The 113570-nt window shown below is 38.8% G+C and overlaps 6 protein-coding genes and 1 long non-coding RNA gene across 12 annotated transcripts; 2 read left to right on the top strand and 5 right to left on the bottom strand.

The window, feature by feature from the left end:
* Positions 1-2976: 2976 nt before the first annotated feature.
* On the bottom strand, positions 2977-19106 carry rhot1b (ras homolog family member T1). 2 transcript variants are annotated; one of them, XM_059339646.1, is made up of 20 exons: positions 18773-19106; positions 17213-17271; positions 16201-16282; positions 16053-16096; positions 15905-15958; positions 15733-15785; positions 14969-15077; positions 13223-13324; positions 12477-12575; positions 12268-12376; positions 12062-12182; positions 11388-11472; positions 10882-11027; positions 9986-10086; positions 9646-9776; positions 9221-9304; positions 7846-7968; positions 7558-7760; positions 4828-4950; positions 2977-4179 (listed from the first exon to the last, which is right to left on the bottom strand). In XM_059339646.1, exons 1-20 carry the CDS (start codon positions 18807-18809, stop codon positions 4062-4064), a joined length of 1983 nt encoding a protein of 660 aa, XP_059195629.1. In that variant the 5' UTR covers positions 18810-19106; the 3' UTR covers positions 2977-4061. The 2 variants fall into 2 exon arrangements, with proteins under 2 accessions (XP_059195629.1, XP_059195639.1); XM_059339656.1 differs by lacking the exon at positions 4828-4950.
* A 3795-nt stretch (positions 19107-22901) lies between these two features.
* LOC131976549 (arf-GAP with dual PH domain-containing protein 2-like) lies at positions 22902-32478 on the bottom strand. Its single transcript, XM_059339632.1, has 14 exons — positions 32449-32478; positions 32258-32335; positions 31065-31201; positions 30384-30689; positions 29802-29932; positions 28920-29011; positions 28594-28679; positions 28398-28510; positions 28143-28289; positions 25993-26076; positions 25838-25900; positions 25647-25724; positions 24055-24283; positions 22902-23402 (listed from the first exon to the last, which is right to left on the bottom strand). Exons 4-14 carry the CDS (start codon positions 30469-30471, stop codon positions 23374-23376), a joined length of 1140 nt encoding a protein of 379 aa, XP_059195615.1. The 5' UTR covers positions 30472-30689; positions 31065-31201; positions 32258-32335; positions 32449-32478; the 3' UTR covers positions 22902-23373.
* Positions 32031-36861, top strand: tefm (transcription elongation factor, mitochondrial). The gene is made up of 5 exons (XM_059339621.1): positions 32031-32197; positions 32519-33003; positions 34580-34729; positions 34910-35088; positions 35486-36861. Exons 1-5 carry the CDS (start codon positions 32119-32121, stop codon positions 35754-35756), a joined length of 1164 nt encoding a protein of 387 aa, XP_059195604.1. The 5' UTR covers positions 32031-32118; the 3' UTR covers positions 35757-36861.
* Positions 36862-37039: 178 nt separating this feature from the next.
* Positions 37040-44275, bottom strand: atad5b (ATPase family AAA domain containing 5b). The gene is made up of 14 exons (XM_059339610.1): positions 43430-44275; positions 42637-42975; positions 42448-42544; positions 42269-42351; positions 41597-41745; positions 41084-41255; positions 40612-40886; positions 40411-40504; positions 40273-40337; positions 39876-40065; positions 39145-39269; positions 38267-39063; positions 37551-37709; positions 37040-37287 (listed from the first exon to the last, which is right to left on the bottom strand). Exons 1-14 carry the CDS (start codon positions 44010-44012, stop codon positions 37200-37202), a joined length of 3216 nt encoding a protein of 1071 aa, XP_059195593.1. The 5' UTR covers positions 44013-44275; the 3' UTR covers positions 37040-37199.
* Positions 44276-45263: 988 nt separating this feature from the next.
* suz12b (SUZ12 polycomb repressive complex 2 subunit b) lies at positions 45264-59068 on the bottom strand. 5 transcript variants are annotated; one of them, XM_059339582.1, is made up of 17 exons: positions 58755-59068; positions 58364-58508; positions 57704-57750; positions 57535-57599; positions 57294-57362; positions 57095-57144; positions 56542-56627; positions 56221-56452; positions 55998-56103; positions 55649-55763; positions 55382-55559; positions 53996-54084; positions 53661-53804; positions 52122-52279; positions 50647-50845; positions 48387-48460; positions 45264-47184 (listed from the first exon to the last, which is right to left on the bottom strand). In XM_059339582.1, the coding sequence occupies exons 1-17, from the start codon at positions 58767-58769 to the stop codon at positions 46872-46874; spliced, it is 2085 nt and encodes a 694-aa protein (XP_059195565.1). In that variant the 5' UTR covers positions 58770-59068; the 3' UTR covers positions 45264-46871. The 5 variants fall into 5 exon arrangements, with proteins under 5 accessions (XP_059195565.1, XP_059195550.1, XP_059195558.1 ...); XM_059339567.1 differs by having other exon boundaries at positions 48381-48460; positions 58755-59067; XM_059339575.1 differs by having other exon boundaries at positions 48381-48460; positions 53996-54081; positions 58755-59067.
* A 2990-nt stretch (positions 59069-62058) lies between these two features.
* utp6 (UTP6 small subunit processome component) lies at positions 62059-74347 on the top strand. The gene is made up of 19 exons (XM_059339549.1): positions 62059-62325; positions 63156-63240; positions 63336-63377; positions 63548-63640; positions 64265-64312; positions 64411-64474; positions 64558-64676; positions 64764-64841; positions 64974-65055; positions 65736-65817; positions 65920-66098; positions 66986-67065; positions 67186-67263; positions 69777-69956; positions 72274-72354; positions 72688-72797; positions 72946-73012; positions 73259-73331; positions 73577-74347. The coding sequence occupies exons 1-19, from the start codon at positions 62234-62236 to the stop codon at positions 73729-73731; spliced, it is 1788 nt and encodes a 595-aa protein (XP_059195532.1). The 5' UTR covers positions 62059-62233; the 3' UTR covers positions 73732-74347.
* A 2395-nt stretch (positions 74348-76742) lies between these two features.
* Positions 76743-79759, bottom strand: LOC131976494 (uncharacterized). Its single transcript, XR_009394804.1, has 2 exons — positions 78623-79759; positions 76743-77295 (listed from the first exon to the last, which is right to left on the bottom strand). It is a non-coding gene; the product is annotated as an uncharacterized LOC131976494 (long non-coding RNA).
* Positions 79760-113570: the final 33811 nt, after the last annotated feature.

Raw genomic sequence — 113570 nt, 5'->3', positions numbered from 1 at the left:
ATTAGCTCATGTATAAATCAGCAGTTGGGGAGTTTTACTTTCTTTTGACTGGAGTCTCTCTCAAAGCTGTTTGCAGGCACCCCCTTCTTTACTTTCCCTTCATTTTATTGACAGCATTATCAATTTTCCAAATATGTTCATATGCCACACTGTGAATTGTATAAAAGTGTGGATTTTTACAGTATTTTCCCCTTAACACAACTGAACTGTCGATGTTTGAGTCAAGTTTCCATTTATTAAACTTTGAGTAGCAGAAGCAGGACATTTCAACCATTAGCTCCTACTTTCAGCAGAGTTCCTATGCAGCACAGTGTCTGACTGTCTCACATAATTACAGATACTCATTAGTGAGAACCAGTGGTGCTTTAAATGTCCTGACAAAGCAGCAGCAGCACCAAAAAATTCTACTTCAGATATCCACATGCAGTGTTTCTTATTTAACAAGCCTAAGAGAAGTTGGGGGACTTTTACTGTCTCTTGAGTGGCACAGAGTAGCGCCTGATTTAACACAATGTTTGCTTCTACTTTTAAAAAAAGTTTGTAAGTTGGTGAGACGGTTTGAAATAAGGTCTGGAAGAGCTGAATATTCAAGGTCAAGAAACAAATAATCCTCTCAGCCATATCTCTTATGAAGCCATCCATATTCTGCACATTTGGTTAAACTAAAGCTGATCCAAACCAATATGCATGTAAAAAAATTATTTTTTGAAGAATTATGTTTTAAGAAAACTAACCAAAAGGTCAAACTGAGGTAAAATAGGTACCAGAATTAATTAGCATTTTAAAATCATCTAAATTATTTGATATATTCTGTATGAAATACACTCGGAATACCATCCATGTGGATTGAATGCATTATTTGCCCAATACCAAAAACACAATATGATGTCAAATATCATCATGGAACAATAATACAATAACAAATATTCTATATTCAAGCCATAAATGTATATTTCTCAAAGATATTCCTGATCCATCCATCCATTTTCCTCCGCTTATCCGGGGCCGGGTCGCGGGGGCAGCAGACTAAGCAGGACATTCCAGACGTCCCTCTCCCCAGCCACAACGTCCAGCTCCTCCTGGGGGACCCCGAGGAGTTCCCAGGCCAGGCGAGAGACATAATCCCTCCACCGTGTTCTGGGTCTTCCCCGGGGCCTCCTACCAGTTGGACGTGCCGGAACACCTCTAACGGGAGGCACCCGGGAGGCATCCTTACCAGATGCCCAAACCACCTCAACTGGCTCCTTTCGAAGCAAAGGAGCAGCGGCTCTACTCCGAGCTCCCTCCGGATGTCTGAGCTCCTCACCCTATCTCTAAGGCTGAGCCCAGCCACCCTACGGAGGAAGCTCATTTCGGCTGCTTGTATCCGCAATCTTATTCTTTCGGTCACTACCCAAAGCTCATGACCATAGGTGAGGGTTGGAACATAGATGGACCGGTAAATCGAGAGATTTGCCTTCCGGCTCAGCTCCTTCTTCACCACGACGGTCCGGTACAACGCTCGCATCACTGCAGACGCCGCACCAAACCGCCTGTCCATCTCACGCTCCGTTCTACCCTCACTTGTGAACAAGACCCCGAGATACTTGAACTCCTTCGCTTAAGGCAGTACCTCTCTCCCCACCCAGAGGGGGCAGTCCACCGTTTTCTGGCAGAGAACCATTGTCTCAGACTTGGAGGTGCTGACTCTCATCCCAACCGCTTCGCACTCTGATGCAAACCACCCCAATGAGTGCTGGAGGTCCCGGTCTGATGAAGAAAGAGAACCATGTCACCTGCATAAAGCAGAGATGCAATTCTTAGGTCACAAAACCAGATCCCTGATGCAACGCTTCCTATACACGATGAAGACTGACCTCACCGTCCTCCTGTTCCAACTCTGGTCCATCTCTCAGCATAGACTGGTTCATTATGGAAGCTGCTGTACTTCTCTAATCACATAAACAGAATTGAGTCATTTTCACATTTCATTTAAAAAAAAAAAACCTTACATAGAATCATCTCAATTTGGGGAAAAGCTTAGCCACAAGTAAATTTTTGTTTAAAGCAATGCTGCCCTCTTGTGTCTTAGAAAGTCTTGTGTTCATATCAGCCTGGTCCTTACATTATGAACTTATTGTACATAATCTATAAATATAGTACATAACATCTTGTCAGAAAAGGATATAATACACGTGATGGGAAAACTCAGCAAGCTCTGATGGGCTCTGATGGTTGTAATTGTTTCCTTTTCAATAAATAAAATGAAATACTAAAAAAAACTGTCAGTTACATATTCATTATAAATAACACAATCATTTGCTGCCTGACAGCTGTTAAAAAAATACATAAAATAATCAAATTACCTTCATGTGTTCACTTGAAAGCTTTCAATTACTTCAAATCTCTTGGAAACTAGAGGTGAGGGGAAAAATTGATATTTTGCGGTGCAATATTATATCGTTTCATGGCCGCCAAGTATCAATATTTAGCGCTCTGACAGCTGGCGCATATTTTCGCCGTTTTTTTTTCCTTTTTCAGAAGATGTAGCGGGCTCAGTTAGGAATATACTGGAGATACTGGTATCATATTAAACTACAAGATCTAGGTAATCTATAGGTACTATGTGTCAGGAAATTGTCAAAATAACACTGCAAAGTTAGCCTCTTTTATGTTTCATTCAAAGAAATTCAGAGCAGTGAAGCTTAAAGTAGAGAAAAGTTTCAGAAAATGCTAAAGTTATTGTCGTCCATACATGTCAGTTCAGTTCAGTTTGACTGAATACTTTGTTGGTCAGTCTGTGGGTTTGACTCATTGTGGAGAAATGAAGTTAAACACTTAAATCACAATATAATGTATTGCAATACTCACCACATCGCAAAATGCTTAAATTAATATCATATTGTGACTCAAGTATCGGGATAAAACCGTATCCTAGGGACTGATTCACACTTCTATTGGAAACTGAAAAGAAACTCCACAACGTACGTCCAGACGTAACAGAGATATTCATTTATTGTAAACTTTTGGAAAGGCAGGGCTGAGTGAATACATCAAACTGAACTTTGTGGCAAGCAGTTTTAATTGCATGGAAATTAACATCTGGGGCCACATTGCTGCATTTTCTGCAAAAAGGAGAGGTGACTGGAATTCACAACAGGGGTCAAATGACTGTTAATCTTCAATGTAGAGAAGTTGGTGTTGTAATTCTTTTACCGCAGTACAATTAAGTCTTAAAACACTGAAATGTGGTCAGAAATTCTGAAGCATGCAAACACAAAGTGGCTGTAAAGTGTCGATTTTAAATATCTTAGCATACTAACACACACATACACACATGCTCAAGTCCTGACGGATAAAGTGACCAACATAGGAAAACATGAGAGATTAAGCACTGAGCTGTTCAGACGTACACACATTAAACACGCTTGCATCCAAGCTTTTGGCCCTGAAAGGCAAACAAATTTAAGTCGATGTGAATAATCAATGTTCATGTTTGTGTGATTTCATAACCAGCCTGTTGCGCTAATACCGTTAAATTCAATGTTTTGTGAGTGTGAATCAAACATGGCCCTCTCAGACAAAGACAAACAAATTTACAGTCTACTATATTATATACATTATTTACATACAGTTCAATTCCAATAAAAGCATCCGTGTCATTGCAAACTCACATTTCACCACCGACACCAAGATTTTCATTTCAATCAGCAAGCAACCCAAAAAAATAGCTATCTATGTAACTAGCTCATGTTACGCACTACAGCTTACTCGTCAGCTGCTTACCCTCATTTTTTATATAAATATAGATATATTACTTTGCAAAAAGTTGCAAAACAAACAGGTGAAGCATATTAGCAATTTCGGTACAAAATTAAATATTTTGAGAAATTTACAGTGGAATGAAAATGCAAAAACAAATCTTTGCTAAAGTAAGTTTTCGTACATTTCTTCTTTCCCGCAAAAAAACGAGACAGATTTTCATTTACTAAATAAAAGAGGGAAAGCTTAGTGTTGTGACTGGTCAAAATAGCTTTATAAGTACCCCGGGGTAAAGAGGTTTGGAACCGCGTGTCCGAGGATCACCGTGACTTGAGCAGGACTCTGTACATGGCGAAGCCCAGCACTGCAAACACCGTGGCCCCGACACTCGCTCTCAGCCAGAAGGTCGAGCTCTTCAGGTCTGCTTGGCTAACGTGTCTGAAGCAGGCCCAGAGAGAGATAAATACAGACAGGGTTAAGGGAAGGACAAGAAACAGAGGTGAGGTGAAGAGGTGGTGCTGAGAAGTGATGTGAAAATAACTAACACGAACCTAAAGAAAATAAGGAACAGAACGGATATGCAGCCATGAAACATAAATCTATATGCTAAAGATAAAGCCAGTGAAAGAGATGACAGGCATGCAGGATTACAGTTATGGCATAAGACAACAGAACCTGAAATTAGCTGTGACATCTCTGTTAGATGAGCTGGCTGAGGCAGTGACACGAGCAAAGAAGACAACAGGGAAGTGGACACCAGCTGAATAACAATGGGACAGATCAAAATAGAAAAGTACACGCTTTCAATCCCACTTTAGAACAAGAAGCTCACAAACCATATCAAAAAAGGTAGACAGGAAATGAAAGTATTAGAATTTTTTTGTAGATGGAAAATGACTCAAAAGGACTCTGGCAGAATGAAATGTTGGGAAAGAAGAAATTCAGGGAAATGGGTGCCAATTTCGCAAAAAAAAAAAAATGGCAGGCAAAAAAGGAGGAATTAACAGGAAAAGCTTGAGGTGACGATGTCGACAAATCAGATAAGCGATCAGGGGTAAAGAGAGGGTTGTAAAAGGTTAAAAAGACCTTCTGAGTACAACGGCGTAGAGTTTGGCCCTGACCGTCTGCAGCAGCTCAGAGTTGAGGAAGTTCTGACACAAGCAGAAGGTGCACCGGTTACAGGTGCACATGCAGCGCAGCCGGGCGTGGCTGAGGAAAGATGTGGGGAAGACAAACACCAACACCCAGATTATATACAAACACACAAGAGGAAGAAAGTATTCAGATAGAATTAAAAGATTCCACCACCGTGAAATAAGCAGTTTGTGGCTCAGAGCCTCCAAGCCAGAATAAATGGACGACGATGAAAACAGATAAAGCTACTCAGAGGAGATCCTCGATGAGATGTAATAGGATTATCCAACTATCCAGAAGAAGGAATCAAGTACACAAATTTAATCTCTGGATTATTATCAAAATGCAGTATTCTGAACCCCCAGCAGGTTTGAAAGGCATGTTTCGGTTCCCCAAAATGCCCAAATGACACCAATTTATCAAAAATAAAAATGGTAAAAGCAGAAATCATCCGATTTTTTTTCTGATGCTCCTTGAATGAGTCATGTGTGACAAATGGTTTCTTCGGGAAAAATAACCAAATTTAACCTTAAAATGGTTTTATTCTACACCTCTCATGTCCCACAAATAAACCATTGGAATTAACCAGATCATGGTAAAAAAAATAAAAAAAAAATAATAATCCTGCATTTGAAGCCAAGAATAATTCGGGTGAAACCAACAGTCTCATGATGAAAGATCTGTGAATCTTCAACATAAATACAGGCTGTTTAAGATAAATACAATTCAACTTTTTCTTTGAATTCAGAGCGATAATAGCAGATGATTGAACCAGATGTGAGCCAAAATAAGTTTAAGTTGATTCTGTTGGAAATTATGACACTGCTGCAGCAGTATATCACAGCTCTGTCAAAAAGTAAATCTGACTGAGACGAAATGTAATAAGAAAGAAATTACAATAACATTTATAATAATATGGATATTATTCAATAATAATAATAATAGGTAATTTCCACTACAAGATAAAAAAAATCTTCGACCACAGTAATAAATACATGTTTAAACTAAACATAATCTGAATATAGCAGTAGCTGCAATGATAACTTCAGTAATCAATTAGTAGATCCACAGAAAAATAATTTAATTTGTCAATCAATTAATTCTAAAATAATTCTTCATGCAGAAATGGCAGGAAACGCTATTTTCTGCCTCACAAATATATATTTATCCTGCTTTTCTCTGCTTTATGTCATATTAAGTAAATATATTTGGGCTTTGCCCTGACAAAACAAGACAGAATGAATGGATGGACATTTTTTTACTTTTCTCACATTTTGTAGACCAAATGATAAATCTACAAACAGATAAATGAACAATGAAATCAATCATCAGTCACAGCGTTACCAGGCTGTGGATTAAATAACAACTGGTGTGTGTAATTATGTAACTGTGTGATGTGCAGAGAGGCACTGTGTGCTGACAGCCGGAGTGTGAGCCTCTGGGAGGGATCAACATTACCGCTCAGCAGGGAAACCAGTTTACCCACAGTGTCTCAGACTTGAAAGCAACATTTCCAGAGGGAAGCAAAGTGCATTAATATAGACTGAAGTACATCATGTCTGAAACTGACACTTTGAGAGAGTAGGAGCATCCCCACAGGGAGCTGGTTTATCCTGAGGCCTGGAGTAAAGCCACAGACATCAGAGCTTTGTATGAAGGATAAGACTGCAAAAGAAAAGAATGCATCCTGTCTACCGCACGTGTTTCAGACAGGAATAACTGCCAATTATGAACCAACTGCAGAATCTCACAAAATTAAATGTTTAGATTAAAAATTACATTGGTTTAACAGCAGCAAACAAGCACTCAGTGAGCTACTTCACAGCATCAGGCTGAAACAAGAAAAAAAATGTTCACATGATCTGTAGCTGAGGGTTTACAGGTTGATTCAGACAGTGTATTGTTTCTATAGACCCAGAGGGGTTTATACATTCATCATGAACAGATCTCGCAGCTACAGCTATAAAACTGATTAGAAAACAGTCTTCTGGGAGCAAAAATTAAGTCTTTTTATCAATATGTTCTCAATACACCAAAAATGCACACTGTAATGGGAATGCTTGATTATTACAAAATAATTATTTAAACAGAATTTGTAGCAGAATTACATTACCGCTCAAAAGTTTGGGGTCACTTAGAAATGTCCTTATTTTTTTTTTTTTTTAAAGAAAAGCACTTTTTTAAAATATCAAAACATCAGACATACAGTCTAGACATTTTTCATATGGTAAATGTCTATTAAAGCTGAAAACGGCTGATTTTCTTATGAAATATCTATAATATATTGTCAGCTTCCATCCCTCCTGTGTTTCAGTGGCACATTGTGTTAATGAAAGGCTGATTGATCATTAAAACACCTGAGGCCTTATGTTAGTACAGCTGAAAACTGTTTTGTATGATTTGAGAAGCAATAAAATGATCCTTCCTCAGACTAGTTGAGTATCTGGAGGTAAAGTTGGAGATTTCTACAAGTTAAAATGATTGTTTCCACCCTTGTCAATGCCTTTACTATATTTTAGATTAATTTTGTAATTCATTTCATGAAAAAACATTTTTGATCGCTAGTGTATATTTATCATTATAATATGTTTCCTGCTGTATTAAAGTTCTTAAAATCAGTTAACTCTGCTACCAATTGGGGCACCTAAGTTTAAAAGATCTAGATAGTGTCTTGATACTTACGGGTACATCGCCATGGTGGTAAGTTTGGTGTAGATGTCTCTGTTGGGAGCTGCTGCAGTGTTGCAGGTGAAGGACTGAGGAGGCGGCATCTTGTGCCTCCTGCAGAACTCCAGAGGGCTGCAGCCGTACATCTGTTTGACCTCAGGCAGGTCCGACTTCGCTGCGATCATCATACATGGGACCTTGCTGTCCATGAAGTATTGCTGCGGAGGGAAAGAGACATCGGTGATGTGGTGGTGGTTAAAGGCGTTATTTGTCTTTTGATGTTACAATCACACAGTTTTGTACCTTGAAGACTTTGGCGCAGTATTCAAAGGAGTAAGGGTTGCTGACGTCATAGACCAGGCAGACAATGTCACAGGCCAGATCAGCGTCAGACAGGTAGTCGATGTCAGGGAACACTTCATGAAGCTGAGAGGAGAGGAGAGGAGAGGAGAGGAGAGGAGAGGAGAGCCATCATTTTCATCATCAATTACAAGATGTTTGAGAAAAAAAAAATGCAAGTCTGCAGAGCTTTTTTTTCCTCCATTTCTGCAGATATCACTGTAGCTCTCACAGGAAAAGGACTTGTTATAAAGATACACACAGGATACAGATCTTCTTGTCTTGTCAGAAATGTATTGTACTTAAATGTTCAATGAAGAGAATCACATTTCCATCCAAGTGGAAATGCCAAGAATTTAAAAAAAATCTCAAAATATTGCGTTTCTTTATGTTTGACTGAGGTTGGTGTATTGACAAAAGCAAAATGTGATAAAGTGCAACTAAAACAGATTAATATGAGCGCATAAAACAAACAGAAATGTCATATTTCCATCTAGTTTTCTACATTTTCTTTTGCCATTTAAGGTTCCACTGGCATGCATTTAAGATTTAAATAAGTGACATTGCTGTGCCCTCTTCTTCTAGAATGTATAATGCTTTTCCAGCTGGAGGACTGGCGCCACCTATTGCTCTTTTGAATCATGACTGACGTCCTTATAATTGCATACTGGAAACAAGCAGATTTTCCTTGGCCATTTTCACAAAATTCATTTGAAAATTGTGACTGATTTGGATGCAAGCTTGACTTATGAGAGCCAACCCCGCAGGGTTTATTTATTGTGTGCAGCAGCGCGAAGGGAGTGCCTGTCTGGCAAACTTTACACATCAGCTGAACTCCTTTCTGTTGGCACTAGTTGTTTGTCTTTGAATAAAATGTTTAAGTAAACTCACACTTTGTTTAAATTCAGCAAGCAACATAATACTAGTTCAGCTATTGCGGTTTAACTGTTATATGTGTCTAGCTTCACAGCCACTTTAAACTAGCGATATTTCAGTTATCTATTGCAAACACAGTGGGCTTTCCATGTGCTGCTACAGGTAGTGCAATATGAATGATGATAAGAAGCTTATGTAAATAGCCAGTAAGCACAGCTGACCTCAGGCTGAGCTACTTCACAGTTCACATGATGGTTCACAGTTGACAATCTCCTAATAGTCATAGTTATAACCATAGATGATATCCCTTTATATGAAAATAAACAATATATATTATAATAATGGTGAATTTGTCAGTTATTATTATTGTCTTTAACAGTGGAAAAGCTGCATTTAGACAAATAAAATTGCAACAAATAATGCTAATAAAATCAAGCATTAGAGGTATGTCTTTGATACTCACAAGAAGATATTTCTCCTGGCCGTAAACAAAGGTTGTGCTGATGGCATAGTATGATCTGTGTTCCTCTCTAATTGATTTTTGGCGCTGAGGAGGAGAAAAGAAAAGAAACATTATGAAAAAGCAGATCAGGACATGAAACTGACTCTAAACTAAGACTGAGTGCAGCAATGGGAAATTCTGTGTGGGTATATGTTTAAACTTTCCCAAATATGGAATAATACAAAGTGTGTTGTGATACTATACAACTGTAATTGAATACACCTGTGAATTTAAAATGAGTTCATATCTACCATTAACTAATTTTTGCACATTTTTCAGCTGAATATATGTCAAAAAGGAGTAGCAAATGATCAGACTCATACTGTTGTTTTAAATCTGGGACATTGTAAAATATCTGTGAGTGCAAAGTATACATTAATGTTTACCATGAGGTTTCTACCCAGGAAGGCTTGGAGGAAGCCGCTCTTGCCGCTGCCAATGTCCCCAAAGACATTACAGCGGAAGACGCTGCGCTGGGTCTGCTTCTTCTGCAGGTCAATCTTCTTATCTCTGGTCACTGCAGGGGAGGGAGCAACCACACACACATCAGAGGATCAGTTCAGACTGCTGCTGTACACAACACTTGTCTGCAGTCAGTCAGCCAGGCTGATTACTGACTGTGGAGTAAAACCGTTCATTTTATATGCTATACCTGTGATATTACCATGAACCTTTATACAGCTCTACATCTGAGTACGGAACAGAAGATGTGTTGGTTTAACTCACCTGTAATTCCTGCTGCTTGGGACTCCTGCTCAGCAATTATTGAGTAACCGAGGTAACCCAAATACTCCAGGCATCGCTGGACATCCAGATACGTTGTTAACCTGAACAAATACAAGTTAAGGAAAAGGAGACTTAATGGGGGATTTATTAAATATACGATCAGTTGTGCTTGTGTTGACACAGTTTTATATGTTGCTGAAAAAACAATAAACAAAATGGGGAAAGAAAGAAAGTATAAGAACCAATGTGACTGAGATGTTGTGTTTTTATTTAAACTTTGAAAAAAAATCATTATAAACTACAAAAAAAAGGGTCTCCGGGTTTGAAAATTGAAGCCAATGCAGAAGTGCCTTTAAACATGCATTATTATCACAGCATCATTTTAACAGCCAGCAGGGGGCCACCCAACTGGTTGCAGAAAGATGTTCGGTGGTATAGAAGTCTATGAGAAAATGACCCTACTTCTTACTAGATTTATTACATCAGTAAACATTTTCCTAATGAGTTTATGGTCTCAACTATTTTGTAATGTATGGTCCTATTTAGAGTAAAATAGGTGATTAATCAGGGTATCTTTAGAGCCAGCCTATTCAAGTGGTGGCCGGCCCAGAAGCAACCTCACAATGGCCCAGCAAAATTAGACTATTATAGACTATTTCTTAAGATTAAGACCCCAGAAAATCCCCACAGATTGTAAGAGCTCTGGAGCGTGTCTTGTCTGAACAGCCCAGTTCTTTGATATCGTTTCTCATCGCTTTCGAGACACCTTCGCCTCCTGGCTGCATTTTCCCATCCACTATACTTATTAGAAATAGCCCAGTATTACTGCGGTTTGTGAAATTACAAATATTCAAATTCTACACATACTGGCTTTACCTTTACTAAAAGCTACTTACGTCCACTGGGAGAGATATCCCTGGTAGGTGATCCAGCCCTGGTCATTAGTGCAAACTGTGTTGTTGACATCTGGACCCCAGGGCATGTAGGGGAAAACATCAAACAGGTCCCTCGTCTCCTCTGGTGACAAGGCACAGTCACGGTCCTGACAGACACAAAGGTAAATATTGAATATGGTGTTCAAGACAGGAAATATTTCACTTCTGTCTGATGTCATTTCTACCCGAGAAAACAAACATGATAAACTGATGCACAACGTCACAGTTGGACAGAAAGCAGATCATGGTATAAGCTGCCACTTTCACTCTTTGACTTTCATTCTAACCCTGCGGCTAATTCTCCTGTCAATCCCTCCTCAGTGACAAGACGCCGCAGCAGGTGGTCAGCGTTGGCTCTGGGAGAGTGATTTGGTTCTGTGCGGCGCTCCGCACTGAGCAGCTTTCTGTCAAAGCCTCTCCAGGGCAGAGGGTAAAGTAAATACAGAACCAGGTCTACAGGATTGTACCTTGTCATGTTTGTCAAAGACACTCTGTAAGAAGAGGTAGGCATTGTGGTTGAGCTCTGTGGTGCAGTTTGGAGGAACTTTCAACCTGGAGACAGGGAAATATTTCAAAGAGGATGTTATAGTTAACAAGCAGAACACAAGATAAACACAGAAAACATTACTACAAAAACTTAAATATTAAGAAAAATGTTACACTTTACTTAAAAAAGTACCGTAGCTCAGTAGTTCTCAATAGTAGTGTTATGTCATGTACTGAATCTACTATTTCATTTAAGGTCTTAACAACACTAACAACAGATAAATGCACCAAAAGTGAAAGACTACACCTTTATGTTAGTTTAAATAGACCCAAAAATGGAACAATATGGGTGAGGAAAATACATTCAAGTCTTAAAAAAAATTCATTTAATTTTTTGGCGAAATTTTAAACGTGACATGTAGGACAAAGTGATTGATTTGGTTATTTTACTAACAGAAGCATTTGACACACATGATTCATTCAAGGATCATGGGAAATATGCGTTTTCAGAGTTTATGGCAATGATATAAGGGGTGATTTTATAGATAAAAAAAAAAAAAATTCCGGCAGTAATACCAGGAGGTTTTTGGATTCAGAGGGTTAATAATGCATGCACACAGTGTGGATTTGTGGTGGGTGTCTGACTGAGACTCACGGTGGGAAGAGGTAGTCCTGATTTAACTCCAGATCATCGTCATACCCAAACCTCCTGAGCACCGTCCAAGTTGTTTCATGGCGACCTCGCTGGATGAACAGTGTGTGGAGGAACAAGAAGCCTGGAGCGGAATACCAAAAAAACACAGTCATAAATAATGTGAAAGAGACTTGTGTGTATGAGGAGACCAGTCCAACCGTTCCTACCTTTCAGAGTGAGGCCGTTGTCACACACTCCGTCACTCAAATTCTTCCTCACCACATTTTTTACATCCTCCAACGCCTGAGACTCGAGCGGCGTGTTGAAGCACGTCCGCTGTGAACAGTTGGACAAAAACATCATTGTTGTCATAAAGGTCCCGTTTCACAAAGCCATTGTTAACTTGGTCAGTGACCTCAGTCAGGAGTTGACCTACCTGGAAGAAGTTGAGCTCATTATCGTTGAGAATCCCGTCATTGTCCAGGTCAGACACTTTGAAGATTCGAGTCAAAGCTTTGACACAAAGGGACTTCATCTGCGAATAAAAGAGGCAAATCAACAATCACCTTCTGCTAAAATCCAGTGTTATACTGCATTATATTATTAACAATATTATTACTATTGCCTCTGTAAAATTGCACCATATACTATATCTTATACTTTTCTTCACTATATCATACTTCTATATACTGTATGTTTATTACTATATAGTATTACATAACACACATGTATGTATGTATGTATATATATATATATATATTCCTTGTATCTACACATATACCAGAGACCTACTGTTATAAATCATACCATATCACTTTACCTCATAATTTTGTCTCTAAATTTACTCCTGCATACTTTTACTTTTACTCTTATACTAGTTATATATTCCTCTTTTTCTCTTTTTTACCTCTCTATTTATTCATACTTATTTCAGTCTTTGTTCTGCTGCAACACCAGAATTTCCTTTTTGGGCATAAATAAAGTTTTATCTGATCTTCAACCCAAAAAGTGATCTATTCCATTTCCAAACAGAGCTGTGGGCTCACGCCAATATTCAAATACTGCAATGCATAACTCTGTCAAATGTAAATTTATATAAATTTCTTGATGCAAAACAAGCTGATAACTACTGCATTACATAAACAGTGGTGCAGCTTTCACACAGTGTATTACTGCTCTTACATCTTTTTTCTCTGGACAGTAAAGAGGACCTGTTGGGTGCAGAACGGCCTTTTGAGCGTAGTAGAACAGCTCCGAGATGTTCTTAAGGTTCTTTGCAGAACACTACAAAAAACAAAACAAAAAAAGGAAAAGGAAAAGAAGAAGAAGAAGAAGAAGAAGAAGAAGAAGAAGAAGAAGAAGAAGAAGAAGAAGAAGAAGAAGAAGAAGAAGTTTGGTCATACATATATACTGTTTTCTATACACTCTGTATATAAACACCTTAATGGCTTTGCCACAATGTGAAAATACAGTGTCCGGGCAAAGCCAGGCCATCCCTGTTTACCTGCCCATCTGTGTGTGTGCATGTCTGCCTATACTGTGCGTGTGCGTGGGAGCTAAGTCACGGCCAGACAGGGTATTAACATACAGGATTCGTCTGAGCGACACGCCTGGTTTAATTAACTAGTCTGAAAAAACACAGGTGCTGCCCTGTGTGGAGACAGTACTCAGTGATAAAGAGTGACACAGGAAGAAGACAGCAGCTGAGTTTTTAACCGTCAGTAGCTTGTTCAAATGTTTCAGCGATTCTCGTGTTGAGGGTTTGACTGAAGCTCATGACCCTGTATGGAGTAAACATGTGCAAGAATAACAAGGGCAGTGATATCAAAACTATTGACAAAAGGGTCAATTAGGGTCAATGTATACAAACTAAGATAACAATCTAAACATTTGACAAGACTATCTGCAGGAAGGCTGCAGACTTCCACATTTCGGCATTTCAACAAGTTCAAAATCACGTTACTGACAGACTGTATGTGAGAAACATATGTTCAGCTTGGTTGATACTAAGGATTATAAATATTAACATGTAACAGCTAAAAACATTCCAGCATCATACTGGAAAAAAACTGACATTGCAATATTTTTTTCTGCTCAAAATAGCAATATAAATACATATATATATAACCTCGCCAAGCAGAAGTCCCAGACCCACCAAATTAAATCCCCCGGGCAGACTCAAAAATACGCAGTCACCCATAACGTTGGAATAAAATACTTTTTACCTCTTTCCATGATATGATTGTGACAATGTGATTTATTCTTGACTGATGAAGTTTATAATAAATGTTATTAATCAATCTCTTGCAAACACATCACAATGAAAATGAAACCACAATTAAAAATTATTCCAACTTACTTGACATGGCTCATGTGACTACTACGCATGCACACATCACAATGTTGATGATGAACTGATATATTTAGCGGCATGAGAGCAAAGGTCTAAAAAGGGTGGGTTTTTTTTAATGAACAGATGTCACTGTAAATGACAAGAAATATTCTCTCTTTTTTGCCATGCCTATTCTGTGGACATTCTGTTTCTGTATCATCAATATTTGGAGAAAAAAATGTTACTCAATTTATTGAGACTTTAATGTTTTACATCAACTAAAGTGTCTTCAATGTGGTGATAAAACCCTTCAAAGCACTGCCAATAAACTAAAATATGTCTGAAAGTTAACCTAAAAACAATCCTATTCCTTTCTACCCCACAGTTGTTGTCTTTAAGTTATGCTTAATAACGATAGAAGAAGATATTGATTTCCATTTGTTTATGTCCCTTTTGACTTTGAGTACTGAGCAACACATCTCTCTGTCTGTCTGTTGTCTGAATCAATAACACTGCTACTGCATTACTTGGATATGTAAGCATTTACCAGGCAAATCAAATGGTTTTACTGTTCAGAAACAGAGCGGGTCACTCACCTCCACACAAGTCTCTATCTCACTGTGCCGGTTCATGATGGGCAGTATGGTCTCCATGCTGCTGTGCTCCACCAGGTCCGACTTGTTCCCAACCAGAATCAGAGGAACCCTGGATGCATCATCAATACACACATAGCATTGTGTTACACTAATATAGAGATAAAATGTGAATCTTAAGCAAACTTTTCCTTTTATGTATTTTTGGTATTTTCCCTCCATGTGACTCATTTCACAGTGAATATCTCAAGGGAGAATAATGCTGAATGTGCAGCTCCAGGCTGCTTACAGAGGCATTTGACAGACATTTTCCACCCTTGTGATTGTCGGTCATCACTTCAAAACACTAGTAGAAAGAGTCAATGACTGGCTTGTGCTACAGAAGACTATGGAAGCCCATTTCCATTCATGTGATGAGAAAAAAAAGGGCATGTAAGACATTATAATGAGAAAAATTCTCACAAAAATGACTTAATAGATCAAAAGTATGACAATATAATAAGACATTTTACAAGTCTGTATCTCAAAATAATGAATATTTTGAGAAAGTTTCTCATTTTGAGATACAGTCATTTTTCTTTTACTGGCAGAAATGGGCTTCTGTAGAAAAAGGTCTTTTACAGAATTTTCACTGGGTTGATCATGCATTAGGAGCCTGCCGTGCCCATAGAAAAATTGTAAAATAGCTGCCCTCTTTGCTCCATATTTCACTGTCCAAAACTGTGCTGACAAAGAAAATTCTGAACTATTTTTAGATGAGTTCACACCTGCTGTCCTTGTCCGTGTTCTCTGTAATGAGGGGTATCCAGTGGCTCGTCACCTTTGGAAAACAAAACATAGAGAAAATTGAAATGTAAAACGATCACCATCATCAAAGGTTATATTGTTTAACTGCAATACAATCTTATAATGGAAATACTGGTTGCTGAGGTAGCTCACCTTTTCAATGGACTTCTTGTTGTTGACAGAGTACACGATGCAAATCACATTTGCCTGTAACAGAGACCAGCACAAACGCCGATGAGGTTTATAACTGAACTCAGCACTTCTCTCTAAACTAACAGGAGAGAATGACACACAGACTGACCTTGGAGATCTCCTGAAACAACTGCTCATCCGTCTGCTCCGCCTCTGTGGGACAAACACAAGTGTGTATTTGAACATTCATGATTTTACAACAAAGGCTTATGCAGTTACATCTAAAAAACAAAGAACCAGTCATGTGGTTAAGATACCTGAATAGTCCACGATGTGAGTGGGAACTCTCTCTGGTGTGACATCTGCAGGGATGGTGATTTCCTCAGCTCGGTAGGGAACCTACGATAAACGCAACATGGCTATCACCAACACAGACATGCTTACAACCATTATCAGGGCTTCAGATAGGGCCACATTAGAGGTGTTAAACCTTTGAACCCGCAGCAGTTTCAGGGAGTTTTTTTTTTCTGCGGTCACATTTTACTCACTGTAGCCAAGTTTTTCAATATACAATATAGAAGTCCTGCCCTCTATGGAAACAGCACAATCAGTAGTAAAAGTAAGTAGAACTCAAATGTATTTTGTGTAGCAGAAAACAATTAAAATGCTTTAAATCATAGAACACAAAACCAGTTTTTTTAAATGTTCAAAAATCCTCAGTATAGATATATATAGAACTTTTTGTTTATGTCCACAAGTGTTGCCAGTATTGAAAAGAATAAGGGTTTCACATGCTCTATATATTGAAATGTTTACATATATTATACAGCCTCTCTAGTCTTCCCTGCTCTGTGTAAACAGTCTGCAATTGAATTCAGTTGTAGTTTCAGGGACGTTTTAAGTATTTTGTCACGTGACTGGTGATCTCAGCCAAGTCATCTATGGGTTCCAAGTAGCAGAGGAGTGCAAAAATTGTATGTTTTATACAGGATGTGGATAATGCAAATGGTTCATTTGGTGAAATTTTAAATGAGACATGGTGATTAAAGTGATTTTGATTAAAAAAAATATCTCTGGATCTGGACGTGGTTACTTTTAATCACATGATTTGTATAAAGAATGTCAGAAATTTTAAATCTGTCGATAATTTCTGTTTTTACAGTTTCTGTTAACAGTGTAATTTTTGACTTTTTTTGAGGAAACAAGCCTTTCAACCCATCTGACTGTTGTTTTGAGGATCAGAGGGTTAGACTCCACAAAGACAGATATCCATTAAGTTCAAGGTGGAGCTTTCTAACATCTGACATAGCAATAATCATCTAAACATACCACAGTGGGGAACTCCTCGCTGACCAGCGACATGATGAGAGACGTCTTCCCCACCTTGGCTGTTAAAAGAGAAAGAGACAAGTGAGAGTTCAGTACAAATGAGACCAGTTGTTCAGCAGATCTTAACATTCACTCAAACACATTTTCTCATAAACTCATTTCAGTTCATATTAATATTGTAGCTGCAGGGTCATAATTTATTACTTTAAAATGAAAATGATCGTCATTGAGCTTCTCAGGCTGTTCAGGCCATGTGACTGAGACACAGATCACCCATTGTGGATATCACAAACACCACGGGGCATTTCTTTGAGGGTGTGCACCAACTACGGTATGAATTGCAGCTTTCACAATTCTTATGCAATTAACGGTTTAAAGAGATTACAGCTTTGCTATTGGCTCTGTTTTAAAACTACTGGCCTTCTCCATGACATCCTGTTACTGAAGCAGAGACCTTCAATCAAATACAAACTTTGTTCCTGACTGTTCTGTTAACAGCCTGAAACAACCTCATTCCCAGAACAGCTGGGCTTCCTGTGGAGAAATACCCACAGTGAGAAGATGGTGGAAAAATCGGCTAGTAAATCCTCTGTCTGTCTGGAGCTCACTTCCCTAAAACTGTCATGATATCCCACAAATTCAATGAGACAAAACTGTGATAGACAGATGCCACCTGACAGCAATCGTGTTCCAATAAGCTTTTTTCCCAGTTTACCAATAAATCACTATATATTAATAAATAAAAAAGAGCATCTCTGCAGACGGTAGGGATGTCAATTTTATTTTCAGGAAAATATGGGACTGCTTGAAATATCTGTCGATAATATTTTTATTGGTCTTTTTAAACATTTACACATTATATACAGAATGCCAGCATCTGCATCCTACGCTACCTATCTGAGAAATTATTAAATAAATAAAATAAGAAAGAATATAACAAATGGATAAATAAAAAGAAGCAAAAATGGAACAAACTTGCATACTGAAATAAAATAAATATTACAAAGCAAATCTATGACCAATTAAATGGCATTGATAATAGTGTAGATATCATTATATTAGTGAAGGACTGATATTTTTGGAAGTTATTACCTGAGCCCTGAGGTGTGAATCTGAGCTTTCCTACTTATAATGAGCCCTGCCTTTCTTTAGACAGTAAGCCTTTGAATTAATCAATTTAAAGTGAGCAACCTTTGTCAAGTCTAGGTGCAACAAACAAAGACACTAACAAGAGGCGAGTTGTGTAATAGGAAAGCAAAATATCTACCTAATGTTATAAAAGGCTATAGCAGATGCAGGGTGATTGTATTTATTTATTTCCAGGAGTGACCTAGATGGGGTATGCAGCATTAACAGTGAGTTTAAAGAAAGAAAAAAACAGTTAATTTCAGGAATACAATTTAATACACAATGGCACAAAAAAGGACGAGTGCCCTGACTGACCACCTTCATGAGGAGACAGAGGTCTGGCTGTCAGCATCACATGCTCGGCTGGTAGCATCAGTGCCCACTGAGGGCTGACGCTGCACTGCTGTAAACCACAGTTATAGCTTTACTTACGCTCTCCCACTAATAATATCCTCACGTCCTTGCGCATCTTCTCCGGCGTCGACAAACACGGTAAACTGTCTTGTGTGACACATTTATGCTCCGGTCTGGATGAAGGGGACAGCCAGCCAGCTCTCCTCGGCCTGGCTCGCTTGCTAGCGGCTACGTTCGCATGACAGCTCCGGTTCACGCTGGTTCAGAACCGACGCTGCACCGTCACTGAGCTGCCGTACAAACCTTGAGATATCCGGGTATTAACAGGCTGTTGTTGTTGTTTTTTTTTACTATATTGCTCCTGCCACGGTCGGTCTATCAGACAGGGATACCGCTGCTGCTGTCAGCCAGCTAATCTTCACACTAACTTGACTGTGACAAGAGCATTAGCGAGCGTGCTGTCAGCCACGCCCCTCTGAGCGTGAGGGCGAGCAAAGATCGTTTATTATCACGAGAATCACGTCAAAACTGAGTAAGGGTTAGTAAAAACTGTACTGTAATGCAGGTAAGGGCAACTTAAATGCTGGAGGGGGCCACAATTTTTCATGGACACTACCACAGGGCCACATATCGGACAGTGCACTTAACCAGATATGATGAAACTGCAATTTTAAATATGTTTACAGTGCAGTAACGTAACATATTTCATGTTCAAATGCATGTATAACAGTATAAATAGGAATACAAAAGGTTTGAAGCAAATAAGAAATAGCCACTTACTGTGATTTCTTTTTTTCAGTGCAAGAACAACAGACCAACATTAATTGCAAGAAGTCATTTTTGTGCATTTTTACACTGCACTCAAATGCATGTAGTTGTACTAAGGGCCACTTCAAGTGAGGGTGCGGACTGTATGCGGCCCCCGGGCCTCCAGTTGCCCATCCCTGCTGTACAGTGGAAAAAAATATTAGACCATTGTTTTCTTCGATTTCTTGTTCATTTTAATGCCTGGTACAACTAAATGTACATTTGTTTGGACAAATATAATGATAACAATATGTTTTTCACGGTTTCCTTGATAATAACTAAAATCATTATCAAGAAAAGCGTGGAAAATGGCTGGATATTAGCTCTTAAATTAAATTCTTTTGAGCTTTTTTTGTTTTATATTTGTCCTTGGGTCCAAGGATATGTTTACATTTTCGCAGGCAAGTTTCACACTAACTAGGCCTAGTATCCGAGCCAATTAAAAGGAAACAGGAAGAGATTTCTCTTTATATAATTTTATATTTGACGTTATATGCTGTGTGATGGCTGCTACTGGGGCAGGATCAGCAAAGACCAAAAAATATAATAATTAAGTGAAGGACAAAAAAAGCTAGAAGCGACAATGATCAACTGATGGAGAGAATTTAAAGAATTTAAAGGATTTAAAACCGATCCTACATCGGCCCTTTTCTTCCTAGACATGTACGTAATATGTCTGTTATATTTATGAAATAGGTCTACATTTGGTTGTTTTACATCGATATATGAGTTTATGGTTGACAGTAAAACAGTTTAACAAACATACAGTACCTCATCACTATGCATCCTGCAGACAAAAAAGAAAAAATGCATAAAAAGTATTTTTTCTTATACTTCTAAAATTAAAAGCTTGAGCACTACCAACTCTCTGTGACTCGTGGTTTTTTTGTCCTTGGGTTAGTTAATTCTTTGATTTTCTCTTTGCTGACTCAGTATCAGCCATTGCACAAAATATAACACAAAAAATAACATTCTGGGAACTGCTTGGAATTCAAATACTCAACTCACTACTATACTTAAATACGTGACTTGAGTAAATGTACTCTTACTTTCCACCGCTGGTTAAGATACAGACCAGGCTCTCAATACATTCCAGTTTTGAAATATTGGACTGGTTGGGTCGAAGATATTTCTGGTACCGGGAAAATATCTCGGAGTGAGTCCTCTTACGTTTTCTCCTACCTCGACAGCCCCTGTTATTACAGTTTTTCTCAGTAGCTTTGGTGCATTTCTCACATCACTATTAACATTTGAACAACAGTTAGTGCATTTCTCAAAACAATTAGTACAAACTGCAAAACCTAGTTGATAACCTAAACCTTGCTCAAATGGATAGCTTATTCCACAAAAGCAAGTATTCATGTCAATGAAAGTGTCAGTGTCATCAAGATAAAAAGTCCTGACACCATTGAACAGGATAGTCAAATGGCTCTGTCATGTTTTCATTATGATAGTTTACTCTGTAAATGTTTTCCAATGCAAAAAAGTCAGATCTTGGTGACGCTACCTGAAAATGCTCAAGACAGCTTATATACTATTTGCACAGCCATTTGAAAACTACAGTTAAGTTAAACATGACTGTATTTAGTGAGGTAACTTAGTACAACACACTGAACATTGTATATTTCACATTTTTATTGCATATGCTCTTTTCAATTCTAATTCCTTTACAGCATTGTACAAAAGGAAAAAAACACCCTTATTTACAACAAACATAAACTCCCTTTGGGTAGAGATGTGCACAGTACAGTGTCACTGTGTTGTAGAAACGGTCCACACTATGTCCTGCTAGGTTCATATATGCTTGTACAGTGTTTATGGGTTTATGGGATTCAGCTCTGAGTGATTGTAGAGAAGTGGCTTATCATTGGTTGCAACAAATGCTTCACACAGCCCTTCTCATCAATGAAATTTGAGCTTCGCCTGAGATAATTTTTTCAATTCCGGAGACATTTTCAGTAAAAAAAATAAAGAGTCAATTTTTTTTAGAAAATTTGCTTGACAGATTTTGACAACTAGTTCAACATTTTTGTATGTAATGACTCAAGCAATGGAATGAGGACTATTCGTTTTATATGTAATGACTATTCAGCATTCACAAGTATAGTTCATTTTGACTGACATGACACAAGCAAATAATAAAGTTATAAAACAGCAGAGAGTTGTATGAAAGCATTTGATGCATGTCCAAAAGCATTTGTAATTTGCTGGAAGGAATGAGAAACTGCTATTATGATGTGCACAAATGACTTAATGTTGTGGAGGTTGTGCAAATGTTAATATTGATTTGAGAAATGCACCAAAGCAACTGAGAAAAACTGTAGGCCCGCGCCACCAGCAGAAACCAGAAGTTTTGCACAATGTGTGGAGGCCTAAGTACACATTTATTTAGATAATTGCATCATGGAAGCACAATATAAACAGAAATAATCAAGGTTTTAAAAGGGGCCTTTGGGCTGCTTGGCCTGGTTGATAATTCACCTTTGCCTATCACAACAATCTGAATATGTGACATTATTCCCAAGTGTTACCTCTGATCAGTGTTGGAAAAAGTACTCAGATCCTTTTCTTAAGTACAAGTAATAATTCCACACTGTGAAATTACTCCACTACAAGTAAAAGTCCTGCATTTCAAATGTAAAAGTACAAAAAAGGTATCAGCATCAACATGTACTTTAAGTATCAAAAGTAAAAGTAGTAAAAGCAGTGTTTATCAAAGTAGTTTTTCAAGTACTTCATTTACTGTTAACAGGTTTATGAGGAAAATGTGTTGTCACATGATCATGTTTTTATGTTAAATTTTAACTCAGAAAGTAACTAAAGCTGGCAGCTAAATGCAGTGGAGTAGTATAAAGTTACATAAAATGCAAATGCTCAAGTAAAGTACAAGTACCCCAAAATTCTACTTAAGTTCAGCACTCGAGTAAATGTATTTAGTTACATTCCGGAACGACCTACATCACAACTTTGTTAATTTGTTACTGGAGAAGAATCAGGAATTAGTAGCTCCATACTAGCATTTAGTTTTTTCACACCAAAAAAATGGAAAACAAATCTTTCTGTTTTAAGTGCTGCTGTTGTTGCAGCCTATATCCTTTCTTCTTGGCAGACCTTTTGTTATTTATTTTTTTATTTTAGTCATCTTACTTTTTTTAATTGCTGTTAATTGTTTTTGATGGACATGTCCGCTAGTTGTGTTTTATTGGATTTTCCATCACTTATTACTGAGGTTTTTAATGTGTATATCCATCTGTACATCTGTTACTGTGAAAGAGCATAATGCTCGGTCAACTTTCCCTGAATAAACAATGGTTGACGATGATAAAAACTTTACTATATATACCTCTAGAGCTGGTAAAACAGGACTATTAAAAGCAGGAGTCAACTGTGTATTCAATTTATTCAAATTATAAAGAGGTCAAAGAACTATACAGAGAGTTAAAATGAAACTTAATCTTTTCAAGATGTGCAAATTGAATAAAACATAAAATACAAAATAACTACGGAACAATTTATAATTAAAAGAAATTATACATGAAGTCTTAGTCTGTTACTTTTTTACCTTATTTTAAATAAATACAATATTTGCTTCCAGTGTATTCATAATGACAATGCAATAAATTCAAGCTTCTGATGTGCAGCAATGTCAGCTGAGACTTCCCCGAGGTGTCACAAGGTGTCATCACAGATGCTGCAGTCCGTGCAAAGTGTAGGAGACGATCATGTCAGTGGTGTCAGTCGAACAGTTCTGCCAGTAAAATAAAGAGTTTGTCTCCATTTTTTTAAATTATCGCTGACATGTTTGGGGGCATCTCTTTGAAGACGAGTTCATGTCCTTTAACAGCTGCAGACCAGCAGATAAACTGCTCCGGTCATTTCCCTCTCCTCATGTTGGCTTCATCTGTATCACAGAGATAAAGGAGGAGGAGTTAGGAGTGAGTATTCACTTCACATTACCTACCGTGTTTCAAGGTTATTATAGTTAACGAAAACTAAATAAATAACGAAAACTAGAATTAAAAAAACATTTTAGTTAACTTAAATAAGAATAAAAACAAGAGTTTTTAAAAAAAACTATATTAACTGAAACTGTATTGTGTGGTCACAAAACTAACTAAAACTAACTAAAATTATAGTGAAAATGTCCTTAGTTTTCGTCTTTGTCAACTTTTTTCATACATAAACCTTTTTGGTTAATATGAAATCTATTTCATCTATCTGGTTTTATGACTTAATAGCCTTGTTGGGGCTGAGATGGATCAGACAAAGGAAATAAAGGCAACATTTATTTATGACCTTATTGAATCTGGCATCCAACAAATACCCCATTAGAAAAAACTAAAACTAACACTAAAACTAATAAAAACTAAACTAAAACGCAGCATTTTCAAAAAATAAAAACTAAACTAAAACTAACAAACTCACTCTAAAAACGAACTAAAACTAACTGAATTTGAAAACAAAAATTCACAACGAAATTAAAACTGAGACTAATAAAAAATCCAAAACTATTATAACCTTGCCGTGTTTCAAGTGTAACATCAGTGTCTTACTAGCGTAGTCCTCCGGGGTCATGGGTTGAGCGATGACCTTTCTGAAGGCCTCCAGCCACTCCCTCTGCTCCTGGTCCTGATCACACATGAACACAAACTCCCTGTGTGGAGTCTTTAGTGTGATGCCGCAGTGCCAGCGGCTTCCCCTGGTGCTCCGCCCGCCGTTTTCTGAGACAGAGTAGCTGTGGCTCTCTGTGCCGATGAAGACAGCACCCAGCTCCGTGGCATCCTAATAGTCAGGGGTGGAAGAAGTATTCAGATTGTTTACTCAAGTAAAAATACCAGTACAGCAATGTAAAAATAGTCCATGACAAGTAAACTGGTCTGCCTTTACAGGTTAAAAAGTTAAAATAATAAGTAAATAGTTCATAAGTTAGTAGCAGGTTCTTGGTTCAGAGAAACCGCGTCAGACTGAGATATCTTACTTTCGTTTTACAGAAATCGCGTCCGAGCGAGCGCTCTTTTCCTTAAGATCAAAGACAGCTTAACGACGGCTGATGATATATTTTTAAGAGTTTTCTGACGCTTGTGCCCTGGAAAATATTTATCTATTTTTCTATTTAAGAGTTAGTTTGATATGTTTTCTATGAATATTATGCTAGCTTTAGCAAAGGCTAACTGTTATAATTTTGTGTGCTGTTATGGATGCTAATTGAAATGTAGGCTACATATAGTGCTTGTTTGTATAGTGTTAAGTTAATTGTGTTTCTGTCTGTAACAATTACAGTTTTACGATGGGAAATAGAGACTTCGTTAAAAGACAAGAAAATTCAAGCCTTGTGGTTTCTTGGAGGACTTCTCTACTACACCGTTATCTGACTGTCTAGCTTTGTACAAGCACACGCACTGTGAGGGCAGTAGATACACGTTTTCTGAAAGTACATAAATATTAGCAGCAAAATTTAGATAAAGTAAAAGTAATGGTTTGGTCACTTTAAATTATATTTTATCGTATACGTATGACATCATTAGATGATTAATCCTAAAGCATCAGTGCAGAGGGAGAATACAATATTTGGTAGAGTTTTTATCAACTCAGTCATCTGAAATGTGACTCTGTCAACTCGCTGCTTTTCGTAAGATGTCAAAAGCCCAAAAAGTTGTAAATCACTGGTTTAATCTTGAACAATGTGGTGTACTTTTAAAGCTTCCTATTATTATCGATTGTGTCCAATTTTGATCTCAAAATTAACTAGAGCTATAAAATAAATGTAGTGAAATGTAGTGGAGTGGAATTATAACTGCATGAAATGGAAGTACTCAAGTCAAGTACAAGTACCATATCTCAAAATTGTAATTAAGTACAGTATTTGAGTAAATTATGAATGAGTTATTTTTCATACTGCAGTAACAGTAAAAATGAACAATACCTTGGTTCATATCAGGCTAATATTTCAGTATTTTTCACCAAGATGTTGTCTACCTCCAAAATAAACTTTTATTTTGATAAATTTATTTAAATGCATAATCATTATATTTTTTTAGCACCGAATGAAAATTATTGCTTAGTATTATATATAGATAAACACATATATTGACTTAACACACTTTATACACACACTGTAGGGACTGTGGTATTATCTGTTATTTACCAGAGGACTTTTAAAATACAGAAGCTTTCTGTTCATTGAGCACAATGTAAACCATCTCTTCTTAAATGGCTCCCGTTGCTGAAAGCACACACACACACACACACAGAGGCAGAGAGAGAGAAAAAAAATAAATTAACTAATTTGTCCAATAAAATAAATATGAATAAGTACAATAAAGATAGTTGACAAACCGTTGGGCCAGTTTTCTCCATGTAGCCCTCCTTCAGGCAGTGTCTCGTTATCTGAGGTATTAACTGTGCAGAGACATAGGTCACTCTGTTATTGGAACAACACTTTACACAACACTTCTATCATTTGTGCTAAAGCTTTTGAAATTTTGTCTCACGTCATTGTCTCGAAGAGTGGGATTTTTCTTCTGCAGGTAAGCCAGACGTGTTGCTCGAATAGCATTGAACAAGGATACAATCACCTAGAAGGCATCAGATACAGGAGAGTACATCAGCAAGATAAAACCTGCAGGTAAGGTTGTCACAAGGAAGCAAAATAGGACCCCCCCCCCAACACACACACACACACACACACACAAAAAGTCACTTAATGAATACAGTGCAGTTCATTTTCAGAATCAGAATCAAAATGACTTTAATAATCCCCAGGAGGAAATTGCTTTCGTCACAGAGACTCCAGTGTGAAAATATTATGAGATACAATAAATGAAATAAAATAAGAATTAAGAATTAAATCAAATATACATTCCTTGTTGTTTAAATCTGTGCAGCTTTGGGGTTAAAATGGTTAAAATCGGATTGTATGTTTATTTTCTTCTGTACTTTCTATACCATCAGATGTATGATTAATGGGGATCATGTGGTTTTAAACATATGTTATCAAAAAGCAGTGATACTTTTGACAACCTTACAGTTTTTCTCAATTGCTAAAACACTAAACCCTATTGTCTGAACCAAATGCTCAGTTGCCTGAAGCCACTGATTGAATCAATCACTCTTTTGGCAAAACCATAAGCACTTTTCACCTGTTTAGACACAACTTGCCAACACATTTTCATTGTGATGCACCCGTGCTGCATAATGGTGAGCACAGGTGACAAAAGTCAAACACAATTAAACCACAATTGTCACCAATTGAACACAACAACTCAAAATTGATCACACTTGTGGCTAATGATATGACGGAACCATAGACTAACATATAAGCCAGTTCAGAGAGCACTGGTTTGTGAGGCCCTACAATGGAAATAATCTAAAAGGAAGAGTGAGAGGAGGTCAAGGTGGTCAGCAAAGACAGAACAGTAATATCTGATGAAATCAGAGCTACTGTGATTGACCATGTTCTTGTCCATGGTGTGAGCATGAGGGAGGCGGGACAAAGGGTACAGCCAAACATCAGTAGATTCACTGTGTCCACCATAATCCCAAGATTTAGAGAAGAGAACAGGTAATTACCTTTTTTGACATTATAGTACAGTATGTAAATGTTGACAGCAAGTACTGTATGGCATACTATATACTGTACCACAGTATACTGTAAGTAAATATGTGTCAGTACATCACTGTACCAATGTACTGTAGTATTGTAATGGAGGGTTAGTCTAACTGTTTAGTATTTCATGTATATTTTTTGCAACATGCATTTAGCCTACAGTGAACAATGAACATTTATTTCTCCAGCTTCATGTCCTGAGCGTTGTGATTTCTATTTTTCTATGTAGTGTTTAGTGACTGCTCAGTAGTGTTTTTAATTTTGATTGACTCGGGGCACGATTTGACAACATAGTTCAGATTTGAGCACAGATTGAACTGTTTTGAGGTGAAAGTTTGGTTTTGCAAGAAGAGTCTGAGGTTTTGTGAATGTAGCTTGAAAATTGGGTTTTGTGTTCACAGTTTAGAGAAAAGGAGAGGAGCTTTCAAGAAATGTGTCTTAGCAATCGAGAAAAACTGTAATGTCTGGACAGTTTTATTCAGTTTATGTAAATACAAAAAACTGAACACAGAAACTGTATTTGACCATTACACACATATACACAGTCGCCAATAAAGTTGGAATAAAATATGTTTCACGTCTTTGTGACAATGTGATTTACTATTGACAGATAAATCGTATAATATTCTCAAAACAGTATTAATTAATCTCTTCCAAACATATCACAATAAAAATGAAACCACAGTTAACAGAGGATAGTGTCTGAAAACAAACTTATTTCAATTTTAAGGGCGGCTTTGTATTTGTGTATGTTAAAAGTAAAGTATGATGCAAATGTGTGGAGTTTTTAGAGTTAAAGTTAGGTGTACATTCAATAGATGACTTTGTACAGTATTTCAAGGTTTTTCTCCCTCTGGCTTACAACTGGTTTTGGTGTTTTATTGATATTGCAATCAATAACCTTTGTCCCACTTCACTGCGTGCCTCACAGCAAGTGTGAGCTTCAAAGGTTTTAAGACTCTATACCTGCACTGAAGTCAAGACATGGATCTGTTAAAAGTAGAAATAAAAAGGCACCAAGGCACTCAAGCTCACCTGTCCCTTCTCATGATAAACAAACAGATTTCTGGTCCGTTCTTCGTGCAGGTAGGAGATCTGCAGGCCGTGAGCGTGGCTGATCTTCTCCGGCTGGAAAACGACATTCAGGTCCTTCATGGAGATCACAGCTTTGGGAAGCTTGGACTTTTTGGTTTTAATGAGGGGATTAATTACAGGGTTTTAAATTATTAGAAAGAAAAGCGATTTGACTGTGAAACACTGTAGACTGAATGATGATGTAGCTAAACTCACATCCTCTTTAGTAAAGTATTTGAGGGTGAAGTCTTTACGGGAGAGCAGGAAGACCCTCTTCAAAAACTGCTTGTTGTCTTTGCCCTTCTTCCAGAGTATTGACTCAAACTGATCTGGGTTAAATAGATCAAGAAAATACTGAACAGCAGATGATTGAAATAATATTATTATGTTAGTATAATGGAAGGATAATTACCTGAGCAGTAAGCTTGTAAGTAGTTGTTTTCTCCTGTAAACTCTCTTCTTTCATACTTTGCACGAATCCATTGATCCTTCAGGACTCTATAACAAAGCAAACCTTTACTGTTTCCTTATGGGTGAAACATTCAGAAACACCTGTCATTAATGAATGAGTCTAATTCATACTGTCTATAGTGATAGCTGCACATTGGTACCTAACTCCAAGTGTGTGTTCCTCTTTCTGTACCTCTTCACACACATTCACTAAAAATACTTCTGTACTTCTTTCACTTCCACTGTACTGATTAGTGAATGAAGGTTAATTTTGTGACAGTCACCCACATGCAGTCTTTCTGGTGCGGCCGGTAGAAGAAGGGAGGGACGCACTTCTCATAAATGGCTTTGGCTGCAGAATTTCCCATCTCCTGCATGAACTGAAACCACAAGATGTTCGATTTTAAAACAAGAAAATGTATGTGAATTGTCTTAGTTTCATTTTGTACATCCCTTATTTTACAGAGCAGAACTGCTTATTTGGTGAGACCTGAAACAAGATATAAGTTTGACGGACCGCAAGAGATAAGAAACAAAACATTTACTTCACGAAAACTCAGAAGTGCCTTAAACCTGCATTCTTTTTAATGGCCAGCAGGTGGAGACTCCACCAGTTTGTAAGTGAGTCAATAGGAAAATTACCCTACTTCTAACTTGATTTATCACCACAAACATTCTCATAATGACTTTATGGACTCAATCGCTAGTTTTAAGACTTTTTCAATACAGCATGATGATATTTTATACATTTTGGCCCCATTTACAAATAAATGGGATATGAATTAGAAAAATCATTAAAAAATATGAAGATAAAAAAATGCACTGTTGCTCATGAAGTTGAAATAAAATATATTTTACCTCTTTCCATGGAATGATTGTGACAATGTGTTTTATTCTTGACAAATAAAGTTAATATCTTCTCAAAACTTTATTAATCAGTCTCTTCCAAACATATCACAATGAAAATTAAACAACAATTAACAGAGGATTGTGTCTGAAAACAAAATTATTCCAACTTTAGGGGCAACCGTGTACATACTAATATGTACATACATATTGTTTTAGCATTAGGTGGGCTGTGCACATGTTCATAATATAAAAAAAGACTTACAAATAATAATACATGTTATAAGCCATTCAAACAAAATCAATTAAACTTCCAATTTATACCTCTACTAGTGAATCATCCCAGAGATCCAGACGTATGGATTTCACTTTGCTGATAATAGGTATATTACGATGCATCCCCGAGCAGTTCAGGCACACAAAGACACCGATAGTGTAAGAGGCCCAGTCAGGCTCTGAGAGAAAAAGAATATAAATACAGCATACAGCTCAATGTTTATACTGTAAGAATGATCTAAATACAGAACAAACCCACAAATTAATTAAACAAACACACATTAATGGGTACATTTAACAGTGAATTTAAGTATTTAATGTATTTCCCTCACACACACTAATTGTCACTGATGGCAACAAGGTGTGGGAGGAACAATGAAGTCATACCACAGAATATACAGTAGCCACCACTTCCCTTTATGAGCCTTTATTATAAAACATGACTTGGCTATAAAATATGACAATGGAGATAGTTCTGTTAACAAACAGCATCACGTGGCCTGATGGCGCAGGTTACTGTTTATCTTTCTTTTAACTTAAATAAAGAAAACACTAATACAGAAATAAAACATGTTATTATGATATAAAAAATAACATATTCTGGTAATGAATCTTTGCCAGCGTACTCACCAGGAGCTCCACAGTCAGCACACAAGTTGTTACCGGGCTGTCGCACCAGTTCCAGCAGAATTTTGTTATTCCTTTCCAGGTTGGCCATAGGTGAAGGTGGTTTCTTCTGTCAGACTGACAGCTGAGTCCCATCAAAAGAGCTGCTGGGTATTAACTCCATATTGCTTTCACACAATGAGCGGCAGAGAGCTGCTCTGTTCTCTGGCAGGTGAAAAACATAATTTCTTCTCAGTGGCCAACTGGCTCAGCATTTCCTCTTACCAGCACAGCATCATGAAGTTTATTGTTCTGCACACAAACGCAGAGCTCCAGAAATAACAGAGAAAGGAAGTGAAACAGACGTCACAGTGTAACAGGGCGATTAACTTACAGTATGAAACTGATGTGGTTCATAACTGTGAGCTGACTGGTGAGGGCGAGGTGTTGTCATGTTAGGACAGGTACACCGTAAATATCTGATGGTTTGTTATTGTTCATAATTATGACCAAATTTAGTTCCCAGTGGAGCTCCATTCAGCTTTAACCTGAGCAAAGCCAAACCAAGCCTAATCTAATTATCACACCTATGTTTGTGAGTGTTCAGGGCTTTTGAAGACAAACTTTTGAATACAGTCTAATTTCTAACATTTACTATACGCTAGTTAGAAAATTTGACTAGTATTGACTTTATGTAGCAAGTACCTTTTTATCGTTTGCTCCACTTCTGGTTTTGTCTCTTAACTTCTGGTTGCTGTCGCTGACTGTTCCTGATCCTCATATTCATTTCTCAGAGTTCAGAACACACATCCAAATATTTGCAGAGGTCAAATGGCCAGACGCTTTAAAAAAAAGCAACACATTACCACTTCCAGCATAGACAGGAAAGTAAAATAAATAATAATGGAGTGTGAGAACTTCCTTGAGTGAAAAGGTCAACATACTTGACCTGAAAAATTGTTTTATTTATATCGAAATATAAAGCTGCATCGATGTATTCTGGCCACTAGGGGGCAGGCACACTGATTTGGCCAGTTTATATAAGCGCCTTACTGTGTTAAATAAATAAAATATAGTTAAATGAATATCAACAGTGAACAAATTATATTATAAACTATATGTTTTGATGCTATGAAAAAAGATAAAATATTAAACAGTCATAAAATCTAATCAAAATGATGTACAGTTCTTGAGTAAATACACAGGTATAGGGCACATCTGGTAGTTTTTGGTGCTGTTAAATAATACTGCACAAAACTAAAATGTATTTCTTAATTAATCTAACCTTACTAGTATAAACGGGATATGGAAACATTAAAATATGAAGCTTGGTAATACAGTTATCTGTGGACTGCCATTAAATATTGAATGAATACATAAATTAATAAATAGACCTGTAGATAAATAATAATACTAATAATAACAATAACAATGAGTGTGCAATTATCAAATAAAAGTCCCCTGAAATAAATGCAGTCAGTTGAGAACTCAAAATGAGGATTTATTTCATTGCCATGTTTATTTGTTTCATATGAATATTTATATATTTAATATTGAAATTCTGTATTACTCAGCACCACATAGCTGTGTGCAATGAGACCCCACAAATTAAATGGCAGTATACACAGGATTTAACGTCGGCTCGCCAGTAACAAAAAAAGGAGAAGCGGAACCATTTGTATGCTGTAGTTCTACGCCGAGCGATTGAAACCGACGGACAACTTAAGGGCAAACTTGCTCAACCTGTAAAATGTTGTGAATGAAACAGTCGATTATTTATTTTAAATTAGCGAGGATGTGGGTCGCCAGGCGATTTCTGTCTTCGGTCGCTCAGAGAAGTAAGTTTTTGAAGTGAAATGTTTTTTTTTTCCTCGCTGTTTGCAAGTTGCATAACTTACCTTTGAATTCGTGGTGGTTAGCAATGTCAAGCTAACGTAGGTTTCATATCCTTTTTAACGTTAAACGTGTTAGTATTCCTGTTTTTAGAAAGTATTATTAAATCTACGCAGCCTTTAAGACGGATATATGTATGACAAGTTTAAATAACTTAACGCAACGTTAACTGTCATATTAAGAGCTTTCTACTCACGTGTTATGGGGAGCACAGAATTTTTTTTTATGGATTTGACAGCTCAGCATCATTTATATTGCTCCTGCAGGTCAGTTTGCAGGTCGGTCTGGCTTGTTCCGTCGCCCTCAGCACGGCTGCCTCCCGGAGCTCGAGCCGCGGTACCTTCAGTGCACATGTTGCTGGCGGAGCCGGGTTCCCGTGGCCGGCTTTGAGACCCTAAACGCAACAGTCTCCTCCACTTCTGAGCCCTGCAACGAGGACAACAGATCCCTGGACGCCTGCTACACCCCCGAGCAACGAGACACCATTCTGCTGCTGCTCAACAACGCCACACCGTCAGAGCTGGCCGGGGTCAAGCTCCTTAGGGGCCGCAAGTCGCTCAACATTGTGGACTACAGGACTAAAAACGGCCCCTTTAAAACTCTTGAGAGTGTGGTGAATGTGCCGCTGCTGAAGCACAAAAGTGCTGTCACAGTGTTCAACGCCATCCTCAACCCGGTCAAGAAGGAGAAGAAAGTGAGGGTCCAGTTGGCCAAGTTTGTCAGTCCAGAGGTTGACAAGTCGTGGCTGGAGGTGAGGCGCTTGTCTTTATGGGAGGAAAATGCTTATTGTGGCAACCACAAGGAGTTCTAAACATGAACTCAAGTGGCCAAGCAGATAGTTTTTTGTCTCATGGACTTGGGTTTGAGTCACTGTGTTGTCAGGTATCCACCCTACTTTAAGATTTAAGTAATTTAAGGATTTAAAAAAAAAGATTTCAGCCCTCCTGTTACATTTTGCTTGAAAAAGGCTTAGCCTTGGGGTTTGGGTCTGCCTGTTTACCATTAAATATTGCACTTGCACATATTGCGCACAACAACAATGGAGTTGTTGAACTTTTGAAATACAGGTAGAAAACCAACTCTTACAATCTTGCAGCAGAGTCAGAGATATCCTGACTTATAGTCCCTATGGTCGTAGTTAAAGGTATAATGTGTAACATTTCCAAAATACAAAAAAAAAATCAAAGTACACTAACATTATTCCAAATGTTTCCAACAATGTTGAACTAGGGGTGTGCCATATCGTATTGTTCACGATTATACCGGTATATTTTTTTATGGGTAAAAAAAAAGCATATCATTGGCAACATTCCTACTTTGTGACGTAGTGGCATAAGGGTTTCCCATTAATTACCTAGACCATGGCGGCCCGCCAGTCTCATGTGCTGCGCTAATGTCACATTTCAAGCTACTGAACGTATATCTACACGATTCATAATATAAAGCTATTTTGCGTTGCATCTCTGCTCAGCAGTGTCTGTCACCCATCAGCATTCACACACTTAAACACATGCACTGAATATACTGTGCTGTTGTGCCTACCTGTCTGTATTAGTCTCATCCCCACATCATCTCTCCGTGTGCGTCTGCGCGCGAGCCGAACTAAATACTATCAACCTGTCCGTCCGGCCAGTCAGAGGTCCAAACGGTCCAAACACACTGTTGAGCTAACATTGGCTAAGTTGTGTTAATCACAAAAAGCTACTATTACTTGTTTCTTTCAGTTGCCTGTCAATGGACACACCTGCATCAGCGTTGTGATTGTGTTACAAGCTGTCATAAATGTACTTTGTATCCAATTTTAAGATAGATTTGTTCAATACACTGTTTAGATCTTGGCCATTTAACTGTGTATTTTAACCAGATGAAGAATTTTAAGTAATCTGACGTCTGGATCTTAAAGGTGGTGCACATGACATTCAGGCCATTTCTTTGGTACAGAGTCTGAGCACGAATTTCCTCCATACTGCTTTCATTCTCATTCCAAACTCGCCATTTGGCATCACTTTTTGACTCACTACTCACAGGGTACTAACATGCACACACAGCTGGGTTGTCTACCACAACAAAGTGATAACCTTCTTGACAAAGCTCTCCAAAAACCCCAGAAAATATTATTATATAACTGCTTTTACATACTGTGTAGTACATCCTGAGACAGTAGGGCAACACACATCCCACTCCTGTTGGATACCTGGCACTGACCTTCAAATAATCTGCATTATATCTAGTGTTCTTCTCATCATTTGCCAAACGGATATTAAAAATAACCAGACAGAGCAGGATAATTCACCATGAGCACCTGTCATGATTCTGTGTTTACCCAGGAAGCCAACACCGTTGTGTCGATAGTATGTGGGACTAATAGAGTCGCCTGGGCTCATGTGGACCGCAGGATGATGTTGCTGGATTGGCAGCAGCTGGACTGTCCAAATTTCTTGAGGGGAACATACATGGCTTCTGCTTACTTGACTGATGTGAGTGTAAATACCAGAGTTCCTGTTATTATTGAAGTTTTACATAAAGAATAGTTGAATGAGCTTTCATAGAGAAACTATGTAACACCTATTTAAGTTTGTTATAAACATCAGGGTTGAACTCACAGTACAGAATAGAAGCCTATATACAACTGTACAACTTTTCTTTTCTGCCATCAGGTCTCTGCAGTTCTGGCACTTCTCCCATCAGCAGACTTCTACATAGTAGAGAAACCCTCCATCTCAATGCATAATACAAACTTGTACCCCATCATGGCCCACATGAGGTCTGTGGAGGCCATGCTGTTCGCTCTGCTGGAGCCAAGAAACTCATCACCTGACACCAACATACCCCCCAGGTGGGAAAAAGGGATTTCATATCAATTACTATGGTAGTCATCGGAGCGCTAAGCCAAAAGTAGCCGACTCGTCAGAGGGAAGTCTCTAGTGTGCTTGCCTTGTGGACCCATAGATAGTAATTTTATACATGAAAGCTGGCTTCATGCGCCACTGAGCAACTTTAATAAATGGGGTCCTGTATCCAGTTCTCTTTATACATCCACATACAAAATGAACACGTTTCTCTTATCTTCAGCACATTCTTGACTGTAAGAGGGCAGAGACACAATTGTGTGAGATGCTCAACTGAGTGAACTTTTTTTAGTTTAGCTTTTTTTTTTTTTTGTGGCATCTGTTTGAAGTCTGACGGTTCACATAATGACTTGTCCCGTCTTTCATCTCTTCCTTCCTTTGCAGGGTTCTGAACATGATGCGAACTGCTGTGGGACGTCACTTTGGGCTCATGGTGGGCATGGTGCGCACCAGTGGAGCACAGATCGTGCAACAGCTGATGACTGAGTCGGTGACACAGGAGCTTCCCAGGATAAATTTCCCCCCAGAGCTGCTGTTGAAATACAGGAATTATTTCCAGATGAACAGCAGAAGAGGAGGAGAGGAACTCTGTGACGCTCTGCTGCAGGCTGTGACTTTTTTCGAGCTGCTTAGTGCTTCCCAATCTTCCAGTTAGCACCACATGGACCGATCTCGTGCCCCGAACGTGCACTACATCCACCAAATAAGACCTTCTGAGCCCTTTTAGACTTGAACCAAACATTCAGTTCTTCTACAGCTTTGGTGGTGGTTGATAGTACATTTGTAGTACTGAATATTGTGTCATAAAACACCCTTATACTGTTTTTTCGGATGCTGAACAGCATGATTTCTGCAGTGTTAAGTTTTGAGATGCACCGATTTCACTTTTTAGTGCCGATACCGATACAGGAGTTTGTCAGTGTTTAATAATAAGCTGTCTGTGCCTCACCATGTGGAAATGACTGGGATCATTCTTTTATGTGTAAGGCAACATCAGGTTTGACTATAGACTCTTTATAAAGATGGACAATGTAGCTCCACTTTCTCCCATTGTACAAAAGTTAAGCCAAAATATTCCGTATACAGAAGCTGCCATCCTGCACATTTAAAGCATGTGTCTGCACAGAAGTGATCAGCGTCAAGGTCCGGCCCATACAACCGCCCGGCCAATCTTTTGTCATTCATTGCTACACCCATCATTAAAAAACATATATATATATATATCAGAAAAATGAACACTTGAACTTACAACATTATGGTAGGAAGTACTTAAAATGATAACGTTAGCAGATGGGACCTGGGCCAAACTAAGAAAGATCAAAGTATAAATCAAATACAATTTTCCCCTAAGATGGTGTCTGAGGGAGCAGGATTTGAGACCTGTACTGCAGTGAGGCATCCTTCTTTATAATCAGTCTACGGGCATGACTTAAACATTGCTTTCCTATCTTTTTAAGACAAAATGTATAAAAATAAATATAAAATTACTGAATTGTTATTTATTATTAAAATGATAAATTGTGCATGAACCACTTGGTAAAAAAATCTAAAAATAAACAGTGTATAATCTTTAAATACAAACAAATTGCTCCAAACCTAAACAGGATATAGAATGTCTGTCTATAAACAGAACAGAATTGATCAGCCTCATTGTCAACAAAACCCTGTCCAGCTGTTTGAGTCAATATCTGTGCATTTTTGTTACTTGGACTGTCAACATTGTTTGATTTGGACACTTGAATAAAGTAAATGGCGTCTGTCATCATCTTGCCGTCTGAGGTTTTTCACCCTTTTTGGTTTATATTAAAATGTTTTGTGGAGCGAAAAACAATGGACTGATCTCACCAGCAGCCCACATTGGTGCCTGAACAATTACTCACACTTATACTTTCTTAAAAAATGATCAACATAAATCATTTATGAAAAAAATAGAATGCTTTTATTTACATTTCAAACTTACACTTACATGTAGATAAAACACGATTTCTCATCTCAACTGCATTAAATTAGTATGTGGATGGAGATCGTATAGAGGTAAAATAAATACACAGTAAAATAAATAATGACTGGAGTAAGGTGAGGTACTATATGAGGTTTTCTAAGAGAAATCTTCTGCCAGGAGTTGAATGGTTGACTTTGAGAGGCCCAGGTGTGTGATGCTGCTGCTGCTGAGGAAGTTCAGACACCTAATGTTGAAGATAAATAATTTTAATTTTATCTGTAAATATTGAGCTTAATTCGATGTACTAACAACTTACATTACATAAATGTTACAAGGATTACTGCCTGTCACATGCAACTGAGGGCTCTGATGTGAAGTTTATTATAATATGAGTTAAACTGGATTTAACTTATTAAAAACAGTTTTTTAAATCCTAAATGATAAACTATTTGTATTGACAACAGCTGGCCTCTTCGTGAATATAAATTTGTTATATGTCTGGCTCACCTGATTAGCTCCTCTTTCTCTTCCTGTGCTCTCTGATGGCGACAGATGTGGCGGAGGATCGGCATGTAGTCGACACTGACAGCTCGTCTGTTCCCCAGCAGGCTGAAGGGTTTACTGCCAAGCACCATCCTGCTCAGCTCGTACCTCTTTTTGCACATGCTGGAGGGACAGGCACGAGTAATGGGGCAGAGTTATTATCTTGGGGAGTTATTATCATAAGCTTAAATGAACCAAAATTATTGTAAACTAAAATAATCAAATAAGAAAACTGTATCTCTGGGGAAAAACAACTAAACCCAAGCTGAAACCAAATTGCCTCGTTAAAGGAAATTAAAATAAAACAACATTCCAGGAGATGGTGCTGTGACACATTTGCTTCACACTTAATCTCTTTTGTCATCCACAGTCCATTATGCACATGCGCTCTTGAATTGTGGAACAAAAATAAACTACAACTACTATAAATCTAAATATATAAAAACTAAATATTTCCGAAAAACTGACACCAAACTAATAAGAAGAAAGAAAATGACTAAAACTGAACTACAATGAAGTAGAAAAGTCTAAAATAAAATAAAATAGAAAATGAACTGATAATATTATTATAACCCTGGTATGAGGTAGAGAAAACAGCCATTTTTTGTTTTGTGACTGAAACACTAGAGAGGAAACTATTTGAAGCTGTATTCAGAAGCGGAGATGGAGAATAGACTCACCTTGGTGAACACAGAGTTGGGAAACTAAAGCTGAGGCTCTGTGTTTTGGAAGAGGCAGGTAACTCCACCAGTGTCGCCCACCTTGTGTCTCCCATTCCCTGTCTGTATTTTTCGGCTTCAGTGCACACCTCAGATACTCGCCAACAGCAACTGTGAAACCCCAAGCCCTCGGCAGCAGCCTGAATATCCAACACACTCTCCTTGCTCCAAATCCTGCCCACCTCCTCGTCCTCACTGGTTTCGTCCAGCAAACCATCCTTTATCTCTGCTCCTGTCCACACAAATGCTTCAGGTTGCCAAGAGCCTGAAACAAGCGGTGCTGCATCTGCTGGCATGGTGGAATCCAGATACGACATGAGGTCAAAGAAGTCGGCCAATGCATCCAAGCAGTCGGTTGCCGCTTTGGCAGCCTTTTCTTCTGCCTTGTCTCTGAAAATAGGGACTCTTGAATGAGCCGTCTTTGTTGATAATAATGATGTTCTTTGAGGATTTTGTGGCGTACTGGAAGATGGTGTGGTGTCAAACATTGTTGCTTTATGTTTCCTTCTGCTAAGCCTGGAGAGATTCCTGACAGATTTTCTGGCAGTTGCTGATACCTGTGAACTGGCATTTCCTTTCAGCTGCTGGATGTGATGCTTGTTGTCAGAGGGCTCCCTCTGCAGCCCAGAAGGAGTCCCCTTGGTCCCGACGGGGAGAAGAAGCTCCAGGTTGGAGTACAGAAGAGGCACGCCCCGTCTCCAGCTGTCAGTGAGGAGCCTCAGGAGCTTGTTCATCTCTATTTCAGACCAATACTGACACTGAAAATATGAAAACAGAAGAAGTTCATTTTCCTGTGATTAAAATGTTTATATACACAAGGTGATGATATCAATACTTGCCTTTAGAAGGTTTAGCAGTTGGTTTTTGGTCAATGGGTGGAGGCCCAGTATGCTAGCAGCACAGTCTGGGACACAATGAGGAAGTTGGCAGGCTACATCGTCTCCTCTTTCAGTAACATTCGAGTCTAGATCAGGGAAGATAAGACAGAACACCATATTTGTTAATCCTTTGTGACATATATTCAGTTGCAAACTATATATTTAATGTTGAAACTGATACTATTGTTTTTTTGTAAATATATATCGGAATTTAAATTTTAATACAGCTTCCAAACTTTGTTGGAATAAGGATTTTATTCATCCTAAGTAGTGGTATAAAATTAATCAAGCCTATTAATTCCACTATTAAATCTTCAGCCAATTTTGTTTTTTATTATAATATTTCACTGAGCCAACATTAGGGACAGCCACTGCACTTACATTTTTTTAAGCATGTTTATACATTTCAGTTCTCTCTCAGAAAAAAAAGTAGATGCTGCTATCTGATCATTAAAGCTGTTGTTTAAGTACTAAAATTTTCATTACTTAAACGTAATATACGTTTTAAAGAGTAGAAAGTTTTAAAGTTTAAAGTAGAAAGAGTAAAGTTTTATAGAGTAGACATGCAGCGGCAAAACAAAGTAGGAAGAAGTGCAAATATAAAGAAAATTCCAGCAAGTCTGCATTGTTTTTTGCTAATATATTTCTTGTCTACAAGGGGGTCTGATTGTGATTTATTAAGAGAAACTTACGCTGCACATGAGTAGGCGAGCCTCCACTCCGAAATGCCCGTCCTCCACCACTGTGGACCCACAGCTGCAGCTGCAGTAGGCAGCGTCTGACATCACCACTGGACAGTCTGAGGAGGTTGCTAATATCGTTGAACTCCAGTCGTGCATTCTCAGCCAAACCAACCAGCTGCAGGTAGCTGCAGACGTTCGTCTTTGAATAGATGGAGTAGGTTTATGACTAACCGGGTCATTTTTGCTCATATTGACTCTAATAATTCTGTATGTTTGAGGGCCACCAGAGGTTTTTTTGTCACAAAAATGCAAGAAAAGTGTGAGCTATTTCAGGCAACATGCATGCATTTTCTATCGAAAAGGAGTGTAGACATAAAAATATTACCACCAATCAAAAAAGACTTACCACTGATGGGGTTTTGAAAATGATTTCCTCCAAGCTGCAGCTGAACCTCTCTTTGAATGAAGGGTCTAAGGAAGACATTTATTTTTGCATCACTGCTTGTCCTCAAATCTTTTCTTAAATTACACAGTTTGTGTTTACCATTGGTGGTCAGAATGACTGGTCTCTTAGTGGTCGTCATGAAAGTCTTGATGGCTGCGTAGAAACCAACATCATCATCAAATATGACATCAACCTGTGGAAGTAGACAGTTTGCAAAAGGATCAAACCAGACCAAACTTGTGCCGTCTCATATCCATCAAATTATATGTCTTACAGTGTGGGGGCTGCCAGATGGTTTACCTCTTCAAACAGAATGAGTGATGTGGCCGTCTTTTTATCCTGTGGCGCTGTTTGATCAGAGCCTGGTGATGGGTTGCCTGATTTTTCAATGTCTGGTTTCTCAGATGGCGACGGACCACCAGAACGTAAGTCATCTGCTTTGGCCTTCATCCTAAAGTAGTTGGCCAAAGTAACTGTGGTTGGATTCGCTTTTCCTCTGTGACTGGAGTGGCCAAACTTCTGTGCTGCTCTATTTTTTGAGGTAGAGGTGACATTTCTGGGACGCATTGTTTTTCCTGTTAAAGAAAAAAAACACACAAATGCCTGAAAAAAAAATTAACACTGCAGCCTCAATTTCTGTCTTCAAATATACATTTAAACACTACACCAAAAGGTTTTTAATTTTTTCACAAAACAATCTCTGTTGCAAGTCTTAGTAAGTAAGTAAAAGATTTTAGAGGAGCACTTTGTCACTGTCATCCTCATGTCCTACCAGCTAGAGTCTCAGATTTAAGAGTGGAGCTGTTGATGTTGTAGTTGTTAAAGTAAGCTGGTTTCAGTAGGTCCTTCCCCGATATCTCCACTAGATGGGACTGGGTAGCTTCCTTCAGCTGGGACAGAACATGGCGCCCACTGCGCTGTGAGGAGGCGTTCACCTCAAACACCTTTGATTGAAAAGGACAAGAAAATGTAAAGGATGATGTTGCCATGAAAGCAGAAAACTCATAATTTGCTTTACTAAGGGCCAAAAAATACCCAGTAATCCATTTTGATAATCAATTTCAAATTTGACTGAGAATTAGTGGTGTCATAACTTGATTTTTGTGACTACTGCCAAATGGCTACACAGTGTCTTTTTAAATTCTTGATCTTCTTTGAGGCCAAAGAGTTAAGAGACATAATTTCAGTTAGCTACAGAGCAGTGTATTCAAAGATATTAACATGGACGCAGATCATGAGCCTTTGCACCATGGATACAAAGATATTGGTCCAGCTTAATTCCAACCTTGAAGCCAAGCTCCTGGGCGCAGGCATACACCGAGGCGGTCTTGCCCACACCTGGAGGTCCTGTGATCAGCATGGTGTTGCACAGTGGCTCCTCTCTGCCGTATTCTCCCCCAGCCTCACCCTGGAAGTCTCCACAGTCCCATGAGTCTGGACAGGAGGACAATCATGACTTTTCCCAACCAAAAATCCACACGCACACAACACGCTCACAATTCTGTGAAATCCAGAGTCATTACAAAGTCATGTGGATATTCGAAAATAAGAAGGCTTGTGACATTTTTTTGGTCATGGCTTATTAGAAATCATATTAAATATTCAACCCTGAGCTAAGATACAAGAGTCAGAGATGCCACAGTCATGGAAAACCTAGCAAAGTCAGAGATTTTCAAAAGCTAATTTTCTAGGCTTTTTTGTTGTGTTTAATGAAATTATTCAAGTAGTCCTCCGTGGATAACATTCCATGTAATATCACATATTGTGGAATTTATTTATGTAGCTGTTGACATTATGAGGATGCAATAACGATAATAAACATTAAGGAGTAGAGCACATATAGTACAGTTAGTTCTGTGTGTGTACTTAATGTACTAAATGTTTGAAATGTTTTCCATGAAAATGTGCAGGGAACCCTGAAGAGTAAAAATTATGCGGGAAAAATGTCAGTTCATACCACTGCTGTTTTCCTCATGTTTCTTCTCCTCCAGTTTTCTCCTCTCATCACAGTCAGCTCTGAGTTTCCACTTCTTCAACCAACTGAACACCAGAAAAAAACATAACATTCATGCTCACACTGATTTGAAGTACAATATAAAAGTGAAAGGGTGTGGGAGCAAATTATATAAAACTGACCTTTGCAGTTTATTCACAGCAACAGAGTGGCCAATTACTTCACTTGAATGCTGAGGACTGTATTTGTCCGTCCAGAGAGTATCCTCAAAACAAGTTTCTGGATGAAAAAAAGGACAAAAAAGGTGCTTTCCTGCCATTTAAAAAGGACATGAAACATGTCATAAAACAATCATCAAATGATATGTTTACCTCTTCGCAGAATGTCAGAGGTTTGGAGTGATTCGCTGTAGGATTCTGTGTGATTTATCGATCCACAGTGTGTCTCAGAGTGGCTCATGAGACCTGCTGGGCTCACACTCTGCTGCCTCAGTCTATGAGTGCGACTCAGCTTGTTTCCTCTGCGCTGGATCGTGATCGTCATGACAGCACTTTCCTGGACACCCTGTGCTGACACATCACAGTGACCCATACGAACAGTACCCTCAGCAATGAGACTGGACCTCAGACGTTTGGGCACATGCTCAGAGCTTTCACTTCCCCGTTTCCTCTTCTCTGTTAAAAGGTTTTGTAGGGAGCTTACATCTTTTGCTTTGGAGAGGAGAGAGAGGGATAGCTGGTCAGGACAGGATAAGTTCAGTTGGATCACTAAATACAATCATAACCTGCTTTATGAATTAGGGCTGAACCATTTGGAAAAAATATCTAATTGAGATTATTTTTTTTACTAATGATCAACAATATTGCAGGGAATGTTCACTTTTACATCATTTTTTCATCATTGGAAAATATATAATGAAAATGATCATGGTGTGATATTTGCGAGCATCTCACTTTTTTCTTAAGCCTGCAGAATAGGATTTGTAGGCCAGGACATCTTGCAGTAACAGAATAGTAATTCAAAATTATAATTCTCTAATCACTCATTCATATTGTGACTTCAATCAAATTTCAATGAATTGTTCAGCCTTATGATGAACAACAACATAATGAATTGAATGCACATTTGTGTCAAAATGTTCAAACAATTATTATTCCATATTACCTGTTGATCCAAAACCTTGAAGCTTTTTACTTGCTTTCTCCTGCAAAGTGCTGAACACTGTTCGGACTGGAAATGCAGGGTTGGATGTTTGGATTTCTTCCAGACATCTGTGCAGAGATGAGGGTGACAGTTGTCCTCTCCGGGACCTCTGTCTCTCAGTCAGGTGAGACACTGTTGATGGACGCTGCTGACTTTTCACCAGTTGCACATCTTCAGTCTGAGGGAGCACTGCTGCTGACTCCTGCAGCTTCCCATCACTACTATGTTTACTCTTGTTACTGTGCTGTGTTTTATGTAAGAAAATCGGTGCAATTTTAATGTCCTTGGCGACAAAAATCTCCCTCTGTTCCTGAAGTGTTTTTCTGGTGGAGATGCCAGCAACAACAACACATGTGTCCTTTGCTTCCAGCGAGTTTGAACCTATTTTACACAGTTTATGGTTTGAACCTCTTCGTGGCGATGTTTCATCACTGGAGCAGCTCGACTCTGACTCTAACGTTATCACCTCGGCGGTTTTCGGCAGCTCTCTGCTTGGACACGGAGTATCTTTACATTTCTCGCTCTTTTTTAATTTGTTTCGCATCGTAAAAGGACTTCTGATTTAAAAAGTATTTGGTTTTGGCGCCTGGCTGTCACGCATCATGCAGCGCTGACGTCAAATGTTGCGACGTTAATTTGTTAATAAAAGTGTCAGTTTTCTTTTAAACTGACTACGCTGACAATGTACTTTAGCCAAATTCAGTAGTATAGTATAAAAATGCGCTACAAATAGATAAAGCAAACACTTGAACAATTCCACAGTTGTTCAAAAACGTCCAAACGGCTCTGGAATGACGTTTAAAACGTGCGCGAGAAGAGTTTGTGAAGCCAAAGATCGTGTACAAGACAGATCACATGGAGGATTTTCTGAGACTTTATTTATTAAGTTAACTTAATTGATTAATTGAAATAAAAATCGTTAAAGCTACACATTAAACAAGAGAAACGTTGCTATTAAATGCTCACGGCATTAAGAAACAACTTTAATGGTCATTGAGAACACATTTTTATCAAAAATTAAAACTTTTTTTTCTCTCAACTAAGAATTAAGCAGAGTGGTAACTCTCGCTGGTGTCACTGGCTTTTGGGTATCAGTCTAGATCGTGTATTTTGCCGGTTTTGTAGCTTTTGAAATAAATTAAAAAAAAATATATATATATATATCCACAAATCGAAATGATCTGACTCCACAAGCCAGCTTTTATCAGTTTATTGAAGAACTAAAGCAATATGGCACCTGACTCAAAAAAAAAGAAAGCTACGAATACTTTGTGTTTTTTTAAGAATATGCATTGTCTTTGTCTCTAGGATTTCCCATTAGGACATTGGATTTCTCTGGATAATTAAAAATTGACACTAAATTAATACTGTCTGCAGTGGAAAACGAAGGAGAAAATGACCAATTTGGAAATCACTCAATTTAATTTATTAAACCATTCTGTTACAATTGAGGGTAAAATGATATAGGTCTTTAAAAAGTGACGTGCATGTAAAGAAAAGAAAAAAGGTTTTGCTGGTCTGGATTTTCTCAGATATACCTGTAACATAAAATGAAGCTGACCGTTTATTTAAGAAGAAACAGCAACACAAACAGAATATTTCATTGTATAACTGAAATATCTCCAACTTTCTACTGCATTAGTTCATTTATATACAAGTTATAAACCAAGGTTTTAGCCTGGAGGAAAATACTGTTCAGACTGTTTTTATACAGCTGGAATTGCTCGGCAGGAGACATGATGAGACAGTGTAATGATGTCTAGTGTCTAAATCACTGAAACAATACAGCCATGAGTAAGGTCAAATGTATTTTATTTCTTTAAATATAAAAATCCCCCTAGCCAGAGTGTACAGTTCACAATTTTTAACAGGGTGTTGTGACAGTAATGATGAACACGTCTCCCTTTTTCCAGATGAAAACAGAAACCTTCCATGAGTAGCGGAGGGAGGAAAAATAGTTAATTTGGTTGTCCACAAGGGAAGTCCGATGATGATCACCGATTAATGTGCACATTACAAAACACAACTACTGCTGCTTTAAAAAAGGAGTTATGGAAGGAACAAAAAGAACATATTCTAAATAATATACAGAACTAAGAGACTGATGAAAATATCCCCCTTTGGCATAAACTGCACCTAACAGGACAGAAAACTGACTTGGACCTGAAAACCAACCATTCAATAAACAGCATATTGCTTTGAGAGAGGAACTGCAATCTTAATTATTGGATTCAAAACGGGGCACAGCTAAACATGATTACATGTAAATACATTTCTGTCAGTCTGTTACTGATACACATGTTGAAAAAAAACATGAATAACATGACTGCAGAAGGATCAAACCTCAAAGTGAAGAAAAACTACAGGGGGTTGAGTTTTACATATTGAATGCATGTTGCATGATACGTGGGGTGATGTGCTGCTGGTTGTTTCAGTAAATCTGAGGAAAAAGAGAATGTTGTGAAAAGTTGATTTCCCTGGCTTTCCTTGAGCTAGTATTTATGCAGGCCAAAAGGTTTAGGAGAGATGAAGTGGGAGTTTTATTATGGACCCAAATCTGAATTTATTCTGTGTCCTGGATCCATGGATTACAGTATATCACTATTATCATGGCAACCTACCAGCAAAACCCACAATCCACTTTGGGGTCCTAACACAAGCCTTACAAGCTTTATATACTCTAGACATTGATGCCAAATAGTGTTGATTTGTACTGTAACTGTATGACCCTTCAAATTAAATGTCATTCACAACAGTGAAATCAAACCCACTAAAGTTTCTCCACTGGTGACAGTGGAAAAGCTGCATTTAACATTTGGCGCAGCATGAATTGAAAAACAAAAAAAAACAAAAAAAAAAACATTTTCAAGGTAAGCTTTCTAAATACAAACACCAAGTGCTAAAATAATCAGCTAAAAGGATAAGTTCTCAACAAGGTTATTGTGTATGTGTACAAATAATCAAGAGTGACAATGTTACCACCAGTACAGTTTAACTGTAGTCTTGATACAGTCGTCTTTAACGTGGACGTACCAGAGGCAGTCGTGCCATGCCAGACGCCTCTCAGTTTGTTCACTCTCACCCAAAGACAGATACTTCAGTGGCGCCTACAAAATGCATATTAAGTAGGTTCAACTTACATCTTCCAGTCTTCAAATTCCTGGTTTGTAAAGATGTGGGTGATTCACTTTTATATTGTTCATATTTGGTTCAGTTCTCAAGTTCCAAAAACTTGTTTACCTTGTATACTGGTCTGCTTCAGGTCAGGTCCTCCGCTGACCAGTTCTCCCACCTATCTAAGCACCAAAGGGTTGGTAATGTTCATTGAAGAACAAAAACAAAATACATAAAAAAACAACAAAAAAAAAACACGACAATCGTTGTTCCATCCATCCATCCTACATCAGTCCGTCAGTGCGCTTTTTGTCCTCTTGCCCTGTTTCCCTCCAGAGGAGGTGACGGCGTTGCCGTTGCAGGCTCCTGCTGATACCAGAGTCTGATCCTGCTGCTCCTCCTCAGTGTCCGGAAGCTCTTCTTGGATCTGCCGCAGGCGGGCCATGGCACTGTCGATGGTGGCTGTGCTCACCAGGTTGAAGTCATGCATGCTGACTAGATGCAGAAGGAAGTTGCGGCAGAGGTTGCGGCGGATGATATGAGCACCAGTGTTCTCCGCGAAAAGCATGATGGCCTGATTCATCTGGTTGTCTGCTATGAAACTGCAGGGAAAAAAATGGAGAAGAGCTTAGTTTCTAATGTTTCAATAGACAGATGTAACAAGTAGTAGAGTAGTTAAGTACAATAAAGAACAACAAGTGCATCTGCAACTGAACAGATATCATATAAATATGAGGGATAGCAAGTGAATCCAGTGATCTGGATCAATCAATTTCAAACTTTCGTGGCCAACCTGTTTGAAAAGGGTTAGGGGAAGGGTTCCTTTGTTTTTTCATAGCTACAAAATTTGAGCAAAATTTGGGCTGACGTGATGTAATTAGTACATTTGGAGAAAATAAAATACTCACTACGGGGGTCAAAGCCTGAATTTTTTTCCACCTGGAATCCAGTTTTAAAATACTTTGAAAAGTTCAAAGTCATGCCCGACACCCATTAGCAGGGTTTCCTGCTATAGCAACTTATGTAGCTCATAGCAGACAATCTAAATGGTAAAAACAATTTCAGTTATATATTGTATTCTCATTACATTATCCCTCTTTTTTTCCTCCTATATCTGTGTATCTGCCTGCTCATATCCAGTTCTATTTATTACAGATAACCCCTATAATACATTGATCTGAAGTAATTCATATCATTGCAATTATGTTTATCTTGATAAATTCATATTTACAGTGTATGTACTAAAGTGTTTTCAGTATTTAATGTACAGTGTATTTACAGTATCCACTTTACAGAGCGATGTAGGTATGCATACACAAATGTACAGTGTGTTTACATTTGTTTAGTTTTTCTCCCCCTTTAGGTGTGTGTACAATGTGTTTAAGTGGGTGGGGTGGGTGGGATAAGGCTCCTATGCCTGCATGTTCAAAAGGGGGTAAAATGGAAATGTCGATATATGTTCATCATTACTGTGTTATATTTTCACTAACATTTCCAAATAAAAAGAATAGGGGAAAAAAGAGAACCTCTCTCAAAATTTCTCACCAATCTTAAAAAAAATACAAAATTAGAAACTTTTCTGAAATAATCCTTACATTGAGATAGCAAGTTATTTCAAGGAAGTTTTTCATAGTGACTTATAGGATCTTTTTTGTCATTACAATGCTTTCAATGCAAAGTTATTTTTTACTTTTCCTGTCAGAAATAGCCTTTAGTTAAAACTAAACTAAATGTACACATTACACAGCCATAATGGTTGCCTAAATCTCAGCTTCAGTAAAAGTAAACTACAACATACCCATACTTCATGACATGCAGGTTCCACAGCTTCATCACTTCCTTTTCCCCCTCATTGACATCTGTGAACTCATCCAGTTGCTGCAAGAAATAAATGAAAATGTATTAATTAAGGTGATGCAATACAAACAAATCTCAGCTGGTAAAAACACTGAAGGAGCCAAGTCTGAGGCACCATGGCTGCAAACCGCCTGCTGTATGTCAATCTAAACCCTCTGCCCCTATGTCTCGGCAAACACTAATACCTGTGGATAGACTGTAATGAAGTTTGGCCTCCAGAGCAATGGAACAATTTGAAGCCTCTTGTGTTGGCCACAGCAGTGAAATGACTGTAACACTGACAGAGTCTACAGAAACCAGTGTGAGCAGGTTCAGAAAATCAATACGGGAGTGATAAAAATGTTGTGTACGGGTGTAAGAGCAAGTTGAAGAAGTGCTCTGTTCTGGCAGTGTGTTTTTGCCCAGAGCACCTTTAAGTTATTTATGGGGTGCAGCGATGACCCAAATGCTTTGAGTCTTTGTTGCCATGGTAATCCAAAACCCAAAATAAGTACTTCAAAGCTTCATTTTCCCTCCACTTAAGATTTCATTTTCTGGGCACCTCAGAAACTCCTATATTTCATGTAATACACTGTAAGAGTCTGTTTGTGGCGCTTCAGTCAAGGTTTCAACACAAATTTTCTTTTGATTCTTTACTGGGTTCTTGCTACTTATATTAGTGAAGTAAAGGCAAATGTTTTAAGAGATAAAAATGTTGTCAGTCTGAATCAATTATAACTGATTGGGCTGTATCAGTTCTTGTATTTGTACCAAAAGTCACATTACAGTGCATGTACAATACATAGTATGTGGACTAATGCAAGTAATGCAGAACCAAAGTTCACAAGTTCTAGCTGGACACTTTTTTTAGCATGAGTGTTCCCAGTCAGCTACAACAGCAGCTGTGTGCAAGAAAAAGATGGTGTGTTGGTTTTACTCCACCGTTATAGAGTAAGAGATGGAAACACATCCAACATGCTGCTGCACATCTGAGGGCATCACCCACATGTGTCGATCACAGGGATAATAAATGTTTGGATGCTTTCAATGTTTAAATACAGCTAAATTGAAACTAACTGAAACACACCTCTGAATACAGAAGTTTTATTATTCACTATATTTTGTATTTTTCACAGCATAGGCCTTATAGATGCGTTTCAATTAGTTTGCTTATTGTGACAACAGACTGTATAAAATATGGACGTAGTCTCCGTTATATACGTTTCTGAAGAGCTGAAAGTGGGAGTCTCCTGTGATTCTGGCCAATGCTTTCTTGGGGTGAATGCAGTGGGGACAGCAGTCTATACATAATTAAGACAAAAGTCATTTTGACAATGTTTTGGCCTTAATGTAAATTAAACAGCTGATTTATATGAAAATTCAGCCCACGCACAGCTGTCATGACGAAGGAAACTAGCTTAAGAGATCAATTTTTGTACTGTACCAGGCTGCAAACATGTTTGAGTTGGCCATTTAAACGGGAACCTGCAATAACTTTTGAGACTTGAGTGACCATTTGAGGAACTGCAGTTTTTGGCACTTCTGCACTGGCTTTTTGTTTGGCGTTTGTATAATACAGTAGTGTAGGAAATGTTCTTTAATTTTAGAATGAAAAAAAAGTTTATAGGAGTTGCCAATCGGCGAAATGTCACCTGCCCCCAAGAGTATTTTGTCCTTGACAAACTGTTGTTCAAAGTAAAGGAACTTGTAGCCAACACTGACTCCTGCGTACCACTGTGCCTCTAATAGCTGATAAACACAAGATGCAGCTTTCCAGTCATACTTGAGACTGGCTGAAAGCACTAAATTATTTATCTCTGCAAAGCATTATAATGTAAGCTGAAGAGTGCATTGTGTTACAAGTTAACTGTATTGTCAAAGCAGGGAAACATCCCAAATCGCTTTCTGCATACTGACAGGATGTAAACACTTATCTTGTCCTCCTTGAAATGACACACACTTAAAACTACACCATTAACTACAGTAGCCATTACCACAGAACTGAATCAATCAATGACTCTCACTTTAATTTAAACTATAGCAATAAGTCAAGGAGGAGCTTCCACTACAGTAAAACACAAAAGCAACACAGAGCGAAGGGGAGATTCTCCATTTGCTTCAGTAAGCAGAAATAACTTGAGAAATTGACCTTTAAGAGTGTCTCAGTACATGGTGACAACTTAATTCAACAGTGACCCTAAACGACACAATGAGTAATGGCTTCTCACCGTGGCGGTCTTCTCTCTGAGCCACTCTGGGTCTCTCTCGTCCTCACTGTCCTCCTCCATCTCCTGGGGCCGCAGGGGCATGCAGCTGTCACTGTGGAAGTAGAGGCGGTTGTGTCCACTGACGTAGGTCCTCTGCTGCTCCAGCTCTCCGTCCTCAGACTCCAGGAACTCTGACAGACTCGGTTTGGTCCTCTTGGGCCTAGTGGAAGGGAGAGAAAACGAATTCTGCATGTACACTACGAACACTGGAATTTTAATTCTCACAACATTTGTTAATAATTACATATACTGACACTTCAATAACATCAATATGGGTTTCTTATTTGGCAAAACTCTAAACAATGAAATAACACTACAGTCATTTAAAAGTGTAAACTGACTGAAAAGAGTCAGTACCACAAACTGTTTCAAGTCCACCTCAAAAAATATTTGTTTCATTTTGTTCGTACAGTTAAATGCTTGCACAAACATCATTCTGCACAGTTAATTTCAGAGTTTCCCACCAAGAGGTTTCTTTGCTTGTGAAATTCAGATTTTAAAAAGTGTCATGGTTTGTGACATCAAATCAAGTGTGATGTAGAAACTAAAAGCTGCTAGTGCACATCCTCTGACAAGTGGGCTTTATAGTAAAGTAGGAAAAGTCTTGTGTTAGCAGGAAAAAAAGATTCGCATATTCATAGATTTGGGAATTTTTAATGAGGTAAAAGCAATAGACGCCTTTTTAAATGGCCAGAATAAATTCAACTTTTGGAGTTTGAGAGGTAAAGTTGGAAAGATTCTTGTCAATAAGTCAGAGGAACATTGTTTTCAGAGAAAAAGCATGTCTATCCAACGACAGGTAAACTGCAAGTTACAACCTGATTTTCATGAATAAAATGAGCAATAACCACAATCTTTAGGGTGTAGTAGTGCTAAAATCCCCTACACATAAATTAGCTATTCTTGGTAGTAGGCTACTATAACTACTGTTTTGGGAAAATCTGCTTTTATGTAATTTATGTACATTTTTCAAAAAACCTTTATTAGACGTATTGAGGAAAATCAGGTTGTAGCTTGCAGTCTACTTTACCAAACTCAAAAAGTTTACTTTTTACCCTCTAGATTGTATTTCGATTTTTTTTCCTCTCGAATTTGAATAATGATTTTTTTCCCCCCTCCTACCTGGCATTAATCATCTTCCGTAGTTTTTCCAATATATTTATGTAGATTTTTTTTTTTTTTGCTAGAAAAACATATACAAATAGCCTGCTTGGAACAATTATGTGTTTCCAATAGGTCTCAATATGACTGGATGGGATATTTAAATCAGTTATAATAACAGTTTGCTGATTTCAATTTAATTGATGACCAATTCATAACTTAACCAGACTGAATGACAATTAAATTGATAAAATAAATTCATTATATTGTCCGAAATGTTTTGGTTTTGAATATATATGAGCACTGCCTTTCTAAAACAGAGATCAAAAGTTTACCTGCAAACCAGTATGTGAGTCACAGCAGTCCTCTTCACCGGGCCATTGCGGCTGAATGCGAAGCCAGGCTGGCTGTGGATGTCCTGAGGGTTGCCAACGTACGAACCGTCATAGCACTCATTGATGGACACATCTATCCTTGCTCCTTTGGGGTGAGGCTGCAGATTTAAAAAAGAAACTGTAATTTCTTCTAACAATACCCATCCTTATCACTGATTTCATCAACACTTTTTTGAGCATTCAAAAACAAATAAAAAAGAAAGGAAAAAAACACAAAAACCATTGAACTGATACTTCTGTAACCAAGGGGAACCTTTACCGGCATTTACCGTCAAGGTGAGTAGTGTGATTTCAGGAACTTTGTAAAGAGAGGGTAGGAAGGTAAACAGAAATTGACAGATTTATTGGTAGACAGATATTAGACATATCGGGATCGGTGTATATGCTGTCCCATGTGAAACTTTTTTTAATGTAATGTGTAATGCTGAAAATGTAGCTTGTTGCCTTTTTTTTTTTTTTTTAATAATCAGCAATTGACTCATCATTACTGTTCCATGCATATTTCATATGTACGGGGCTGGAGAGAGTCTCCTCACTCAGAACAAAGGTTACAATGTAACCTCACATTATTTGGCTATTTATTTTATTCCCATTTATTCTTTATTTTCTCAGTTATAATTTATAGAATTCGCTGACATTATTATACAAATAATGTATTACAATCTATAACAATGTTAAATATAATTGAATAAAGTTTTATGTTTGAGAAAGTAGCTCTCCGGGTACCTTTGCATAGTGGTGAAAAACCAGCGCATAATCCTAATAAAAAGATCCATTTTCATTCTAGCTCAGAAAAAAAATTCTATATCAGCCACAGATTAATTTTCCCCCTCTAAAATTACATTACATTACATGTCATTTAGCAGACGCTTTTGTCCAAAGCGACTTACAATAAGTGCATTCAACCTGAAGGTACTAGACATAGACCACAGGAATCAAGTGAGTACATAACTTTAAGAGCTAACTGTCATTGCTACAGGAGTGCTGTATGTTAAAGAAGAAAAGAATAGAAAAGAAGAAGAAGAAGAAGAGCAATTTTTTTTTTTTTTTTTAAATATATATATGTGTTAGGTGACCATGGCTTAACCGAGGTATTGTTGGAAGAGATAGGTCTTCAGCCGACGGCGGAAGATGTACAGACTCATCATCAGCTTCAAAAATCCTATATCAGTAGGGCTCTAGTCCGAAGTTCATGTTAGAAAATGGCTGTTTGTTACAGAGTTGTGATGACTGAGATATGGCTTCACATACATACATCTAATGGAGACCAGATAAGGCTGAATGCTGACTTGTAGAGTGTTTTGAGTGGTCAGACTGGTGAGACTGGAAAAGTGCTACACAAATGCAGTCCATTTGGCCATTTAGCTCCTGCACAGTGTCCTTCTCATTTCATATTTTTATATTTAAACAATGCTTTAAATGGAGGTGGTGCCTTACAAAACCACGCAACAATCCCAACTACAAACCACAAATCCTTACCACATAGTTGAAGATGAAGCGCGAGTGGGAGAGTTTGAGGTGTTTGAGCAGGCTGTAGAGTTTGCTGCAGTTCAGGGTACACCAGGGACAGTGAAGATCATCTCTTGCCTCTGTTTGCTGCCGCGTGTTATTATTGTACAAGAACTGAGAATGGACAGATCACATCAGTTAAACCAGGGAAGGTCAACCTACATGAGATGTAAATGAGATGATTCTATTCTAGCATAACAGAGTTTCTGTTACATTTTCTTACACAAACCCTTAGGACCGAGAACTAGATTCTTGGAAATCAGTGTTCCAGGCCCAGTTGCGTGTCTTACTGTAGTGTGGTGTACCTGATAAAATATACGTAGCTTCTGCCGCGGCTCACACAGGACCTGCTCTTTCCTCGTCTGAATGTCTGTGCTCACTGACTCTTTCACTGCTGACGGGAACAGATGGAAAGATTATTTCCTGGAGAATCACCAAATTATCAAGTCGATTTGATACATTCAACATGGAATTGAGAAACTGTAGAAATTGAGATTTAAGATTTTGAAAAGCACACAAAAAGCCCCTTTCAGACATGAAATATACAATGTTGGTGGCTAGGGATGGGTATCGAGAACAGGTACTAAATTGTACCGGTTTCTAAAAGGTCAGTACTGAAATAGCCTCAAGCTCCTGGACCAATGATGCTTTCAATAATCCATACAACTAAACTGGCATTATCTAATTCCCAACCATAACCTAATGATGACAACGCTGCCAACAGAGCAAAATGTTAAAAAGTGAGGGCTCACTTTACTAACAACTGTTGGAGCATTGTATCAAGTATTGATATAGATTTGTCGTATCACTATTGATGTTAGTATAAATAAAATCCTAACGATACCCATCCCTATCGCCGATTTCATCCACCTGTTTAAGTGTTTTGTTAGCATTCATACTTAGATCGTGTAAAAGTTATATATTGGTTCTGTTCACAACATTACAGCAGTAATGCTTATGCAATATTTAGCTCCTGCCTCCTTACTACCACAACAGTTGAAATGTTATTTTTTTTAAAGGGGAGAAAAATGGTGCTTACAGGTCTCCCGTGGGTTGCTTCTGCAATTAATCTTCAAACTTATTTTTCTGTTGGATTAATGTTTCTTCTGTGGCTTAATTAATGACCATCATGCATCATGAGGGCTGAATGGAGCCTCGACCCCACTTCTCACTAGCCTAAGCAACCCTGCAGGCACCCTAATACATCTTCTAAATTCCTTCATTAATTAGATATAGGATGTAGAATTCTGCTGCCTATTTCACACAGTCCCAACAGTGTTAAAAACGATGAGACGTTAGTCAAGTCATGACTAATGCAGTTCCCATTGGCTCGTAAGCAGTATGCAAACCTTTGCATGATAGTTTTACATCATCTACAGAAACATGACTCAAGCGTTATTTAAATAATGAGTGACATGATGAGTAAAGTGCGAGTCTCAGAAGGACTTAGCCGCAATGACTCAGGGTGCCTTTTGCCAGATTCAGTCACAAATAGATCATCCCACACCAATATCACAGTGGGTGAAAAATCCAAAAACATGACCCATTCAGCTTTACTCAGAATCTGGCGTGAAATAAATAAATGATCTTCAATGCTTCATTTGGAGTCATGCATGGACATTTTGCAACATGTTTCCATTTCAGCCCAATCTGAAAGAGTTCAAACTAACCTCAGGTGTTTTTGTACTTACTCATGAGGGCAGCTCGGTGATTGCTGGTTCTTGTCTCCATGGGGCTGGAGCTGTCGGAGTTACGTGTGGCAAGGGGTTTTGCCACGGGGGCAGTGGATTTTCCGCTCGCGTCGCCTGTCCAACGCAGCATGAACTGCAATGTGGGTCCCTGAGAAAATGTCTCAAATGGTGGCAGTCTCTGTAGGACAGCCAAAGAGAGTTATGGTCAGAGCAGTGAAGAGGACAAGAAATCCTGAAGATCTGAGAAACAACACAACATGTACAAACCCGCCCTACTTTTCCATCAAGAATGGTTTCCCACGTCGCTCGCTTCTTGCTGACAGGGCTGTCCTCCATCCCCTGCATCGACACCTCATACTCCCCATCCAACAGCTGCAATCTCCTGCAGGAAACAATAAAGAGCAGTGATTTTTAAAGATTTTTTGGCCACTTTTAAGGCTTTATTGACACTGATAGTGACAGAGTGAGAGGGGAGACATGTGAGAAAGGGCTCAGAGTCGGATTCAAACCCGGGCCACCCACTTACGGGGACAAGGCCTCTATGGTATGCACTCTACCGGGTACTACCAAAGGAATGGCAAAAAGTAATCTTAAAAAACTTGAATGGAAACCTTACCTATTCTTATCAAAGACAGTCATCTGTGCAACAAATGTCTCTGTGGTCTCTCCCTCCTCTCTATGGGAGGAACTTCTCTTCTTTCTACTTGGAGTATCCGTTACATCTGGGCAGAAAATAAAGATGATACAAAAATAAGAAATCTCCAACCAGCAACCACTTCATCTACTAATATTATTCACACAATGTGCACAGAGAAAGACTGGCTCCTTGGATTTCCTACCAATGTTCTCGTTGGCCTCTCCATTCACCAGACCATTAGTATCCCTCCTCCCTGTGCGTGACACCCTGAACAGGAGCGAGTAGGACTTGACCATGTGGCTGTTGCTGGGCTCAAACTCGTTGCTGGACACCAATAAGGAAGGGTAGGAGCCAGGCTTGGTTTGGTTACTGTCAGGATTCAAAGGCACCTGCTTTTTACCTGTAGGCACTTGCTTTATCGGGCAGCTGACATCCTAAAAAAAACAAAAAACAAACTTAATTAAACAAACTCAATTACTTGTAAGTATAACCAAATTACTTTGCAGTATGAATAATATTTTACCTTGCGCTTTTTATGGCAGACTTTGACAAGTAGCACCTCTAAGGACACGGAATTTTGTTCATTTTCTGAATTCTGAGATGGCTTTTCTGTGTGGCAAGAGAACAGTTCAGTGTCAATCTTTTTGGTCCATTCTTGATACACATCAAAATACCTGATAACATTAAAGTGACGCACATGTGATTTTATGTGAGGCTGATGCTGGTTGGGTACAGAAAACATCTTCTGAGAAGCTTCTGAGAAAAAGTGTTCACTCCTGTCACCAGCTTAAGTATGTGTTTACATGTGTTACAATTTTTTTTAAGCTTGCTTCAGCACAAGTCCTGCTAGGACACGTCACTCACAAAGAGTGTATTTTCACACACACACACACACACCAGAATCTCGGTTTCAGTTTCATTCTTGTAATTATCTTATTCAGGAAGTTTACATGAAACATGCATACATATGTCTGACAGTATCCCTGTTTCTTATAATCTATATGTCATGACCTCTCACTATCTCAACCAATATATTCTGTACCAACAAATTTTCTAAATACTTAAAATCTGCTCACCATCCTTATGGAAGAACCCAGTGAAGGTTAACTGTAGATGTGAAGACAAACTGAAGAAAAAAATCATACAAATGCACAGGTGAAATTGGTTCATATCAAGTGCTTGAATGATGAATACAAATTATGTGGTATTTTAGTCCCTGAAAACAATCCAGCAACAAAAAGGGCCACATCTACTTTTTGAGTAGAGTTGTGTTACCTTGGAGAATCCTGCTCTCCCTTCATCCTCTCGACGGTCTGCAACATATCATCCACTTTGAATGTTTTCCTAGGAGGAAGGATTACAAGTCACACAGTTCAAATGCGTTCATTAATAATGTGACCGAACACAAGAGATTAAAAACATATCAGGAATGAACAATCTTATTCAAAGTCTGCTGGAGCATCTAGATTTGTATCAAAAGTTAAATTATAACTGAAAACATAATCAGATGTCAAACCTTTTGGCATTTGTTCGGCCGTTTCTATGAGACATGAAGGTAAGCGTCCTGTGCAAAAATATGGGCTGGAAAGGGAAAAAAATGTTTTAATTAATCGCTCATTTTGACTGAGATTGCTAATAAATAAATACAATAACTCCATGAAAATATGATTGCAGTATTCACTTACTGCAATCAAATTCCTTGTGCGGAGGAACCTGTATATCTGAGTTGGTTCTAGAAATAAGGGGGAAAAGGGTTATTCTGATGTTTAATTTGGACACTTTTACAAAGCCATATCAAATCACTGTTTTCTTGATAACTTTGTAAAGTTTAACCAGAAATCATAAAGATGAGCATGAGGACAAAGAAGGGCGGTTCTGAGATTTACAGATCGCTTTTTTCTATACAAGACAGACACCTCAGTCAGACAGTCTGCTGCTTCTTCGTGTCAGCATCGGAGTAATTAATCCATACCATTGCTAACACATGCCAAAATAAGGGGTGTTAACAGGTGGTGGCTGATTTAGCAAAACTTCCACTAACAAAAGAAAAACTGAACAAAAATTAAACAACTTGTGTTTGTTTTGATTCAAATCTAATAATTGTTACCTGAAAAAAAAGCTGTCATGAGATTAGTTTCGTTATAACAAACTATAGCTCGAGCTCCCTTTGGACAGCTTGAGATAAACTATGGAGGCCTGTGAGCCAAAACCAGTAATTGTAAACAAAATAAGTCACCGTAAAGTTAAGCTGGTCGCTAAATGCTTATTCGATGCGTGGAAAAGTTCCTCTCGTGTTACCAAAACAGAAAAGTTGTATGACAAAGTGACGAGTGGTGAAATCTCACTTTCAAAGGCCTGTAGGAACAGCTCATGGTCGGCCTGAATCTGCTCCATCTTCGGCTTTTTCACAGAGTTCATCATTGCTGATGAGGCGGGGTACACAGCGCCGTTAGCTTTGCAACTCGCCCCACTCATAATATGACCTGAGTTCTGCGAGTGGAACAACAACACTTGTTAACACATACATTTATCACAGAACAAATAGGAGCAACACAACATGTTAGCTTAGCTAGCAGGCAAATACTCGCGTTAGCAGTCGAGCTAGCTAGCTCAATGCTAACATTTTAGTTAGCTTGATATTTCGGCGTTGTATCGACTCTTTTATTAACACTATGATTAACAAAAATCCTAACACCGGCATGTGGTGAACACTGGGCATAAACACAGGCAACCCACCCTGGCCGATGGCATTAATTAGTTAGCCTCGCTGCCTCCAGCACCAGCAGCAGAAACCCATGAAGATGAAGAGGAGGCGACGAGACGCTGGCTAGTCTGCTAGCAATGCTAGCATGGTTTACTAGAAAACAAACTTCCGTGTGCCTGAGGTCCCCCCGTATTCAACTGTCGCGATTAGCGTTTGATGTTGGAGCTGGTTGGAGTATTTTGGATCAAATTATTGATTATCTTTCTGTAATTTATTGTCGGTGTGGTTTCCTTCAATTTGTACTGAACAACAGAGCAGTAGTCAGTTGACAGCCAATAGGAGACGGGCTCAGAGAATCCGGCGCTGTGATTGGCTGCCGAGCTCCGGAGATGACATACAACCCGCTCTCGCTTTCTGCGATTTTGCGGGAAATCGAGTTTATCAGATTCTCATCAAGAAGACTCCGCACATCAAAGTCTCATATCGTCACCCTGTGAAAATAATCGCCACTGTTTTTTTCAAGTTTCGCAGGAAACACAAAAAACTTCACCAAAAGTGTAACATATGACATTTATTGATCATTTCACTCAAAAAGCATGTAACAAAGGATGGCTATTGGCATAGTAATAACACTGTGTGTAAATTATGTAACTTAAGTCATTAATGTTCATGACACATCCCATGTCATGTTTATGACACGCTCATGTCACTCTTATGTAGACACCTTCAAAATAAAGTGTTACCATATCTTGGCTAAATCACATTTTATTTTGCTTTAGGCGTAATAAATCCGTTTAAGTTACACAGTTGACACAAGGGGTAAAATCACATGATCTGATCAACTTAGGATGTAGGCGATTTTACCATAGGTGGCCGGCGTCATGAGGAGATGATTTAGGCACAAAAAAACAATTTTGCCAAAAAATGACTTAGGCGATTATTTGTGACAGTGTGACGTTTTAAATAATGTGTTTTCCAGAACCATGAGCGACGTACAGTGTACTCATTCATGATCATGATACTATAAAGTTCCGTTTGAATAAGAATGTAACTGTAAAAATTACGAATATGATGTAGTAACTACCATACAGTATACCAATATTATTTTTTAAACACGTTATATAGTGATCTAAGATCAAAGTGGTATTATTACTCGAGAGTTCAGCCATCGGCTGTACATCTATCATACTGAGTTACAGCTATTTCTTTTTTCATATAAAAACACTTAACGACACATAACCAAATATAGAATATTAATGGCTTGAATGATGGCTTATTCTACAAACTGTCAAGTTTCAAGTGAATAAGCAAAGTATTTTTGTGTCCTTGTGTAAATAAGCAAAGTAGGTTCAAGTCTTATTCACATGAGATTTGACAGTTTGCAGTGTATCCCATCATGCATACCACGAATACCCTCGATTTGATTATACGTTATTAATTCAGTTAGATTATATTATACAGAATAACAGATCAATCATACATTTGCCTCGAAGGGCTTTACATACTGTACAGTGTAGGACACCCTCTGTACTTTGACCCTCGCAGCAGATAAGGAATTAAATTATTAAATTAATTATTTTTGTTTTACCCACATGGCGATATAGGCTATGACATGAGACCATCGTATCAAATACATAAATCAATAAGTCTTGGATAATTAAACCCTAGCACTTTGATCTCACTTTGTGGTATTATTATATGTCAGCATTATATAACTAGCTTCAAAATAATACTTTATGGTATTTATGGAACGTACTTGTATTTAAGCTATGAAGTAACATTCTTACTGACACTGAACTTTACAGCAACATACATGAGTATGTAGGTCTACAACATCAGTACAATATGATACATCTTGTTGGAAATTATAATATCAATATCACGATGGAAGATAATAACACAAGGTATACTCGTTTAGGAAGAGAAAGTCTTACAACTGTGATTCAGTTCAATAAAACATCTGAATTTCATTTTCTCAATTGTATAAGGCATTAACCTTATTATTTTTAGTTGTTTTGTGGAAGATCTTTTTAGACTAAGATTATTTTACAGAAAATATGTATTATTATTTATTATAGGAACATGTCTGGACATATGTTTTGACTTTATTTCAAATGTTTTCATTTTTAAAGGGCAAGTTTTACATCCATAAATGCAAACTATCTGAAATGAAACCCAATATTCACCATTCAAGTATGAAATGGTTGAATGGAACACTGAAATAACTGACAAATGAGAAAGCCTTCAAGACGACCACCATTTACAATGCCTTAAAAAAAAAATTTAAAGTTTTTTTTTTACCCATTTTCTTCTTCTTGGTCTTGTTACTAACAGGTTATTCCTTGTATTTTTTGGTATCCTTTCATGATTATTTAATAAAAGAAGTTGTGGAAAATGATACAAAACCCAAACAAAAAAGTTTCAACAATAGTGTATTTAGTTTCAATCTGACTAATATATCTGTTATTCTATGCCATTTAAAACCAGTAAACAAAGCTATTCATTAGACTGTCTGCCCGGCCATTTAAATTCGATCTTTTTTATATATATATATATATGGATCATTTAGACGTATCTGTTTCAGACCCCATAAACATAATAATACTTTTGGGTAAATATCATATTCATTGTGCAAAGTGGAGATATTCTAATCTTCCTTCTCTGGTTTTATTAATGATTTTAATTATTTTTCTTATCCCTTAAAAAGGTAAAAAGCAAATATGTCATTAAATTAAGTCTGGACTTTGCCCGTCTCCTGATGTTCTGAATTATAACTTATTTTTATTTTACTATTTTGCTGTTCCGTTTGTACTAAATGCCTGATAATAGGTGTCTTTTTGTTTCTTGAATTCCCTAATCCTTTTTTTGCACTTGTATTGTACACAATTTTCATTTGTAATATTACTATTATTATCCTTGTTGAGAGTTTATATTTTCAATTGTTCAATAAGAAAGAAAGAAAGAAAGAAAGAAAGAAAGAAAGAAAGAAAGAAAAAAAAACATTACCGGTGCTTAAAGAGAGGCAGTAAGAAGAAAAAAATTAGTCTGTCTGCCCCCAAAATCGATCGTATTTCCTTCTTTTTTTATTCACAATAACAATTTACAATATATACAGTATTTGCCAGGGGGGTACAGAAAGAAAAACACACACACAAAATCAGTCAAACATTAATTCCAAAACAATATCCAAAATAAACACAGGGTGAGAAACAGAGACAAAAAACAAAACAAAAAAACATGATGTATGATTCATCAATCAATAAACTTGATTTGTCCAAAACAAAGTCAGTTTTCAGAGCCTTCTTGCTCTTAAGTCCTTCAACAGAAGTGCGGATCGTGTTTCCTGCCGGAGCTATTAGCAAACGGAACCGGAAATGCGGCGAATCACAACTTTCACACATGTGAGGCAGAGAATCGGCCTCACTGCTTCCAGTCTTTAGTTATTTCTGTATAAAGTTGACATTAATACATTTACAGTCGAGTCTGAACCCGTAACGGTCGCGTCGACACAATGGCGGAGAACGTTCAGCAGCGGATCGAGGAGCGGATCCCTGAGCTGGAGCAGCTGGAGAGAGTGGGACTGTTCACCAGGAAAGAAGTCAAGTAAGACCACATCTCACTTACAGAAGGTGTCCAAATGGCTCCATTCAGTAAAAAAAGAAGAAGAAATTTGATCGCCAGCCACCTGGGAGATGTTTTGTTTTGTTTTGTGCGTAACTGACAGTAAACTGGAGAGGGGAAGAAACCTGACAGGAACATATAATTTGTTATCTTATTATAGTTCTCTCGTTGTCTTCATTATTGCAAAGGATATGTTAGTGGATTTAAAGACAAATTTAACCCTGAAAATAAACTTGCTGGCTGCTCAATTATGAAGTGGATTTATCACTGACGTCGGAAAAAATCATGTATTTATTTAACTTAAAAAAACACCACCACAAAAAACGTGTCTTTCTGGATTTGCTTGAACTTTAAACATAATTAAATTAAAAATAATAAATAAAATTGCACATATTATTGTACATATACATTTAAATAGACCATATCGTATATATTGTAACGTCAGTGCACCTTCACAACCTACTGAAAACTATTAAATATTGTATCAGCTGACCGCATGGCATGTTAATTCTACTCCTCAAAGAATTGTCACTAACACTTATTGATGCACTAATTATTATTGCACTATACCGTGATTGTTTGTTTTTACTCCTCCTGTAAATCGCTTTGGATTAAAACGTCTGCTAAATGACTAAATGTAAATGTATCAATCAATAAAAATAAGTTGGAGGAATTATGTTGTCTTGCTTGGCCACAACCTACAGAAAACTTCTAAATATAATTTACAGTCAGAGTCAGTAATTCAGGTACAGTAGGCAAATTCAAGTTTTGATTCTCACATTTTCATCTCTGTTTATTTTTCTCCGTTTCAGATCCATAATCAAGAGGGCAACAGCCCTGGAGTACAAGCTCAACAGGCTGGTCACAAACAAAGACGACTTCATCGCATACATTCAGGTAATGTGCTTTAAATCATCATCTTTTTTAATGAAGAAGAAAAGCTGCAAGTGGTATGTTTGAAACACTAACATAAACATTGTGTTTAATTACAGTACGAAATCAACGTTTTAGAACTGATCAAGAAGAGAAGAGCGGTAAGCTGCGTCGGCTTTATGTCATGTAAATATTCACTTCGGATAGGTTTAATTTGATAGTAGACGTTTTTTTTTCATATTCTTGTAATGAAATTAAATGGAGTGTTGAACAATGTACTTAATAATAATGAAGCTGCATCATTTGACCGTGCCTGACTTTGCTTTTGCAGCACATACATTATCAGTTCAAACGGGAGGAGATCGAGTTCCCGGTCATCCACAGAATAAACAGTGTCTTCAGAAGAGCAACAAAAAAGTGGAAGGTACTGACTACAAAGCATTAATGTTTTACTCTTCAGTGAAATCATTGCATTGATTATATATTTGACCAAATGAACTGCATTGTTATGCTTCTCTGCTTTGATTTCCACCAAACTATTCATAACTTTGAAAGTCGTTGAGTACAGTTCTTTCCTTTTCTTTTAACCCTCTGAACCCCAAACAGTCACATTTTACTCACCATGGCTTTGTTTTTCACTGCAACATATAAGTTCTGCACCATAAAATGCATGACATTTGTTTTTGCTTTTGGGGTTGTACGAAGAGTGTATAACTTGTTTTTTTTTCAAGGATCAGAGTAGTGCAAATGTTTTCATTATTTTCTTCTTTTTTAAAATACAATTTTTTAAATGACACATTTTGAGGAAATGACTATTTTTAAGTTTAGATTAGATTATTTTTTGTACTGATGACAATGTTCATCAAACATGATTTGATTAAAAAAAATGTTTTGTTTCTGGTTTTGATGAATGGTCTAATTTTGCAGATTATTTCCCCCTTTTTTAAAAAAAAAAGGAATGCAATTCAAACAATTTGAGGTAATTTTAACTGACCGAATTATTTTAAGCATAACTGCGTAAACAGTCACATGACTTCTCTCCCCACAGGATGATGTGCAGCTGTGGCTCTCACACGTTGCTTTCTGTAAGAAATGGGTATGTACTGATCTCACCTTTTCTTTTAAGTACAACTTAAAGCAAACGCTGCATTTCCCCATGCTAATAATGATCTCCTTCTGGGTTTCTCTCATCAGGCCACCAAAGGCCAGATCAGCAAGGTGTTCTCCTCCATGCTCGCAATTCACCCCGACAAACCAGGTACAGAAAACTGTGCTTTTCAAACAGTTCTAACAAACTCACAGATTACTGTAATTAAGAGTGAATTGTGTTCCCTCTTTCAGCCCTGTGGATCATGGCAGCCAAGAGTGAGCTGGAGGACAGAAACTCCTCTGAAAGTGCCAGACACCTGTTCCTGAGGGCTCTGCGCTTCCACCCCAACAGCAAGAAAGTCTACCAGGAGGTAAAAAAAAAAAAAGCAAATATGTTGTTTTTCTTAAACATAATGTATCTCTTCCGATTTCTAATTGTCTCCAACAACTTCTGTCAGTACTTCCGCATGGAGCTGCTGCACAGTGAGAAACTGAGGAAGCAGAAGGCAGAGCTGGAGAAAGCTGAGATGGACCTGGTGAGTGTGTCACAACATGAACACAAAGAGTGGAAAAAAGTCAAAACACATACACACACATATACACATACACAGAAGCTCTTACTCTATATACAGACAGTCCCTGAACACTTTGCTCTTCACTCCCTGCAGGGTGAATATGAGTTTTCTCCAGAGATCCTGAGCGGCAGACTGGCTGAGGTTGTGTACAGAGATGCTACAGGGAAAATCAAAGGTGGGCTTTGTTAAAGGTTATCTTCAAGTCAACTGATGCATCAGAGAATGCTGGCCTACTTTGTCAAATGATTTTGTTGAACTGATGTTTTCGCCTGTGGCAAAGATGTCACACATAACCCCTTGTAAAACTACAAACTGGTGTTTTTTGTGCAGATTAAACAAAAAGACAGCTTTAGAAGGTGCTGGCAGGCAGACTGGGTAAACACACAGTATATTTTCTGCCACTGTGTCACTTCATCATTCCCTCAATCAACTTAAATCCTTCATCAGTTTAAAATAAAGCATTAAAAACAACTAAGGTCTATGGGATTTGACGCCACTGACAGGCGACGAAATGAAACAAACCTTTACCTTGATTAAAATTTCAGATTTTTCATGGTGTAAACATTGTTGGAAACATTTGTTATGCAAGTGAACAATTTTTATGCAGGAGAGTTACATATTATACCTTTAAACTTTTAAATAAAGCCAGACTAGCTGTTTCCTCCGCTTCCAAACTTTATGCTAAGCTAAGTTGCCGTTTTCATGATACAGACATTAGAGTGGTATCAATCTTTTAAAATGACCCTGGGCAAAGCAAATGCACGTTTTTCACAAAATGTCCAACTATTCTTAAAACAACAGAAATTCCCACATGTGGTCACTTTACCTTTTTAGCTCTGATTTCTTTCCCAACAGAAGCGGAGTTTGTCATCTCTCTTCTGAACATAGCAGCTATCTTTGACTTCACCAAAGAACTCCAGGACTTCATCCTGCAGGAGTAAGAGCACCAGATTACCGGCCCACTGTTTTCATTCTTAAACTCAAACAGAACTTCATCACTAAGCATGTTTGTACCTTCTCCCCTCCCTTTGTATGGCAGCTTGCAGGCTAACTACACAGAAGACAGCCTGACGTGGGACTTCATGGCTAAGAGGGAGCTGGAGGCTCCGGGTGCAGGGGAGGAGCTGCAGACAGCCAAAGGCCGCGCATCGGACATCAACCGCAGAGAGGAGCGCTGCTGCCAGGTGTACGAGGAGGGCGTCAGCAGCCTCAACACCGGTTAGTGCTCATACATATAATACATATACAGCGAGGGAAGAGACAGGGTAAGGGACAAAATACTTAAGTTTTCATCTTAAAAATTAAAACCTCCACCGCTGAGGTAGAACAGTGTTTTAGGTACTTATTTTTATATTTTTAACTTCATTATTATTATTTTGGAAAGTAGATGTATTTACATCTTATGTTGTGCATTCTATGTATTTTTTAAATCTTATTTTTACTATTAATATCAAGCGGGTTTTATTTCAATCTTATTATTTTAGATTAATTATGGATTTCTAGGTATATTCTATGTCATTTAATTCCCTTATTGAAAGCACTTTGTGTTGCATTTCTGTTATGAAAGGTTTCACACGAACAAAGTTAATTATTATTAATTATTTTATTATTTTTCAACAGACAAAACTACTATTTAAGATTGAAGTTTGATTAACAGGGAATAATCAAAGTTTTACCTGAGGGACCTGTGAATTTAATAAGCGATTTAAAAAAAATCACGAAAAGCATTGACAGCAAAAATTTTAATTACAGTTGGTAATGTGCCTGTTCATAATGCACGATGCAAAGTGCCATGCATTATAGCATGTAGGATTTGGTTATTGAATATTGTGATTTCATATCTTTCAATATCTTTCCAGACAATATTTAACCATATAGATTAAATTATGCTAAATTTGGACTGTTTGGACTAAGTATTATCTTACTTTTAGAATAGTTGACTAGTCAATGTTGTTTCCATTGTTGAATTTGAAGTGAGTTTGGTTTTGCTGCAAAATCTGATCCAGGTAGCCTAAGGAGCTTAAAATCTATGTATTAATGCCCTGCTTGTCAATTTGATGCGTTTATGTAATAAACCACTGTGTAAACCACTCTGTGTGCTCTAGAGCCCATGTGGTCCTGTTATGCTGCCTTCTGCTTGGAAAGGCTGAAGCGAAAGACCAACGTCCAGGAACTGAAGGAAAAGGTAAGCGAGCTTACACAGAAAAATGTCAGTAGCTTCGATGTTTTTGGAGGTGGGTGTTTAAGAAGGTAAATCCTGACGTGTGTGTGTCTGTGTGTGTCTTTGTGTGTGTGTGTCACACAGAGGCAGGAGAGGCTGCTGGGAGTGCTGGGGCGTGCCCACAACTCCTCACTGCTGAAGGAGGATTATTATAAGAACTGGGTAAGATAATGGCTTCATTAAATGTGTAAATAGAATCATATGGGCCATTAAGCCTTCGTGGTTCAGTCTCTCTTTGTTTAAATAATGACTGTGTACAAATGCCCGTTCACACAAAGCATGTTTCCTGCGTCAGTTGAGCTTTTTTATATTACTTTTAGCTGTGGGAGGACAGTGTTTGTCGCTCTCTGTCCTTTTCCAAATGGAATCCATACGGAGTGACAATGTCACTGCACTGGACTCGAAACACACACGGTGTGATTGGCAAGAGAACAATGTTTACATTTCAAGCTGATACTTGGAAATCCATGCATAGCAGAGTGAAACCAGACGACCGTCTCCAGTGATCAAGAAACAGTTGATTAGAAAAATAGAGTGAGAAGGGGGCGTCCCGCTGGTCCGCCTTGTGGTTAGGCGCTCATACCATGCAGCTATTTTGGTTCTAAATCTAGTCAAGGACCTTGTAATGCATGCCAGCTTCACATTATCTGTTGCTCTCTATTGTTTACCATCTAATTTCAGGGATTAAAGAAGTCTATGTCTGTGTAATAAAATAACACAGAACATCTGCTGCCAAAATCGCATGTCGCAAAATCTCTGTTGGGTAAACAAGTTGTTTGTGAGTTGATGTGACTGTTATTTACAAGTCCTATTTAACGTTCAACTTTAACTCCCTGTTAACGCTTAACCCCCCCAAAACTCCTGCTACAGTGGCGTAATGAGCTCTGCCGACATTTCACCCTAGGACATTCATACTGACTCTGCAATGGCGTAAATTAGTGTCCATTTTTATTGCAGTCCGGCATTACTGAACAAAACGGGAGGAGCCAGCAGTGCAGTGTACAATAAGTTGCGGCAGCAGCGATTGCATTCAAAACAATAATGACAGAAGAACTGCCTTTTGTGCTGTTTCCCACTGCAGAGATTCTACAACCTCAAGCAGTTATTCTGCAATTTACTGAACATTCGATTACTGTCGGAGGTGTGAGAGGCGTGTTTCTGATGACGCCGTTCACTCCCTTTCTTATTACTCATAAATAACGTATGTCACATATTTTCCATCTTGCCAGCTTCCCTGCTGCACATTGATCCTGCCTCAAACTGTCTCACCAATTTAACCCTTTTGAAGGCAGTACAGAGGCAGGATCACTTGGTCCCCCCATTAAGCCTCTGGCGTGTTGAGATTGCAGGCGAACTGTAACAGAGATGTGAATATCGCGACTTGAAATGGAAGTCCGAAAAGGGGTTATTATCTCTATAAACAGATTCTGCACATGAATTAGGGTTGCACATCTCTCTGTGATAAATGATTCATTTTGCAACTAGATACACAGGTTACGTTTTGATACAAAAACGATATACTTTTATTATAGACCGGTACAAATCGATACAGTGCAAGAATGGTACGATTCAATTTGATTCTAAGGTTAATATTTGTTGTAGATATTTTATAGTGTGTCCCTCACAAGTTTTATATTTTATTTATTTTCTGATTCGCCATGGAAAATCAAAATCTGTTTAATTGTGGATCCAAATAACAAAAAGACCACAAACATATTTCTACATTTATAATATTGTAAAGAAAAATTGTTCTGGAAGCATTTTTTCCTTTCATTATCTGTTATTTCCCCCATTCAGATTTATTATAGATACTATTAAAGTAAAAAAAACAAACAGTAGAGAGTCTGTCCGTTTGTCATCTAACCTAATAAAACATTGGCCGGTGTTCAGCGGACACAATCATGTTTTGGGATATGAAATAATGAATTCATCACCAGGATAGTCTATATACAGACGCAAATAATAATAAAAAAGTAATATAATATAAAGGCATTCCTTTTATTTATGTGCAGCTGTTTGTTAAACAGAGAAAACACTTTATTATTATCAGTGCATGTCTACAGCTGTTAAAGCCAACTGAGAGCTGATCCAGCTGAGATCTGCTGCCGCCATCATTAGAAACGGACGTCGCTTCGTGTGATGCCTTGGAGGAAATAAAGGACTTCTCATGTATCTTAAAACGCTTCGCAAGTGAACGGCGCAGTGAGGGAAGCGGGGATGCAAAATAAGAGACTTGTGAGAGACCGGAGAACCGTTTCACAAGCAGCTTCAGCTCTTCAATTTTTTTAAAGACGCTGACGCAAACTGAGTGTGTGAAGTCGCCAACCGATTCCAAGTCTCACAATACCCGATCCATGACTCTACAACCGATTAATCTAGGAATTAATGGCTGATTTGTATTGATTGAGGAGACTGCTACCGACGCAACCGTACCTCTCACTTGTTAAACTGAATATCCGGTCGCACCGGTTTATTGTTCACAACCCTAGTCATCATGCAATCTGTCCATGTGTATCCATCAGCTATCGTCTGACAAGGATTTAACTTTTTAGTAGCTTTTTTTAGTTATCTGCAGAGAAACAAGCTGGTTTTGGCTCGTATCTCTGCCGACTACACTGAAACGGCAGAAAAAAATATTGTCTTGATTTAACTTTCTCTTTGATTTTCAAATAAAGTTGCAGACCCTGCTCTCATCTGGAAATGCTGAGGGAGCGGCTCGCGTTGCCATGGCAGCTACACAGCGCTACAGCCAATCAGTGTCAGTGTGGAGCCTGAGTCTGCGGACCCTTATGCAGCTGGGAATCGGAGACGTGAGCAAGCTATTCCAGGAGGCTCTCACGCACATCAATCCAAAGGTAGACAGAAAACACACATCCTCCACTATCTAACTACCCTCATTGACAGAACACATCTCCTAGTCCCTAGGCAAGTTTATTTGTATAGCACAATTCAACACAAGGTAATTCAAAGTGCTTTACATAAACATTAAAAACAGCAAGAAACAATTGAAAACAGTAATCACAGTCAATTAAAACAGGGAAATATAAATAAAAATATAAATAGGATAAAATAAGATACAGCAGGATAAGAAAAGAGATAAGATAATAACAAGCACAAGTCAAACATTGTGTAGTCAAAAAAGTCCCTACACTGTTACAACTAGATGCCTAACCTGGACCTTTATGTAACCTTTAAACCAAGTCTTAACCCTCAAACAAGCCTTTGAAGAAGTTCGGACTGGTTAAAATGTCCTGATTATGCAAAATGTCCTTACTCGGTTGGTAAATTAAGTGTTCCGGTCCTCACTATGTAGGAAGTACAAGAACACACTCAAACACACATACTAGCCATTATAAGTGCTGTATAAGTGGGGCATCTCTTTGGCCCAATTACTCTCTATTTCATTATGTTAAAGTTCCCTAAAGTGGGTCCCTCCGCCTCCTTCTGTATGTATAAAAAAAAATTAATTCAAGCCTTCAGGCACTTACACAACCATCGGTCACAAATGCAACATTAGAACTCAGAGCCTAACAGTTTGTTTAATTATTTAGTATTTGAGGTCAGAATTACATGGTTTCTTAATTTAATCTGACAGGTAAATGTGCTGGGTCACTGTTTAACCCCTCATTAAGATAAATATGAGGATTTTTGTCAAGTATAGCTTTCTGAACTTCTATTAAAACTAAAATGCTAAACAGTAAGCCACACATGTCTTTCCTAAACTTTGTGTTAAGTCCTGACAAACCTTCATATTGTTGCACAGTGTATCACAGTGATATAAAATGCTGTCTGTGATCACACATGCTTTGACTCAGCCACAGGCCTTTACAGTAATGAGCAGAATAGCTGGTTATTGTTGTGGTGGGACTTTCACAAGACTGTGGCCCTGAGAAGTAGCTGTGTGAGGAGGATTACTACACGCAGCTTATTAGAGAAGTCTTTTCTCTCAAGATAAACACTCTCCTTAAGTGTTGGGAAATGGTGTAAACCCCTCTGGGTATGTCGAGCAATAAAACGTTTCTTGGTATAAGTGGAGATACATTTTTTTTTTCATTTATCCTTTATTTAATGAAGAAAATGTGCCCAGCTTATTATTATGCACGATTCTAAAGGCATATTGAGGTGTTGGGGAAACTAGCTGAGAACAGAGCAAGTTGATTTGTAACTCAGATGATGCACTACGATAGTGACTCACTACTTAATTTTAAAATGTCTGCATATATTATGAAGCATGGGTCTGATTTAAGCTTGGTCTGGTTGGGTGTTTGCTTTATGGGCAAAGTCACACATGCAGGAAATTAACGTTGGTTCACTTCCATTAAAAACAAAACAGTGAAAAAACAAATAAAACATTTTTAATCTTTGCAATAAGTAGTTATATAAGTATTCTATTCTATAGAATGAAAGCCTGAGAGGTTAGTGTGTCTTTACAAGTGTGCCTACTCTTTACTGAACACCTTCACTCTTGATCTACACTGATGACTACGACAAGTATCGCACTGACCGCTCTTGCGACCTATAAAGCACTTGTGTTCTAATGGACTCGAACTTAACCCACGGAACTTACTCTTGCTATGTTTCTTGACTTCGTCCTTGCTTGAGTTATATTACTCTCATTTGTACATCGCTTTGGATAAAATCGTCTGCTAAATGACTTTTTAGAATTGTAGAATCACAAGAAACCCTTGAAAGGGCTGTTTTTCAAAATAAAAGCCATACAAAGTAACTATCTTGATAGGAAGTTGAGGATGTGGCTTTTTTTAAATAAAAGCTTTATAGATTTGGATAACTGTATCATTAACTAGGCAAAACATCGCCTGGAGTTCAACTGGAATGAATATAGAGTTACAGCCTCAACCAATAGCAAAGCAGTGTGTGTGGCTGTTGTTTTCCTGGTGCAGCCCGTCTACCTTTCATCCTCATCCACTACAACACCAGAGCATTTCTCTGCTCTTCAGTTTACATTCCCTCGTCTCATAAACAATAATCACAACATCCTGCACTTTCAGTACTGATATCAACCGGGCAGGCGATGGCCACTCGTTCCTATCGAGCAAGTACGACACTGAAAACACTAACTCAGTGCTACAGGAAGCAAATGGACCTTCCACAGAGCAACATACAGATTAGAAGCCAACTGATAGCTAAACCCTCTCTGTCCTGTCCTAACAGGAGAGTCTACCACTCTGGCAGCTGCAGGTCCAGTGGAGCGTTGCCAACCAGAGTCCTGAAGAGACAGAAGCCATCTTCAAGGTAGTCCACCTGAATCAGTTTGAAACGACTGCACAATGCACCGTCACTGCAATCCCAAATCTCTTGTGCATTTACAGTGATGAGCTGCAGCTTGTAAACATTTATCACATTATGATATGCCTATGTGTCGTAGGTTGATAGAAGTATGCAGGAGTCATGTAACTTTTTTTGGTCAGTGATTAAAAAGTATACGGATGAGCTGAAGTGAGCCAAAGCTCTTGATAAAACTCGCAGGCCAACATTTAAGGATGAAACGGAAAAGATGAATAGCTCCTTTTGCGTCTGCACAGTGTTTTGCCCTTGCAGACGGCTTGTTCTCATGTTTGTTCCCAGAGAGGTCTGATGTCTGCAGTAGCGGCTGTTGCCATGGAGATGAAAGAAAGCTACCTTGATTGGTCGTTCTCCACCGGAGGCTACAAGAAAGCTAGGAGGACCTTCACAAGGTAAAAACTAATCAATTTAAAAGTAAATGACACAAAAGCAAAATTAATCAGTGCCAAAACAATGGAGCTTAAATGCAAAATAAGCTCCTGAAAAGTGTTTCTAGTGACGTAGCTGTCATTTAAAAGCTTTTCTTTTCTTCTTTTCCAGCTTACAGGAGAACCGTCCCTTGTCCAAGGCCTTTTTCACCAGAATGATTGAGATCGAGAAGGAACAAGTACGTAATGCTCTTTTGTAAACCGCACTTTAATGTTCAGGTTTTAAATGAAGGAAAAATAATATTGACAATGATTTTAACTCTGAACTGGAGTTTGATTGGCACATTGTTACAGCTGTTTCAGACTTTAACTCTGCCAAAAACAGAAGTAATTGTGGGGACAGACGGTGGACTCTGATGTTATTTGTATTAGCGATAAGCCGAGACAATCCTGAGCTGTGATAACAAGGATGTTTGTTCTTCCAGGAGACCCCGAAGATGAACAATCTGAGAGACTACTATGAGAGAGCCCTGCAGGAGTTCGGCACCTCGGATGACGGTGAGCAGAGTTGAAATGCCTTCAAGGATATTAAAGTATCATGTTTCTATCTAACAAAACGGCCACAACAGAAAATGTCTATGCTAAACAACGTTAGTAGTTATCTTACTAAATATAGCGGAGATCTATTTTGAAATTGAGATAGAAAGCTATAAATTGGGATATGGGAAACTTTAGAATCCCTGTTGAGCATGATATTATGTAAACGTCCTCATCATCAAATGTTTTTTCGATCTATTTCCAAGATCTGTGGCTGAAGTACATCCAGGAGGAGCTGGGGCCCCTCGGACAGCCAGAGAACTGCGGCAAGATCCACTGGAGAGCCATGAAGTTCCTGGAGGGGGACAGCGTGGAGAGGTTCACTTCCAAGCACACTCTGATTCAGACCGGACACTTATGAGTCGCCCGAACGGCCAAAATGGCGTAGACTGAGGCCGTGAAGTTCAGAAAGCAAAATCCAGCGTTCATCAACTGTGTGGATGTTTATCAGCTGAAGTAGCGGCACACGTTTCAGGTGTTCCTCTTGATCCTGTGGCCATTTATTGTTTCTGTTGGCTTAAACTGGAAAGCCAGTTTTGCAGTTTCTGAAGTTTTATGTCCATCAGGAAAAGGCCTGTCCATTCCTCTTCAAAGGTTCCAGCTGTATTGAGGAGAAATGTTCTCGATTGATCTTTGCAGCTTTAAGTGGTTATATTTTATTGACAGCTGTAAGTCACAGCTTTCCTTTTTCATTCACAGCAGTGTGAGCTACATTTGATACCAGACTGTAACATATAGTATTGTAAGGATGTCCACTTTCTTTTAATTCCATGTTTATTTGGCATTTTGAGAGAACAAACTTTGATGCTGTTACAATGATATTAAAAACAGTATCTCATTCTGTTGTAGTCCCTCTGAGACAGTGATGTACACAGATTAACACACGTTTTTTTTTTCTAAACTCTGCACACAGAGCAATAGTTTTCAGTGACCCACCACTTCTTTAAACAGTTCTCTTGGCAGGTTAGTCAAGTTAATTAACAGATAAAACATCCTGTATCCTCTAAAATTCTCATTGCACACATTGATCCAGTGTTTGCAGTCAGTACTTAGAATCATCTTGATTTACACCTTTCGTGGAACAAAAAAAAATACAAAACTAAAACCATAAATATTAAGCAGCACTACTATGGGATGATTGCACATTTATGAATTGTTTTAAGGGCCAGCCAAAAACCTGTCCATAAACATCTAAATATATTTACAATCAGTTTTAAGGACACTTATGTGTGCCAGCAGTGGCACCTTCTATAACGTAACAGCCATGAGGTATTACAAGATATTAATTTAAAAACTGTTATATTAATGGTCACACTTTAAAGTCTAATAATCTAGATAACACATTCATAAAACTGTATCACAAAGAATTTTGGGATGTTTTCTTTCATCTGACACACCAAGACAAAAAAAAGGTTACAGGTATGGACAATGTAATAGTGGTACTTAATTTAAGGCAGAACGAGTAGGATTTAAAAAAAAAAAAAAAAGAAGTATACACTCAGAAACATAATCCCTCTCAATTATCACTTATAACCAGTGGTGGACGTATTCTGATCTGTTACTTAAGTAAAAGTATAAATGCCACACAGTGAAATTACCCCACTAAAAGTAAAAGTCCTGAATTCAAAACTTCAAAGTAAAAGTACAATGTATCTACATCAAAATGTACTCAAAGCATCAAAAGTAAAAGTACTCATGTAGAATGGCCCCACTGTTATTGTTATATTCTGTATATATACCTCAATCATTATTTTTGCGATCCATTTATGTAAGCAGAGTTTAATGTTGTCAAGGTTAGGGTTACTCTTGACTATTCAATATGCCGTTATGTGGTTTAATTTATAAAAATGTAACTGAAAAGTAACTAAAGCTGCTGGTTGAATGTAGTGACATAAAAGTACAATATTTGCCTATAAGATGCAGTGGAGTAGAAGTATACAAATGTTACACAAATGGAAATACTCAAGTAAAGTAGAAGTACCTCAAAATTGTAGTAAACTACAGCACTTGAGTAAATGTACTAGTTACATTCCACTACTGCTTATAACACACTAAAGGTGCAGGACTGTGTCTGTATCTGCAGAGATCCTGACATCTGGGGGTCAGCCTTTGGGCACTGGAGGGTGTTTAGCCCGAGAGGAGCTCAATGGGGCCAACATTGAACGTTATGCACAGGAAAAATCCTGCTCCTTCTGCCTTTAATGAGCTCATTAAAAGATATGTACATAAGAGAATCATGTTGCCAGTTTTTGGGGGGTATGATATCAATTAAGTACAACAGACAATACCTTTGAGATATAAAAAGAACCTCTGCGCTCAGACACTAGTTTAAGAGAAATTAGCTTCTCCCGATGTCTCAGTCAGAGTTTGAGGAAATTAGTGCAAACATGAAAACAACAAAACATCGAGAGAGAACAACAAAACATCGAGAGAGAGAAAAAAAACGATGTGCCTAAAGGCAGAAGTTGTTTTACGACGATTGATTTTCCAACAATGAATCCCTTTAAAATATGTGTGAATTAAACTGTCAGTTTCTCTCTGTAACTACAATTTGAAATATCATGTTGGAGTGTGTGTTGGGTTCCTAACAGGACTAGCAGATGTACTGGTTTGCTGATATACTGAGCAATTTAAAAACAGTTTACTGCTGATATAATGGAGTGTGATGTCACAGAGAGAGAAAACCTGAGAAAATATTAAAATGTGTTGAAGACATTTTAGACAACATCGTCAGCCTGCAAAACTTGTGAGGAGCTGCTGAGTCATTATGTCTGATGATGGTAAATGCTTTGTCTAAGGCCTGGAAAGAATAATTTGGGGGGAACAATGGGCCTCATGCAGGAAGCAATTTACAAACAAATTATCTTATTTTTGTTCAAGCTCATTACATTTTCTTCTTATATTGTTGGTACCCACTGATTTCTGTGTTTTAACAATGTTTTCTTATTTTTGCTCTTCCTCTCTTTAGTAAGAGAGGAAGAGCAAATTATTATTTTTACAAATGGTCAAAAATGTGTATCAGAAAATATATTGTTTTTACAGTCCACAAGTTGTTTTTCCAATGCAAGGACACATTTTAAATTTCAGAATAAAAAAGCCCCCCTACATGAATATATACTAATCAAATTGAGATTATTATATAGTATAAATGATTAAATGTATATATTAGATGTTTTATAATTGGGTAAGAGCAGTTTTTAAAAGGTTAAGGATGTTTGGTGCATCTGGAGTTGACTTATTTTTTCTCTGAACAAAAAATTAAGAGAAATTTAAAAGAATGAGACTGCATGAGGCCCAGTGAATCCTTGGAGCAGTGAAGCCAGTCATTTTGAATCAAAATTGAAAGATTTTGAATATTGGCACATAGAAATATGTCAGTACAAAAAAGAATCTATACAGGCCTCTGAATAACAGCTGGAGCCTGTGGCGACCACATGCTCACCTGCTGTAGTTGTACATTACTGAGAGAGGACATGAACCTCTGTGTGTTTTCTCCAAACAGACTGATGTTAAAAAAGTAAAAAAGCTCTTATGAGCCTGTCTGATGGACTTGATGTGTAAAAATAGCCTCTTCATCTGTCAGGTCAGTGTTTTGCACTAATGTCTGATTCTGGTCGGTCCGCCTCCCCCATGTTGCCACCCGGCCCGTCACATCTTCAGAGCTTCTTGAAGAGGATGTAGGTGAAGAGTACCAACACGCCTGCGGACAGGAGTCCAATCACACACTGGTGGATGGTGATGACGTTCTCCAGGGCGTGGATGCGCTCCTCCATGGCGTTGGTGTGGATGTAGTCATAGATGGAGGCCCCGATGCTCCACACCGCCCACACAGCATCCACCAACGCTTTCATGGTGGGAGAGACCATTGAGAGGGCCGCCCGCGGCCGGGCGCCAGCCGCATCCGCCGCTTATTGGCCCCACTGCACTACAGAGAGAGAAGAGGAGGGTGACACATGGTGCAGCGAGGAGAGAGCATTGTGTGGGAGCACTGATAGCCTCCAAAATAGCAATCACAGTTACACATCTACAAACAACAACAGACAGTGATCCTGAGATTCTCAGAAGATTGTAAAAAGATTTAAACTTCTATGATGACATTGAGTGATTGTATCCATTTGATTGTTTTATAAGTACATTTACTCCAGTTTACCACTTAAATACAATTTAAAAAGGACTTTTACTTTGGGTTTCTCTTTCATGCTACTTTATACTACTATATACCAGTGTTTAAGTCCAGGTGACTGGGATCATTCTTTTATGTGTAAGGCAGCATCAGGCTAAATGTAATCACCTAACTTTTACAGATATAAATTAACTGAATTGCCATTTATTGTTAAATTAATAAGTAGTCTTGCAGCAACTTCAGCAAAAAAATAAAAATAAAATGAGCAGGGATCACAGCAACAAATTGGCCAAAACGTTAACAGGGACGGGCACCCTCTCCCCATCATTATCAAACTTCAACAGGAGCTAAAATCTGAGAATATAATGACTACTGTTTATAAACAGTAGTCTATAAACATAGAATTTAATTAAATAGATTGGCCTCATTGTCACTAGTATCAGTATCAGTGCATCCCTCAGGCAAATATTGTACCTTTTACTCCATTACATTAATGGCTGGTACAGTTGCTCTGCAGACTGGAAGTTTACTTAGCCTACAAAAACATGTATTACACGTCATGTGACAAAATTCTCAAAAACACCGAGTCAAGTTCTTAACAATACACAGCCAGAATACTTTTAGTACTTTCTGCTGACAATACTAACTTTAAACTAAAGTTGATCACTTTAAACATTACCTACATTGTCTTTGTACAGTTTTCAATTGAATATATGTCACAAAGCAAATTACGGCATAATATTTTATTGACGTTTTACATCGTATAAACTTTTTTGGGAATCTGGCTTGTAATGCTTTAGCAACTTTCAGTGTCTTTCTGACACAAAAAGTCTTTACATTGCTCTCTCTCTCTCTCTCTCTCTCTCTCTCTGCTGTAGGCTACTGGTGGACTGACTGACTCCTCCATCACATGCTGACGTCATGCCAGTATTAATAAACTTGGTCCAATGGTGAACTGGCTTCACGTGATCTGACACATTTGGTCTTGTGAGATGAGAAAACTCAGAATCTGCAGTGCAACAGGAATTTGAGCTTTGTGAAAATTAAGAACGACACGATAATTGTGTTGTACACTCAGATCAAAACACACTCTGTGGCGAAGACATTTTTTAAAGGACTCAAAACTCACCGGCGGCTGTCAGATGTTACCGAGATGATGCAGATGATGATGAACATCCGCCCTGCTGTTGCTGGAGTAGGGAAATATGTAGTTTAGGAGAAGCCGCCAGGCTCGTTCCTGTCAGGTTAAAAGTCGGACATTGCTGTTTGGCGTCAAGTTAGTGTAAATCACGAAAATCTCTTCCGGTCAATCCCTTAAAAATAAAACGGTTCTATTCTAACATCAATTACAATATATTGTAGTAAAAGAAAGTGCTTAAACGAGTAGAAATCTGAATAAAAGATTTTATATGACTCCAAAATACCTCACATAAAAAGTTTTAGTTACTATTCGGAAAAATAATAGGTCCTTCAGGACAAAGCATCAGGTGATTTATTTTATTTTGATAAGATAATCGCCCATTTTCCGGTATTATTGTCGGCTTGTCTTGTCTACATGAAACAGCTGACTGAAGCCACACGAGCGTCACCACCAGCAGCACTAAAGTGGAGCATGACCTCGAGAACAATACAGAACAGAACAGAACCCAGTGCAGTAGAACACAACAGAACACAGTAGAACAGAACGGAATGGAATAAAATGCAGAATGTCACAATAGAATGAATAAATCAAAATATCAGAGTAGAATAGAAAACAAAGCAAAACGTCACAACAGAGGACATTGAAGGAACACATCGCAATAAAAAAAAGAAGCAACATTTTGCGATTGAATAAAAAATAAAGCAAAAAAGTTAGAAAGTAAAAAAAATGAAGCAATATATCACAATATAACAGAAAATACAGAAAAGTATCTGAATGGAAGAATTTAAGGCAAAATGTTGGAATAGAGTCGAAAATACAGCAAAATATTAGAATGTAATAAATAAAATAAATGATCAGGATAGGACAAATAAAGCAAAATCTCACAATAGATTCGAAGAAATAAAGCAAAATCTCACAATAGAATAGAAAATACAGAAAAATATAACAATATAATAGCAAACACAACAAAATATCACAACAGAAAAGAAAGGAAAATATGAAAAAATAAACTACGTATCACATTGGATAAGGATAGAATAAAAAACAATACAGGAGATCAATAAAGTGTTTCTGATTCTGAAAAAAGGGCAAACTATCAGACTAAAGAAAATATAGCAAAATGTCCAAATAGGGACAATAGGGTTGAGAATAAAGCAAAATATCAAAATAGAATATAGGCTAACATAACACATCAATGACAATATATTGAAAAATATAAGACTAGAATAAATATTTAAGCAACAGTAGAAATAATAGAATAAAACAGAACAGAACAGTATACTGCAGAACATTTTGGGAAGAATAGAATAAGATTATAGTAAATGCAAAATGGCATAAGGAATATTAATCAATATGGGGTAGAAAAATTAAGTCAAGTCATGGAGTACATAACACAACACAACAAAGCTCTTGCTGACTTAAGATATGGACAGAAGCCACTGATTAAATGTGTCTGAAAGGATCCAGCCGTCACGCTGTGATTACCCCCTGATGAGCAGCAGCACGTGATCACACTCTGTGATCTGAATAAAACAATAAAGGTTGTGTTTTGACACTTGCGTGTCATGAAGTGTCGTAGCGCGTCGCTGCCACCAGGGGTCGCAGCACACTAACATGTTGCTGGTTCAGGGAGGTAACATGAGAGGTGTGATGAACCTGGGATGTATATAGCCTCCTGAACAGCATCGATAAAAGAGGGGGACACCTCGAGAGAGCCGCAGAAGAGCCGCTCCGTAGCCGCAGCTGAGCGCGGCACGGGCCTGTGTGGCGCATGTGGACGGGCGAGCCAACACACCGCAGGAATGTGTGCAGTTACAGGCAAACACACATGCTCGGACATTAGTGAGTGTAGTGCTCTTGGCCGTTTTAAAGTCCTCTTACTGAATAATTGGAAATACGGGGCCACACTGCTGCGCCCCTGACGGAAACCTATAATTGGAGACGAGCCAGTGACGCGCTGAAAATAACCAGGTTACCACCACTTAGCACCGGTCCATTTTGGGGAGGGCCCAACACGAGGGCGCAGCACCATATATCAGCTCCTTCCAGCTGTTTGGGAATATCCTGCTTTTACTATCGAGGCTGCAGCATGACAGTAGCAGGCTCCGTGCTCTGTCCACGGCTGTCTCTTCCCAGAATGGATATTGGGTGACTGGCTGGGTGCTGGGTGCGCACCGGGGATCTCTCGGTGGGAAACGCAGAAGCGTTTTTTTTTCTTTTTGAAGGGAGGGAGGGGAGGGGAGGGTGGGAGACTGGCACAAGGCGCGACACTGTTGCTGTCTGTATGTTTTTTCTCCTTGGACAGAGGGGAAAAAGATAGGCTGGGGGGACTGTCCGACTTCTTCCAAAAAGACAATTCGTTCCCCCCACCCCCAAAAGGATAATCTTGCTCAATCTGGGATGCGTGCAACACCAAGTGATCAGATTTTACTGGGGCGGCGGTGGCGCTGGAGCTGGAGCTGGCGGTGGATGGACGGTGAAGTTCAACTTCGCTTTGCAGACGCGATCTCCTCCAAAAAGCAGCCAGACAACCAACCAGACAGTCGGCGCTTTTTACGCGAAGTCCCCGTATGGCTGCGGGATGCTGACACCTGCGCCGCACGCAGGTAACAACAACCGGGCAGCATCACCTACTTCTGCAGACAGTGACAGACAGCAGATCCATGGGTATGTATCGGCGTGGTCACAGGTTAAACCTTCCACATTCCTTCACTACCTCGTCTGGAAGAAGTCAAATCTTGTGGTAGGCTATTAAAGACATGTCCAGAATCCAGAGCAAGGTAAACCTGTGTAGCTCCCTCCACACTGAGTCCCCGCTGACGGGACTAATGATGATGAGGATGATGATGGTGTGTGTTAGAGGCTGGGTCTTTGGGGGCAAGGTGAGTTCTCATTTCGTTCAACTGGCCTACAAAGTCCCAGTTTCTGGCTCATGTGACCACCAAGTTTTTGAAAAAATACACTTCTGCTAAATATTAAAGAAAAGAAATAGGGAACAGATGGGCGGCCTTACGAGGAATATAAATGGGCTTTTTAAAGAAGCACAGTGATTTATCAGGAGATAAAGTCTCACTATAAACCTCGATAAGATCAGTAAACACACCGTTTAATACCGCAGATACTTAATATCATTTTTTTCGAATATTATGACGCTATCGAGAATAAGGTCATTAAAAAGTCACTAATAAATACCATGAGACCCATTATAGACCGCAGGTAATGTTACATTTAATATATTACACGTATGAGCTCCACTTCACGAGGAATAAAAGCGCAAAAGCCAATGCAGGCACTTAACCAAAGGTTACGCACAGGTACGTAAAATTAAATAGGCTATTAAATAGCTAATAGGGTGAAACAGTGAATGTCATTATTGCTTAGTAATCGGCTAAAAACTCTGATTACTCAGACTTGAACTTTAAAACCTCGTGAAAGAGAAGCTTCTCCAGAGATTCACAAAAAAAGAAAAAAAAAAGGCGGTGTTTCTGTGTGATGCTTACAATGATAAACAACTTTCATATGCCATTTCTGTAGAAAAAAAGAAAAAAGGAAACGGCCCTGCATTTCTCAGCTGGCCCCATTCTGCTGTACAGTTTTTGATAGATTTCAAAACGTTTTTTTTATTTTTTATTTCTGAATTCAATCAAAACTAGATTAGAGAAGCAAACTAATGCAAAAATTTAATCAGAAAATCTTTTTTTTTTTAAATCTCTCCTCAAAGAGCACAAATCATAAAAAGCTGAAAATGAGTGGGTTGGAAGCAAATCACTCATATCCTCCTTGAATTTAGTGAGTAGTTTCACACAAAGTTCATCCATTTCTGTAAAAGGTTACAGGTCAAACTCTACACTAAAATGCATAAAAACGGTCGAAAAGTGCCTCTCTCTATTATGTCGAACAAGTGTGTCAAGTGGGGAAGAAGTTGTTTTGGAGGCCTGTTTCTATATCTGTCCTGACCCTAGCATACCGTACATACCTCACTAATGAATTTAGCATCCTGACACTAGATGCTTTATGTAATTAATAGAGCGGAGGGCCAGGGTGGCATCTCCGTGCTGCAAGTGACACATAGGTAAGACATTCGCTGAAGCATGGGATTTATATTTTAAAAACACGAGACCTCCGTGATTATTAAAACACACCTAAAAACAGTCCTGCAAATGAAACAGACTCCCTTGGCACACTGTGGGTGGGAAAGCGGTTACATTAATCTTTCAGTCAGTTTTATTTATTAAAAAGTTTGATCATATGTTATTTGTGGGAGGCGTGTAACAGATCAGTGGCAGGTCATTTGTTTTTACAAGCCTGCTATTTCTCGTTACGTCTGTAAGAAGTTGTGAGGAAAGCTGACACTTTGTCAATAACTCCTGAAGTCCTAATTAAATTCTTTGTGACTGTAGGTGATATCCATCTGCTAATTAACATTACACGCAGCATATATTTCCCTCTTAACATCCCTGCTATCAGATCGTAAAACAAACTTGAAATCAAATCTAGAGAATAGATGAAAATGTTTCTAGTGCACCTTAGATCGGACGAGATAAGCTCAACTATCATAACTGATTCCCTCCAACATAGCCCACTAAAGTGCAATGACACATCACAGAAAGCAGATAAAACCCACTCCAGCCAAAAGCTCTCCATATATGCTGCAGGGAGAGTACGAGCCAGTGCGAGTATGAGAGCTGAGGGCCTAGTAAGGGAGGCTTGGTGGAATGAGCCTGGTTTGAATAAGCAGCATGGCTACGGGGAGCTCTGGGATAGTCACCAAGTGTGCTGATTAAAGTTGTGATATTAAACAGTGCTGGCTGCTACTGCCTGCCAAGCCTCTCTCTCTCAGTGGCATTTCACATTGTTTAAAAGGCCCAATCGGACTCATCTCACCACTTGCTGCACAGTGTTGCTTACATCTTTTTATTTTCCACCACGGCTGTCTCATATTCTCTCCTCACACCATTTGTTAGCCGGGTTGTAGTAGACTTACTTTAAATAGACTTTTCCTGCAGGTTGTTTTCTGCTCTGGGTCACAGGGTCCGCTTTGCTCTTAAACTCCCCATAAATACAGCATGTGTATGTTATTGTGAGCATCATATAGAAAACTCTGCTAAGGTAAAAGCTTCACATTGTGTTTACCTTTTCTGTGAACTCCTAATGAACACATGGAGCGCTCCTTCTCGGAAATTGTGCTCTGAACTCATTCAACCCCCTTTAAAAGCGTCACTGCAAATCCCAATAAAACTCTGCCATTATAAATATACAATTCATAAATACCGGGAAGCGTGCTCGCTTTTTGTGAAATATATGACCCGGCACCCCTTAAAAGGTCACACTTCAGATGTTGCGGTCACTCCAGGTTGTTGCGTTTCTTCAGCCACGATTGAACAGATACCAAAGTTATGCACCAAATCGCACTAGAGGAGCCAGCATATGTTGTAGTTTGATCTCAAAAGTCTGGAATGAGACATAGAAAGATTAGGGAGGGAGGGAGGGAGAGAGAAAAGGCAGCAAGAAAAGTGAGGGACTTTTAGGGGCAGCTGTGTTTTATTAACCCAGTCATAATGCCCCTAAAAATCCTTATTGCTCTTGCAATGGTCAACAAATCTCCTGTTGCAACATGTAGAGGTTCTGTAAACGGCATGCACGGACTCACATCAGCAACCTGTCGCACTGCAAGGCCAGGGCTCAAGTCAGTGTATACCGTATGTGCATTTAGAGAGTTCAACCTCAGAGAAACCTGCCGGGGCAGTCACAGCGCTTATTGAATTGCAGAACACGTGAATAGAAGGATGCAGTCTCATGGGAGCTGCTGAAATCGAACCGTAACAACAGTAACCTTCGTCATAAGTTTCACAACACGTTTGCTGATGCAGATTAGCACAAAGTTGGAAATGTTAACAACTCTATCTGGGAGCTGCACAGGCTGAATGAACAATATACTAACAATACCAATGTTTCCCTTTGGCAGAGTTATGAATTAGGCTGTCATTGTGTTTCTGGCCAAGTCTTCGTAGTTTAACATGCAGACGGGGGAGTCAACGCTCCTTGTCCTTCGGAATTTTTGACTTTGCAATCAAGTGCCAAGGGACAGACTGAAAGACAGAGACAGATAGGCAGGTAGACTGACAAATAAGACAGGCTGGCAAGCAGCGCAGGCAGACTAACACAAATTCAGAGAGTATTAAGATACACAGTGCAGGCTGGTGGAAATACAGGCAGGCAGATGGGTGCATAAAGACAGGTAAACAATGAGACATCTTGACAAGGCAGCAGCAGCAGCAGCAACGCAGAGAGATATTGAAAATGGCAACGAGGCAGACACAGAAAAAGACAGGCAGGCAAACACAGTGATAGAGAGAGAGACATGGAGGCAAGCAAGCCGTGGAGGGCTGGGATCTGGGCCTGGGTGTGGTGAGGTGGGCTGTCGTGGCTGTAGAGCGGGTGGTGTGGAGTGGAGCTCTCGATGTTGGTGAGTGAGTCATCGGAGGGAGGCTATTCTGTTGAGTTTCCCAGTGGGACGGCCGTCGCTGAAGGAAGGAAGGAAGAATCCTCTTCACATCGAGGGAAAGAGAGGGAGAGACAGACAGATGAGGGGAGAGGGAGCGAGGGAAAGTGTGGACGATGACTCAGGGCAACGAACCACATGGTGATGGAGGAGGGAGGGAGGAATTACTCATCAGAGCATGTGGAATCTCATACGGCTATCACAGGACTGACAGTGTGCTTCCCCCATGGCTGCTACTCGGCCGCCACCCAGCCGCCATCGTTCCCTCAGGCACCAGCGCCAATCGGCCTCGCTTTTACCAACCGAGAACAGAGTAACGGATCAGGGTGAGCTCGGGGTCAAATTCACAAGGGAACCTTTCCTGAAAAAATCTCTCATAAAAGCAGGATCTATTCCAGTTTGAGCACCTCGGGGCGTCATGAGGCAAAAACTGACAATGGATGAGATTTTAAGCTCTTTTTATCAAAGCTGAATCCACTCCACTAAGTCTGAGTCACACAACTTTTCCCCCAAATGTCTCAGTCATCTGGCTTTCCACAGCCTCCTTGTGACTGGAGAGTGCATGTTGAATATACTGCGTCATTATTTAACAAAGCCATTTGAATTTCAGCGCAGGCTCTAATAGCTTTCCTGATAAGGAAGTGTCATTCTGGGTGTAAGAGAACATTCGAAACAGAGCTGAAATGTAGCGTGTAGTATGCAGTATGTAAACGAAAGCAACATTTGCAGAATACCAAAAATATCAGCATGTCTGGTATTTGACTGATTCCGGAAAAAAATCTTCATTTTGCAGCAGACCAGTCTACCTCGTAATGTTTCCCACAATACAACATGCTCCTATCAACCAGTGGCAATTGCAACAGAGAAAACTCTCAACTCTAAGTTAAAGTTTTGAAAAAAAAATACTGTTTTTGTGACACAAAATGTAGTTTTGAGATTTTTTTTAGGTGAGAACATAGTTGTTTAAACTTTAAATCTATGGCTGATTTAAGATAGAGCCTAATTATAAATTTGCTCAGACTGGTATGGAGATGTGAGATCCCACTAGCAGAACGGATGGCCGAATCAGCGCCAGAGACTAGATAAAATATGGATGTAGTGTTTACTGAAGTGAAGCTCAAAGTTGGTGGCTTTCGTGGCTCCGGCCATCGCTTTCTTGGCAGTGCCTGACTCCTCCGAACTCCTGGCTAATTAAAAAAAGGGTAAAGGTTTTGGGCTAAATGCAGGTTAATTACGCAAAGCTTAAAAGCCTTCATATAAATTAAATAGGTGAATTATAGGTTGTTAATTGAAAATTAGCTGTAGAGATCAAAACCATTTTTGTACCTGGCTAAGCATGTCTACTTCTGCTGTAATGTTGGGCATTTTAATACAGGAGTCTATGAGGACTGACTGGATTCAGCTTCAAGTGGCCAGTCAAAGTATTGCAGTTTTTGACACTATAGCATTGGCTTCACTTTCCAGCCACGGTCATCGCTCATGGTACTGCGTCGAGAATAGCCTTATCTTAGCAAGTCCTTTTGAAATTTTAAATAGGCTCTGATGTCTCTGTTGTAGTTAAACATAAAAATATAATTTGTTTTGGATTTATCTAACAGGCAATCCTTTGTCTCATATCTACTATTTAGTGACACAACAACAGCAGAATTTTTGAAATAACTTAAATGTTAGTCACTGCACATAGTACTGAGAAAAGGGAATGCAGTTTACCATGTAACCAGAACTAGTATGTACTAGTTGGCAGTTGTGATAACACAAGTGTCAAAATTCAGGCCAAGTGGAGCAGCTACTATAGTTTCTAGAAACACCTGAGTGTGGGAGGCCAGCTTGGCTCTGGTCCTGGTTTTATAATCAAGAAAGATAAGTGTTATCGAGTGTAAATATTGAGGCATTTTGAAACAAGAGTTTCACCTCAGTCCCTGTCTGCTTATATTTGGGTTTTAAATTATAGCAAGTTGGTGCAGGCCTCTCTGCTCTTTCTCCGAATTAGGCAATACTGTCAAAATATGTAATCAAAGGAGCCTTTCAAAAAGGCTGAAAATGGCTTTATGAATATGTATCTACAGTGCACGGAGAACAGAGGGTGACATTTTAAGACCAGTACTTTCTTTTCTTCTCCGTAGCTCGGCTCACAAAACAGCTCTTTTCATGGCTGCGTAAATCCATCTTTACAGTGATAAATGTGCCACCACAGCGAGCTTGTGGATGACAAAGTTGTACTGAGTGATGACAAGACAGAGAATATAAACGCATGAAAGGGCTACAGGCACGACATGCACCATAGCTTCTCTTTATCTGCTTGAGACTCGGCAGCTGAACCCGCAGATGTCCTTGAATGTGAGTGGTGGTGAATTAAGCATTAACACATAGCTCAATGGTGGAGGCGGACGGAGTCAGCAGAGAGTTAGTGTGACTGAAGACATAGAGACAGGTCTACTTTACATGTGTCATCTACACCTGTCGCGATTAAGCAGCTACTTTTAATATCTGTATACGCAGCACAAAAAGATGGCAACGAGTACACCATGGTGGCATGACTCAACAGGTGAAATGGGCACGCCCAAAAGACTACTTTAGGCCCCCCCTTACCAGTGGCAGCACAGTCCCAGATCTCTCTCTAACATTGGTTGCCATTAGGGTGTGGGCTGACAGTGCTCCAACACCAGAAGAACCACTCAAATCCAGAACAAACACTGCAGACAAAAGCTAGAGGGCAAGAAAAACTGGAGCAGACCTTCCTTGTGTCGATCCCTCCAGCACCCCTCTTTAAAAATGAGAATGAACCCTCCTGACCTGCTTTCAGCCAATCAGCTTGTGAGACCCAGGCTTTGGTATGACTAGAGCAAATAGAGAGGAGAGTTATTAGCCATTATATACTGTCATGGTATGGTGTATTCACATACTCCTCAGATAGTCCCATTTTAAAAGTTTGGAAGTTGTTCTTGAGGCTTTGGTGTGTTTGTGAGTCATAATGTGGAAAAAAATGTGTATAAATATAGGTTAACCTGACTTTACCTGACTTTTTTTTTTTTAATCAGAGTCAATGCTACTTAATTACTTTTCTAACTAATCTAGGTCACTGTGTGGACAGAACAGTTACAATACCATTTTACAAATTACATGTGAGAAAAATATAGGATATGAAATAAGTGAATTAATAACATGTGTTTTACTCTTGTCCACTATGTTTCTGTGTAATATAATGTCAAATAATGGAAAGTAATGTGACAACTTCAGGGGATGACTTTTTCTAGTCGAGAACACATTTTTCAGATTCATGTAAGGCTAAATTAAAATGGGTTGCACCAGACAAACTAGTTCTTGGGTAGAGATTAGTTGTTACTGAATATTTACACCCAATAACTGCCAAGTGTAACTGCTGCTTAGCAAACTGAAATAACAAAGCTAATATTAGCATCCTTATATATTACATTTAGACATTTGATTGAATATGTAAACTGCAAAGTATTTTAAAATGTTATCTCTCCAAATTAACTCAATAAACATCAATTTACACTTTTTTCCCCCAATAACATTAGACAAGTTACACGACTACACACATCCTGCTTAGCGAAGCAGCAGCTTCAGTGCTCCGTCTACACAGGATGTGTTCACGAACAGTATTGAGTGTGTGTCAACTGCATTTGGCAACGCTAAGAGCCCAACACACACGGAAAGTCATTGTTGCATGTGAAAAACAGAATAAAATAGGCCTCAGACATAAAAATATTCATATAATATGAAAACAAAAGCAGTTACATGGCTATCATTGTGATGTTTTTGTTTGTTCCTAACAACTTAATATCATTGTTTTGTTTGTGTTTCAATTAGGGGGTTTTAAAAGTAAAAAATAATAAATGTTGTTGTTGGAAGACCCCGGTAGATTGAACGACTGTACTACAGTCCATGTTTACTTGAGAGTAATAAATGACACCAGCATCAAAGAATGGTAAAGAACTCATGTGATTGTTCTTTAAATAAAAGTTGCAATTGGTATAAAAAAGCGTGTCTACTATATATAAAACTTTATCTTTCCTAAAATAATAGTAACCTGTGGATTTGTTCAGTGTCCTCCTTTGTTATGTTGGCAGAACGAGGGTTAAGTTCCTTTTAGCATCCTAAACTGCTTTGTTTGAAAGTTATGCTGCAGCTTGCAATGCCACAATGACTTTCTGTTTACATAACTGAATGATTTTGATGGTTTTTTTTTTTCAAGAAAACAAATTACACATCCCAAATCAAGTCTTTAATTGCTAAGATATTTCTTAAGTTTTTAATGCTTCAGCCCACTTTACTAGGTAGCTTAAAACAAGCTGGTGGTGACTAAGACCTTAAATTATGGAGGGAAAAAATATCCAGTTGATCCTTTTGGAAAGCTCTGGCAGCAGTATGCTGCAATTGTAAACAAATAAAGTAATAAGACTGTGCTGCGCATTGCAGTAAGTTTAGGCGATGGGTAGACAGAAAGGTCAACATCAACACCACACATGACTCCCAGGCTTCAGCTATAGGTGTAGAAGGCGTGTTTCTGTCTCTCACACATACATCAAAATGAGATCTTTAGACTCAGGGGTTAGCACTGTGTACACACACATGTATACTCACACACTCACACAGCCAGACACATTAACTCTCTGCCTCTCGACCTCTCCTTTACTCACTGTTTACTTTTCATATGGAATGTCAAACTGCTCGCAGGTATTGAGCTTTTTTTTGCGTCGGCTCACGTTCAGTTGAGTTGGCTGCCGGGCCTCATCTCCCACTGTTTGTCTTTGTGATTGTGTTTGCATATACATAAGCAGAGTGCTGATGTTTGTATTGTGTGAAAGTATTTGCTATAGGAGAAATAGTTGAGAGGTGCTCCACCACCCGAGCTTGAGCCCAGCCTAAATATTTTGAAAAGTGTCTTCCCCCCTGCCAACCACGGAGAGGGGCTTGTCAGCTTCCACAGTTTTCTGGTTATTTGGGGTCAGTGATACGTGTCGGCAGACCTCGTCACCACTATCTTTTTGCATTGCAAAATGTGTTTGAGGCTGAACTCGGCTCAGCGTTTGGTGCCCTGCTATTGAGTAACAATGAGCTCCGTAGGGCGATTGGCAGATGTCTGTTTGATGCTGCAGATACAGTCATGCCATTGTGCGGAGTCAGCAACAGAGAGGTGTGTGTGTGTGTGTGTGTGTGTGTGTGTTCACGTATGTGTATAAGGGGCGAGGAAAAGGGGATGTTTGTTTTGGCAGTAAGATAATTTGCCAAAGAAGCAGTTCCGCTGCCAAAACTCACCAAACAAACCTGCGGCGGTGACTGTCTTATCTGTTCAAAGGTGGCCATTTTATCTCCCTACAACCACCTCCTTCTGTGAGCTAATGGAGAGCTGTGGTAGGCCTGTTTCAGTGTGGTGTTTCTTTGAAATAAACAGAGCCAGCAGTGGAGGTAAGCTGCCGTTTCCCCCCGAACTTCTATGAAACATTTAGTAGCTAACAAGGGGATGAAGTAAACATTTTCAGCTAATCAGGAGCACGACAGAGCCTCATGGCTGCTCTGATCTTTTCTTCTCCTCGCTGTGGCTCACTTGAAGTCCCATTGTCTGGCCCAAGCCAACATCCTCCCGTCCAGAGGGCCCCTGTGCCAAGCTTGGCTCTGAGGATATTACAAAAAGGGAAAACCCATCTTCCCCGAAAAAACCTTCTTCCATTACAGAAAAGAGGTTTTCCGCTTCTATCGAAAAGCTGTCAATGGAAGTTATTCAAGCCTCTTGGAAAACATCAATTGCTGCTTTTTTGGTCTTCCATGTTGGCAAAATCATCAGTCACGGGACGGCTTGATCCTGCCACAGTTGGTTTTCAGAAGAAAGGGAGATTGTGTGCGTGTGTGCATGTGTTTTTATACCCTTGATACTCTATAGTGTTGTATTCAAGTATTGTTGATCTGCAGAGCACATGTGCAGCTGGGTCTGGGAAATATCCGCATCTGCATTGCTTTTTAAACTGTAACCTTTGCAACTGATGTGGGCATGGATAAGTCGCTTCTCTCTCTCTCTGTGTATGTGTAGCTAAGTGTTGAATAAAGAACTGTTTTGTGTTTGAATCAGAGTGATGAGAGCCACAATGTGACAGGCAGGCCCGAGGCGACCTTAAGCCCAGTAATGTGCCTTCTTGGAACTTCCCTCTCATTCCTAGGGCATAAGAACTGTGGCTCAGCGCCCGTCTGACTCCAAAACCAACAGTTTTGGAAATATCTTTTACATCTGCATCCCAAATATTCAGATACACTTTAACAACTGTCTTATTTGGGTTGACAGTGTTTTATTTCTCTTCCTCTGTGCCTTTTGTTTTTTCTTGTAATACTTGGCTGGTTTTAACTTGACTCATCTCCTCAGCATACGGGCGGGCTATTTTGGGCTGTTTGGATGTGTAAATGTAAACAATATGTATGACATACAGTATGACTATATGCAGGAACAGTGCATACATGCAGGTTTTTATTTAAGTTGGTCAAATTCCCCTCTTCATGTCACCACTTATGAATAGTTTCCTATAGATTTTTTTCTGTAGTACACTTTGTTCATTTTTAACAAGACATTTTGGGAGACAAGGGTGCAATTTAGAGGGGGACGCACACAGGGGCCATGTTCCCTGCACTTTTTCAGAAAACCAGTGCATGTGTGTGTGTAATACTGAAGTATGGATGTTAGAAAGTTGTTTGTATCGTATAGGTTGCAGCAAATTACAAAGAGAATCAATGTAGACTTTTGAAAATCTGTATAAAATCTTTAAAAGTGGTAACATTATATATAACCCTCATTCGATAAAAGTTTGGGACGCTGCGTTTACCCAAAAACATAATACATCCAATCCAGAATTCAGAGCGTATACTAGCAAAAAACAAAAGTTTTAAGGTGTAACATAAAATATATTGTCTTTGGACATTGTTTAACTGAATACATGCCCAACATGAATTGTCCAAACTTTTTTGGAATCAGGGTCATATTATAGTGGAGCATTGAGTTTCTAGCCTAAACATAGTAAGAGCTATATAGGGTTTAATGGAGTTAAAGACTGACCTAAGATTTCGTATGTGGCTTGCGCATGGCACGAAGGTGTGCATCCTTGATTTTGAAGATTTTTGAATTCATTTTTCAAAATATCATCATTTACGTAGGGCGTGTTGCGGCATTGCACAGTTTCCTATCGGACGCCTTTTAGTGGAGCTCCGCCCCATTGTGTGATAGGCCTACACCTGGTCAGTAACACAATTCACTCTGGATTCCACCCTGATTCATCTCATCTGTAAGTCTATTTAGCCTACCTATCTTTCAGAGTTTTAAAGTGCGCTACAAGGTTCGATTTTCAAATAATAATCGAATAGTTTCCAGTGAATATCAATGTTCAATGTGTATCGGCTGGATGGTGTGCGTACCTTATGAAAAGTAAGTTTTTTATGGAGTTGCAGACGTTGTAGTGTGCCATCTAATGAACGAATACATACTTCTTACGGGCACTGCACTAGTATCTCCAAAAGTATAAAAAACAAGAGTTAAGTTAGGCATAAATTGTTACATTGTATACATTGTAACATTTTACTCCTCACTGTATCCTTTTTGTAAAGTTTCTGAATCAATGTGGCCTGAACTTTGCCACATACCATCATATACAGTATTAACGTAACTCTGTTAAAAGGTGTCTTCATTAAATTTCTGCCAATGGCATTTTTAAAATAAATACATATTTTGATATTCATACTGCTTTGAGCTGTTGTCCATATCAGGGCACTATTAGAACAAATTTAAATTTGTCCAAGCTATAGTTGAAAAATTACATAGGGATGTAATCGCCCCCAGTATAAATTTATATAAATATCCATTTTTATCACTTTATGGTGTGTTTTGTTGTAACTGTGTTGTAACCCACCTATCACCAGACATGTGAAATCAAAACACCAATAGATAGAGTTAGATAAGAAGATCCATTCCACTGTGTCTATATATGGTAAGTACGAAGCTACAGCCAGCAGCTTATCTTGTTCATTAGCTTAACATAAAGAGCAGAAAATGTGAGCCTGACTCTGCCCAAAAGGTAGCAAATCCACCTACCAGCACTTCTAAAGCTCGCTAATTAACAAGGTTCAACTTCGTTTGAAGCATACCGACGCTTTTAAGTAAAACTAAACTAAACTAAATCTGATCTCTCATTCTGTCAGTTTACTCACGTCTGGTGACATTTCAAACTCCCTGCGTGCTTAATTGACAAACAGCCTCTGGCTTTATTAAGCAAGGGGGGATAAAGGCATCTCAAGGCAACATCGAATGAGGAGATACTGTAGAGGCTAACATTAATGCATGAAGCATAGAGTCCTTATCCTGCCCGCAGAGCCTTAGCAACAGCTACACTCATTTCATAAATCAACTTGTTATAAAGGAACATCTACACAGTAACATAAACACTCCTCATTCCCAAGGCTGTATGGGAGGATGCGGGTCAGAGGGTGATGGAGTTTAGAGGATAAACTCAGCTCAACTTTGTCAGTCACCATTCTGCTATTCCTCACCTCTACTCATCCACATTAGCCTGCTCGAACACAGCGTGCAAATCTAACACAGTCTGCATCTACAGAACCTGAGCGTCTTCATTCAGTTATTTAAAATGCAAAAAGCTTGAATAAGCACCCTTTTATACTTTTTAATAAGCCGTCCCTCCAGGGATAATTAACACAAATTCAACCATTTCTCCAATTATGTGTGTGTGTTTGCAGCTTTGTCCCACAGATTTTTCACCAGTGAATGCATTTTTTTCACATAAAATAATCCAATTCTGAACCACCACTACAGCCAAATAAAATCAAACCTCACACTAAGCAAACTTAATTTTAAACTGTTAATTCCCAGAGGATTTTCAGGCGCCTGATGTCGGCTTCTCAAGTAGTGCTTACTCTTAGACTGTGCATCAACCTCAACAAGCAACCGAGCCATTTGTAACCTTAAACCTGGAACTAACCACTTCATTAATGCAGCTTCTTGAGAGTTGCACTTAGCGTGCAGGGATGTTATAGCATGATTATATCCAATTTCATTTCGATGCTGAATGCACTTTATTTGATTATATATACCACCAATGAACTTGTCAAACTGGGAAAGATAAGACCAAATATTATAATATAACCGAGTTAATGTCGCACCTGACACTCATTTTCATTCCTAATGCCTTTCAGCTGTTGGGTTGGGACATTATTGGGCTGATACTGTATCTGTAGACTGATCCCAGTAGGGCTGCAACCAAATGACTATTTCCATTGATTGATTCATCTGTAGATTGTTTACTCGATTAATCGTTTGCTCTTTAAAATGTCAGAATACTGTATGTCCAAGGGGCCGTCTTTAAACTTCTTGCTTTGTCATTCTAAAGCCCAAACATATTCAATTCTTTCTGAAATTAAACCAAGAAAAGCACGTTTTAGAGGCAGAAAATGGCATATTTGGTCACTTTACTTGAAAAATTACTTCAATAAATAATCATATTATCAAAATAGTTGGCTATTATTTTTCTGTCAACCCACTAATCAATTATTCGACTAACCTGTGTGGCTCTAGATCCCAGCATACATGTATGAGGCCCCAGCTGTAACATCTGAAGACCATTTATTGGCTACTTTTATTGGAACTTATACATTTGCATAAATTATTTCTTGCTCTCTTTTAAACCTTGGCTTAACTTTGGCCAGTTTTACACATCATCTCAATTTACTGCAAAATTACTCACAAAAAGGTCATAAAATGCATCATTGTTTTCTCATGATAGTTGCCATAGATTTACTCATTTTTGGCTGTAAAAACAACAAAAATAATCTCTGCAACATCCTGGGGGGACCAAATGAAGTGCTGAGGAGAATCTGATGATTTATTACAGAAACTGTCTTCCATGTGTTGTTTTCAGTTGCCTGCTGAGGTGTTGCTAACGCCCTGGCAGTGTTCAGCTCATTGTGGCTGTCAGTTATTAGCATATAGAAAGATTTGTGATAGCTTTGGGCACGTTCGTTGTTAGCAACACAGGAGCATTTACATCAGGAGCAGTGGGCGCAGATCCAATGTTCACGCCATTTCTCAAAGCTGGAGCAATGATCTAAGATCAGTTGTCAGAATAAGTAATTGTTGGACATGGATCTATGGCTCCATAGAAAAATAATACACTCCCTGGGACTGCACTGATATAGTTAATTTGGACAGGTATTGCACCATGCCCCGAAACAATTCTTAACCAAAACTGCAACTCATTAAAGTTTTTGGAAATGTGGGCCAATTTTATAGCAGTTTTTCCTCTCATTCCTAGCTCAAGTTACAGGCATTTAGGTAGGCAAACATCACATTTGTATGTTGGCTGCAAATCTAGAAGCCAACAGTATTTTACTCTGACTGTGTTACATTACGAGGACTTATTTGGGCGGACTTTGGCAAGGCACTGCTGCAGATACTAACATCTTTAGTGTCATTTTGGGAGTCACTTCAACATAAACCTGATCTGCTCTTGGTTGTCAAAGCAAGTGGGGGCTGTGTGAAAAACTCTGGCAGGCCAAATTTTACCCTCTTAAGCTGGTAACCACCACGTTAACTGTCAAGTTCATTGTGGAATCTGCCTGGCTGAGGCTCAGGGGGATGTGTTGTGTTGCAGGCATCAAGATAATTAAGCGGTCACAGTCTAGCTTTCCTGGAAGTTGACTGTATTAGCGAGATTCTTCTTGATTCTCACCTCTTCTTTCATTTTTTTGGTACTGGCAACTGTCACACAAAGAGCTTTGGAGTGGGTGTAAATAAGAAGGCATGCATGCTTAATTAATGAGCAAGAGTAAAAACGGCTTAAATCTTGTTTTAGCTATGTACAGTATCCCTGCTTGCTCATCTGAATGTCAAGGCGCTGGGATTGCTTAATTAAGTTGTCTGTTAATGCGACGAGACGAGCAGGAACATTTGTTGTTGTGTCAGCCAGATCGTATCTGTTTAATTTCATACTTTCTATGAAAAAAAGTCGAAAACATCTGCAACCAGGCATCGAGAGTTCACCTTCTGAACTCACTTGTCAAACAGATTAACATCTCATCATGACTTGCCAAAAGGATATAATGAGTCCATATTACACACTGACAGTCACTTCTTGTCAGTGATATGTGCAGAGCCAGAAAATAGAAGAGAGGAAGAAAAAAAAAAAAACAAGTGCAAGGAACGGTCTTCAACCTTCAGATTTACAACCATGGGGTCACCAGTGGAAGTGGAGCTGGAGCAGAGTGGTGCAGAGCTCTCCTCCTCCTCCCTCATGGCCTCCTTCGCCTCCCCTGCTCCCACCCAATTTTTTTGCTCTCTGTTACTGTATATGGGTCATACTGCGATTGTGTGTACATGCAGGTAAATATGTTTTTTTTCCAGTGAGCGTATGGAAAGAAGTAGTCAAACCTTTGCTTTTCGGTAAAACAAGTGGAACAATGCTGCTTTTAAAGTAAAAGGTCATGCTTGTAACTTTCTGTACTTACGAAAATGTGCTGATGTGTCATAAGAACACTTACTGTGGGAGTTGATGCCTTGATTCATTAACCAGTAAGACGCCTTTCTAATGTTTTAGCTGGTTAAATATACAGTGTTCATGTAGTTTGACTCAAAAATGAGCAAACTGGCTTTTGTTTTTATACTGAATTTTAGAGCATTTACTTTGTTTTGCTTTGCTTCTTGTTTCTGCTTTTTCTGTTCTCTGTGTTCATGTCCGTGTGTGTGTGTGTGTGTGTGTGTGTGTGTGTGCGCGTGTGGGTGTGTGTCGGTGCGTGAATAGCCTAAGCCCTATGTAATCATTTACAGTACAGAATCCATACAGTACAATTTGCTTGAGGAATTTTCCAATGTGGTGCAGCCCCTTTCTGAGGTAGATTTCGCAATACAAGTAAAAAAAAAAAAAAAAAAAAAAAAGAGTAGTCATAGCAAAGTTGTAATTTACTACAAAATAAACTGAAATTTGGAACCCATTGTGCATATTTTTAGGTTCATAGTATTTTGGGGTTCCACTAGAACATGTTGATATGCTTTAAAGTAAAAAAAAACCCAACACATTCTTTTTCTCATAGTGTCTGAATATACCTGTATCCCCCTGTCTGAAACACTCCTGGTCTTTTTAAGTCCCTGTCTCGACTGTAGCAGCACTGTAGCGGCACTTTCTAAGTCCTGATGGCTTGTCTAAAGGCACTTTCTCTTAATACGGGTTGTGTGCATTTCTCCATGGATTGAGCATTTTCACAGTATTAATATATCATCTATACCACCTATCACCCGTTTTATAATTTAAAAAAAGACATGGAAATCTCCCTTTTTAGAATATGGGACCTTTAAAATTGCCACTGAATCTCATATCTATAATCACCAGTATGTGACATTGTTTTCTAAAAAATAAACCATAAGAACAATATAAGTTCTCCTTCTTATTCAGAGAAGCTGAAACAAAATGTTTTGTTCTCATTAGTTCACCTGCGTGCCCCATGAGAAGTCAATGCTAGCTCAGTCCAAGCAGGAAGGCAGGATGTTTTTGATGAAGCAGTGGGCTTAATTTAGGCCCAAGCATTCTCAGCATCTGTCACCTAACTCCCAGCGATCTCAACACACAGCACAGGAGGTGTCTGTGTGTGTGTGCTCATGTTTATCCAGGCAGGCGGGCTATATATCCAAGAAACTTACACCGACACTTTGCCATGCTAGGAAGATTAGAATACCTCCCAAATGTAAAGGCATGCCTATCCACGTTCTGAGTTGGTGAATAACACTAATTGCAGCTTTACAACAGACTATTGTGATATGGTGTGATTTTATTATGATTTATTAATACTGGCTATTAAAAAAAATAATCCCATTAACCCTGCCAAACACCCAAAATCTTGATTTGTTCTTCTAAAGGAATTGGCTTACTTGTAGCTCCTGCTTGGCCATAAAATAACCAAACAGGCGTCTGCATTGCCAACAAACCAGCAAAAGCAAAAGACGAATGCCAACAACCTCTGCCAAAGACAGAGCTTGCACCCAGTGTTCTCTTACTGGTACATAGAGACATTTTCTGCCTACTTCTTTGAAGCACAGATTTTTTTTCCTGTATGTAAAATGATTTTTTTCATTCAACACTTGGATCAAACTCCCTGTTGCACACTGTATAATGTAATTACATGAAGCTACATTTTGTAGCCCTCTCCCTGAGCCCAAGGTGTTTGATGAGCACATGCATATGCTGAAAGGAACAATGTGGGATTTAAAAGAAAACCCTGGAAGAGAACCTTGTGGCGCTCTGACCTCAAGCTTGTCGTCGTTTTAATGTTGCATTAAGCGAACGTGCTCTGACTCGTCGAGTGACTGCACAGAGTGTTGAGAGGAGAGGCATGTTGTCGTCACGCATCCGTAACGAATGGAAAGAAAAGGAAGACCACACAGCGGCATGGTCAGATCAGGTTGTCAGAGACCATATTTAAAATCTGGGTCAGAGTCCAAGCCGTAACCTCTCTCACCCACCACTGCTCTATACTCCTCTGCATCACATTTCTCATCCTCTCATCCCTTTACCCTCTCTTTGTCTCTTCCCCTCGTCCATACAGCTTCATCTCCTCACCCACTTTACATATCCACCTGTCTTTATCTCATTCCCTCCTTCTTGTCTTTCTTTCTCTCCATACGCCCGGCATGTACTGCCTGAGAGGCCGCAGCTATGCCACCTGCCTGTGTTCTGTTTCACAGGCAGCATCTTCAGATAAAGATCATATTAGTTGGGTTATAAATAATTAAGGAGAAGACAAACATTGCATTTACAAATATATTAACAATCTAAAAATATCATTTAAACTTTTGTTAAGAACAACTTAACTATTGCTCTTCTCCCTTGAGGAATTAAGAAAATTAGGGGCGAGTGTAAAGAACAGCCATATGATTCATATGCAGGTCCAGTGGCCAGATGAGTTATGAGTTGTTACAATAAACCTATTCAGTTCTACTTCATAACATTTAAAGGGGGGGGGGGGGGGGGGGGGGGGGGGGGGAATCAGGCACAGCTGTTGCCGCAGTACTTACACAGGACTTAAAAATCCAGGTACTTCTGTTACATGCTAAACAAGTCAAGACAAAATAAATGTGGAAATGTTGATAATGAGCGGTATTTTTAGGAAACATTCAAACATTTTGGGAATTAGGCCTTATAAGTTTAAAAATTGGTCATCTCTAGCTGCTGAGTCAGCTGGCCCTGTGGGTTGTTGGTTAGTTAAAAGCTCCAATGCATAAGTCAACTACTACTTTAACTACATTGCCTTGCTATTTTTTTGATACGTCTGAACATATCAACTTCTGTGTTAATACAGATTAAATAGGTTTTTCCAGGTACATCCAGAGCCGCTTTTCCAAACATATTCCGGCTTAGATTTTTAGGCTGTTTCTGCGACGTTGCTTATCATCTACCATTGACCGCTTGGAGCCGTCTGCCTGCTATGTCTGGCAGTAACAACAGTGTTTATTTAAACATGCCACTGAATGGTGACTCTGAATGATGACGATGAAATATTACCCGTTTGGAGGCGGTTGTGTTTTGACGATCTTGGGCAAAACTTGGCACGACTCGGCACAACTTGGTGCGCTGAAGCTGGTAATGGAAACGCAAGTCAGAGCAATATGATTGGACTCAGCATTACCAAAAGTGCCAATGGAAAAGCCCTACTGGCCAAACAGAATATTCCTTTAAGCCATGAAATTGTAAATTACTCCAGTCCTTCAGAGAGGCTGCGTACGCTTTGGGGAAATCCGACGTATTGCAGCTTGGAAACTGTTAAAGAGCCAGTGATGGAGTTTGATTTAAGATTTAAGAGGTGCCACACTGATGCTTATTCTCTAAGGCAGACCTGGCAGGCCAGCAGCAACTCTAACGCTCTTACTGTAGTGCTCTTACTGCTATTCATCATGGGAAAATGGCAACGCTGTAAAAATCAACTGGCATAAACGTCCATGCTTCTTTTCGGCTCGGTGGCTCAGAAGCTATTGTGGAGCTAACATGGCTGCCAACAATAAGACATGATGACATTGTCCTGTTTTCACGCTGGAGGCCTCCCAGTAAAGAGTTCTCTTGAATACCTCTTCAGTGTGACATGGAGTTGGGCCCGCAACCACCAGCGGAGCTGAACTGAGCTACAGAGCTGCTTTAGAGCCCTGCTGAGACCTGCCAGACCCACAGCTTCCCCTGCCAGGGGCCTCGGCTCGCAGTCAGAGTGAGTTACAGCCCATGCTCCTGACACACACATGCTAACCCCGAAACACACACACACACACACACACACACACAGATAGCTTAAACATGCACACTATGTACGCATGCAGGCACACGCATACGTGGAACACATATATTAACCAACACACACAGGCAAAAAATACTGCAAATGTATGCGCACACATGGAAGTACAACCACATACTCATACATAATGATACCCCGCTAACAGTGAGCGTATCGCCATTGGACAAGTTAATGCTTGAGTAAGACCACTGCATGCACAGTTGCTTTCTTTCAAAACAAATATGCACCATGCTTGCACATATGCACTAAAGTAAGTCGTTTTAAAGAACTTGCATATGTCAGGGTTAGCTTAAGGTCAAGGTTCAGCAGCTGCTGGATCATCTGGATTGATCTGTCTGGGTAAACACGTAGAGTAAAAATGAACTTGTTTGTGATTAAGGGCTTAGCAGAAGGTGTGTGTGTCTTTGTTTGCACGAGTGAGTGAGACACAGCATCAATATGTGACTGTATAAATATGGTGCAGAAGGGAGCAGTATGCAGATGTGGGACACATAGGTGTGTCAGTATGTGCTATAAATTTATCTTTTTTTCATCATTGCTCAGACAGTATCACCAACATCCCGTCTCAAGATGATGAGATAAAGCGGGCTTAGAGAGAGGAATCAATCCCACAAGCCTCTGGTTTAGTGCCAATGTGTCAGATTTTTCTTTCTGGACAAAATTACTTCCACATGTAAACTGATGAATTGTCTGTAATGATGCAAAGTCTTTATTGATTCATTGTGCATGTATGTGTACACCCTGTAAACTTAACTATGGTGATTTCCATGTTTATATTGTACTACAGTTACATGTTTACATGGTTTCCTGTGAGCTGAGAAAATTCCATGGCGTCATGCCCCTACAAATGAATTTAATTTCAAAAATGAATTAGTGACAGGGCATCAAGAGCGGTTTTTCTGAGCTCACATAAAATATGAGGTAAAAGCTTTCTGTGGCTACATTCATACAGCCAGTGTTTGCGCCTGACAACCATTTTTACTAAGGAGAATGAATTGTATTTTACATACTATATTACCGCAGGGCAAAATGACACGATCATCAATAATTTCAGGAAATTACCACATGGACAAATGTCAACCAATCATGTGCCAACAATCTCCCCAAAGGCTCAGTTGTTGGGTCCATGAACATCACCAACGTGACTAACTGACCATTTTTCCCCTGTGAGAACATTAAGTGGAACTTTCAATGCAACCAATTCATTATTCCAACATCCACAACTATCAACAACAGAAATGTTGATGTATAATTTAATTACGCAACTGTTTAGAGGTGGAGTCTAATTTAACACACTGTCAAATTCAGCAGATATCTCACAATCCGCAAGCTGTCTGTTCTGTGTGTGCTGAAAAAACAAAAAACAAAAAACTGGTTCTACTATACAACCATGGCTCTCTAAATATGAAACAAACATGCATGCTCGTGCACAGGAAAGAGAAAAGGCCATGATTTATAAGAGAAAGGCAGTGGGAGTGAGAGGGGCGGTAAACCTGGCACATGCCAGCATTCTGAAGGAGCACTGACAGGAGGGTGTATTCGTTTGGGTGTTAAGTTCAAATATTAATAATCTTTCTCCAGAATCACAGACTCCACCTTTAAGGTTTCACAGGAAGACTGTAGTCATGGTAAATGAACTACGTAGTTAGGGCGTGATTAAGTTTGGGCAACTAAAATCTCTATCAATATTACTGAATGTGACAAGAAAAAGGAGCTGCGCAGAATCTTATGAATGGACTCAAGTGATGTCACTTAAGTCAGTTGGGGATGAAGACTGAATTTAAATAATCTGTTGGTGTGCAGTTAGAAGGAAGTGAATTTACCGACCTCTCTAGCCCGCTTCTAATCTCTGCTTTAGGCTAGCAGTTCGAGCCTACATTAGCCACTACAAGAGATTGAGTTCTATTGTGGGTAAGGCCGCATATGCACAAGATCCAGTGGTGCAGCAAAAACTGCAGTGATACTGATAATTGAGTGGGGGTAGTGTGTTTTGGGTTGCGTCAGGGGATGAAACGATGGCCTGCGGGGGTAAATTTAAACACGATCAGCTTTCGGAGAAAGGCAGCCTGACGCCATGCTGTTGTGGCCAATCAACGTAACTAGCAGGTCGGCGAGAGAGTACAGTTAACATCCCTGCTTATATTGCTGCCATGACTATTGGGCCTAAAAAACAACCTCGGTACTGCAACAACCTCCAGAATAAGGCCCAGTCACTCCGCCTTCTCTGCTCTTTTCTGCTGCTAAATCAATGAAGCTGGCTTCAAGTGCAGTCAGAAATGTTAAGATTAAAAAAAATACTCTCACAGAGAACAATAAACGCAAAACATAGAGACTACATGTGCTACAGGTTAACGATAACAACATGACAGCAAACAAATTGCTCAGTTATGTGCTGTCATGCCATGTCCCCCCGCAGTAAAAGATTTCATGTTTGAAGATCCAAGTACTACTCTAACTTTTCAAGGATCCACGAGGGTCCATGAAGATAAGTAGCCCAAATTTATGACAGAGCGGACCATATGTGCTGACTGTACACATGTGTGGAGTTGTTTCAGTTCAAGGCCTTCAGACAACAAAACTGGTGGAACAAACTTGAAAAAGTGATTGATACTACAATCTTACTTGCCTTCATTTATAGAATATAGTTGTAGTTTATAACGGAGCTGTATCTGGAGATGACTATAATTAGCCTCACAGGAGGGCTGACAAGCTGATTTTTTGACTGCCTGTATGAATGCATCTCACAGCAGTAATATATTAAGTGTGTGCATGGGTAGCTATAGGGCTTATGTCTACATTAATGTCAGGAATGTTGATGTGGTCCAGAGTTTCATATGAACAAGGCGTGGGTGTGGAGTAAAAGTCCCCTGGAGCAGAGTCGAGGTCTTAAAGTACTAAAAAGCTTTGACCCAGACCCTATGCACCCACTCACAGGGAAACAGCACCTCTCCTCCAGCCCAGCACATGCTTTCATACTCTGACTATGCAGTTAAGAAACACACAATTGGACACACATGACAAACACCGATAGAAAAATATATGAACTGAAACAACAAACATACATCTCTCAGACGAGGATGAGCACAAAATGTCCAGACACAGACGTCGATGCTCGCTCTTCTTAGCTCACACACACACACACACACACACACAGCAGAACACACAGCAGAACACATCCCTGTTGTCTTGTGTTGCTCGTCATGCAATGAGGAGCACATGACTTAAATCGGGTGTGGTGCGTGACCTCTTATCGGACAAAAGCGTCCCACAGAGAGAGCTGATGGGGGAGACTGCGCCTCCCCGCCTGTCCTGTCTTTCGGCAGTCATGAGGTCTCCATCCCGTTCGCCACGCCGTGTCTCGTGGTTCAAAGACCATAAAAATGTTGGCGGCATGTTGTCAATAATCAGCTGCTTAGCCTGTGGCAGTGGCATTAACCGGGGGGAAGGAAGTGCAAAAAACTTCTTTGTAAGAATGAGGCCTTTGAATTTTTTTTGTCACGCCCTATAAGTGTCTCACCTAGAGGGCCTAATGTCTCTCAGTGAGAATGGTTGGTTTATTTTTCACACATTTAGCCCGAAGCCTCGATGTGCTTATGTAGTCATACAGAACTAAATGCAAATATTGTTTTATCTCGTTTGATGATCTCAGTGTCTTTCTGATAGCTTGTATCATTTAACTGTTAAAAGGAGATCATATCTGTATGCTTGTGCAATTAGTCATGTCTCTCATATGATTCAGGGATTGTTTCTTGTCTACTGCACATTGCTAGATATAGCTCACAATATCTCAGTTTTAGTGACAGGACAAACTTTTCAGCAGTGCTGCCACAGTTTTGGAGTCCAAAAAGGGCCAATACCATATATTTTTATGCTGCATTGAGGTTTCATAGGCAGGTAGTTAAAATGCTTCTGAGGGTGTTTAAACAGCTATTAAAACAAATTGTTACATGATTAGTGCAAGGTATCTTTTAGAAAATCAGTGGAATAGAGGCCTGTAAGAAGAGAAGAAGAGGAGATGATAAAAGTTTACTACTGAACTTTGTCTCAAAATATTCCCTCTGATTTGGTTCATTAGACAAACAGGCTGGCAAAGTGTATCCAAAAGAGTGAAATCAAATTGAGCATAAAATATCTGAGGATACAAGGATGTGTGTGTGTAAGTTGGCAGTCGCATCACAAGGTAGTGTCACTGAGAGGCAGTGGCCCCAGGCAGATGGCCTCAGGCCACTTGGGCCACTTTAAATCAGAGTAGTGTTCACAAACAAAGACTTACTGGGTTCATCCACAGGCGAGATTTGAAAAGGGCAGATTGTCTGGTGCAGTGCTGATGGAAGCATGAAAATCAGGTGAAAAGATTTTCAATTGCAGGGCTATGTGCAGGGCAAAAACTTAGGACCTTTTACCGGCAAAAAAACATGGTAAAATATGCAAAAAACAATCTATTAAGTAGAATTTGGAGTAGCCATCTGGCCTGTGGACTAAAAGTTTAGCCTATATGTGACCAAGGCTTATTATTATAGAGTGATTGGAAGGATGAATCGAGGGGTGTAAAGGCAGATGTAAAGATCCCTTTGAGTGATGGCTATCTGCAGGAGTTAAAGGGACAGTGCTTCCCACATCACTACGGCTGATATCTCCAACACTCTGCAACACCAACGCAATCTAAACTGATTAGTAGCGTACAGGTAAGAGAAAAAACATGAATTATTGTTTTTGGGTTTAACTGTCTCTTTGTGGTGTGGAGTAAACTGTGTTGAAAAATAAAATAAATGAAGTAAAATAAGGTTTGTTGAATGTATATTCTTATGTATACTAATTATGTATAATATGTTAAATAAAGATTACATTTAAAATAAATTTCACTGTGTTGTCTCTGTGTATAAAACTCATGTTCATTTGTGTTTTAACTTTTTTTTACCTACCAAAATGGAAAATGTTGCAATTTTGTCTTTACTTTAAGTTTCTTATTACACATCTACAGATGTATAAAAATCTGAATGTAGGAAGCGATCACTGTGTAGTAGAGGCAGGAAGCCAAAAATGACTTATGAAGACACCTCCCCTATTAAATATCAATAGCCATACTTTTAAAAGACAGGAATTTAAAACAAAGACTACACAATTCAGGAAAGTATAAAGACTAAGCAGTAATACCAAATTGATAGAAATGTACAATTTACAGAGTTAATATGAATTACAATGAAATCCATTAAGTGATTTAAATCTTTGTAGATTGTAGACTGCATTTTAAATACACACACACGCACACATGCGCGCACACACACACACACACACACACACACACACACACACACACACACACACACACGATCAACTCTAACCATATTAGATGTTATTCTATTTTTTCTAGCTGGGAACAAATCCCATGAAAAGTAAACAAAACAACAACAAAAAGTAGTCAGAACAGTCGTCTCTCAGGTGTTTTTTTTAAACTTGGCTTTTAACTTTGATTTCTAGCAAAGCTGTAAATCTTGAAAAACAAATAAAATACTGAACAAGAAAAAAAATACAGGGTTGAATGCTAACTTTTAACCAGGCATCAGCTTTTAGTTGCCAAAACTGAAAATATGGCTGCTATTTTCAGACACCCTATATTATGAGTAATTAAGACACTACAGTTATACACCAGCTTAATAAGAAGGAAAATGTGACAAAAAAGAATAAAAGTTTCATAAGTATTAGTGAACATTATAGTGTTACCTTGAACCTGGTAAACATTATGTATAATAATTCATACAGCTCCAATGATACTTTGCCTCCCAAGACTTGAAAAATGTTCTTTTGGTTTTAATTTCAGGATCATCTAGTTCTTTGTGGGTTGGTAAGTCAAACAACCTAATTTGCTTTGACACCGTCTCTAAAACAGATGCCTGTGCACAAGCGAGTAACTGCGCCAGTGCATGTGCAGCATTGTTTTTAAATATCACTCATGCAATAAATATTAATTTTTAAAAATACATGTTTTTAGTATTTTGTGGTGCATGTTTTGTAGTTTTCTGTCTCATATTTTTTAGGTTAAACATTGGTTACCAAGATAGAGAATGTTTGCCAATTCCTCAAAATGGTTGCATGACAAGCATTATTTTCGAGGTCTGATATAGAATATCAACAAACTTGTATTTTCCTGAAAGTAAAAGGTAGGTCATGGTCAGGTAGATATAGACAAGCTCTTTTCTGTAATTTCTACTTGTGTATATGTAGTTTCTTCAGCTGCTGTGCGTGATAACTACTCTAAAATGTTTGTCCCTTGCTCCTAATAAATACAGTACGACAATAAGTATGATTCATTCATTCGCTTCAGTGCGGGTCACATGCAGTGTTAAGTTTCCTATTTACAATGAATAGTCACAAAATATTTTCATTTCATTTCATTCAGAACATCTGCTATGGTGGAAAACACTGAACAACTCAAGAACCGTTTACATAATAACACACACACACACACACACACACACACACACACACATGCATATTTGAGGTAGAACCAGGAAGGCTTATCCAGTACTTGAACAGAGAAAAAAAAAACATGTTAACAGTCTTCAACTGCTATGTAAAAAAAAGTTTATTGGCCTCCATTCTCCATGCAAAGTGACAGATAAAGAAACAGTCCCATGAACTAAACGTGTAAATGATCTAATGATCTATATAACTAGGCTTGTAAAATTCAGCTTGTCTGATGTGACACACACACACATGCACACACACACACACACACACACACGCACGTGCACACATGCACATGAGTAATGAGTCAGACATTCCATGCATATAAAATACACTTCTCCCTCATACAAATGTTTGATAAGCTAGGTCATTGTGTTAGAGTTTCTATGGCATGTAACATGCTGCTGTTTGCCAGCAAAACACTTTCACTCAAAAAACCTTCACCGTTCTCTCTGAGAAAGAGGAACCACATAAATACTGCAACTTTAAGATGTTTTAAAATAGACACTTTAATTGTGGCCGTTTCCAGTACCATATCTGGTATGTCTTGATATCTCTGTTATTCATGTCTAAAGAATCTGTGGTGAGTGTTTGTGTGAGTTTTGGCACAATTTGGCAAACCACAAAATTCCTTCAAATCTCTCCACCAAATTATTAACTGCTCTGAAGAAAGCAAACTGTTAACTGCTTTGAAATGTCACATGAGGCCTAGTTTGAATAAAAAATGGAGAGGTGATGGATACAAAAAGGATCTAATTGCCTTGAAAGGGAAAAGTGTCAATCTGATTTTAATATCAGGCTTCGCTCACACTGTGGGAAAGCACCTATCAAATTAATGTGAAGAAATAAGGAGGAAATTATCCGCAACTCTTCTTCTTATCCAATATCTTTAAAAAGTTGAATTTTCGCCAACCATGTAAAAAGCAATTTAACTGTGGGCGGGCTGTGATGCGCCGCACCCAAAGAGATGCATCGTGTGGCCCATTCATGAAGCCAATGAGCCCAACCTTGGAGCTGCATCCCAAGGCCTACCCATAATGCCTGTGACCCTGGAGCTGCATCAGGAGGCCCGGTCGTACAGCCTGCTATCCACGCCCTGGAGCTGCATCGGAGGAACTGCTTACACAGTCCAGCGGGACCAGTCTAGGATTTGCAAACATGCAGACACGCCTTATCCGTGCTGCAATTCTGCCAGACACTGAACAGACACACGCAGATAAAACAGCAAAGGCACAAAGCCAGATAAATTCACACTTAGGAACTTTAAATACAGCTCCTCATATTATACATTCAAAACACAATAACTAAAGTGTGGTAACATGCTAAAATGTCTGCAGTAACTTCTGTGTTTATCATTGGTAAATATACACAGCTGTTAGCGTCCAGTGTAGCTAGTGAACAATGCTGGCAGCTCCTAACCTTCAGCACAAGGGACACATTAAGAGAAATAGTAGGAGGAACTGGCCCACTCACTCTACAGACCCGTCCCTAGTGTGTTTGTGTGTGTTTGTGTGTGTATGCTTGCTTGTGAGTGTTTAATGTAAAATGTCCTCATCCTTAGAGTAGGGTGAAACTCTTACAATCTGTCACAGTGATTACACCATGCCTGCAAAGTCTAAAAGTAAAAAGTGTAAGATGAACTAATGCACGGGTGGAATAAGATCCATTTGAAGCAAATAAATTTAGTTTCCTTTTTAAATACTGCACATAAATCAAGAGCCTGAAAGCTTCTCAGAAAATGTCACACTGCTTAGTTCATGTTCAGTTTTGAACTGTCTCAGATTTGGGCCACTTTAGAGCGATCCTAAAGCTTTTAGTATACGCGCCTAGTGTTTCAACTTGCTATGTTACCTTCGTCAAACGTGGTGACTCATGCCTTTGACCATCTCACATTTTCTTGCTTGCATAAGTCAAGTCCCGTAGAGGGAAGATGATGTTTCAGATGCAAATATAGAGAGATGTCACGTTCACTCGCTTGCATGTTTCATTGCCCAACCTGTTGATCAGGCTCTTTCCCAAAGGGCCTGAATGCATATTTCACGATGGGCTGTTTCTGTTAGAATAACAGTTGGTTTGTCTGCCAACAGCCCAGAGCTGAATAGGTGTATTTATTAAAAAAATGTCATAAACTCTACAAACTGTAGGTTTCAAACATGTATTAACTGCATGTACAAGTTTGTGCAAATCAGAATGCAAACTGAATCACCACGAACAGATCAAAACAAGACTTTTGATCTGCACTAAGTAAAACCCTAATTTTTGCCTTTATAAAAGCAATGTTGATAATGATGTGGGTGAAAGGCTGAACTGACAAGCAGTTGCCAGAGAATTAACATCAGCGTCTGTCCGGGTTTTGCAAGAATATGAAATCTCCAATTTCGACAGCAATCCCTATGGCCTACAGCGACACATGACCCCAACACCGCACTTGGTCACTGCTATGGCTGGCTGTGAACGTACACACACACACATGCAGGAGGACCCCTCACTCCCTCGCCGAGCACTCCCTTTTAGCTATCCCTCCTTTTTCTCTAATGGCTGGGGCGAGTAGCAGACGGTTTTGACATCCCTCTCCCAAAATAGCCACCCGTTAGCACAGCCAGGTCAGATGGTTTTGAAACATCCGTGGCAAACGGTGCTAGAGTGGAGGGGTGGAGGGGACAAAAAGTGCGTGACCACCTCTTGGAGAGCTCCGGAGAGGCGGTCATGGGTGGGCCTCAAGTGGAGGTTTCTTTCACACTTGGGTGACAATGAGTGCTAAGGAACAAAGGAGGGGTGTCGAAGAAAAACTGGTGATGTGTGCATGCGTGCAACCAACAGGTGGTGAGCATTTGATTCAAAACATTTTAATATATGGATATAGAGAGCCGAAGTCACAACACATAAGCCTCTGTTCCACCAGCTTCTGTGACTCTAAGCAGTGTTTAATTAAGCATTTCTATACTGTAAAAATCAAGCGTGTTCCCTGGCTAATTTCCATTTTTTTTAGTATAAATCAGCATCCAACCCCTGCACTTGCTATTTGAAAACTTTCTGATTTTATCCAAGTTGAAGAATCATTACTAACAGCACATATTGTATTAAAATTTTACCAGCCTTTCATCCATAAACATTATATTCATGAAGACTCTATTTCTTTTAGCTGTAATCTCATTCTAAAAACGTCCACGTCTCTGTCTGAGCTGTGTATTGGCGATACAATGTGTATCATGTTACAGGGGTTATATATTGGTAAAATATTGTGATATGTTGCGATACCATAAGCAAGGCAATTTTTCATCTTTTTTTTTAGAAAAACTGTCAGTATGAACAACAAACAACCCTATAAAATATTCTGGATGCAATCAGAACAGTGTGATCTGCATTAGCATTTATCACAGTCCCTGTAGCATCCAGCATTATAGCACAGCAGGAGTGTGTGCAAACCATAGTATATATGTGATGTTTGCAAGTCCAGCTGGTTGGGGTTATAAACACAATACAAAATGAACCACTGCCATGATTAATTAAAAATCTATGCAGTGTATTTGAGAATCAATACAGTATCCCAAAACATAATGAAACTCAAGTGTATTGATATTTTCTTAGATCCCAAGTCTTGGGCACATGGGGAATGGTGTTCTTTAAAGGCCTCTGAAAACCAGAAACAAATAAAAAAAATGTTTGTACCATCCCAATCTAAGCATATGAAATGAGACAAGACTCTGCTCGAAGGCTGGCTTTATAGTTATTGGTGTTGTTACAAATGTCACTTAAATTTTGTTTGAGGTTTTCTTACTTCTGGAACAGACTATGGGATTTCAGTTCTGCTCTCTTGTTATAGTAAGTTTGTACAAGTGACGGAGAATATGCAGGATTTTTGCTTCATTTTTTACAGTCAGAGCTCTTGATTGGATGCACCTGTCATTGAATTTGGCTGAAACTGTAACAAATGGGTATTACTTAAAAAAACCTAAGGGAACAATCTGGAGTAAAATGACTTACAGTAACCTAAGAGCCTTTCGGTTCAAGCTCCAGCAGTCACAAACAACACAGAGGCAAACAGTGGTTTCTAAGAAACAACTAAGAGTTCATTTGTGTTTTCACAGAGTAATTAGAACCATGACAAAAGAGTTTATGGATGTCAACTCTATAAAATTTTGCTGACAAATTTACAGGCAGTAGTGAGCAATCACATGCACCATCTGGTTTGACTGATGTCGTATCGAAGGTACTTTTAGCCATGCTAGTGCACACAATCTGTGGAGGAGTTGGCGGAGTTTTAAAAATGATCAGGAGCCAGGCGAAGCAGAAGATAGCTCTTACTCTCGGTTTGTTTCTTTCACAAGCGCATTTGGATTATTGATTCATCAGAGAAGTAGGCCGAAGCTTGACATAGCAACCAAACATGCAGTCTCCTAATGACTTAACCACATCAACTCTTTTTCTTCTGTGCCATTCACCCTCCCTCCATCTCTCCCTTCAGGCACCAACTGTGGCTTGAACACGGTGAGTCACGTTGGAACAAAAAGCTCCATTCAAAACACACACACACACACACACACACACACACACACACACACACACACACACACACTCCTGATCAACTCTAACCAGCCTGCCTCTTAATAAAAACTCTCTCTTCTTCAGTAGTACCCCCCCCTCCTCCTCCCTCGCGGCCTTCTCAGTCTCCAGGCAGAACCAGATCAGCATGGCCAAAACCATACATGCAAACCAAATCTATTTTGAAGTACTATGACTTCCTTCCTCAAACAAGGCCTCAGTTGCCTTTTTTGGCCCACATGACACACTGTCATGGTCACTCACAGGCCTTTCTGTAGGCCCATGCTGTGGTCAGCGCTTATTTTCACAATGTTGAGAAATACTCGGTTATAACTGCTACACACCAGAGTTTGCCAAAAAAAAGGGCTGGTCACCAGAGCTGGATTTTTCCCCCTTTGGCAATATTCGATGAGTCATCCCAAAATGAAAATGTTATCAGGTTTTGTTCCTTCTTGTTTTCTCTATTTCTCATTTATAATATGCATGTAGATATTATCTTAATTTGATCTCTGTGTGCAATTGAAAACTATAAACTCAATAGAAAAAAATAGGTTTTAGCATGTATGTATGTTAATCACAATATATACAATATAGAAAAAGGAAGCTTTACTTGAATCAAAGCACCAATGTAAATATACTCCATTACAAGTAAAACTTCTTAAAACTCATAAATAAACACTATACATATACGGTGCTTAACAAATTTATTAGACCACCTGTCATACAAACAAGAAAACAAATATTTTAAAAATCTTTCAAAAACAGTACATTTTGAAATTCATGGTTAACAATAATAGTTATATTTTAGCATTGAAATATAATTTCAGGGCTTCTACATACTGGTGTATTAACCTTTACAGAAACATAAAAAAATGATTTAGCTAATTATTAATGCTGTTAATCTAGGACAGCTGTGGCACAAATGGGTGGTCTAATAAATTTGTTAAGCACTGTATACGTTTTTATCCAACAAAGTATTCTGCTTCAATACATATGTTTAGCCTTTCTCAAATCTTTTCACTGTGGTCAAAAAATAGATAAAAATCTCATGCCACACGCAATGGGAGGCACACACCTGAATAACAGGATGGTCCAGCAGGAATCTGACATGAATTTATGTTGACAAAACTAAACAGATTTTTAATTATTTTTTTAGGGTAAGGATGTCATAAAATATGACTTTCGAAGCTTCATTTGAAAACCTGAACAGAAGCTTTCAATGTAAAAAAAAACAAAAAACATTTGGAGCAGCCCAAATTATTTTTATTATTGTTATATTAATTAATAGTATTGAACCATTGACTTGTAAACAATATAATGCTCTGAAATTAAGTAAATAGAGATAACATGTATAAATAAGCATGAAAAGGAAATATTTAATCAAAATACAATTATGTCATGACTACACTTAAGTACAGTATTTGAGTAAATCTGCTAAGTTACTTTCTTTCCACATTCTGAGGGAGTGAAAAGATACTATATGTATAGTCATCATAAAATATAATTTAGGTTTAATGAGCAGAAGAATATACAATAGTAGAATCAATATAAGGTTTACTTTCTGATTGACAACTAAAACTACCAACAATAATGACAAACTACTCAAAGGAAAAAAAACACCCCACTAGTTCTTGTAAAGGCCTGCTCATTTTCCACTGATGTGCTACTTTAAGAAGATTTTCAGGATCTCCACCATGTTGCCTGGACTCGTTTATCATGACAGCAGTATAAAACATGTTTTCTCTAGGCACTGTGCCAGTATTCACACCAGCAGTCTACATAGGAGGAATCTCTGCGGGTCACAGAGTTTGAGTCACACACTGGTGTGTGTGCCATGTATAGACTGTGATAACAGCTTCATAAAGAGACAGTTCACTGTCAGCTTCATGGCCTTTTGATCTCATGATCGTCTGTATTTCGACCTTCTTTATGGTTCAAAGATTTCTAAAATGCCTCAGTTTTCAAGCAGGAACCCTGGCAGATGGGAGGTAGTGAAAATGTTATTATTCCAACACTTTTCTATTAACTTGACTTTTGAACATAATGGTAATTTTATCCTTTGCTGCTCAGTTTAAACGAAAAGTGCGTTCCCGA

This window comes from Centropristis striata, chromosome 1, assembly GCF_030273125.1.
Source record: "Centropristis striata isolate RG_2023a ecotype Rhode Island chromosome 1, C.striata_1.0, whole genome shotgun sequence".
Classification (NCBI taxonomy): Eukaryota; Metazoa; Chordata; class Actinopteri; order Perciformes; family Serranidae; genus Centropristis; species Centropristis striata.
The sequence above is the reverse complement of the archived record's forward strand: the minus strand, read 5'-3'. Positions and strand labels throughout refer to the sequence as shown.

Bases quoted from the DNA above. Each gene is read 5' to 3' on its own strand.
- LOC131976549 (XM_059339632.1), bottom strand. From the start codon at position 30,471: ATGGCCAACCTGGAAAGGAATAACAAAATTCTGCTGGAACTGGTGCGA. The intron at 26,077-28,142 runs GTGAGCTTGAGT...GATGCCTTCTAG, and splicing joins TTTATCATGAGAAGGGACAG to GTGATTGTATCCTTGTTCAA. The intron at 24,284-25,646 runs GTAAATAACAGA...CCTGACTATTAG, and splicing joins TGTATTTTAAAAGTCCTCTG to GATGCCACGGAGCTGGGTGC.
- atad5b (XM_059339610.1), bottom strand. From the start codon at position 44,012: ATGCGAAACAAATTAAAAAAGAGCGAGAAATGTAAAGATACTCCGTGT. The intron at 42,545-42,636 runs GTAAACATATCA...TTTTTCATCCAG, and splicing joins CTCTGACATTCTGCGAAGAG to AAACTTGTTTTGAGGATACT. The intron at 37,710-38,266 runs GTGAGTCTATTC...CTGTCCCTCCAG, and splicing joins CCAACTCTGTGTTCACCAAG to CATGTGCAAAAAGAGGTACG.
- utp6 (XM_059339549.1), top strand. From the start codon at position 62,234: ATGGCGGAGAACGTTCAGCAGCGGATCGAGGAGCGGATCCCTGAGCTG. The intron at 72,355-72,687 runs GTAGTCCACCTG...GTTTGTTCCCAG, and splicing joins AGACAGAAGCCATCTTCAAG to AGAGGTCTGATGTCTGCAGT. The intron at 73,332-73,576 runs GTGAGCAGAGTT...TCTATTTCCAAG, and splicing joins GTTCGGCACCTCGGATGACG to ATCTGTGGCTGAAGTACATC.
- tefm (XM_059339621.1), top strand. From the start codon at position 32,119: ATGAAACAGTCGATTATTTATTTTAAATTAGCGAGGATGTGGGTCGCC. The intron at 32,198-32,518 runs GTAAGTTTTTGA...TTGCTCCTGCAG, and splicing joins GTCTTCGGTCGCTCAGAGAA to GTCAGTTTGCAGGTCGGTCT. The intron at 33,004-34,579 runs GTGAGGCGCTTG...GTGTTTACCCAG, and splicing joins TTGACAAGTCGTGGCTGGAG to GAAGCCAACACCGTTGTGTC.
- rhot1b (XM_059339646.1), bottom strand. From the start codon at position 18,809: ATGCGCAAGGACGTGAGGATATTATTAGTGGGAGAGC. The intron at 11,028-11,387 runs GTACAATCCTGT...TGTGTCTGTCAG, and splicing joins TCTTTGACAAACATGACAAG to GACCGTGACTGTGCCTTGTC. The intron at 4,951-7,557 runs GTAAGTATCAAG...ATCTTTCCTCAG, and splicing joins ACCACCATGGCGATGTACCC to CCACGCCCGGCTGCGCTGCA.
- suz12b (XM_059339567.1), bottom strand. The intron at 56,628-57,094 runs GTGAGCAGATTT...CTTGCCACACAG, and splicing joins TGGGTTCTTCCATAAGGATG to AAAAGCCATCTCAGAATTCA. The intron at 54,085-55,381 runs GTAAGTACAAAA...TGTTCCCGTCAG, and splicing joins TCACCGAGCTGCCCTCATGA to CAGTGAAAGAGTCAGTGAGC.